The 144,179-nt window shown below is 39.3% G+C and overlaps 4 protein-coding genes, 1 long non-coding RNA gene and 1 other non-coding gene across 8 annotated transcripts; 4 read left to right on the top strand and 2 right to left on the bottom strand.

The window, feature by feature from the left end:
- Nucleotides 1–12,823: 12,823 nt before the first annotated feature.
- Nucleotides 12,824–12,930, top strand: LOC131241695 (small nucleolar RNA R71). The gene has a single exon (XR_009169251.1). It is a non-coding gene; the product is annotated as a small nucleolar RNA R71 (small nucleolar RNA).
- Nucleotides 12,931–42,624: 29,694 nt separating this feature from the next.
- LOC131240894 (probable hexosyltransferase MUCI70) lies at nt 42,625–59,906 on the top strand. Of its 3 annotated transcripts, XR_009168894.1 has the most exons (10): nt 42,625–43,146; nt 44,112–44,423; nt 44,519–44,732; nt 44,922–45,031; nt 45,143–45,342; nt 50,480–50,583; nt 58,382–58,569; nt 58,663–58,781; nt 58,863–58,935; nt 59,520–59,657. XR_009168894.1 is itself a non-coding variant. In XM_058239417.1 (9 exons), the coding sequence occupies exons 1-9, from the start codon at nt 42,876–42,878 to the stop codon at nt 59,748–59,750; spliced, it is 1,830 nt and encodes a 609-aa protein (XP_058095400.1). In that variant the 5' UTR covers nt 42,625–42,875; the 3' UTR covers nt 59,751–59,906. The 3 variants fall into 3 exon arrangements, 1 of the variants encoding a protein (XP_058095400.1); XR_009168893.1 differs by having other exon boundaries at nt 58,663–58,935; XM_058239417.1 differs by lacking the exon at nt 58,863–58,935 and having other exon boundaries at nt 58,663–58,862; nt 59,520–59,906.
- Nucleotides 59,907–62,440: 2,534 nt separating this feature from the next.
- On the top strand, nt 62,441–67,550 carry LOC131240893 (cytochrome c-like). Its single transcript, XM_058239416.1, has 3 exons — nt 62,441–62,718; nt 66,052–66,185; nt 67,239–67,550. The coding sequence occupies exons 1-3, from the start codon at nt 62,607–62,609 to the stop codon at nt 67,332–67,334; spliced, it is 342 nt and encodes a 113-aa protein (XP_058095399.1). The 5' UTR covers nt 62,441–62,606; the 3' UTR covers nt 67,335–67,550.
- Nucleotides 67,551–80,945: 13,395 nt separating this feature from the next.
- LOC131240892 (mannan endo-1,4-beta-mannosidase 2-like) lies at nt 80,946–85,617 on the top strand. Its single transcript, XM_058239415.1, has 5 exons — nt 80,946–82,013; nt 82,705–82,902; nt 83,858–83,980; nt 84,559–84,770; nt 85,203–85,617. The coding sequence occupies exons 1-5, from the start codon at nt 81,657–81,659 to the stop codon at nt 85,597–85,599; spliced, it is 1,287 nt and encodes a 428-aa protein (XP_058095398.1). The 5' UTR covers nt 80,946–81,656; the 3' UTR covers nt 85,600–85,617.
- Nucleotides 85,618–86,927: 1,310 nt separating this feature from the next.
- LOC131240891 (uncharacterized) lies at nt 86,928–88,819 on the bottom strand. The gene is made up of 3 exons (XR_009168892.1): nt 88,663–88,819; nt 88,179–88,226; nt 86,928–87,233 (listed from the first exon to the last, which is right to left on the bottom strand). It is a non-coding gene; the product is annotated as an uncharacterized LOC131240891 (long non-coding RNA).
- Nucleotides 88,820–95,624: 6,805 nt separating this feature from the next.
- Nucleotides 95,625–115,997, bottom strand: LOC131240890 (vesicle-fusing ATPase). Its single transcript, XM_058239414.1, has 21 exons — nt 115,755–115,997; nt 112,094–112,200; nt 111,907–111,988; nt 111,673–111,723; nt 111,118–111,279; nt 110,806–110,960; nt 110,584–110,692; nt 107,096–107,195; nt 106,936–106,991; nt 104,022–104,087; nt 103,813–103,895; nt 103,360–103,493; nt 101,613–101,823; nt 100,794–100,925; nt 100,658–100,718; nt 100,511–100,570; nt 99,823–99,881; nt 99,479–99,566; nt 98,081–98,203; nt 97,271–97,336; nt 95,625–95,956 (listed from the first exon to the last, which is right to left on the bottom strand). The coding sequence occupies exons 1-21, from the start codon at nt 115,932–115,934 to the stop codon at nt 95,810–95,812; spliced, it is 2,232 nt and encodes a 743-aa protein (XP_058095397.1). The 5' UTR covers nt 115,935–115,997; the 3' UTR covers nt 95,625–95,809.
- Between the last annotated feature and the right edge of the window lie 28,182 nt (nt 115,998–144,179).

The raw sequence follows: 144,179 nt of genomic DNA, 5'->3' as shown, positions 1-144,179 counted from the left end.
AATCCAAATTTCTAAATCAAGAGTAGGGTTAGGATTTCTTACCCAAATCATAACCGAAACAAATTGGTTAGTAGATGGAAAGGCGATTCAATGCGTGTAGTTGTGGGAGAGAAACACTGCAACAATCTCCCAACCTTTCACTTCTCTCCTCACACTTTTCTCTTATTTTCTCTCTTCTCTCTCCTAGGGTTTGGAGCAAATTCGTATGGAATAGAAATGGGGTAGCTTAAGGGCTTTATATATGCTCAGAACTGGTGCAAATGGCCCCAGAGTCATGGTATACTTAATTTATAACCTAAGGGTGCCTGTTTTTGACAAACCGGGCTCATAGGAATGCTCATTACTCACCTACATCACAGAGTAAGTTCCTTAACAATGGATCTATGTCAGGATGTGATTTCGGCACGATTGGATAGGCCGATCGACCGTGGAGGACCTGTGTCAGATCAACGGTCATGCTTACTCGATCGGGGCCACAAGTAGACGGATATGAGCAACGAAATTTTCCTTATCCATGGGTGAAGTTTGGTCAGAAATTGATGGTCTGAAATCCTCAATTTCACACGCAAGCGAATGACCCAATTTACTTAAGTTCCAATACATTTTCTAAAGATATTCGCGTTTCTCACACACTTCGCTTAGGGCTTAAGTTGTATGTTTCTGGATACTATTTGGGCTCGATTCCCGCGATGGTCATCAAGCCCAGTAGGACGGTTATAACCCTATAGTTTCGTGGTCATCGAACTTTCGACGTGTGGTTCAAGTCCAATACAGAGTTTCAATGTGCTCCCTTCAATGCGGGAGATTAGGTGTCCAAATCAGCGGTTTCTTGGTCTTAAGCAAAAATTGTGAAAATTTTTAAATTTTTTTCTGGACTTTCTTGTGAATTCGAAGGGATTTTGACAGCCATCTAGGGCACTTGAAATTTCAAGATACATGATGTTGAAAATTTAAGACGCTTGCGTTCAGTATCTATTGGATTGCATAATTAAGTTTGAATTGTTAATCCAGAATTAGAAGTTGTACACTTTGATTGAGTTATGATCTCACATGTCACATCTCGCTTTCATATTAAGGTCTCAGTTTGATATTGAAGGATTTACTTGGTTCTCACTAAGCATGAAAGGAACCGACCTGAGAAAATTGAAAGGATTGGGTGAATAATCTTCACCATAGGTTTGCTCCCTATAGGTGAAGATTTGATTTCCCAAAGTAGCGGACAGAAATGGGTGGGCAATGGTCTTCATCATAGGTTTGCTCCCTATAGGTGAAGATTTGATTCCTCCCCTTGGCAGTATTTTAATGAAAAAAATATATCAAAGGTCGATTAATGAAAAGATGATCCGTGAGGAAAGTTTTAATTATTATGAATTATTTTTGTGTTACCGATAATATCACGAAATCAAGAAGTGAACCTTAATGATAAGCCGAGACTACACGATACACCCATGGAATTCAATATTTAGAATCGTTCTAATTAATGGATTAATATTTGAGCTTGATTATGAAGTTTACCGTGAGCTTGATTTCAGGAGAAAGTAATGCCAACATTCATGAATCTTAGAAGTCGAGTATCTGAATTGCTTTCATAAATCTCTTGAGTTTGTAGAAATTGTCCTGTAATTCTCAATTTATTTTTCGCATACCTTGCTCGGGACTAGCAAGATGCTGGTTGGGGGTTGTGTTGAGGGTCAAATATTGCATATCAGACCCTATTATTGCCGGGATTTTCAAACATGATACTGTTTAACGGCCCGATTTAAATCGTGTTTGTGTTGCAGGGCGTGTTCACGAGCCTGGACTAGGAAAAGGTACTAAAAGCATGGATTTAATGGCCTGAAATCACCAAGGCAAGCGAAGGACCCTAGCAGACCAAGATCGACGGATGTGCATGCCAGAGATTCAACAAAATCGAGAAACTGAAGCTCGAGTGACCCAAAAGACATCCAGAATGCAAGATCACAGGGTTCCCACCATCCATTCAGCTCGAAAATTCTTACATCGCCCAAGGACCATAAATTAACCGTACAAGTCAAATTTCATCCGTTCAATCCCTGTGCAAGTGTCCCAACGGACAGATCAGCCACTAAAATCATGATTTGGGACCCACTAGATCTTTGGATATGTCTCAATTTTAGTCTCAACCACGTAAATGAGGTTCTAACGAGGATGGACGGAGCAGATTTGTCACAAACATCTCCGTGGGACCTACATGTACAGTGTGTGCACATGAACTGAAGTGCACCGGCCGTGCACCGGACGGTCAGCCCGGTCAAAGACGGGCTGACCCGTCTTCCTCTCCCGCAGCAACAGCGGATAGACAGCGTCCATCCGTTTTTCATCAGTGGGCCCCACTCGCTCTCCAGATGACAAATCCGGACCGTCCAGGAGATTCATATGGCCCATGCCACTCAGGCCTAGATGGAGAAATTTTACAATATAATCGGAGATTGGGTTTCGATCGTCCAAACAAAAAACGGACGGTGACTTGAAAGATAACGCGGGCCACATTGAAACAGACTAAAAACTGATCACGTCCGACCGATTTTTCGAGAAGAAATCATTGGACGGCGTGGATTTACTAAATCGACAGCGAATGGAGGCCCGCCATCATCACAGCGTAAGAATTACGCAGTCCCTGTTTACGCAGGGACGTGCGTTCGCGCGTCCGGCCTTCCGTGGCCCACCACCGTTGATTGTATGGTCCATCTGGACCGTACACAGGCTCCAGGGGATGGGGATGACCCCAGCCAAGATTTCCTTTTGCTTCAATGCATGCCCACACAGGCAAATCTCATGTAAACGCAAGAATAAACGGTACAGTTAAAATCCTGATTGGTTGCACCAAACCAGAGTAGAAACGGTCATGTCTGACTGGTTTTTCGTGCACAATCTAGTGGACGGACTGGATTTTTCATTTAACGCTGATCAGGGGCCCACCGACTTCAACAGCGTAAAGTGTTATAGTTCGCACCGACTCCGCCTGCTCGTGCGGAAATCCAGCTGATTGTAGCTGGCCACGGGCTGTTTCCTTGTGCGGGAGAACCATCCGACCGACCCTCCATGCGGTTATAAAGAAGACAAGAAGGAGAGAACGAGGAGGAGGCTTGGGGCTTGGTTGGAACGAGAAGACAGGAAGAGTAAAAGGAATTTTTCCCTTATTTTCTTTTTATTATTTTTCTTTGCTGTTATTTTTTCTTTCCTTATGACTCCTATGGATTTTAGCCTAATCATGGTCGGCTAACCCTCTTAGCTGGGGCTAAGAGGTGAAGCCTGTAGCGAGATGGGAGATAATATTTCATGCATTTAATTTAAATTTCTGAACTGAATTTGATTTTAAGTTGATTATTAAAGGAATATTTTCTTAGTCTTTAATGGTCTGTTGTGACTGAAATTACAATGGGTTTGCAATGGCTTTGAATATTTCTTTTTTCCTTTTGGTGTTTATGATGTCAGGAGGCCCTGTTGTTCACCATCGTCTCCTGGGCATGGTTGGATGATGGTACCCTTCCTAACTTTCATACACTGTTGATTGGTTGGTAATTAGTTTAATCCTGTTGTTTGCTTTGTCGCTTGGGCATGGTTAGATGATGGAATCCATTCTAATTCATATACCTTTCATCTCTTAAAAACCAGATCAAGTAAGTTCAACTTAAATTCCATAATCCTCAATGCAGGCATAAGATCTTCCTGATCCCTACAAGTGGATCCTCTGAATCCCTAGTTTCCTTCCTCTGAATTACTTAAGTTTTAAATAATTATTCCATAATTATTTCCTAAATTTTATTTGGTTTAGATCACATTTTAGTTTAGTTCTAGTTCTACTTGGTTTCAGATAACGTACAGGTGTCAGTCCTTTAGGATTCAACCTCGGTCTTACCGAGTTTCTTACTACATCACAACCCTATACTTAGGGAGTGAACACGGTCATGTCTGACTGGTTTTTCGTGCACAATCCAGTGGACGGACTGGATTTTTCATTTAACGCTGATCAGGGGCCCACTGATGAAAAACGGACGGACGCTGTCCGTCCGCTGTTGCTACGGGAGAGGAAGATGGGTCAGCCCGTCTTTGACCGGGCTGATCGTCCGGTGCACGGCCGGTGCACTTCAGTTCATGTGCACACACTGTACATGTAGGTCCCACGGAGATGTTTGTGACAAATCTGCTCCGTCCATCCTCGTTAGAACCTCATTTACGTGGTTGAGACTAAAATTGAGACATATCCAAAGATCTAGTGGGTCCCAAATCATGATTTTAGTTGCTGATCTGTCCGTTGGGACACTTGCACAGGGATTGAACGGATGAAATTTGACTTGTACGGTTAATTTATGGTCCTCGGGCGATGTAAGAATTTTCGAGCTGAACAGATGGTGGGAACCCTGTGATCTTACATTCTGGATGTCTTTCGGGTCACTCGAGCTTCAATTTCTCGATTTTCTTGAATCCCTGGCATGCACATCCGTCGATCTTAGTCTGCTAGGGTCCGTCGCTTGCCTTAGTGATTTCAGACCGTTAAATCCATGCTTTTAGTACCTTTTCCTAGTCCAGGCTCGTAAACACGCCTTGCAACACAAACACGATTTAAATCGGGCCGTTAAACAGTATCATGTTTGAAAATCCCGGCAATAATAGGGTCTGATATGCAATATTTGACCCTCAACACAACCCCCAACCAGCATCTTGCTAGTCCCGAGCAAGGTATGCGAAAAATAAATTGAGAATTACAGGACAATTTCTACAAACTCAAGAGATTTATGAAAACAATTCAGATACTCGACTTCTAAGATTCATGAATGTTGGCATTACTTTTTCCTGAAATCAAGCTCACGATAAACTTCATAATCAAGCTCAAATATTAATCCATTAATTAGAACGATTCTAAATATTGAATTCCATGGGTGTATCGTGTAGTCTCGGCTTATCATTAAGGTTCACTTCTTGATTTCATGATATTATCGGTAACACAAAGATAATTCATAATAACTAAAACTTTCCTCACGGATCATCTTTTCATTAATCGACCTTTGATATATTTTTTTCATTAAAATACTGCCAAGGGAAGGAATCAAATCTTCACCTATAGGGAGCAAACCTATGATGAAGACCATTGTCCACCCCTTTCCGTCGGCTACTTTGGGAAATCAAACATTCACCTATAGGGAGCAAACTTATGGTGAAGATTATTCACCCAATCCTTTCAATTTTCTCAGGCCGGTTCCTTTCATGCTTAGTGAGAACCAAGTAAATCCTTCAATATCAAACTGAGACCTTAATGTGAAAGCGAGATGTGACATGTGAGATCATAACTCAATCAAAGTGTACAACTTCTAATTCTGGATTAATAATTCAAACTTAATTATGCAATCCAATAGATACTGAACCCAAGCGTCTTAAATTTCCAACATCATGTATCTTGAAATTCCAAGTGCCCTAGATGGCTGTCAAAATCCCTTCGAATTCACAAGAAAGTCCAGAAAAAAATTTAAAAATTTTCACAATTTTTGCTCAAGACCAAGAAACCGCTGATTAGGACACCTAATCTCCCACCCCCAACCTAAAACTACATTGTCCTCAATGTCAAAGATATGAGCGTGCAATGCACTTGGGACAACGAAAAGTAAATATGAAGTGATGGGAAGATAGTATCTGGATGATGAATCGAGAGACACTTTTCAAGAGATCACAGCATGGGCGTCGGTCAGCACGAAAGAGAAGGCAATATAAAAATAACAAAAAAAATAAAATCCTACCTATACCACTTTCGTAGGTACTCTTGATTGCATTTAGCGTATGCAACAAGCCTTTAAACCCCTAGGTTGCCCCTAGTGGACGAGTTGTAGTCTCGTGAGGGTTTGCAGTAATGTTACCCGCAAACATTGAACTAACTAATGATAAAAACGAAATGAAATGAAGAGCTGGGTTGCCTCCCAGGAGCGCTAAGTTTACCGTCTTCAGCCAGACAAATAAAGCAACTACCCTAGTCCTATGAAAGCGATAAACTTACCTATACCTCCATCAGACTAGGAGATCAATCCTGGTAAACAGGAGCAGTCAGGGGCATGGACATGTCCTCTGAATCAAATTTCTCGACAAATGGTTTCAATCGATGTCCATTGACTTTAAACTCCTTGGCATTGTCGGGATCTCTTATCTCAACGGCCCCATGAGGAAAAACAGTAACAACAATGTAAGGGCCAGTCCAACGAGATCGAAGCTTACCCGGAAAGAGATGTAATCGAGAATTATACAAAAGGACCTTCTGACCAGGCGTGAATGATTTTCGCAAAATGTGTTGGTCATGAAATGCTTTCATCTTGTCCTTGTAAATTCTTGAATTATCGTACGCATCATTCCGGATTTCCTCAAGTTCATTCAATTGAAGTTTGCGTAGCGAGCCAGCGTTGTCCAGATTGAAATTAAGATTTTTGATCGCCCAGTACGCTTTATGTTCCAGCTCCACAGGCAAGTGACAAGCTTTCTCATAGACAAGTCTAAAGGGAGACATTCCAATAGGGGTTTTAAAGGCAGTACGGTATGCCCATAAGGCATCGGTCAATCGGATTGACCAATCCTTACGATCAGGGTTAACCGTTTTCTCCAAAATGTGTTTAATTTTCCTATTAGAAATCTCGGCTTGCCCACTTGTCGTGGGTGGTACGGGGTGCTCACCTTATGAGAGATACCGTATTTCTTCATTAAGCTCTCAAATGGTTTATTACAAAAGTGTGAGCCCCCATCACTAATGATGGCTCGAGGCGTTCCGAATCGAGAAAGGATGTTTTCTTTTAGGAATTTAATGACCGTGCGATGGTCATTAGTTCGACACGGAATCGCTTCGACCCATTTAGTGACATAATCCACGGCGAGCAAAAAATACAGATTTCCAAACGATTGGGGGAATGGTCCCATGAAATCGATGCCCCAGTAATCAAATGCTTCAATGATAAGGATGGGATTCAAAGGCATCATATTTTGACGGGACAATGCTCCCAATTTCTGACAACGCCCACAAGCTTTGCAAAACTCATGAGTGTCCCTAAACATAGTGGGCCAGTAAAAGCCACACTGCAGAATCTTGGCCGTGGTCTTTTTAGCAGAAAAGTGACCACCACAGGCCTGTGAGTGACAGAAGGAGATGACGCTCTGATGCTTATCGTCTGGTACACATTTCCTTAGAATTTGGTCTGGGCAATATTTAAATAAATAAGGATCATCCCAGAAAAGTTGTACACCTCGGTGAAAAATTTCTTCTTATCTTACGCAGTCCACTGTGTCGGTATGGCACCTGTAGCAAGATAATTAGCAATATCAGCGAACCAAGGTGAATGGGAGACTATGAACAATTGTTCATCAGGGATTTCAAGGGAATCAGAGGTATGAAGGCGAGAAAGGTGATCGACCACTACGTTCTCTACTCCTTTTTTATCTTTAATTTTCAAATCAAAATCTTAGAGTAGAAGGATCCATCGTATCAGGCGGGGCTTAGAATCATTCTTAGAAAGAAGATACTTCAGTGCCGCATGATCTGTATAGATAATAATCTTGGATCCGATCAGGTAAGACCTAAATTTGTCCAAGGCGAACACTACTGCTAAGAGTTCTTTTTCCGTAGTTGAGTAGTTCACTTGGGCCGGATTTAAAGTCCTACTCGCGTAATGGATGACGTAGGGCCTCTTATCTTTTCTCTGGCCTAGGACCGCCCCAAGAGCATAATCAGAAGCGTTGCACATAAGCTCAAAAGGAAGGCTCCAGTCGGGTGGATGCATGATAGGTACAGTGGTTAATGTGCCCTTAAGCTTGGTGAAAGCTTCCTGGCATTGCTCAGTCCACTCGTACAGAGCATCCTTTTGAAGAAGATTACATAAAGGACGAGAGAAGAGACTAAAGTCCTTTATGAATCGTCTGTAAAATCCTGCGTGTCCTAAGAAGGATCGCATATCTCTGATGTTCTTATGTTAATTTATTTATTCTCTGTTCTTTTACATCTTATTCTCCTTTGTTACTGTTCACTCCCCAAGTATAGGGTTGTGATGTAGTAATAAACTCGGTAAGACCGAGGTCGAATCCACAGGGACTGAAACTTGTACGTTTCCTGAAACTAGGTAGAAATAGAACTAGCCTAAGATGTAATCAAAATCAAATGTAAATTTAAGGAATAATTGTGGAATAATTATCTAAAACTTTAAGGAATTCAGAGGAAGGAAACTAGGGATTCAGAGGATCCACTTGTAGAGATCAGGGAGAAATTATGCCTGCTTCAGAAATCATGGAATTGAACTAGACTTCCTTTGATATAGTTTTCAAGAGGTGAATGGTATATGAATTAGGATGGATTCCATCATCTAACCATGCCCAGGAGACAAAGCAAACAACAAGATTAAACTAATTACCAACCAATCAACAATGTATGAGGATCAGGAAGGGTACTGTCATCCTACCATGCCCATGGAGCAATGATGAACAACAGGGCTTCCCTTCATAAACATAAAAGCGGAAAGAAATATTCAGAGCCATTGCAAACCCATTGTAATTTCAGTCATAACAGACCATTAAAGACTAAGAAAAATATTCTTTATAATAATCACTAAATCAAATTCAGTTTATGAAATTTAAAGGCACAAAGTAGAATCTCCCATCTTCCTACAAGCTTCACCTCCTAGCCCGAGCTAAGAGGTCTAGCCTAGCATGATCCTGCTAGAACCAAATAAAAAATATGAAAGGAAAGAAATAAAAAGAAAAAGAAAAAGGAAAAAAAAAACTCCAGAAACCGGCTTCAAAATTCGCCTCCACGGCTGCACTTCCTGTCCCAGATGATGGCTCCCTTTCTCTCTTCTCTGTCCTTTTATAACCCGATGTAGGTCGGCTGGGCTGTTTGCGCAGCAAGCAAGTCGGTTGTTTCGTAGTTGGAGACGTTTTACGCAACAGAGAAAACTAATAATTTTTCAGTTTTGTTTGCACATGCAACCATGATCGAAGTTGGACAGGAAATCCATTCCGTACATTGAGCTCACCTAGAAAAACCGGTCGTATATGGATGGTTTTGGATCGGATCTTTAGTGGTACGGAATATCTCTCTCACTGCCGTCTATCTTGCGTTTGAACGGATGAAAATATATCTCTGCTGCCTCTTGAAAATTCGTCACCTAGGTTAGGATGATGGGGAGCGTGGGCTTCTTATGGACGGTCCAGATCAGACCGTTGCTGTCCTATGGAGGCCTATAGAGATCAACCGCGAACTCTGTTTGCGAACAGAGCTTCCGCGTCCGCGCTGTGATGGATGGCGGCCCACTGATTGATGTCAGGACGAAAATCCATTCCGTACATTGGAATCTACTCCAAAAAATATTTTGGAAGGGATATTTTTGGAGTGAAATTGGAGTGGCCCATACGATATTTTATTCTGCCGTCCATCCTACGTTTAACGGCTAGGATCTTACAATGGCTTGCATGGTGGTAAAACGACACCTAGGCGAGGGTCTACCCCAACCTCTCGTCACAATAGACGGTCCAGATCTGTCTTTTGAACAATGCCTGGGCCCCACAAACGCCAGCCGCGAGCTCTGTTTTCGCGCTGGCGAAAATTTGAATCCGAGAGGATGACGTCCCTGTGTTGCCATGCAGTGTTAGTGCAAAAAGTGTACTATATACACTGTATGATGATTATGAGAAATCCACACCATCCATCTTGTTCTTCTCATGATTTAAGGCGTTGAGACCGAAGATGAGGAGTATCCAGAGATCAGGTGGGTCCCAGATCAGTAAATTGTGGGCTGATCTGTCCGTTGGGCCCCTTCCACAGCGATCCAATGGATGAAAATTTACGTATACGGTTAATTTATGACCCTCAGGCCATGTATAAAGTTTTGACCTGATCGGATGGCGAGAACCCCGTGATCTTGCATTTTAGACGTCTTTTGGGCCACTTAAGCTTCAGTTTCTCGATTTTCGCGGACCCCTAGTGTATAATTCCGTTGCTCTTGGTCTTCTAGAGTCCGTTCCTTGCCTTGGTGCTTCTGGAGCGTCAAATCCATGCATTTACCACCCTTTTTCAGTTCAGGCTCTTAAACACACCCTGCATTACAAACATGATTAAATCAGCCATTAAACGGTATTATGTTTGTAGATCCAAGTAATAACTGGGGTCTAATATGCAATATTTGACCCTCAACAATTCCCTTGGACGAGATGATATGCTCAAGGACAATTCCCTTCCGAACCATGAAATGACACTTCTCCCAATTAAGTACCAAGTTCCTTTCTTCACATCTTTTCAGCACACATTTAAGACTTTCCAAGCATTTGCTAAAAGATGGACCGTAAACAGAGAAATCGTCCATGAAGTCCTCTAGATATTGCCCCACCATATCAGAAAAGATACTAAGCATACATCGCTGAAAGGTGGCAGGGGCATTACATAGTCTGAATGGCATCCTTCAGTAGGCAAAGGTGCCGTAGGGACATGTAAATGTGGTCTTTTCCTGGTCTTCAGGGGCTATCTCTATCTAGTTGTAGCCCGAATACCCGTCAAGGAAACTGTAATAGGAATGACCAGCTAACCTTTCCAGGATCTGATCAATGAATGGTAAAGAAAAGTGGTCTTTCCTCGTGACGGTATTCAACTTTCTATAGTCAATGCACATTCTCCAACCAGTAGTGACTCTAGTTGGCACGAGTTCATTATTAACATTGGCTACGATGGTGATTCCGGACTTCTTAGGGACCACTTGAGTTGGACTCACCCATTGACTATCAGATATAGGGTATATAATACCCACGTCCAATAGTTTAAGAACCTCGGCCTTAACCACTTCCTTCATGTTTGGATTTAGTTTACGTTGTGGTTGCCGAGCGGTTTTTGCATTATCCTCAAGATATATGCAGTGAGTACAAATCGAGGGATCGATTCCCTTGAGGTCCGCTATCGTCCATCCTAGAGCTCCTTTATGCTCAATGAGAGTAGATATAAGCATACTCTCCTGTTCTTTCTCTAGGTGGGCAGAGATCACCACCGGGTATGTCTCACCTTGACCTAAATAGGCATATTTCAAATCAGAGGACAAAGGTTTTAGGTCAAGCTTCGGCGGCTTGAGGTTAGACGGTAGAGGCACTACATCAGTTTGTGGCAATTCTTCAAATTGTGGCCTTCACCGGTTAACTTCAAGTACCGGTGCAGTATCAAGCAAGGCGCACGTCTCCCTAATCATGTCATCATCAAAATCATGGGAGTGGGCCAAGCACGTCTCTAGATGGCTGGAGGATAAGGTTATGGGTGTCGTATCTTCCACGAAAGAGTCAATCATGTTAATGTCGTGGAAATCGTCATCCTCCTCTAAGTTTCTGCCGTTATTGAAAAAGATGTTTGACTTCAATGTCATATTCCCAAAAGACATAGTCATGACACCATTCCTGCAATTGATGATTGCATTTGAAGTGGCAAGGAATGGGCAGCCAAGAATGACGGGAATCTGAGTGCTTATGTTATTGATGGGTTCGGTGTCCAGGATGATAAAATCTACAGGGTAGTAAAATCTATCAACTTGGACCAACACATCCCCGATTATCCCTCTTGGTACACGAACAGAGCGATCAGCAAGTTGTAGTGTGGTTAGGGTGGGTTTTAATTCACCCAAACCTAACTGTTTGTATACCGAGTAGGGAATCAGATTGACGCTCGCTCCTAAGTCAAGAAGTACGTGATCAATTCGATGGTTCCCGATTACACGTGATATGGTTGGGCTACCGGGATCTTTGAATTTCTGTGGCACGTCTTGCTTTAGGATAGCACTCACTTTCTCAGTCAAGAAAATTTTCTTTTGAATACTTTGCCGTCTTTTGGTCGTGCATAAGTCTTTCAGAAATTTGGCATATGAAGGAATCTGTTTCACGACATCAAGTAGAGGAATGTTGACTTTCACTTGTTTCAACACCTCTAGAATATCCTGAGAGTTAGAGAGAGGTTTTGGTGACACCAACCGTTGGGGGAACGGAGCAACTGGCTTCTCTAGAGGTTCCGGTTCTAATTTTTGTGGGGTATCACTGGATCCATCATTGTTGTCCTCTTCTGGTTCTTGAGGCTTTTCGAGCCTAACAGGAAGAGTTTTATCAATGATCTTTCCACTCCTAAGAGTGGTGATGGATTTAGCGTGCCCCATATGATTTGAAGAGCTGTGATCATTAATCTCGTACTGCGGTTTAGGATTGGGGAGAGATTGTGCAGGAAGCATCCCCTTTTCTATAACCGTCATACGAGAATCTATCTTTTGCATAAAATCTGTAATTCCCCGCATTGCTTGAGCCAGCTCTTGTATGGAATTTTGAACTGGTTCCTCTTGAGGTTTAACTTGATTTGGATTTTGATTGAAGAAACCTTGAGGAGTAGCCGTTTGTCCATTCCTCCAACTAAAGTTTGGATGATTTTTCCAATCAGGATTGTACGTATTGGAGTTAGGTCTAATAAAAGGTCTTTGATAGTTGTTTACGGCATTGGCTTGTTCATTCAACACTCCTCGAAAGGCGGGTATTGTAGGACAATTTTCATTTGTATGAATGTTGCAATCACAGATGCCGCAAACAATTTCATTAACCTTATCCTTCTTTCCTTCCATGGCCTTAACTTTCCTTATGAGCGTAGTCACTTTACACTTGAGATCATTCTCTTCTTTCAAGAGATGATTGTGTTTTTTCAGCAAGACTATCGAGGTAATCCCATACCTCGTCAACATCTTTATTAATGAACTCTCCATTACACATTGTCTCGACCATTTGGCACATGGAAGATGTCAGTCCATCATAGAAAAAATTTGTAATGCGCCACGTTTCAAATCTGTGTTGTGGGCATGAACTGACCAAATCTTTGAACCTTTCCCAACATTGGAAGAATGTTTCATCTTCCTTTTGGGCAAAGTTCCTGATTGCTTTTCTGAGGATAATCGTTTTATGATGTGGGAATAATTTTTTTATGAATTCCCTCTGCATATCGTTCCATGTGCCAATGGATCTAGGACGCAGTGAATGTAGCCACGTCTTAGCTTTCTCTTTTAAGGAAAAAGGAAAGAGTTTCAGCCTAATTATATCCTCAGATACATTAGGAAAACATAATGTAGCTATAATTTCATCGAACTCTTTCAAATGTAAATATGGACTCTCTGATTTAAGTCCATAGAATTTGGGAAGGAGTTGGATAACTCCTGGCTTGATGTCCATTTGTCCTGTGTTTTCAGGGAAAATCATGCATGAGGGCATATTCACTCCCGCCGGTTGTAGATAATCTCGTAAAGTACGAGGCGGGGGTGTCTGATGCACCTCGTTCTCATCTTGGATATCCTCCACCCTGGGTGCAAGTAGAGGGGGTTGGTCTTCAGCCATAACTTCAATTAACTCAGGGGATTTCGAGTAGTGTCTAGTCCTGCGATGGATAGTCAACCCCTCAACCAATCCTACTTCAGTCAAGAGACGTCGAGTGTCGTCACGGGCCCACTTGGGCATGAAACACTCGCAGCCCTCAAAAACCTAATCCTAAGAAAGGAAAAGAAAATCTAGAAAGAAAGAGAGAGTTGGAAAGAAATTACCAAATTGGAGTCCTAAGTTAAAAACCTACAAAATAAAACAAACAAGTCAGTTTCTAAAAGAAGAAAAGTCTAAATTAGAAGGTAAATTACTAAAAGAGAACTGAAAAATAGAAAGTAGAGAGAAAGCTTACTGAATTAGAAATTTCTATCTTAAAGGCCTACAAAATAGGAAGGTTAGTTTCTAAATAAAAATTCTAAAAATAAATTAGGAAACAAAATTAGATTCTAAAAGAGTTAAAATTAGAAAGTAATAAAAGAGGAAAGTTTCTAAAAATAAACTACTTCCTAAAAATAGAAAAATACTAAAATTAAAAATTTCAACCCTAATTCTAAAAAGTAGACAAAGTAGAGAGATTAAGGAAGGAATTACCAATTTAGAAACTTATGTCAGGATCCTATAAAACCGGAAAACAAGTTAGTTCTAGAAATCAAATAAAAGTCTACAACTAAAGTTAGTCAAATTCTAATCTTAAATTAATTCTAAACCTAATTAATTTCAGAAAATCGCAACCGTCAGTCCCCGGCAACGGCGCCAAAAACTTGTTCACTCCCCAAGTATAGGGTTGTGATGTAGTAATAAACTCGGTAAGACCGAGGTCGAATCCCAAAGGACTGACACCTGTACGTTATCTGAAACCAAGTAGAACTAGAACTAAACTAAAATGTGATCTAAACTAAATAAAATTTAGGGAATAATTGTGGAATAATTATTTAAAACTTAAGTAATTCAGAGGAAGGAAACAAGGGATTCAGAGGATCCACTTGTAGGGATCAGGGAGATCTTATGCCTGCATTAAGGATTATGGAATTTAAGTTGAACTTACTTGATCTGGTTTTCAAGAGATGAAAGGTATATGAATTAGAATGGATTCCATCATCTAACCATGCCCAAGCGAGAAAGCAAACAACAAGATTAAACTAATTACCAACCAATCAACAGTGCATGAAAGTTAGGAAGGGTACCATCATCCAACCATGCCCAGGAGACGATGGTGAACAACAGGGCCTCCTGACGTCATAAACATCAAAAGGAAAAAAGAAATATTCAAAGCCATTGCAAACCCATTGTAATTTCAGTCACAACAGACCATTAAAGACTAAAAAAATATTCTTTTAATAATCAACTTAAAATCAAATTCAGTTCAGAAATTTAAATTAAATGCATGAAATAGTATCTCCCATCTCGCTACAGGCTTCACCTCTTAGCCCCAGCTAAGAGGGTTAGCTGACCATGATTAGGCTAAAATCCTTAGGAGTCATAAGGAAAGAAAAAATTATAGCAAAGAAAAATAATAAAAAGAAAATAAGGGAAAAATTCCTTTTACTCTTCCTGTCTTCTCGTTCCAACCAAGCCCCAAGCCTCCTCCTCATTCTCTCCTTCCTGTCTTCTTTATAACCGCATGGAGGGTCGGTCGGATGGTTCTCCCGCACAAGGAAATAGCCCATGGCCAGCTACAATCGGTTGGATTTCTGCACGAGCAGGCGGAGTCGGTGCGAACTATAACACTTTACACTGTTGAAGTCGGTGAGCCCCTGATCAGCGTTAAATGAAAAATCCAGTCCGTCCACTGGATTGTGCACGAAAAACCAGTCAGACATGACCGTTTCTACTCTGGTTTGGTGCAACCAATCAGGATTTTAACTGTACCGTTTATTCTTGCGTTTACATGAGATTTGCCTGTGTGGGCATGCATTGAAGCAAAAGGAAATCTTGGCTGGGGTCATCCCCATCCCCTGGAGCCTGTGTACGGTCCAGATGGACCATACAATCAACGGTGGTGGGCCACGGAAGGCCGGACGCGCGAACGCACGTCCCTGCGTAAACAGGGACTGCGTAATTCTTACGCTGTGATGATGGCGGGCCTCCATTGGCTGTCGATTTAGTAAATCCACGCCGTCCAATGATTTCTTCTCGAAAAATCGGTCGGACGTGATCAGTTTTTAGTCTGTTTCAATGTGGCCCACGTTATCTTTCAAGTCACCGTCCGTTTTTTGTTTAGACGATCGAAACCCAATCTCCGATTATATTGTAAAATTTTTCCATCTAGGCCTGAGTGGCATGGGCCATATGAATCTCCTGGACGGTCCGGATTTGTCATCTGGAGAGCGAGTGGGGCCCACTGATGAAAAACGGACGAACGCTGTCTATCCGCTGTTGCTGCGGGAGAGGAAGACGGGTCAGCCCGTCTTTGACCGGGCTGACCGTCCGGTGCACTTCAGTTCATGTGCACACACTGTACATGTAGGTCCCACGGAGATGTTTGTGACAAATCTGCTCCGTCCATCCTCGTTAGAACCTCATTTACGTGGTTGAGACTAAAATTGAGACATATCCAAAGATCTAGTGGGTCCCAAATCATGATTTTAGTGGCTGATCTATCCGTTGGGACACTTGCACAGGGATTGAACGGATGAAATTTGACTTGTACGGTTAATTTATGGTCCTCGGGCGATGTAAGAATTTTCGAGCTGAATGGATGGTGGGAACCTTGTGATCTTGCATTCTGGATGTCTTTTGGGTCACTCGAGCTTCAGTTTCTCAATTTTCTTGAATCCCTGGCATGCACATCCGTCGATCTTGGTCTGCTAGGGTCCGTCACTTGCCTTGGTGATTTCAGACCGTTAAATCCATGCTTTTAGTACCTTTTCCTAGTCCAGGCTCGTGAACACGCCCTGCAACACAAACACGATTTAAATCGGGCCGTTAAACAGTATCATGTTTGAAAATCCCGGCAATAATAGGGTCTGATATGCAATATTTGACCCTCAACACAATGTGCTCCCGAGAGCAACAGGTTTTTGAAATTTTTTCTAAGTTTTAAAGCAGTGTTGAGTTAGAGATTTTGATGGTTTTGGGTCTTGCCATTTGTATAAATTGTCACGCCCCAAACTCGGAAACCGGGCTCACAAAATTCCCGATCGCCGAATCTGGCGCCGACAGCCTCCGTAGAACCCCATTCTCGGCTCCCAGCGCCCATTCGCCAGGTTCCGATCCTTGGATGCTACAAGGAGGATTTTTAACATCAGTTTGATTCGTAATAAGCATAACCAAAGGCATAACCCACAAACAACAACCAAAAACTCCATCACATTTCCACTATAATCAAAAACTTTACAAGTACAATGAGCATAAGGGAAATACAATGATGATAGACAAAAAAAAGAGCTCCAAAAGATCAGCCACGCGTCCAAGCCTCAGCGCTGCTGCGATCCAACGTCACCTGCACGCAACGGTCGTGCATAAGCTTATAGAAAGCTTAGAGGGTGGTGAAAGTGTATGCTTAAGGTGATAATGTAGTCATGCAGTATCAGAGTAATGCGGAACATGCTGATGAATGCTAAGAATCCCATTAGCCGTACCAAGGCCATGCGGTGCAAAGAATGTGTCGGCCATACCAAGGCCATGCAATGCAAAATGCAAGTCAAGCATACAAATCCTCATCTAAGTCCACATGTCAATACGGCTCAAATCTGGAATATCACCGGGGTCTAGTACACTCCAAGCCAGATTGCCGCCCCATCGCGCGCAATAAGGTGAGTGGAAAAGACCTCACTATCCGCGCCAATATCGGGCTCGGCTCGTCAATAGCGGACCCATTCCTCGAGCGGTCGACTCGGCCTAGCATTGCCCCCTACTCTCGGGCGGGTAAGGCGCACCCCCTTCCAACCGACCACGACACGTGGGAGACGCCTTCTCGTAATCGGCACTCGGCGCTCATGTACCCACTCGGTGTAGACGTTGGAGCATCCTCCCTGGTACCATAAGGGTTTAGGGACTTTCACCCAGGGATATCTATCGCACCCCATGTAGAACAGTATTTCCGGTATCCAATCCTGCCAACCACGATACGTCTGTGGAGGCTACGGCCCTGATGTCGCTAGGGCGTATAGTAACCATACCACACAATGCGAATGCATGAATCACACTACCCAGTCATACAGCAATCCTGCGCGTATCATGCGCTCATGTAGGGCACCCCCTGTACGGGAGCCCCTAAACAATCTGCCCAAAGGCATATGCTATGATCAGTCATTTCTCATATCAAGCATACGTATGATGCATATGATCATGAATCATGAAATTAAACATGCTATATAGGATGGATGATGTACATAACGAAGGTGGGCCTAGACGGCCTACACATTACACATATGGGCCTAACAGTGGCCCAAGGAAAAGTCATAATGCGGACATTTAACCACACTACACTTACAATGTGGACGTCAAACCAACATTGCTCCCAAGGCACGACTGCCACAAATATCATTTCATAAGCTGTTTTGGGATCACACATTGCAATGGACCTTAGGTACATCCATTGGGCCCTTAAATACATCAAATTAGCCAAGTCATATGGGCCTTATATTCATTAAGTGGGCCACACCAATGGGCCGCACCAATGGGCCTTATGTGCATTGCAATGGGCTATAACCCGGGGGCTTCAGAACATATCAAATAGGCCTAAGCTTATGGGCCTTACACGTGTCAAATGGGACTCGACAGTTGGGCTCCATATGTACATCAAATGGGTCTACTCACCTGGGCCTTATACGTATCAAATGGGCCTCACCAATTGGGCCCCATGTGCACATCAAATGGGCCTCAACTCATTGGCCCCATTACATCAAATGGGCCTCGACCCATGGGCCCCTAATACATTAAATGGGCCTCGACCCATGGGCCTTTTATATACATCAGAGTGGGCCTCAACCATGGGTCACAAGTACTGAGGTGGGCCTCAATCACGGGCCTCAACATTAGTAAAAATATATACGTATAATATAGTATATAATATGTATATAGTATATAATATATATACATAATACATATATATAATATTATATGAAATATAATATTATATATATATATATATATATATATATATATACACACACACACACACGCACACATCACAGTGGACCCACACACTCATCACAGTGGGCCCACACACTCATCACAGTGGCCTACGTCCACCGTCCAGGCGGACGGTGGTGGTCAAACACATACATCTATGTGGGCTCCATGTGGGGCCCACCATAATGTTTATAATCCATCCAGACCATTGATAAGGTCACATGGACCCAAATGAATGGTGAAAACAAATTTCACCTTGATCCCAAACTTCTGTGGGCCATGCGATGTGTCAAAGGTAAATGGTCAATCCCACTATTTCACACGGTGTGGGCCACCGGAGTCTGATCAGGGTGATTTTTGGGGTGGGCCCACGTCGGGTAGGGGCACACCCTATGAACGGTTTAGATGGTATATCAACATCAAGGTGGGGCCCACGGCTGCAGCCGTGGGTGGCTGAGCTCCGTCCGCCCGGTCGCTGGCGCTGGCGCAGGCAGCGCCTGCTGCACTGACACAGCAGCAGCAACAGCTGCTGCTGTTATTTTATTTTTTTATTTTTATTTTTTTTCGCATGGATTTTGCAGGTGGGGTCCATATCCAGCGAATCCACTCCGTCCAGTAGCCCTCTATGGCTCGAGACAAGCAAACCAAGCCCAATATTGGGCATATTTCGACGTATAAAAAGTTTAGGGAAGGTTTCAATGGCGTAAACCACCATTTGCTACGGTATGGCCCGCCTGAAAGTCTGATGGATCCCATCTTTCAGGTCAACGGCTAAAAAGAGCTTGGGAAGGGAATGGATGGTGTGGATTTAATACATGCATCAAGGTGGGGCCTACACAAGTGGACCACCCCAAGGCTTGGGACAAAAGATGATATTTGTGTTTTCCCATTTAAACGTCCAGCGTCCAGGGACGCTGGACGGTCTTGCAATTTGAGGTGGGCCTGTTCAGGTGGGCCACCACTGATGAATGGCGTGGATACTATACTTATAAGGTGGGCCCCACTCAAATAAAATGCTTACTACATGGTGGGGTCCATTCAAGTGGCCATACAACCTTACCATCATACAACAAAATAAAAATAAAAATAAAAATAAAATAAAAATAAAATAAAAAGGGAGAGGTATAGAGAGTGAGACCCGCGTAATGGAGGGACCCCGGTACTATGGGCCCTCCCTTGCACTAAATCATACATCCAGTGGGTCTCCTTACATGTGGGCCCATTAAAGTTAGATCTAACGGTGGAGATCCCTTCTCCACTAAATTAGATGGTCTAGATGACCCTAAATGTGCAAGAAAGTAAACATCATGATGGGGTCCATGGAGAATGGCCCCATCATGGAACGATCATGATGATCAAAGTGGGCCATCGGCCACATCTTAGGATCCAAAGTGAGATCCAAACCATTGATCGGTTGGCCTCACTTGGTCCATCTTAAAAATATGAAAATCTACCCTATCAAGGCACCCACCACTTGATCTTCTTGCTCCCTTGGCTTCCTTAGCTCCTTGTGCTACTCTTTGATGGAGGAAGATGAAAAATGGATGGTTGAGATGAGAGATGAAGGGGTAGGAAAGGTGGGCCACACAAGTAGTTTGGGAGAAATGGGAGAGGGTCTCACGTATGGGTTTGTTGCTTTGAAAAAAAAGAAGGAATGAAAAAAATAAAGGAGAGAGAGAGAGATAAGAGAGAGGGAGAGTAGCTTAGGTAGGTAATAATGGCTTGTAAGAGAGGGTGGCTAGCATTAAATGCTTGTAAGAAGGGATAGGGGTAGGTAGGGTGGCTATAGCTAGGGTAGGGTGGCTATAGCTAGGGTAGGGTGACTATAGCTAGGGTAGGGTGATGTCATCGTTCTCATAGTTTCCTAGAGATTAGTGCCACATGGAATAGGTGGGCCCCGCAATACGCGGTCCACGGCCATTATAATGCATAGTCCCCAACTTATGATCTAAGCGTCGGTTTGACGCACAAGACGCGGCGTTGGAACCGCAGCGACGGAGCGGTCGTTATGATACAACTTTCAGATCAAGCCGTCATCGGTGCGCGGAACCTGGCCTAGGATCGTGTGCAAACACCGGATATGGTACGACGGTTGACGGAATTTGACCGGAAGGACCGCGGAAGCCAACGGAACAGTAAGGATTAGGACACGGGTCTTACATAAATAGTGGTTCAAGTTAAATCCACCGATTAATTCAATGAGTACGTAATTAATTTTCACCAAAATTATGGCAGGGTACGGTCCTAAGGAATTTCTGCTTGAGGAGGTACTCGAGTCTTTGTACGAATTTTTCCGAGACGTTACAGCAGTAGTTTGTAATTCTCTTTTATTTGTGTTTGCATATTGGATTTGAAAGAATACCTTGGCTTATGAATTTATCCACCTACACTCATACGTTGTGCTACCATAGTTATAATATTTAACATCGCCTTTGCCTCATTCATCAGTAGGTTGCTCCTAGAAGTACTCTGCTACCCTTAGTCGCCGATGATTCCATTGTAGTGATAAGCCATATGTTTTTTCCACATTCATGTCTCTCCAACCTTTTCAATTTCAGCCACATAATTGCTGCACCTTTGAAAGTCTTTAAATTTTAAAGGAAAAAAAAAGAAAGAAGAGCTTATTAGAAGAGTTCCACCAATTACTTGAATAATGAGTGAACAATGGTTGGCTAAATAAATGAATGTGATCAAACAACAACTGAACTTTGCTCTATCTTGACGCTAGGAGTCGGTGGTCACTATTTAAATCTGACCCAATCAATTCTAACACATGCAATCTACATACATATTCCGTGTAGTCAAATTGAATACCAGCATTATCCTTACATACCCAGCTGTATTTCAAACAAAACCTCTTTGCTATCATTGTTAAAGGGATAAAAGAAAAGCCCTAGAATCCATAGCATCAGTACTTATCATACTCTCACCGTGACCTCCCTCCGTAATCCGAATCATTCATCATGCGGGCTACACTATGATAGTGCAAAAATCCATCTCCTTGCATGTTCCGGTATGTCCCACCATGGATTATACACGTAAAAGTTGTTTAACTCCAAAATTTTGAAACGTGTGCTACCCACGCCTCTACGGAGAAGATCACATGAATGAACGATCACCAAACGATTGTGGTGTGCCTGATACTACAATTTCAGGCCGTCCTGCTGACAACTAAACCGCAAGAATCCAACCCTAACTATAATAATTCAGTAACATCTCATAAGGGGGACAAGGTGCCCCCGTGGCTATAGAAATCACATGACTCCTAACACTAAGACGAGGAAACTCCTTGTCGCAGAGGTATCGCAGGAAAATGCAGCTCGCGCCAGTGTCCTGTGTTGCACTCGGTGTTAGCATGTGCCACTCTAGAACACGTACAAAAGATCCAAACCGCTCATCACGATGGCCCACCGTGTGGATCCCTAAGTCAGGCAAATATTCTTATTAGTCGTGCCATGTATCGATCCCTAGCGGGCCGAACATCTACCCCATCAGTCAGTTGCATCATTACATGGTGGGCCACGGGATTAAAAATCAAGGCAATCCATTAGTTGGGTGGACCACACCACATACAACAGTTAAGAGGGGTTATCCTCCCATTAACACATTCATAATCATTTATTGGGTCCATTGAGATGTGATTCACAAATGCAGACCATCCATTGTGTGTGTCCCACTTGGATGAGGGTCACACCAAGTTTCAGCTGCATCCAAAACTCAGGTGGGCTCCACCAAGTGCTTTGATATGTTTTAGGCATGTATTCATATGGTTTTAGATGGTATGGCCCACCTGAGTTCTTTATACGGCTATTTTTGGCATATCCCATAGTCTAAAGGGGAACCATCAAATGAACAGTGTTGATGTTCAACACACATCACGGTGGGGCCCACAAATCTCGACATCATGGAAAGTTCCCGTGAGGTGGACGTTATAGTGCCATCTCTCTCTCTCTCTCTCTAGAGATAGAGAAAGAAGTGTATAGCTAAAGGAAGTTGATCAACGGTCGTCATTTTACGCACATGCTTGGCCCATCATACGTGACTGTGGAATCTATAGTGAGTTCCACCATGGCGTAAATCTTGCACATGTGCACCAAGTTGTCACGTATCAAGTACCAGAAATGTTTAACCGTCCGAGTTCACCTAGCATTTTTCCCGTGCAGACTGCGACTGGTCCTTTTCCCTTGTTTGGTACCGTCTACGGTCTGCGTTGTATAGGACCCACCCGTTTTTTCTTCACCTGCTGGCCGAAGCGATGAGAGTCTCCCCGTTTTAGTTGCTGAGGAGCTGAGGGGCCTACAGTGACGTATGGGTTTATCCACACCGTCCATATATTTTAACATATAATTCTAGGAATAATATGAAAAACGAGACAGCTCTAAGACTTGAGTGGACCATACAGTGGGGATTGAAAGCCCACCATTAAAAACTTCTTGGGAGTAGCGGAAGTTTTGGATCAAGAAGATATTTGTGATTTCTATTCATCCAGGTCAATGTGACCTGATGAATGGTTCCGATGGTAAATAAACATCACAGTGGGCCCTAGGAATTTTCAACTGTGGTTGTCATATCAGCGTTCTTCCTGCGATGTGGTCCACTTTTGACTTATATATGCCTCATTTTTTGGATTATATTTAAAATGATATTTACAAATGGGTGGACGGTGTGGATAAACCCATACATCACGGTGGGCCCCTCAGAGGCCCAGCCTGTGCCGAGCTGGTGTACTACCCAATCCGCGTCCGTCTTCACGTTTACAATCTGGAATGTGACTCGTGACTCGCGCGAGGAGAAATTCAAGGGTTGATCTCAGCATACGTGCCAACGTGGTAAGTGCGTGTAAGATCCACTCCATCCAGTCGATGGGTCCATCCCTGAAAATGTCCTTTCTCCTATTCTGAGGTAATCCACCATCAGGTGGGCCATCAAAATAGACTGTTAGAAATAAAAATCGCATAATATTGCAATATATGGTGATGATAAGGTGGAGCCCCTAGATCTCCCTTCAATACACGTGGCAAGGTGCTATGCAAAGTGGATCCACCCATATTCGGCATGGATGATATATGTTTCCAAAATAACACATGTAAGACAATCCCATCCACCTGATCCATGGAATTTAATTTTTTAAAATGGAAAAAAATAAAAATAAAATATATCTCGTGGGTTTTATTTTAAAATGTAAGCCACCGGCAGCGGTGCTAGTACATCAGTATACCGAATCAATCTATTTCAACGCCACTTGTCTTGTGGTGCAACTAGTTCTTCCATCTCTACTCATCAAGTCCCATCAACACACAAATATGGGCCACAGGTGCAGATTGGATACTACCCTTGTCCCGACCTGAGCACAGGCCGGGCATCTGTGGGGCCACCCCTAATGTAAGGGTTCTATCCACACCGTCCATCCATTTTTATACATCATTTTAAGTTATCACCCTAAAAATGAGGCAGATCCAATACTCAAGTAGACCACAACACATGAAGCAAAGTGATAATGATGCCTACCGTAATGTTTATTTGCCATCCAACCTGTTCATAAGGCCACATATATCTTAATAAAGGGAAATAATAATAAAAAAGTTTTCAACGGTAGGAAATTAACCCATACATCACAGTGGCCCCTCATAGCCTTGCCTGTGCCGAGCTCGGGAAAGGCGGTGTAGTACCCAATCCGCGTCCGGTTGGGTCGGACCAACGTGATGGATTCATTTGATCTTGTACCTACGCGCCATCCTGGCACATGTATAGTATGTATAGGAGCTATGTACACGCGTGTGGGCCTAGCAAAGCCTTTTACCATTGTAATGGTACGACGAATGAGCTGGAGTGACTCTCCCACCGAGAAAATCGAAAATCCATTACAGGCGAATCTGATCATCAACCAATCAAGGCATTTCACTCGACGGTGGTGATTCATCCACTAGCAACTCCCATTATGGATAATTTGCACGCGATCAGTTTCGAGCCTCATCCTCTGAGAAGGTATCTTTTAATATTGAGTGTTTTAACTTAAGCACTTTCAGTCAAAATGACGGATCTGCCCTCATATCTGCCTAAAATGATAAGGAAAAATTGACCATTTTGCCCATGAAATCAGTCCAAGAATGGTAGAAAATCCATCTCTTTCCGTCATCGTACACGCGTCCCTCCTGATGAGTGGACGGTCCTGAGTTTTTGTTACCTTCATCTTCACGGTACAGCTGCATTGTGCAGAGGTCCCATGCACCGTCTGTATTGACACGGGTTTGCATGTAAAGGTGTGTCTGCTGTTACCGAAAGAAGATGCTTGTGCCGTACACGTGGCATTGGACAGAGCAGGTACGATAGGGAATTGACCATAAACAGAGAAAGCCCACAAATCGGACGATCCATTCCTCACAATTCAATTAGTAATGAACACGAGGGTACCAAAATTAGCAATCGCTCACATTCGATGAGACACAGTTCTATTAATTAGACGAGGGTGAACAGATCAAAGCAATATTTTTTAGGTGGCCAACCAAGGGTTGGGCCCACCGAATAAACGGTCCAGATCTCATGTAGAAAGGTGACCTCTGGTGATAAACTTTCGATGCACCGTGTACCATTTGATGCCATGGAGCAGGGACATAGACCCTCAGATCTTACATTGTTCGTTGTCGCATCCGTAGAAATCTGTCGGTTGTTGACGCCGGTTGCTGCTTTTTAACCTTCTTGTCTCCCTATGAATCTGTTTTTAGAGGCCGCTTCGAATAGGCTGATTCTAAAACTACGTTTGTGGGGTCCACCGAGATATTTTAATGAAATCAACTCCGTCCATCAAGTGAGCCCCCTCATTTACCCTTTATTCTATGAAAATTAGGCTAATCCAAAACTTAGGTGGACCACACCATGTAATTCATGCCTAATATTACAAAAAAACGTACTGTAGACCACCTGAGTTTTGGAATGGTCTGGTTTTTAACGTTTTCATTCATCCCAATTGAACACGTCTTAGGATTGGGTTAGATAGTATACGCAAAACACGTTGGGCTCCACACACGAATTGGAAGGGTTTAATCGTTGCTGTTCCCATCCTTAGTCAGTTTGATTTTTTAGATATGGGGTGAACTTGGAGGGGCGCACCTTATGTACGGAATGAATGTGGGCCTTACATCAGGGTGGGTTCCACCCACATAGTTGTGGATCAGCTTATTATGCTATGGTTGCAGGGGAACCGGCTTCAGCTATGATAAGAGAAGTGGGCCGCTATCAAGACCCACACTATGCTATTTCAAATAATAAAATGGAAAAGTGGGTGCTGGTATGTAGACAGCAGATACCTAAGGAGAATATTGATACTCTGGCGGAGCGTGATGGATGATACCCGGCATTGATAAACTGCACACTTAGCGTCCAAATTATGGGTCCCAGTTTAGGTGCATCATAAACTAAAATTTTCTTATTTGATTATATATGTATCTGATTGGTGGATATTTATTGGACGATCAAATGAAAAATATCAAATGGTGATTTTCCAGCAAACAAGTGCCTATGAATCAGAGGTTAGGATTGTTCAACCAATCTGGTTTTGGGAATATGGGTTAGTTACGGTGCGCTCTACAATTCAGGTGGTTTGATAGAGGTAATGCACGCAGAATATTTAATTTCTAAGTGCCTGTGTATTAAGTATCTACACCGCCAGAGTATTAAAATGACTCTCCAAAAAATTACCTAATGCTTTTTGACCATATGTCTGTACCCGCAAGAGAACAAAGTTTGTGAACTGCCTGGTCCATCACGTGTGAAGCTTAGTCATCTATCATGGATGCATTGTACAGTGGTAGATCTCTCTCTCTCTCTCTCTCTCTCTCTCTAGTGGATGCATTGTACGGTGGCAGATCTCTCTCTCTGCGTACACACATTCTCAAGCTAAAGTCCACTGAGATGATACATTCAACCTATTAGATGCATCTGACATCCGACGCTTACAATAGGTTGCGCTCTACCGTGAGGATAAAATTCATCCCCAAATACTCATCAAGTGGGCCACACTATATAAAACAATGTCCACTTATTGATAAATAGCAAAATACAAATGTGGTCCACTCATTGATTAGATGTAGAGGAATTTTCTATGAGGTGATCCTTATGATCATAGGGCAAACCTTTTGGACAGGTTGGATGTCCTGAACACATAAAAGGTTGGAAATTATTTATTAGGTGGATCGTAACATATAGTTTAACCAGCTGAGACTACGTTAAAGAGAGAGGAATGCTTGCGTGCGCACCGGCTCCCATGGGGTGATACATCACATGTACCGTTCAAATTTTAGGCTCACATCATATTTAATGAGTTCTTAAAATTTCTCGCTGGAGCTCATGCAACCAAATGCCCAATTAAGCATATATATATATATATATATATATATATATATAGAGAGAGAGAGAGAGAGAGAGCTCATGCAACAAGTACCCATGAAAAGGTTCCGTGCAGTCTAGCTCATGGGAACTTCTCATGAGGTCGAGCTGTGTGGGCCCCACTGTGATGCATGTCGACCATCAACACCATGCATTTGATGGGTCCCCTTTAAATTATGGGATATCTAAAAAATCATCCGTATATGGAACTCAGGTGGGCCATACCATCTAAAATCATATGAAGATATGCCTAAAATATATAAAAGCACTTGGTGGGGCCCACCTGAAATTTGTATGTATCCGAGACTTGGTCTGACCCCTCATCCAAGTGGGACACACATAATGGATGGGCTGGATTTTTGAACCACATCTCAGTGGGCCCAACAAATGATTATGAATGTTTTAATGGAGGGTAACCCCTCTCAATTTTTGTATGTGGTGTGGCCTATACAAGTCACAGATTAACTTGATTTTTAAGCCCCAGGCCCACCATGGAATGGTGCATCTGACTAATGGGGTATATATATATATATATATATATATATATATATATATATATATATATATATATATATATATATATATATATATATATATATATATATAAGATCTTATTTATTTTTTTTATTTTTATTTTTTATACACATGCACACATACCCTACACACTCACGCTAGTGGAATTTCACCACCTATGGATACTCGAACCCTTGACCAAGTGTTGAAACTCTTAAGAGTCTACCATCTGAGCAAGAGTAAGGATCCATGTGTGTGTGTGTAAAAGATCCACCATTGGAGAAGCCATGATTCAAATGCCGGGCCAATAAGACCACCCTAACCATTCTTCTTTTACCGACCATATGGAGGCCGTGATTGAGTGCTGTGGTTTCCAGATCAGTACAGTTTTGAATTTGTGGGCCACCCACGCTCTACCCACTCAATGGATACCACTGATCCACCACCTCTCTCTCTCATTTTATTTTCGTCATAATTGAATGATGGGGAGTGTAATTAAATAGTCAACTACGGCTATCGTTGTATTTCACTGCTTAACCATCTACATGCAGGCCACAAAATGGATGGTTAGAATTGTCCTCCCATCACGAGACTTTTGGCCCCAAACTCCATTCACGGTGGGGACAAAAACCTCCAGCACTTCATATAATTCCTATCCATTTTCAATAACTGTGCCAATTCGGCAAAAGGGATTGCCAGCAAGCATGATCTCTCACTCTGTCTGCACCTTCTGCCCCATCATGTGACAATGCAGACAATCCTCACAATACATTGTCACGTGGACAAAAAAATCTCACTCAATAGATATAGCAAAAAGAGCAGGATCGTCTTCTGTAACAGCTAAACACTGCCATAACTATCATTCCCAATTCAAGCTAACTTACAAACTTCGTATGTGCACAACCGACAACTAACGATCCGCTAAAATTTATATGCAACAAAATGAAAGAAAAACCAATGGGAGAATAAAAATGCACCAATAAATAACTACAAACCACGAGTTACAAAATTTACATGTTTCACCACAACAGGCTTATCAGTGAGCAAATGAATCTATTACTTTAGGAAGAAAATACACATTATCTAGTGAAAATAAATACTAACCAATTAAAAAAAATACATGCTGAATCGCCTTCACTTTCACCTTTAATGCTGCAATAAATAACCATACAATTCATTTTTACCTCGTCACCACCGCCGCCTGATAGCCTAGCCCGGCCCCACTGGGACATGCTAAGTGCCAAGTGCACCACAATGAGCCCAAGCAGTCTTACAAGTTGAGTTGAACATGAATTGAGCTTGGTTTGCTTGGATAATCTCACCTCAGCTTAACTCGAAGTTGGGTTCAAGTCAAGTTGGGCTAATTTTTTGAGCTCGAAAGGATTTCAAGTTGAGCATGACTTGGCCTGAGTTCAACTTGTCTCAGCTCAACGCTCAGCCTGAACTTAACTTGATTCGGCTCAGCTCAAGTTTTATATATATATATCTGAAAATTAAAAAGAAAATGCTCAGCTTGAAAGCTTGAGCTCAAACTCGCCATGAAAGCTCAAGCTTGAACTCAGCTCGAAAGGCTGAGCTGACCTGAGCTGCTGATTGAACCGGGCCAAGCTGGCCTGTTAGACTTGAGGACTGAGCCAAGCCAAGTCGAACTTGAGCTTGGATAGGCTGCTGGCCAAACCGAGCTGAGTTGTGCCAAGCTTGACTCGGTCGGCTCGTGTCCAAGTCTACTTACCGACCACAGCATTCATGTGTACTCAATGCTTCGCACCATATTAGACTACCATTTACTTAATGAAATCTATACATGATGACATGTCAACTTTAGTCCAAAGTGGTACTTTAAAAAATAAGTTTTTAAAACAAAGCCTTATATATAAAAATTTTAAAAACTAAGTTAATAATCTTCGACTTAATTTTTTCTCCAAATAAACCTTGTTCTTTATTAAACGCAACATCAAAACATCTAAAATATCTCTAGAAAATGTACCAATACATAAGCATTTGCATCATTACTATATTACAAGTTATAACATACTAAAAAATGATTAAACATGTGATATTATTTAAGCGTCAAATACTAACACCTTCAATTATATATGGAGTTCTCATTTTGCTTTGAAGCATAACTAATTTAGTCATTTGGACACTGATATTTCTATGCTAATATTTATTATTGGAAATCCTTTGTTGGCTCATCATAACTCCCTATATGGAAATGGTCACAGAATTGGTGAATCCACATTGTCCATCCCCCACTTTGGATGATCCACGGGAGAAAGCCACACTCAACAAGAACTGCCCACCTCAAATGAAGTTTTATATCCGCTTACCCCCAATCCTACTTAAATTAGCTTATCGTGTCCATTCATCACGATGGTCCAACTATGAACATCCCATGACCCCACGTTTAGGTCTGGATACTCATCCAGTGAGCCGTGCTTGTACGAGTTCATATTCAACCCACACATTTGGCCGAATTCATCAGAAAGATGAATGGCCAAGATCTTACATGTGTGGTGTTTTTGCTCGTTGCAAGTGGGCCTAGGTATAACTTTGTCAAAAAAAAAAACAATTGTATGCGAAATCTAACGTGCATTGCTTTTGTGTGAACAATTTCTTTATTTATTTCATCAGTTAAAAAATGAACCCTTTCATTCGACAGGCCATGTGGGGGCTACACATGTGATCATCTGAAGCGGATTGGCTGGTGTACCACTTACCAGCGATCTAGCTGATGTGTTGACATCACCGGGTTCCGTCGATCCCATCATGAGGTATTATGTTATTTCCAAACCGTCCATCCATTTGGAGAGCTCGTTCTAAGGCTTGAGCCAAAAAATAGGACCACACTGCAAAAAGCAGTGGGGGATTGAACACCTAACATTGAAACTTTTTTGGGGATCACAGGAGTTTTGGATCAATATGATATTTGTTTTCCCTCTTCATCCAAGTCTTTGTGACCTTATGAACAGATTGGATGGAAAATAAGCTTTATGGTAGGCCCTACAAATGTTTTAATGGTGAAATGATTCATTTTTGGGCTCATGTTCTGAAATGAATTCAAAAAATGGATGAACAGTGTGTATATAATAAATACATCATTTTAGGGCCCATGTAACTTTGATCTCTTTTGAACCGTTCGTATAACTCGGAGCTTGAGGACAGTGAGCGCTCGTCCTCCCACGACACGTACCCACATCATCTATATCGCTGGTGTGTGGTACACCAGCCAATTCGCTTCCGTGATCATCTCCGTGGTCGTCAGATCTATGCCTGATTATAAGGTTGGCAATGGGCCAGTTTTGGGCGGCTTGGCTACACTAGAACCGGACCAACAAACAAGCCCAAGGCTCAGCTTGGTCCCACCTGTGGTGTTTATATGGAATCCGAACTGTTCATTGGGTGCGTCTCCTCATGATCACTATAAATACCGAGCACCGTTTCTATAAAAAAAAACTGAAATGGGACACATTACAAGGGCAATGTACAATCATGCCTTAGAAAACTAACTATTCGCCTGTTGTGGCCCACCTAAATTTCGAATGGCTTGAGTTTCGGCGTCTTCCTTTATTCCGTAGGTTGCACCTTGTGCATTGGCTGGATGACATATACACGTTGGACTCAGCATTCAAACTGAGAGTTTCTTTGGTGATCATTTCCCTCCCCCAATGTCTCGCATCGATGGCTTTTCTGTAGCTAGGGCTATCAACAGGCCCGGCCTGAGCTTGGCCCATTGACACCCGCAGCTGTATCCCACCTGAGTTATGGATTGGGCTAGATTTTTGGATCTAAGCTCAAGGCACCTACACATCACGGTGGGCCACACATAACTCCAACAGGGTGTGCAACCGTACATGATCATACTGAATTGGAATGGGATTGAGAACTTAAGACTGACTGGGCGGTTCTGACTATCAAAAAATTAGATGCCCGGTACTGTTGCATTTCAATCAGACACGAGGCCATGTGTGTTAACAAATGATCCATATTTAGTCAAACATATGTAATTCGGATAGTGTTAAGTATGCTAAAGCCGTATTCAACTCAGGTTCAATTGAACTTTTGCAACCTCAAGCACTACATCAGTTATAGGATTAAACTTGTGAAGATTGGCATATCATCCTACCTAAAATTTGTGTTCATCGCATTTTTGGGCTCATGCCATAAAAGGCCCATTTAGATACCACCAAATAAGTTTCCTTTTCTGCTTATAACATTAAATAAGTAACTTATTTGAAATAAGTTTGGTTTAAGATCAATTATAAATTACTTTTTTACTTAATGTACTTAATCACTTCAACTTAATAAGTAAAAACCAAGACAAGTTACTTGAGATACGAATAGTTTATCTTAAATAACTTACAATCCAAACGCTCCTAAAATGATATGGGAAAATGGATAGACAACATGGATAAAACACATACATTATAGTAGAGCTAACAAAGCGGGGACTGCTAGTTGCTATTAGCAGCATCAGCATGCAATTCCATGGAAGTGAGCCCTTGCTTTTTAAAAATTGATTTGAAAGAAAACTTCTAAATTCATTATCAATAATACATGTCACTCCGTGGGAATTAATTAATCACTCTCGATTAATCACTAGGGCTGTTAATAGGTTGGGCTTGCGGTTGGTTTTGCCTTTGATTTTGAACTCCTCTGATTGGGCTTGATGAGCCTATCTTATTTAAAATTTAAGTTTTCTTAGCCCCAACCCAGCCCATTGATAGGCCTATTAATCACCAAGTGACACATTTCACTCCATGGAGTCACTCGCTCATTTGTAATAAGTATTATGGGATTTTAATAAAATATAAATAATATTTTAATTTTATTTTCAAAGAAATCCAACAAATTGCTGAGAATCCCACCTAGGAAATCAAGGGTCTCGATTACAAGTTATTGACTCTACCTGGGAGCGTGGATTCGGAATCCCCTAGTAGAGCTAGGCATCGAGTCAAGTCGAACCAAGTTAGGGTTGACCCGACCCAATCCACTTTTGAAATATACCCGATCCAAACTCAATCTGACTCATTACCAAGTCTAGCATGCCTGACCTAATCTGAGTCCGAGTTTCGCTTGGACTAATCCAAACTGAGACCGACCTAGTTACAGTGACCGAGTTGGGTTAAGTTGATCTTTTTTTCCCTATCTTCTTCTTCTTCTTCTTTTTTTCCTACTCAAGTTGGGTTGTTTAGAATAAATATTGTGAAAGACTCAATAGTAATTTTTTATTTTTTAAAAAAAGAACAAAGTAAATAAAATTTGTCGAAAATTAAAAGTATGCTTAGAATCTCAGACAAAGTTCTACATTCAAACCAATAAATCATTCATTCATTCAATATCCTCTATATGGCGAATGCTTTTGTGGCATGTAAGTTAAGTAACTTGGTCCATAATAGTAACCCCTTCCTCCACCTTAGTCGTCAAAATCATCATTTGGTTATCTTTTTACGATTTGAACTGTGGGAGAACTCTGGGCTAAGTCTGAGTTGTATGTGTTTAAAAGATTGTTATTTATCTCTTCCGAATCAGATGGTAGAGATGCATTTCCACCGTCCTCATGCACTGATTTAACAAGTTTTTTCAGCCTATTTTTATGATCCGATTTGTGTAGGATTCTCAACTGTTTATAGGATGTTGTGAAACCTTTAAGAAACTTTGATGATTTACCGATTGACTTATGTTTCGTTTTTGTGTCTGCTTCGACATCATGTTGTTTTGGAAGGGGTTAATGTTGTCTAGTCCTGTATGCAAATTTCAAGCTTTATTTTACAGCTTATTTATAATCTCGTTATTCTTGTTCCCTTAATATTTTGTCTTCTTCTTCTCTAGTAACTGCGGGGACAATTCCTCTGCATGACCCTTCTTCAATTATAATAAGCGTACTTTTATATATTTTGTGGTTGGTTGTATTGGTTGTATGGAAATGGGTAATGAAGGACTTTGTATTCGAGTCAATATGACTCGAAATAAATCCTAGATTCTAAAGAAGGTTTGCTACATGAGGCAGCGTCTCCTCCCCAACAAGCCAAATGTAATTTTAACTTATTTATTTTGTTTATAAATTGTTTTCAACACAACTTACATTGCAACTTTATCTTTTTCTCATGCGAATGACTTGGGCTCTATAATTCTAAATATCTGACGACAGATCATCTTTCGATGACATATTTATAAGTATAATTTTAAAAGAAATAATGTTTGGTTAGGTTGAAGGTACATAAATGTAACATCCCGTCCAGCCAGAACAGTGTTCTGGGGCGTCCACGTAGGACTTTTCGCAAGACCGTTCGTTTAAACCATTCGCGGTGGGATACCATAAGCTAATCAACCTAGGATTAGCCCATTAGAATAAACCAAACGGGTCATGATAGGACCCGGTGCAGGCCGTCAAGCCAGATAGCTCGTTTGCACTTAGCAACAGCCCGTACGGGCTACACAGCGACGCAGGAAGGTCAGAAAATTCTAAAAATATAGGAAACCATAGATCTCACTGGGCTTGGAGACCACCGCGGACCACGAATCCAGTGGACACCCAGAAGTGGGATCTGACACTGACTAAATGCACCCCACTAATGCCAGGACCGGAATCTAGCGCTCGCAAATGAAATTGAGATACTAGGTTATTCAGCCGTCAGATCTCTTCTACATTTTCAGGGGAGGTCTAATAAATTTTCCTACACTTATCCATGAACTCTGGGACCCGATCGAGGAACGGTGACTGTTGATCACAAATTGGACCCGTACGACCAAACTCCATATCCGATCGTCTCCAAATTTTGCATGACCCTTCATCGGGCCATGGAGTATCTATCCTACAAGTTTCATGGCCAAGGGGCCACCAGAACCACTCCAATCATCAGAACGGACTCCAGAGGGCCATTTGAAGATTAGAACCGTTGACTGAAACCCCATAACCGTTCATCCGTTTGTTCCCAAACTTTATATGGCCCCTCATTGAGACATAGGGCACCTACCCACCAAATTTGTTGGCTAAAAGATGTGTTGGGTCCATCTCAAATCCCATATGGAGACCTAGAAGGCTATTTTGGACAAGTATGGGAACTTAAGGCCAAAGGGCCCAAGTCTAGGGAATAAACCCTAACTCTCATAACTCTCTCTCTCATTTGCTACAACCACTAAGAGAGAAAGAGAGTAAAGGAGCTAAGAGGAGAAGATAGTGTGAGAGAAGGAGATACAAGGTGGACCTTAGATGGAAGTGGGGCCCAAGAGAGTCAGCCCTTCCAACTCCCTACCTCTCTTACAAGGAGAAACTCTCCTCCTTAACCTCAACAATCGTCCGTGGGTTGTTTAGGTAAGATTTTTCACCCATTCTTCTTGAAATCCATGTAGTAAGATGGGATTGGCTTGGAATTCTAATATACAAGAGCTTGTTTTAAGGATTCCGGCCGATCGACCCGAAAGCCCTCTTTCCTAGGGCGTTTTCCGAATCTCCAACAACCCATGGGTGCAGACTATTATCCTTAGGTAACCTAGCACCAATTATAGTAGGAGTTTAATGATTTTGTTTATTTTGGAATGTTGTATTGAAGAATATAGAGGAAACCTAGGAATGGTATGTTGTTGACATTGTATGGAATTGCATGTTTGGTGCTCATTTGATGATTGATATTGCCTCTCGCATGATTTGGTATATGGATGATTACATGCTCATGTTTGGTTGATTTCTCTTATATGTGTTTTCTTTCTAGTGTGTAGGATTCATTGCTCATGTGTATTTGATCCCTTGAGGTGTAGGAAGTGCTTAACTTCCTCCATAATCCACAATACTCACTTGCACCTTAATCATGATGTTGTAGCTTGCTCGTTAGGAGTATTTGAATCATATGTTGAGATATATGTGAAAATGATACTGTTATGTTTGTTAATAACCTTGATGTTGGCATATTATGAACCGTTCTTAAGCCCTTGGGTTAGTTAGGAAATATAAGGAGAGACGGTAGCCCCATTGGTAGGGCTACCCTAAGGCTAAACTCATAGATTTGGGCGGGTGCGCATGGGCGGCAGTAGTTCGACTACATGGGCCTCTTGCACTTGATGTCGTCCGTCACGTGCTCGCCTGACTCGTGCGATCTAGCCTACTCACTGGCCAATCGTGATTGTTAACCATGTTTGCTCACATATGTATGGAACCTGATCCACCCTACAACTGTTGTAGCCCATCAATAACCCACTGGACACTGGTCCACAGTCTAGTGAGCCGGGCATGGTGGAATGAGACACTGTGTCCGAGCTGTCGGTCTATGCTGGGGTACCGCGCCTCCCCGTAGTGAATGCCAGCGATCCCTTTATCTCGGCACTCCTCATGTACTTGAAGTCAGGGATGAGAAACCTGACCGGATCACGGACTGCGGGGTCTCGGCCTCACACGTTGGGGGGTCTTGGCCTCGCAACCAGTTTAGGACATTGATACGTGGGGTGTATCAGAATCCCCAACCTACTGGATGAAAGGACTTAACTAATAACTCGGTTAACACAATCGCATTGCACCGCATTAGCTAGGGTGGCAACTCGGCAGTCGAGGTCGCTCTGAGGGAGTGTTGACATGCGCGATCATTAGATGAAGTCTCTCGAGGGAGCGTTTTAGCGAGGGCATGCATCATGTCATACAGCATGCATGCGCATTAATAAGATTAGTTAAATATTTATGAGTGACTGCTTTTCATTAAGATCATATTATAATTGATGCCTGTGATAACTTAAGATTAATAACACCCACTGAGTTGATCACTCACTCCCACTCTGGGACAGTGTTTTAAAACACCAACCAGACTCGTTCATAGATGCAGGTGACTCAGGGCTAGAGGAGCCTGGCGAGGCGAGCTTTGAGGAAGAGGACGAGTTGTCCTACTTCTAGTTGATGGAGGGTTCTCCGCCAGCTTGAGAGGTGGGATTGGATCACTGAGCAGGGGGCTCAGTTCTATTCTTTTGGACTTACTATTCTTTTGCGATTTTGTTGGGTAGCGTCATGTGCGCCCCTTTTATTCTTTTGGACATATATATAGATATATGATCGATCTCCTTCACTTCAGTAACTTGTGTGATTATGTTTCATGTTCTAGGAAATTCCAGGCTACGCAACTAAAACGGATTAAATGCATATTAATGGAAATCGGTTAAAAGTGACTCTCGGGAACTCGGGAGCTGAGCGTATGCGCGACCCCTGATTTTCAAGGCGTTACAATAAATAATTAAGAAATGAAGATAAATAAACGCAATCAATAAACCATATGAGATTTAAGTAACATTAAGTTATTTAAAAGCATAAACGAAAAGAGAAAAAATATAAAAAAGAAATGTTAAAATACAACTTGAAAAGTGATAAGCATATAAAATATACATCCAATCATTAAATATTACAATTAAAGTCTACGAAAAATAACTGTTAAATTATTGTAAGCAAATGTAAGGAAAATATAAGGTGTGTCTCATCCTGCTTTATGCAATCATTGTAGGTATTGTCTCATCCCACTTCTCACTCTTCTCTTTCTCAAATTCATCATCAGCAGAGTTCCTTTTTCCATAGATCAGCGCAGCCAATCCGATGTACAAATGAGCACTTTAACGGATTCCAGTGTAAGTGAGATTTGATACTTGTTCATGACTTACTCCCCATGTTAAAAACAGATTTTGACACCACGATTGAAATTTGAATTAATAATGTCTCGTACCAGTAACGGAAGTACGATGTATTTTGATTTACGAGCTTTTGACTTTCATTAGTCTAAAACATCAAATTCTTCGCCTTTATACTTTATAAGTTACACGTCGAGATAATGACCAAGTTTTGTTTGAGTTATTTACATTTGAGTCTTAACTCGTGCCATGAAAGATATGAAATCGTTGATTGTATTTCGTTGTGCGGCAATACTGGAACTAGAACCCACTTGAGGAGTTTGACCTATAGTATTGTCTTTTGCGGCCTTCAAAGCTTTTACATAGAAATTGTACAAATCTTCAACTGCATCATGAATATTATCGACCTTAGTGACACTATTCTTACCATACAACTTTTTAAAATTTAATATAACCATGAATATGTTGTATCGAGTATCAAGAACGACTGCAACAACCATTACTAGATTGTACCCAGACAAATACTTATCAAACTTTAACTACATACCTATAATCATTAATTGTAAAAAGTCTGGTCCACTACGACCTCTGTATAAAACATCTTTTACTATCTAAAGATATAAAAAAAATATATTTGTTGTTAGATACTTGCTTCATGAAAAGATCTTCATTGTGTCGTAAAAAACTGAAAGAAACTTGTGAACCGCTTCAACTCTTGTCCAATCATCATTAAAAGGCAACCACTAATATGCATTATCATGCTCCGCATAATGAGAAAATGCATCTGTAAAAGCTATCGTTGAAACTAACATTTTCTAAGTTGAATTTTAATATGTCATGACATCCATCTTCATCATTATCTAAGATGACAAATTCAACCATTTCACGGTCTTATTCCATGTATTTAATCGTGAAGGTGACCACTATATATACTTCACACTTTTTCTTATGTTATATATCGTTGACTCAATTATTTTAAGCTCATCTTGTACAATAAAGTTTAGGATATGGGCACAACACCTATTATAAAATATTTTTCCACCGAAATACAAGTCATCGGTGGCCTTAAACTAGTTTCACAAATTTGTTATTATCATATCATTTGCAGAAGCATTGTCTAAAGTTATCGATGAAATTTTCTTCTTAATGCCCTACTTCACAAGGCATCTGTAGATGCAGTTTGAAATCATCAAACCAGTGTAAGAAAGTGCAATATAAGAGAAGTTTATAACTCTTTTACAGAACTTCCGTTCGGGATCAACGTACTAGGCAGTGACTGACATATACCCCTTTTGTTGATTGGATGCCGTCCACAAATTCAATGCTAGGTTGATTCGAGAAATTGATGCCAACTATCCATTTAACTTGACCTTCTTACTTGCATACATTTTCATGCACACTTTCTTTATTGTTATATGTGATACTTTTTCATATATGAGGTTAATGCCTCTGACTAATTCGACAAAAGATGAATTCTTTACCATATGAAATAGTTTTTCATTTGCAATAATAAATCTAGTTATAAACTCATTCACATGGTCACTATTATACTTATATGTGGATAATGTACCTTGCGATGGATCCACTAAGATTGGGTAAATGAAAATGTATGTTGGCATGAAGTATGGCTTCTTACTTTTCTATGACAATTCAAAATGTGTTTCTTTAAACTTATGGTCGACCCATCCACTTGTTTAACATATTAAGCTTTACAGTACTTGCATTGTATATTCACCATGCTATTTTTTAAAGTTACTTCTTTAAAATCTTCCCACACTATTAATCTTTTTTTTTTCCTGTTTATTGAACCCTGTGATTGTGAGATATTAATATCAATGGACACCTCTTCATCTCGTAAACTTAATCATTCATCCAAGTCATCGACAAAGTTACTGACAAACCACCGAGGTATTGAGAATTTCCTCACCAGTCATCTTGTAATTGTAATACTTTCATATTCTCATTTAAACGTTTATATCAAAATTTTGGTAACATCTTCCAATATCTCTTTAGAAAAGTTGATCTTCCATTTCATTCCTATGCTAAATATGTAAGCAATGTGAATATATCTGACATGAGAAATAAAAATAAAGAAACTTATCCAGAGAGAAATAACGAGATAGAGCGCAGAATATGCATGTGCATTTAAATAGGTTATATGAAAGCATACTATCGATATATAACCGAACTATCCAAAATAAGACAATTTACGCGATTTCTATGCCACCAAAAATACATTATATGTATGTCTGTCCATATAGAAATCTTTAAATGGGCAATTAATTGTCTAATTCATAAAAATAAAACACATTAGGCTAACTGTCCAATGCACAATAATAAGCTAAACAATAAGCAACGCAATCCATAATTCGCGAAAATAAATCACTAATTGTTTAATTAAAAAAATGCACTAGCCATTTAAGATTTAAGGTTTAGGTTTTAGGTTTAAGGTTTAGGGATTATGTTCAAGGTTTATGGATTAAGTTTTAGGGATTAGGGTTTGGTTTGGGTTATGGGTTTAGATTTAGGTTCAGAGTTTAGAAATGGCTTAGACCGAACTAGCCCGGACTCACTATAGCTAACCGGGGCGCACCCGAGCCAGTTCGACCACACCTGAGTTAGCCTGTATGCACCACACGGCCCACACCCAGCCTGGAAGCACCATAGCTAGCCCAGTCGCATCACATGGTCCACACCTAGCCCGACCGCACCTAAGCCAGCCCAAATGCACACCACAGCCAGCTCGGATGCACCCGTTTTCAACCATACCCGATCCCAATTTCACAAACCTCTCCAAATTAAAAATTAATAAAAGAAACTATATGGTTTAGTAAATTACTTTGATTAGGCAGAGACGGGTGGTCGAGTGGGTGCGGATCAGTCCGGACGAACTGCTGTGGCGTTGTTGGGCTCGAGATGAGCAACTGTCGAGCTCGAGAGAGAGAGAGAGAGAGAGAGAGAGAGAGAGAGAGAGAGAGAGAGGGTGGTGGCTGCAGGGCTCGGGAGAGGAGGGAGGGTGAGAAATTGGGATCGGGTCGGGTGCGGCAGGTAGGCTTAGACTGTAGGAATTTAGGATTCATACACACACATACAACCCAAACTTGAGTCGAGATGGGTTTCAGATCGAGTCGACTTTGGACAACTTGGGTTTCGGGTTAAGTCGACTGACTATGTAACTCGGATTTGACTCAATTTGAGTTTGGATTGGGCGAAGTCTACTCGGTTTGGATCGACTCACTCACTTGATTCAGGTCGAGTTAGATTTGAACGAGTTAGCCGAATCAATTCATCTCGTGCCCAATTTTACCCCCTTAGATTTTGAAAGGCCCTAAATTTGAAATTCTCGTATTGCGTTTGGCACCTTGGATTCAAAATCCTCTGTAATCTAAAAGTAGCTATCCATGGTATATTTATATGGGTTTGAGTTTAATTACTAAATCAACTTTAATATCTCTAATTATCATACTTACCTAATGTTTGACACAATGGTTGTAATAAGCCTATGAAATTATCTTTTTTGCCCGAAAATGATAAAATTTCAAGTCTCGAATGGGCCACAAGTACAAGATCTCATCCGAGTGACTAACCAATGATTTTAACCGTTGATTTACATGGACAATGTTTGGACAACACATACTACCGTATTAAAGTAATTATAGTGATGCAATTGATAATCTATTTTTTTTTGGGATATGATCAATAGGCCATATACTCAATAGCTTAATAGTCTAGTGACACACATGTTACACATGCAACATCATTTTAGATGTAATCCAAGCTTTCGTCTTGGATTTCAAATATGTTGAAACCTCGGTTACTCTACGGTGCCAAACAACCCACCCCAAATCCATGATGCCAAACGACGATAATATGATTCGGTTGCCGCCTTGGCGGATCCTAAAGCATGACTCAAGTTCGGTTGGCAGATCCTAAAGTATGCTAATTTCAATACTCGAGCGCTGTGATGGATGATACTCAGGGACTTTGAAATTGCATACAAGTAACTCAACTTAAAACTTTACAATTATAGTCCCGTTTCGATCTACCATGGCCAGCAAATTAAACTTATTTAATTATCTGTCTGTCAGTTGATGGACGGTTGACAATACAAGATACCAAATGGTCTTATTTCAACAAACAGCTGTCCACAAAACAGAGGTTAGGATTCTACAACCAAAATGATTCTAGGGTTCTGACTCAGCGACAGTGGATCCAACAGTTTATTTAGTTTAATTCGAGTTTGTTTATGTCACATGTACATTTCCACAGCGCCTGCGTATCAATCGTCATGGTCTTTCAGAGTATCAAATAACTCCCTGCTAATTATACACACGGCGTGCGTGCTTTTAATCCCGGCAAGTGGGTCACACGGCTCGGTGATCTATACCATTTGTTTGTAATATCAGCAACATTCCTTAAAAAACATAAAAATAATAATCTCATTTTGGGGGATTCCAGGGACCTATCCTGGAAAACTTTGAGTTGATCGGGGCCATTTATGTATTTCCGCTTCCTAACCGTCAATTTGGACGCGGCTTTGGTGGATCCCTCACTGTGGGGCCTAATTTGATGCATAAACCTTACATCCACGCCGTCCATTCATTTTGAAAGCTTATTTTAGGGCATGATACCACATATTCAAATCTCAGGTGGACCATGCGAAAGGAAGCAGTGCGGATTGACCATTAAAAGATTTTTGTGGGCCATAAAAGTTTTGGGTCAAGCTGATATTTGTATGATCCCTTCATCAGGAACTTGTGAATTTATCAACAGGTTGGATGGAAAATAAGCATTTCTGTGGGCCCCAAGAAGTTTTAAACGGTGGGTATTCAATCACTACCTTTTCCTGGTGTGGTTCACATAAGATTTGGAGTTGCTTCATTTTTGGATCATGCGCTAAAATGAGCTGTTAAAGCGGATGTGAGGAAAATAAATTAATGTGGGTCCCACATTTAGAGATCCACCGACCTCGGTGCCGCGTCCGTCCATCCTCGCAGAAAAACAGAAAATCAATGGCTTGGATTACCGAACTATGGCCCCACTAGACAGAATTGAAACGCGCGTACCAATGGTTTTGATATTGTTTTTATTTTTATTTATTTTTAATTTTTAAAGTTCGTCAGTTTCAATAGAAAGGCGCATGATCCAGATTTCCATCCGAATGAGGAAGAAAAGAAAAACGATCTAACCAACGTCTCCACCTTATTCCTTCCAAACCACAGATTTTGCAGAAACCGTAGAATTCTTATTCGAAAGTGCGAGAGAAAGACGTGGAAAAGATCTCTCATTTTCAGCAAATTTTGAAATTGCGTTCTTAGATTTGGATCAACGGCTTTGATTTGATTTTCGGTTTCTAAGATTGGATTTCTGGTTTCCCTCTGCAATTTCCGTTCCGGAGCAAGATAGATTTTGACGCAATTTGGGAATTTTTGGATATCTAGGGTTTGGTTTGGGGGTATGAATTGAAGTTTTTGATTCAAGGTCTGTAATTGGTGGAATTGGTAGAGATACATGATTTGTAGGATTTGATGTGTTCGCGGTTTTTGGTAATGTAGGTGAATTGGCTGTGCTACTTGCATTTGATTATCAGCGGGGAATATTAAAGAGATTTAGTAGGATTTGCATTGGTTTATATTCATTCTGAGAGAGAGAGAGAGAGAGAGAGAGAGAGAGAGAGAGAGAGAGAGAGAGAGAGAGAGAGTATATTTTGTAGGGTTTGACTTCAATGTTTTTTTTTTGCCACGTAATTTCGCTGCTTATGGTTGGGAAGAAATCAAGAGATTTGGACTGACACTGGCGTTGGTTTGGATCTTTGGAGCTTGATTCTGCAGGTGGATTTGTTGGTATTATTTTTACTATTGTTTTTCTTTGGAGAGAATTGTTTGGGTTTTGAATGAGAGGGAATTCCAAGGGAGAAGGAAGACGATGAAAGGGGCTTTGGTGGTTTTGGAGGGACGATGACGGGAGGGTCATTGGGTCTACGTACAGGGAGTTATGGATCATTGCAGCAGCAGCAGCTGCTGCTGCAGAACAGTGTTGCAGTGGCAATTCAGACGATGCCTGTCAGCGGTCGCAAGCCCCCGAAGATGCTGTTGCCTGGTTTGAGAGAGAAGGAGAGGTGCCGCCCTTGGATTTGCAAGATCACTGGCCGGAGGAGAGTCGGGATGCTCTTCTTGGTGATCATTTCTGCTGCGGTCTTCACGTCCCTTATGTCTGCCTTTACCAAAGGTTTGGTTTTGCTAATTCCATTTGTGCTTCACTTTTCTTGTTGCTTTGTTCATGGTGCTAAGAGAAAGAAACATCATAGAGTTTGCAATATGTTCCAACATCAATAGAGAAGCTGAGAAGTGCTAATCCTACTTGCCCATGCCCCCCCATGCGTATGATAGCCGGGTTGTTTGTCAGGTGTGCTGCTCCACCATGGAAATGCTGTACCCAAGATCAGACTGGTTAGATGATCCTAACATTGGATTTGAGCGTTAAAGGTGAACTATTTGTCAGTTGTTTTGATTAATATCAATTTTCCACTTAAAATCAGTGGTTAGGGTCCTCTCACTTAAAATCTATGGTTAGGAGCTGGCTAGTACATTGGGTGAGTGGGTGTATGTGAGTAAGATTAAAATTCCTCAGAGAATTAATGCAAAGATCCATTCTTCTGTTTTATTTTCTTTCCAATTCATAATTGACATAAGAAGAAGGTTTAGTTGCAATTTGAACAAACTGTTCATAACATTAGGCTCCCTGGAAGTGAAATTGTTTTTGAGAAGCAAATTCTCTACGAAAGAGATTTTGTCTATCATGCTTGAGTACTGAAAAAGCCAATTTCAGGAATTCAGAAACTATCCTTCAGTACTGGTAAAGGGCTTTTAGGAAGGTTGGTTGCATAGGGCTTGACTTTGTATCATTTCAAAAGTATGAGTGTTGGATGGGAATCAAATCCCCAATAATCTGCTCCCTCACTATTATGGAGGAACCCTAAAGGGCTTGAAAATGTGAAACGGATTCCTGTAGGAACCCATTTCCAACTGCGTACCAGCACCCAAACACGAGCACAGCCCTTATTAATGGATTCCATTTCCATCATGTTCCCAAGGAGCCAAATGACCCCTGATGATATTTTGGTTCAGGATATTTGCCTTATTATACTTCAATTGTTTAAAAAAATAACATGGTTCATTACTGTGCGTTTTTAGATGAAGATGCAGATGGTCCCGACATACGCCCAAAGTCTTCACAACGTTTCGAAGCCGTTGGAGTCAATGGCATAATTATGTCTAGCTATTATGAATCGCCCCTGATTTCTGGGGAAAGAGATCATGAGAGGGATAATAAGTCTTCCTCTTTATTGGAGACCAACTCAGGAAGTGACAAAAATACAACCATACCTCCTCCTCCTCCTCCTCCTCCTCTTGCAATTCTTTCTGGTGGCCTTCTTTCAGGACATCCTTGTGAACACTTTGCATTTCCACCCCCATCAGCTGATAGAAAACGGATTGGTCCACGCCGTAAGTTGAAATCTCTAAAATGTTATAACACTAGGCATTAGAATTACTGTTTTTCTATCGGTGTGCTGAATTTTCTCTCTTCTTTCTGGTTTCAGCGTGTCCGGTCTGTTACCTTCCTGTTGATCAGGCCATGATGTTTATGCCGACTGCCCCATCGGTATCTCCTGTACTAAAGAATTTAACATATGCCACAGAAGAAAATTCTATCAGTCTTCCGCTATCTAGAGGTTCTCCGTTCGGCGGATATCCATCTCTAGAGCAGAGGAATGATTCTTTCAATATAAAAGAGTCAATGAATGTGCACTGTGGGTATGATTTAATTCTCCTTATTGAATCTCGTCTCAATATTTTCAACCACGGTGAAGCTTCTGTCCACAGAATCTATATTATCTCAATTTAATCTTCACTTACACATTTGTTTATGACATCATATATTGAAATTGCATTCTGATTTACTCATGCTGGGTCTAGACTGATGCACCAATTGTTATTAATCAGATTTGTTAAGGGAGACAGACCCGGTCATCAAACTGGATTCGACATGGATGATGCTGATCTTCTTGAAATGGAGAAATGCCATGGCATAGTTGTTGCCTCCGCAATATTTGGTACTAATGAGCATTCTTCTATTTGTTCTTCTTCTTTTTTCCTTTTCTTTTTTAATCTTGCTTGGTTCAAGACAGTGAGAAATGTTTCTTCATGAATGTGATATTTTCCAGGAAACTATGATATGATACAACAACCAAAAAATTGTAGTGAGGCTGCGAAGAGAAATGTTTGTTTTTATATGTTTTTGGATGAAGAGACAGAAGCATATATGAAGAACTCTAGCCTCCTAGACAACACAAACAGGGTTGGATTGTGGAGAGTCGTTATCATTCATAACCTTCCTTATGATGATGCAAGACGCAATGGAAAGGTGAGCCCTTTTCTTGACCTCATTTGGTTGTTTTATGCTTTAGATTGCAATGTAGCTCAGAAGCAGTTAACTGCATTTATTCAATATAGTGGTTAATTGAATCTTTATGAGATGACTTGGGTGGTGCATGTATTTTGTGGTTTGCTATGCACATGTTTGCACCTACAAACACCGCACCTAGAAACACCCACACACTCGAAACTACATTCTCTTCCTGATTTATGATACTGGAAATCCAAAGAGGGTATTTGAAAATTCATGTTGGATCATGGAACTCCAGTAGATACTACTCTAAAAAGGTTTGGAGTCAAACTGTACTAATAAACTAACATTTTGTTATCATCTAATTTGCCAATTTGGTTAATCTGTAGCAACCATTGTAGTTTACTTACCAAATTGGATGCCTAAATGGTAATATTCAATTCTATGGAACTCAACATGTGCATTTGTTTCTACCTACCCAATTATGTACTCCTTGTGTCTTTTGTTTCATAACTTAAAGGTTTATTTTCATATAACCGCCTACCTTTAGGGCTATTTACCAAAAATGCATGCTTTAAAATATTTAAAGTAACCTGCCTAAGTTTTTTGCCATTTTCCATATAACCGCCTGGTGTCGTATACCGTGTGGAGTACATACAGTTTTAGAACTGTATTTTGATGAAGGCCAAAATGCCCTTCATTTAAAACTAAACCTTGGCAGAGAGGGGGCTATCCGGTTTGGTGGTTCGAAGTTAGGTAGGGCTCACCATGGTGGTTTGGGAGAAATCCACCCCGTCCATATGTTTTGCCAGCTCATTTTATGGCATGACCCAAAAAATGAGGTAGATCCAAAGCTCAAGTGTGCCACACAAAAGAAGACAATGGAGATTGTATGCCCACCATTGAAACATTTGTGGGGCCACAAAAGCTTTGGATAGGGATAATATTGTTGTTCTTTTGGTTCATCCCAATGGGAATGGCCTTGTGAACAGTTGGGCTGGTTTATGAATGGTTTGGGTTGCATATAAACATCATGGTGGAGCCCGTGAGGGTTTAAATGGTAGGAAGCCCCTTTTCTACTATTTCTAGTCGTGTGTCCCACTTGAATTTCAGATCCACCTGAATTTTGGTCTCATGTCTTAACATGAGCTGCCAAAACGGATGGATGGGTTGTATTTCTTACAGGCATCATAGGCAATGGGGTTAGTTGGGCCATTAAAACGTCACATTGCCAACCTGTAAGGTAGAGAGGGGGAATGGATTAGGTGTGGCCTCGGTCTCACCAACAAGGTGCTGCCCTGATTGTTGGGCCCACCTTGATGTACGTGTTGTATATCCACACCGTCCATCCATTTTTCTAGATCCTTTTAGGGCATTGGCCCAAAAATGAAGTAGATCCAAATCTCAGTTGGACCAAGACACAAGAAACATTGGTGATTGACCATTACAAACTTCTTGTAGGCCACAAAAATTTTGGATCAAGCTAATATTTATTTTTTCCTTCATCCAGGTTTGTATGACCTTATCAAAAGGTTGGATGGTGTGGATATACAATATATGCATTAAGGTGGGCTCTCCACTGTCAAGGCCGCACCATGTTGGGTGAGGCTTGGTCGCACCTACTCCACTAGCTAGAGAGAGAGATGTGTCTTTTGGTTGGAAGCTAGGTGGGGCCCACCATGGTGTTTATGAAAAATCCACGCCATCCATCCATTTTGCCAGATCATTTTAAGGCATGACAAATAAAAGCGGCAGATCCAATGCTTAAGTGGATAAACACCAGGTAGATCCATTTTGCTGTCCGAAGATTGCTCGTTGTTGAAACCTTCCTAGGGCCCACCTGCAATTTAGTTCTGCCTCGTTTTTGGGCTCATGGCCTAAAATGAGATGGCAAAACGGATGAGCAGCGTCGATCACACACATACATAAGGTGGGCCTTGTCGACTCTTCTGCATAGCCATCCCCTTCAATTGGGGTAGAATCGTGAAAACGAAAGGTCTTAGGGGCAAAATTGAGTTTTCCACTTTATCGTTTATGATCATCTGTCAAAGTCAAATAAGCGCTTTTCTCACCATATTTTCAAATGTTAGGTGGGTTGCTTTAAATATTTTAAAAGCAGGTGAGTTTCCATTAGTGTTTTAATTAGCGAATAACGTGTGGCGTAGCGGTTACTCCTCTAAAGTGTGAGGTGTAAGCTACATAGCGCATAGCGTAAGCTATATGCTACTTCTAGATTTTAATCAAGGTTGCACATGGTTGCACAAATTTCATGATATTCTGCACCAAATTAGATTGACTAATAATGGAATTTAACAAAATTTCATAATATTTGGTGGAACAAAATGCAACCTAAGGTAATAGGAAAGGGCAATGATTAAGTATAAAGGTAAAGAAAGTAAAGAAACTGATTTAATATTGTTACTTATATTATTTTACTAAAAGAATTGACAAGATTAACTAGTTTTTATTGAAAAATAGAAAAATGTAAGAAATCATTGAAAACATTAATTGATTTTAATGTTATAGTGAACAATAACTTGTAATGTGAAGTATGTAATGTGTAGTGTTGTCCATGTAGCGTGTAGCATATGCAAATTATTATGTAGCAGCTACACGTGACTAAAGCTATTTTCATAAGCTATGTAGCATTAAGGCTAAGCCATGCTTTGTAGCATAAGCTACATGTTTCCTTATATCTATATATATATATATATATATATATATATATATATATATATATATATATATATATCCCCAAAGACAGGCAGTCATGCGAAAATAACCCTAACTTAAAATATACAGTTAGTCAAGTTTTGGCCTTCGATATTGATTGAGCCAAGGATTACCCTAACAGGCCTCGTTACTATTTCCCCCTTTTGTTTGCTATTTACTTCTTTTCCTACAAGTTAATGCAAGAGCATTTTCACACCGAGCTCGAGTGGGGTAGCACGTGGGATGCAGGGACACACTTAGGGTGGGCAGCCTGTGTGAGGTGGCCCACGAGGGGGGTTCGACCAAGGTCGTAACCCATGCGATGTGGGGCCTGAGCTATGAGATAAAGGGATTAATTCGCCATGCTCTATCAGTTCGAGCTTTTAGAGTAAATGGTTAATTGTCCTGCATCAAAGTGGTATCAGAGCAGGAGGTCTCGTGTCTGAGACTTCTCACCGGGGGTGATTAATGCATGGGCATTTTCACACTGGGCTCGAGTGGGGTAGCCTGTGGGATGCGGAGATAGACTTGGGTGGGCGGCCCGTGTGAGGCGGTGCCCATGTGATGTGGGGTTCATGAGGGGGGTTTGGCCGACGTCCTAACCCATGCGATGTGGGGCCTAGGCTATGAGATAAAGGGATTAATTTGCCATGCTCTATCAGTTCGAGCTTTTAGAGCAAATGGTTAATTGTCCTGCATCACAAGTTCTCTATGGTGGCCTTGAGTGTATAAACAAATTGTAGCGCAAATTGTAATTATAGGATTGAATCATATTGCAAATCATATTGTAAATCGTAAGATTTTTTTATGATTTTCTTAAAAAAATATAAAAAATATAATTTTATTCTGAAAAATGAAATTTTATTAAAAGAATAGAAAAGAAGAGAGCACAACATGGAAAATAAAAGAAAAACAAAAACAAAAAATCAAAGGAAACTATATAAATCTAGCTCCCAAGGCTAGCAAAAACCCCAAAGAGTGAAAACCCGTAAGAGAATCCCAAGCCTAAGGTGTCCAATCCCTAAATAGCATTAGGACTTTGCTAAAGACCCCAAAATGGGCTGGAAAAAAAAAAAAAAAAAAAAAAAACATATTTTAGCCAAATGGGTTTTGATATCCCCCTTGTTTTCTCCCCAGGTCCCAATGTACATAACCCAACTTCAAGCTTTTCGGGATGAAAAGACCCCCAAACACACCAAGGGTTCCACTCAAGTCTTTCCGGAGTTGCAGTCTAACCTTAGATTTGTGGCCTAAAAATAGAAATATAACAAGGTTATACCAGGCTTTTCAAAAAAAAAAAAAGAAAGAAAGAAGGTTACACCGGTTTTGGTCTCCGGGTGAGTCAAACTCTGAAAACCACTATTTAAAACCATATGTCTAGGACTGTACTGCCATTTCCTTTTACATTCTCATGACATTTTGTTAATGTCCTCTTTTGAAGAGTGGGAATTACATTTTTCACCATTATATAAGGCAGGTAGATTTATTTAAAACTGACTTCCTGCTTTCTTATGGCACCATTGTGCTCCTTCCAAGATGACGTCCTTTGCCCGGCTGGTGGGAAGAAATAGGGTGCTCACAATTGACAACCTTCGGAAGTGGTCGATGTTTATTATCAATGGTTGTAGTTTATGCTTGCAAGAAGCTCAATCAGTTGATCATGTCTTCATTCACTGCCCGTTCGCTAGGATAGTGTGGGAGGGATTCTTTGGTGTCTTCAAAGTCTCTTGGGTTTTGCTGGGAACCATTGAGGCTTTGTTTCTTGAATGGCACGGTGGAGGTCCAGGAGGAGTAAAAAAGTGGAGGTTAGCTTTCTTGGCCGGCCTTTGGTTTCTTTGGGGCGAATGGAATAACCAATGCTTTCGGAATTCTGGTGGATCGCCTTTGGAGGTCTTGAGAAGAGCAAAGCTCGTTGTTTTGGAGCATGCTACGTAATTTCTGAGGTTTTGTTGGGTGTTGTTTTGGAGTTCTAGGCGTTGTTTTCCTTTTTGCTCGGGTTGAGCTCTTTGTATAGTTTTTTTTTTTTTTTTGTTAGTACACCCAATGTCAGATCACACTTCACTGTTAGCCACCCCAGCTCTCTGTATGGTTGCCTTTGGGCTTGCCTTATTAAAGTTGATTACCTTTCAAAAATAAATAAATAAATAAAATCCTTGTTCTGAAAAGAAGTCTAGGACCACACTCTTGTTTCCTTTTTTATGCATTTTCATATCCGTAGTCATATCCACTGTTGAAGATTGGGCAGTCGCTTTTCTTCATCATTAGAAACATCATAGGAAATTTGAGAAAAGGTCAACAATCTACTCATGGTATATCTTATTGTGCATTGTTTAGAGTGTTGTTATTGATCCATAATCCGCCCCACAGATCTACTATGACTTCTGTTGAAACAGCTTGTTGGAGCTTGCATATTGGATTGTTTTTGATGTACTCTCTTTGGCAGGTTCTGAAGCTACTACTGCACAGGATCTTTCCCAATGCCCAATTTTCTATATGGGTAGATGGAAAGCTTGAGCTTGTCGTTGATCCATATCAAATTCTGGAGAGGTACATTTTGTGTAGAAGATTTAGGCCCTGTTTGGTAGACGACTAAAAATGAGTTCATCTCATTTTAGTTAATTGTAATTATGTATTAGAGATATTGATCTCTAATGAGTTCATGTTAAAAGTTATTAAGTATTAGAGATCGAGATCTCTAATAGATCATTACTGTTAACTAAAATGAGATGGGACCTATTTTTAGGTGTCTACTAGACAGGGCCTTAGTTTTTATTTAAATGAAACTTGTCATAAATTTGCATATTATTAATTCTATTAGTATTTAAAGCTTTGTGCAAGTGTTGAAAATTAGCATCTAAGGACTTTGGTAATGGATCATTTCATACCAAGATTATCTACACTACAAAGAGAAAGGATTGCCAGAGGCAAAAAAGTACTCCGCAATTGGTTTCATTCAGAACAAAGAAACCATCCCTATCACATATGTGAGAATTGCTAGTGTAAAAAAGAAACCACAATTACAGTTGTGCTCATGGAATGAAGGGGCCATCGGCAAAAATGGGTGAGAATATTTGAGGATGGCTCTTCTGGCAGGTCTATGAGAGTTGTTGTTGTTGTTGTTGTGCATGTGTGTGTGTGTGTGGTGGGGGGGAGTTATCGTTCAATAAAATGTCTTTGTTAATGCTCAAAAACATTCAGAACATGTATATCATGCAATATAAATGGACGTGAGAATGGTTGTTAAGTAATTGAAAGAGCACTTAGGTCGTTAGGGTGAGGATATTTGAGGATGGCTCTTCTGGTAGATTTATGAGAGTTGTTTTTTTAAAAAAAATAAAAATAAAAAAATATTTGTGGGGGGTCTCTGTTAATGCTCAAAAAAGAAGGAAAAAAAAAAAAAAACAGAAGCAAAACCACGATTAGACATTCAGAACATATATATCATGCAATATAAATGGACCTGAGAAGGGTTGTTAAGTAATTGAAAGAGTATGTAGGCCGTTAGGGTGAAGCTCTGTCTTAACCAACACCAAATAACATGGTTGGTTGTGATGTATCCCAGCCTGTTGTTGTAAGATATGTTTGGATTACAGTCGTTGGATTTGGGATCATTTTAGCTGAACCAAACCATTGATCACTTGATCTGAAGAGATGCAAAGTTGATGGCGGTTGCCTTGAAAATCTTCAAGATCGGAAGATCTAACCTCTTGATAAAGGTCCATATGCAAAGGAAAGGAGTTAAATGAAAGGGTTGAAATTTCTAATCTAACAGTTGTTTTGGGTATTCTCCATCCAGTGCAAGCCACATCATATAAATGGTTTGGATCATTCAAACCGAGGTCACTTGGAGAGCGGGTCACATCAATACGTGGCACTGGAATGGTTATGCAGTACTCAACTTCCCGTAGTATGTGGTCTGCTAGGGGCAGGATCATGTGGGGTGCTCCAATACATACTGCTAAGTATACATAATATACTTACATATTTATCCAAATTTGATAATGTTATTTATAAATGAAATGATGAATGCTATATTAAAAATCTTGAATGCATATTATGCTATATATGGCGAGTGTTTCACATCGGCCTGTTTGTTTTGCCGATTTCCCTGGTAATGCAAAGTAATTGTGTCATCATATTGTTTTACCATTGCCAAACCAAACACATGATTGGTGGGTCAAATGTAGATGTGTTCAGTAGACAAGTAATTTGTAATTATTGCATGTTTTCATATAATTACTATAAAAATCTCCATCAAAACAGCAACACCAGCTTATTTTGATGATTTTTTATTTTTTATTTTTTTGAAGAAATAATCATTGTTTTTGGAACCCTTCCAAGGAAGCCTCGAAGGCCATTTCAAAAGCTAGGATGGATGCTAGGGATTGGGGGTCGTTTTCTTTTAGTGATGGCAGCTTGAACTCAATGTCTTGTTAGGTTTTGGTTTGGTTTGTATTTTTTTGGCGTTTTTAGCCTTTTGCAATAAAATATCTCTATAAATGCTCAAAAAAGAAGAAGAAGAAAAAAAGGGAAGCACACAATTAGACATTCAGAACATATATGTCATGAAATATAAATGGATGTGAGAAGGGTTGTTAAGCAATTGAAAGAGCATTTAGGTCATTAGGGTGAAGCTCTGTCTTAACCAACACCAAATAACATGGTCTGTTGTGATGTATCCTAGCCTATTGTAATAAGATATGTTTGGATCACAGTCGTTGGATTTAGGATCATTTTAGCGGAACCAAACCATTGATCACTTGATTTGAAGAGATACAAAGTTGATGGCGGTTGCCGTGAAAATCTTCAAGATTGGAAGATCTAACCTGGCCCTATGCAAAGGAAAGGAGTTAAATGATCAAGGGTTGAAATTTCTAATATGATAGTTGTTTTGGGTATTCTCCATCCAGTGCAAGGCACATCATATAAATGGTATGGATCATTCAAACCAAGGTCACCTGGAGAGCGGGTCGAATCAATACGTGGCATTGGAATGGTTATGCAGCACTCAACTTCCTCTAATATGTGGTATGCTAGGGGCATGATCATATGGGGTGCTACAATACATACTACTAAGCATACATAATAATATACTTACATATTTATCCAAATTTGATAATGTGATTTATATATGAAATGATGAATACTATATTGAAAAATCTTGAATGCCTAGTATTATGTTATATATGGCTGGTATTTCACACGGCCCTGCTTGTTTTGCCCATTTCTCTAGTAATGCAAAGTATTTATGTCATCATTATTGTTTTACCACTGCCAAACCAAACACAGGATTGGTAGGTCAAATGCAGATGTACTCATCAGACAAGTAATTTGTAATCATTGCACTTTTTCATATGATTACTGTAAAAATCTGATATAGGATTATAGAAACTATCCTAGGATACAAGATGAGAGATCAATTACACATTAATTTCAGTAATCAACATGTAAAATAAAGCATATACACATAATAGATTCGGAAATTCAGATTTATAACACGAAGATCCTAGGTTATTCACATACGCGGTGCACGAAAATATAAAATAATTCAAGAGTGGCCCACTTGGAAGTAGGGACTTCTAATCTAGCATGGGTAGTGCAATAACCATGTGGATTGGTAATGGTGCAAGCAAAGTTCTGGCTTGGAAAAAGTTTTCTGAAGAAAAAAATTCAAATTTTCATTAGGGTTTTGGATTAACGGATGGAGATTTAGGATTGGAGTTTTTTTTAGGGATTCAAAGGGTCTAGGGATTAGGGAGGTTTGGAGTGAAATAAAAAACCCCAAACGGGGGCCCACACGTGGCTGCCCGTATGGCCGTGCGTGTGCATGTGCGGGTCCACACGTGGCTAGGTAAAAGGAAAGAAAGGGAGGGAAGATTGGGTAGGGTTTTGATGGGTTGAGAAGGTTGTAAGGGAAGGGGAAGGAGGAAGACAAGAGAAGAAGAATTCTTTTTGGAGAAGAGAGAGGAATGATGCATCTTGTGGAATCCACCATCAAACAAGCCTTTACCCTTACACAATTCAATTGTAAGGGAAGGTTTCTCACAAACCCTAAAACACAAGGAGGAAAATTCCTTCACACCAGAGAGTTTCTCTCTCTCTCTCGCTCTCTCTCTCTCTCTCTCTCTCTCCCTTCTTCTCAATAACTCCACTAGGGTTGGACGTCCACCCATTCCTTTGCTTTTATAATTAAAAATTTGGAATAATTACAACTATGCCACTCACTTAAGTGAAATGGTCCATTATTCAAAATAAGGAAACTAAAACATCTATTATCAATCTCAACCGTCAAATAAATCCTAAAAATAACAAAAAATATAAAGGAAATAAGATCAGAGTCTAAGGGGCCCCGATCTGAAAGATCTGGTGGCTCGATGGCCTGATTGACAAGATCCAATGGTTAGATCGGCACAGAATAAAATCTCTATGACTAAAATGGTCTCCTAAGCAGCCCACATGCATCATCCCAAAGGGGGTCTTCCTGATGCACGTCCAATACATGTGGGGCTTCAAAATGGCCCGGCGGGCCCCATCTGGAACTCATCTCTATCGACAAAGAAATTTGCGCTAATGTGGGTGGTCGTCTTAGTCTCTGGTATACCCGAGTAGGTCCTTTGATGTCCCCATCAAAATCTCCATCAAAACAGCAACACCAACTTATTTTGATGATTTTTTTTAAAAGACTATTTTGATGATGATTTGACATTGAAATAAAGTAAAATTGCTATCATTACAATTTTTCTGTAGATAAACCAAACAATGTGAAATTGCCATCATTGTGGTCAAATGCAGTTGTTGTTAGAAGACAAGTAATTTGTAATGATTGCTCATTTCCTTTACATTATTGTGGTAATGGGTAAAACAATCAGGCCCTAAAAAAATCTCTACATTCTAAATATATATTTATTTGAAAGATAAAGGGATTTTATTAAGAAGGTGGCGAGATAGTGCCAAGAAGCATACAACCCTATCTAGCGGAAAGCAGAACACGAGCTTTCATTGTCTAATTACAAGACGCCCACTTGGCAAGAAACAATTTTTCCCTTCGAATGACAAAAGAAACAAAAGAAACATTCTTATCGGAATCATTGAAGCATCTTACATTCCTCTACCCCCAAGTAGACCAAAAGGTTGCTAAGATCGCCAACCGCCAATCTGTTCGAGCTTGCTTCGGAAGGCAGACCCCATGACCCGCCTCCAAAAAACTATCCACCGAAGTGGGCATGCACCACTGCACGTTGAATGAGGATAAGAAAGATTCCCAAACCCTCCGAGCAATAGGGCAATGGATGATAAGGTGATCGACTATCTACTTGCTATCCTTACATAAAGAGCACATGTTTCTACATTCTAAATGTAAATGTTACTTCTACTAAACAATAAGAATATAGACCATAATTTTGGTTAGTAAAAATAGTAATCTAGTAAATGAGCCACAATCTAGATCGTAGGAGATTGGCAATTTAGGTTCCGTAACATTATCTAGTCCAACGGCTATAGTCCCAACATATCCCATAACACCGTGGGGGCGTCTTGTAGCAAATGTCCCAAAAGAAACCTACTTTCTTCAACCACTTTTCCTCCTTCTCCCACATCTTGTGGACCACTTCTCTCTCCATGTGCATTGCAGATGCCATTTTACTAGCATGTAGTCGAATCGCATGTTAGTGTACTGCTGGCTGGATCAGGCTGGTACTTTAGTTTGCATTTAAATACGGCCACAACTCGCTAGAGTTTGACGTCTTCCTTGTCAAAACAACATGTTTAGGAACTTTGATGCAGGACATGAAATTCAAGTATGATGTGCAAGATTTCAGGCTTCAGATCACACTAGTTCAGAAACAATTACACAAAATTCCACATTCCACACAAAAGTTCAAACACTCAATCAAGGGGAATCTTATGCAGGTCCAGGCCTACACATGTTAGGGCCGGATCAATCAAAATTATAGACCAAACAAGAATCAAAGGTGAGTGAATTCATCCACACATGCACAAAAATAATTCCTCAATCCATGGGATTCAGAAATTTCAATTCGGGGAACCCTTAGGTTAAAGAAAGGGTATAAAATTGGGGATTTGAGTAATTTAGGGTTAGGTTTAGGGATTTTGAGTGAAAGAGGAGTGAGAGAGGAGGGAGACGAAGTAGAGAAGTACCGCACGTGTGGACAGCAGCAATAGCCCAGACGCACGTGCGTTTGATCTCGGACGCACGTGTGTGGGACCCACTATTTAGAAAAAGACCACAGTGGCCCTGATCGGCCAGGGATGGACTCTAAAACTCCCAAATCTCAACTAGATCCGATGCACGGTTTGTGCGTGGTGCTCCACCGAAGTTTCAACTCTCTTGCAGGGCCAGATTCTGGAAATTTACTATAGAGAGAAAAACGGCTGCAATAGAGGATGAATTTGAAGCGTAGATGATTGTAGGAGAAGAGAAATATGGATGGAAGAAAGTAAGGGCGAATCGGGATAGGTGTGGCTTTGCACCATGGTAGTCAGCCCTTCGAGGAAGGGTTGGTTTCGCACCCAATTGAATCTCTACAACTCAGAAATTTAGAGGAGCAGAAAAACGTAGCAATTTTATTAATCTTCATTGAATAAAAAATGACTACAAGGGGTGCCTATTTATAATAAAATCCTATACCCCAAAACTCCCGCCATGTGCGCAACCTATTACGTGGCGATGAAGTAATAAAAAAATAACAACTAATCAAAGCAATCTAAACTATCAACTATATTCCTAATAACAATAATAAGTAAAACCCAAAGTACTAGATTGATTAGAATAATAGGCCACGATCATGAGAACCCATGATGGGATTCACATGACTATCGGGTCCACTCCAACGAACCAAAACGCAGCCCTCTAACTAGGAGGCCCTCCCTGGATGTCGTCATCGATCCAGATCGATGGTGGGGCCCTCCTCCTTGTGTACGTGCGGGGGGGCGTGCATGTGTGCGAGATGTCCCTATCAAACTTGGGCCTATATAATACTAAACGTGAAGTGAATATTCTATTTACATGTTGTGGAATTTATGGTGGTGCAAAGTAGAGGGCTGATTGTACAAATCAGTCCTTTAATTCAAGTATAAAACCCAAGGATGACCCCGATTTCCCTTAAGGGCATATTTGTTTTTTGTGTTATAACCTTGAAATGAAAATGATATCCACAGAATCCTACTTGGACCATTTCCAAAACAGAATATGGCACAGAATCCATTTTCCATGTCCAACCTAATCTGCAAAAAATGTGGAAATCAGTCTGTAAAACAAAAAATGGCACAGAATCCATTTTCCATTTCCAATCTAATTTGCAAAAAAAATGTGGAATCAATGTCAAATCTGTTTCCTATTGCCTGAAGGAAGTAAAGCAACCATTTTCTGTTGACCTTTTTTTCGCATTCATATGTGAATCCGTGGAAAACTGCATGGCAAATCCAACACAGATTTCCCTATAGAATACAGAATTTTCCATTTTCTTCGGATTCCATGCCTGTTTTCTATATCCATGAAATGGTTTCAACATAAAACAGACATGGCCTCAGAAGAAAGCAATGGACTAGGGAAATAAGCAACTGGTTTTATCAAACTCACAATAGAGATAAAAATTCTGCATAACCTTGAAAACCCAGCAACAGCATAGAAGAGAACCAATCCTAACATAAGCCTAAAAAAGAATTTAACTGCCCTAAACGTAACCCTAAAATCCTGCTAAATCTGAGCTATTTGTCTAGTCTAATCTCAATGATATATTTACAAATAAAATAACTTCAAACAAACCCTGAATGGAAGTACTATACGTAGCACATTGCTGTAGCAAGTACTGTAGTGGTTAGCAATTTTTTTGCAGACAGTTGATTGGTCCATACATACCTGCTGGTTGGATGGGTCCCTCCCTCGACCCATTGCATATACTGTGATTTGCCCTTGGGCTGCATCATTGTGAAATCAGTTTGCAGCAGAAATTCAGTCTATAGTTTAGTTCGGAATTGGATGAGATTGTAGTTCTCTTTCCCTCTAATTTTGTCAACCTAATTGACAGAACTTTGTGTTGGTCACGGTCCTAACTGCTAACATGGAGTGATAGATGCCTCAGCTGAGCCTGGAAACTGTTAGCGAGCTCCAGGCCTAGATGTTCATTGTACACCGTCATTCATTCTGCCATGAAATGCTGCATCTGAATGCATTTGAATCATCACTCCATTATGTTAATGCACATGATCACACACCAGAAATTCCTCAACGGGCAGTATTGGTGTTTCATCAACATAAGCATCTGGGTACTGTTATTCGGCAGCATATAGTATTTGGGTATTTTAAAGCATTTCATCAAATTTTCAGATTCTTGTGGCGGCAGAAAGCCAGTTTTGCAATCTCCAGGCATTATAGACGCTTTGACGTTTTTGAGGAAGCAGAGGCTAATAAAGCTGCTGGGAAGTATGACAATGCCTCCATTGATTACCAAATCGAGTTTTACAAGAGGGAGGGCTTGACGCGTTATTCTCCAGCTAAGCTTCCTATTACCAGTGGTGAGCACTGTGGTCCATTTCCTTTTGTTTTGTTTTTGCTCCTCTGTTTCTTCAGAAGCTAAATTTTGTTCTTGTGATTTGTGGGTACTACAGATGTTCCCGAAGGTTGTGTGATCATAAGGGAACATATTCCCATCACGAACCTCTTCACGTGTCTTTGGTTCAATGAGGTGGACCGCTTTACTTCTAGGGACCAGATCAGTTTTTCCACTGTAAGGGACAAAATAATGTCGAAAGTAAATTGGAGTGTCAACATGTTTATGGACTGTGAACGGCGTAACTTTGTTGTTCAGGTATTCCTTTCTTCATGATCTTAGCTGGTATCATTCCAGATGGAAATCATTGCAAAGTTATCCAAAAGAAGAGGTCAAATTTCATTTAAGTGACAATTTTTTGTTTTCACTTGTTTGTTGGTTTACCCATTTTCTGCTCCCCAAAATTCTGGACACCTAACAATCTTCTCACGTTGCAATTAAAAATGTCATCATCGAGGTTATGACAGCATTTTGGTTGCTGTGATCCCATTCTGAAGATTCGGGTGCATTTGCATGCATTGTCGAACTGAAATGCAATGGTCAGTCTAATAAAGTGGAAATACCAGAATGCGATGCCCTCGGCATTCAGTTCAAGGTCTTGGCTCCAAATTGCAATTATGCAGCTTTCAAGTTGGATTTGAAAGGAATGCAACTGCAATCAACCTCATCAATGGCATTGGCTACACGCAGCCTCACTGAACACGTCTACCATCTACATTTTGCAGTTGGCTGTTCTTGAGTTGCCTCATTTGGTGTCTGAACCAGTCTCTTACCTCTGTAAATTTATTTCAGTAGGCAACTAATGACCAGAGATGGTCATTTTACAAACCTTTTCTTCTACCATTCTGCCTTCTATTGCATGCAGCCTTCCCTCACCATACAAACATAATGCATTTCTTGATTGGCATCATGCAGGGGTACCATAGAGACATATTAGAGCAGATGAATTCAATTGCCGCCATGGCTCATCCTCCACCACATTTGAGAAAAGAACCATCCAAACAGTCCTCAAGTGTGTCCGTTCCTTACAGGTATGCAAGAAGTTCAGTGCGGAAGATCCCGACGAGGCGCGGGAGAGAGAGGAGATCGGGTAAGTGGCGCCATCGTACCAGAACTGTTGTTGATAGGGAAAGCAATTCATTTTAAAATTTTGGATGTATTTTTCTTCCCGTCTGTTTTGAAATTATTCATTTCATGAGCAGTACTTGGGCAGATGAGTGTAAGTTTGATTTGAAGGAGAACACAGAAAGTGAAGGTCCTATTTTATCCCGAAATGTCAATACCAATTCTTTTTGGTGTAAATATTTGTTGTATGATACTCTGTGCAGTTTCAATTTGTAGGTGTGGTGCCCAAAGTTCTGTTATGCAGACATTGGTCTGTTTGGGCCTCCAAATGTGGATGGGCCATGTTCCAGATTGGAAGACCCTGGCTGCCGATTTTGGGCCTTATTTTCCAGATGAATGTGGCTTTTGTTCTGTTCTTCGTCTTGAAATTACTTTCAGGTCACAAATTGAAAGGTTAGAGATCGTCCCGTCAAAGAGATCTTTTGGGCATGCCCGTTTGTAGTAGGGAATTTGGTATGAATGGCGACACAATGGCCTATTTCTCCTTAGTTGTGGGCCATTGTTGTTATGTACATGGAGGCCCTGCCCAAGTGTTAGGATCTTCTTGATGCTTGGTACCCTGTAATTCCTATTCATTCAACGGGTGTACGTCCTCCAATGAATTCGAAGAATTATCCAACCGAAGTTGGGGCTACCAGATTAGTGGTCCAGATCATGTTGACATCTGTTGGGTGATCCAAGGATTTCCTTTTAGGGAAAGGATGGGCCAAACACACGCTTCCTGCCTGCCAATGTGGCAGCTGGTGAGGTCCCCGTTCATTAGCGAGGCCCAAAGAACTAGCTCGTTCATTCGTTAGGTGGGCCTCGCGCGTACAAAGGAATGGACGGTGAGAAAACTGAACCAAAAGGCCCAGTTCCAACACAATATGTGGTCCACCTGATGAGAAGGATGACATGATTTTTAGTTCAGGACACTTCATCATCGGCCTCAACTGATGAACGTCCCAGATCTTGGAGATCTTTGCCATGACGACCTGTGTGGGTCGCTTCTGTTTGGATCCTTAGGAAGAACCCAGTTGTGTAGATGTGCAAGCGTTCATGAATGCTAGGTTTAGTCGCTTGTGCGAGCTGGACAAGGGTTTCAATGATCACTGCCAACATAACCCCATTACCTAAGATCCGACCTTTTCATTGGGTGGGTCCCACCATGAATCAAGCTGGTCCACTCACTAGGTTGGTCAGCCACGTGTCCACTTGAATATGGGCAATTGGTCTTTTTTTTTTTTTTTTTCAGAGCTGTGAAGGGAGGCTTCGGTGAGGGTGCCGAAACGTGTCAGAGATCTTGGCCTACCGAAAATCCGGTCCATTAATCAGGTAGTGCACCCTGTGAAAATGTCATATGTGAAACATCATGGTAGCACACTCATCAAATGAGCCACACACGTAAGTTGAATTTGGACCGCTGGATTTTATTTTTTTTCCTGCCCTTATTTCTCATTTCTCATGCATTCTTGACTTTCTGATCAAGGAACGAACATTATCTTTGGTCCACTGCATTTTCACAGTCTATCCTACCTAACGAGTGGTCCGGATCTCTGATACGTGTCCGGTAAGTCCGGACCTCAGAGACGTCTTCCGCCCCCTCACGTGAGGGGACCCTCAACGCCTCTCTTCTCTAATCTCCCGCGTCCCTCGTGAAGTATGTACCACCTTATTAGTTACCAGTCTGACACTGAATTTACGCCGGGGCGTGTTCACGGAAGCCCACATGATGAATGGCACGGATCTCACGTACGTGGCAATGTGCGGCAAATCGCCTCTTTAATCATCCCTTCACCATTCGCCTGCATGCATCACCCGTTTTACCCAGTGCGTATTGTGTAAAACAACCAAGGCTGTGAGGCCCACCTTGTTCTATATGTGAAATCCACCTTGCCCATCAGCTTTCATACTCGTTGCAAGGTCATGAGGCAAAAAATCACCCAGATACACAACTCATATGGGCCACGCCACATGGAACAGTGGGGATGATATGGCATCCATGGGTTTTTTTGGGGCCACCATGGTGTTTATCTTTAATCAAACCAGTTAATCATGTGTAACCCACCAGGAAATAGATAAGAAAAAAAGGATCAGACTAATAAAAAAATCCACGTGGTCCGCACCATGTGAACTAGCAATTTTAGAAGCAGTTTTACATTTTTCTCTTTCGTGTCGTCCAAAAGAGATTTTAATCTGTATTAATTTTTATATGAACGGTGTAAATAATTTTTCTTACCTGATAGAAGGAGTGGATTTTACATATACATCATGTTGTACCCCAAATAGCCCAGACGATCCCTATCCAGTGCTGCGCGCTGTATGTAGTACCACAACTGTCGCTACTCGTTGGTGCTGCCTTTCCGTACACGTGACATGAGAAAAAGTGAGGGAATCGATGCAAAAGATCCACGCCGCCCATCAGGTACACCACCTCTTGTTGGGCCTACAACCGAAAAACCAGGCTGATTCAGCAGTTAGGTGGGCCACACCAGAGGGAAAAATACAAAATTAAAGTTGTTATCGTCTACATGAGTCTCGGAATAGTGTGATTTTTTGGTAGTTATTTGATTCTGATGAGTCACATCATATGAATGGATTGGATTGCATGTAAACACAACGTTGGGCCCCACACAATACTAACGGTTGACGTGCCCATCCAAACTGTTTAGCACGATGGACATTCTGTTTGGGCGGTTTCGATTTGAAGCAGACGCGAAGCCTCTCGTAAACGGATGGAACGGTTGCAGAAAAAGCCAAGTTAGAGAAGAAGCAAAAAAGGAGAAAAGCGTAACTAGAAGTGAGATTTTGTAGCAAATAAAGAAGGATCGAATCCAAAAGATTTTCTTTTCTTCTTTTCGAATCGAATCGAATTGTAGTTTGATTTGAAAAATAGAGATGGCGACGTTTGGAGAAGCTCCGGCAGGAGAGAAGAAGTTGGGAGAGAAGATATTCAAGACCAAATGCGCTCAGTGCCACACCGTTGAAAAGGGCGCTGGTCACAAACAAGGTTCTCTCTCTAGATCCCTGGAAAAATGCATCTTCCACGCTTTCCCGGGATAATGGAATAATTTCCTAGGGCTGGATTCCTATGAGCCAAACGACCCCTCGCATATCTTCTCTTTCCATAATCACTTGTGGTTGGGTCAGACGAGATTTAGCATCTGATTTTTATAATCAGTTTTTTTTATCTGTATTGTTTGAAGTTGAATTACAAATTCAACTTTAAACAAATATTTAGATGAGGATGTAAAGATAATATTAGATAATCTCTAGTTTCATTCAAACTCTCATAATGGATAAAGATAGAGAGATTAATATTTTCCATCTACCCCTATTAATACTCTAGATTTAGAGGGTTGATTAGACCTATCTACTCCGGTAGTGATTAAGTGGACCGCTGGACCTGTGCCATTTATCATTGGCTTTTGTAAAAGTTCCATATTGGATAGACGGTCGGAACCTGAGCCCACTCTTCCATGCTGACTTTCACAATCTTCTGATTGAAAGAAATAAGATTAGGTCTTTAAGTGGGCCACAATGCAGAAAGTAAGTTGATCCAGCCATTCATTTGTTTTGGTGTCCTGAGGAACACCCGAGGTGTGAAATGGACTATTGTTACGATAGAAGAAAGCTCAGATGGCACACACGTGTTACATTGTGACACATGACCCTGCATGTCGATGTGTACGGCTCCAACATGCTTGTGGAATTAGCAAACCTCTACAGCTCTAGATATCTTATAGTTATTTTTCACACTTGAATGATGATCGCATTCAAACACGCAGGGTTGGGTTAGATGTCAGCTATACATCTCCAACCATGCATTTGTGTGCATAAAGTGGGGCCGTCATGAAAATCAGTGTCCGCAGGAATTGTGCCAGTCCAGTCCTCGGGTAACTACATGGTTGAATCAGACTGTCAACAGGTCTGATTAAAATCATTGACTTAGTGATGCAACCAGGAGCCTACACAATCGTTCAAATGATGCATCCAGGCTATAGAAGCTGGAAGATTGTGAGATTGGGCCATTCCAAGGGTCATGATCAAGGATTTGGACCATCTAACCATCTAGTTGAAGATTCAAACCACTTTTAGAGTTTAGATTGATTTAGTGGATGATCAATGGTACTAATGTGCATTATGGACAACATTAATAGTCAGATACTTAATTGATATAGTCAGAGTTAATTGAATAAGTTTTCCTTTGGGTGCGTTTGGATCATAAGTCGTTTTGCTTCAGCTACTTTGCCTTAAGTAGCTAATATTGATTTCTATTTACCATTCTCAATCTCTCTTTTTTCCTCTCTTTCTCTCTCAAATTGAAACCTTAATAGTAATAGGAAAAAGAGGAAGTAGAAGAAGAAGAAAGAAAACATGATAAAGAGAAGTGTTCAGCAAAAGCCAAGAAGCAAGTTCTTTGCTTATGGCCATAAGTAGAGAAGTGTTCAGCAAAAGCCAAGAAGCAAGTTCTTCGCTTATGGCCATAAGTAATATTAAGGTGTTCATCATTTTTTAAAAAAAAAATTACCCAAATTAGCTTTTGTAGCATTAAGTAGCTGATTTGTTGCTATCAGCAAAAAAAAAAAAAAAAAAAGTAGTAACATTTGTATATCCAAACACTCAGTCACTTATTTTATGGGCCACTTTTCAGGTTTCAAATGATGTCCAAATGACATGAAACTAGTTTTAAGTGACTTATTGCCAATTTTTGGAAAGCATGTATGGTTATGATGGGGTTAAGGGATATTCTGACCATTTTTAATGTTTTATTGAAATTTGATGGTTAGGATTAATATTAGGGTTTCCTTTGCTCTGAGCATAAGGATATATAAACATTTAAAGACTTTTTGTGAAGAGCTATGATGGAATAGAAAAGTTATTTCTTAGGTTATAGCATGTATTACTTCCCTTTTGGCATATGTCACCAATGGTTTCTGTTGCATTAAAAATCATGTGGAGCTTAGAATGTTGTTGATCTGCTGGTGAATCAATATATCAGAAATGTTTCCCATGCCTGGAGTTTCACTTGAAAAACTGTAAAAATAAATTGATGTTGATCTTGAATCTTCATCTTTTAGAGCAAGTTCTGGACGCATCTACATTGTCCATTGACCTGTAGAGATTAGGGAAATGATTCAGCAAAGCTGTCTCTGCTGCAACTCTCAAAAAACACAACTGACCCTGTGGATGTGGCTGGGAGGTTGGGATCATCCATCTAGCAGCCTTTATCATGCCACCCAGATAAGATATTTAGCCAGTATTGGTTTTACAGATCATTTGAGGGCTACCAATCAGATGGCTAAGATCATTGGATTGTGTGGGTTTTAACTGTTAGTTATCCACAGTAGGGGCCACTAGATGGATACAGGATCCCAATGATCCATCACCCCCTCAAAAGAAAATTGTATCAATTTTTCAGTAGAGATGATTCTGCAGAATCATTTCGATTATTGCCCACCATCTATACCATGTCCACTGGGCATTGCTACCATCTTAACATCATCAGAATATTTGGACTTAACACTGAAAATGGGATACCACTCAAAACAGAAAGGGAAATTTTATAGGATACCTATAAGATCAGCAATGCTTTATGGGACAAAATGTTGGGCAATGAAAGAACAACATGATCATAAGATGAGTGTAGCTGAAATGAGGATGTTGAGATGGATGAGTGGGAAGACGAGGGAGGATAGAATTAGAAATCAATGCATTTGAGTGAACTTGGGGGTAGCACCAATAGGTAAGAAGATGAGGGAAAGTAGACTTAGATGGTTTGGTCATGTGCAACGAAGACTAAGAACTGCACCAGTTAGGAGTGAGTTGGTATAAGTTGAAGGCTCTAAAAGGGCAAGGGGGAGGCTAAAAAGGATGTGGGTGGAGGTAGTAAGAAAAGACTTGATGACCTATGGTCATATTGAAGTTATGGCCATTGATAGAGTGGAATGGTGGAACAGAATCCACATAGCAGACCCCAATTAGCTGGGATAAGGCCTAGATGATGATGATGATGATTGAAGAAGGGTGTTTGAGACATTGTACAAACAAGATAATATCAAAATATTTAAATGTGGAAACTACCTCAGGCAGACAGAACTTATAATGCAAGTGTGGTTGAAACAGACTACCTTCCAAGCTCCAACACCACAGGGCCTATCCCAGTATTTGTTCCATGAAAGGTTGGGAGGTTTCGGTGATGGGGACTTCTTCTTCTTCTTCTTCTTTCTGAATTGTTATGATTCTTGGTAGTTTGATTTTCCAACATTGTGTGCACTGAGTCTTTCACCATTCACTTGTTATGGTTTTTGTTGAAGTGGAACTAACTTTGGTCTGTTTGTAGGGCCAAATTTGAATGGTCTGTTTGGAAGGCAGTCCGGCACCACTCCTGCTTACTCGTATTCTGCTGCAAACAAGAACATGGCTGTAATATGGGGGGAGTCGACATTATATGATTATCTGCTGAATCCAAAGAAGGTATAGTTTCGATACTATGTCTTGAAGCAGTTATTATTTCAATGTATCTTTTCTGTGCATGTGAATAAATTGGACTCTTCCCTCACAATAGCTTAAGCATCCATCTTTATAAAGTTTCCTAATAGACTAGATCAAGAATTTATTTAATAGACTAAAAGCTTCAATATGTTCCACAATTTGATGTTGAATTATGAAGAATTTATATAATTGACTAAAAGCTTCAACATGTTCTGGTTACAACAGTCACCTCAAGACCACACCACATGTTAGCGCGCGCATCTCCAACCACCCATTAGATGGTTTGCAAGAATCCCAAAACATCTCAGAATGATTCTGACCAACCATACATGGTTGGCAATAATCTGGAATGGTATTTTTGAAATGCCATTTTAAATACAACTTGGATTCCCACCTATCATCTTTTGAGAGACGTGTGAATTGGCTCACGGTGCATGGGAATTGTCCTAAAATATGCATTATTGTTCTCTGGTGAATTGAGAAAAGTTGACAGTGAAATGAAAGTCTTGGAATCAAATAATCAAGGTGCTTTATTTATATTTGAAAATTTGAGTTTTTAGGCCTACATGCAATTCAATTTGGTTAAAATAGGGCAGCCAAAAGCTCTCATCCAAGAATTTAACCCTTCATCCCGCCTAATTGCATTACGAAATCATGTATGATCACTTAATAATCACTCACCCACGTGGGCTTCTGAAAATTCATCCTATCAGATCTTTCTTTTTAGCTGTCCTTTTCTCTTGTTAGGATCATAATTCATTAGATGAAAACACATGTAGACTGAATCTCTACCAAAAACCATGTTGGCTAAGCAGCAAACGATAGTCCCAACCTGCTTAGAATCTTAATCCTTTGTACAGTTGCCTTTAGCTATTTTTCAAAATTTACTAGAATGTTTTGATGGCTCTTTAGATGAAGTTTCATATTATTCAGTGAATGTCCATTCATGGACTCAAGTTGTATGGTTTTAAAATTTCAAATCCAATTACAGGACAAAAGCTGGTTACTATCTAATCATTTAATTGTGCTTTGCAGTATATTCCTGGAACCAAGATGGTTTTCCCTGGACTGAAGAAGCCACAAGAACGTGCCGACCTCATTGCATACCTGAAGTCAGCTACATCATCTTAGGCCTGCTTGGATTGCTTCAAAGAAGCCAATCGGGAGCTGAACGACTTGAGGGAACTATTCTCTTTCCCTTTTATTTCTTCCTCCTTTAATAAGACCTTGCGATCAAGCACAGTACAAAAGGTGGTTAGTCTCCCTTATTCATGATTCATGTTCGTAGAGGAACCCATGCTAAAGCGTGTTTTCTCCATTGCTGTTATTACATCCCCCTTTTTGTCACTGAGTATTGTATTTCAGCCAAGGCTCTCTTAGATATCTGCCACAAGAGCACTTTCTGTTCCAAATGGCTTACCATCTTCATCATCATCTAAGTTGTATCCCAACTAATTACACGAACTTTGTTCTGCCATTCCACCCTATCAAGGAGTTTGGAATGTCATATTGTCAGGATTCACAACGAAAATTATGGTGCCGGTTGCCAACCTGATGCATCCCTCCTTTATCAGCGCCTGAGAGCGGAAATGAGAGCACAAAACGCCCACAAGTGCTATGTAATACTCTATTACATAGGTTGATTAAAATCAAGGAGTTTAAGGTTTAGACAATGATGATCTTTGTCTAATTTTCATGATCTGCTTGGCATTCCTATGCTCAAGGGAGATCTGACATGTATGAAACTACCTTTTGCTATTGGTGGAAGCTACCTGACTGCTTGTCATTTGCTTTGCAAGTCAATTTTGAATTTTGAAGAGGAACTTGTTAGATTTAGGCCCTGTTTGCTAGATTCAGTAATTACTGAAATTAAGGAACTAAAATGAAATTAAATGTGATAACATCTTAGGCCTTGTTTGGTAGATGCCTAAAAATGAGTTCATCTCATTTTAGTTAACGGTAATTTTGTATTAGGTGCCGTTTGGATGCCTGTAAATGGTTTAAATGGTAAATGATTTACAGGTGTAAATCATTTACAGCCTGTCCTGTTTTGCTTTAAGCTGTAAATGATTTACAGGTAAACAATTGTCGGTATTTGGATAAGTTGTAAATTGTTTGATCTTGTAAATGAGAACCAATCTTTCCATTTATAACTTTTAGGCTGTAAATGGAAAGCATGTAAATGAAATCACAGCTTTTTGCCTGTCAATCAAATGGGACTGAAAGCGGTAAATGATTTACAGCCTATAAACCATTTACAGGCATTTTCAACATCCACAGCATTCAAACATAGACTGTGAACCATTTAATACAGAGATGAGTTGATGATAAGGTAACTGCTGTTAACTAAAAAAAGATGAACTCATTTTTTCAGCGTCTACCAAATAAGGCCATAGCTTTTTGCCGTAAACAGGATTCTTACTAAGTATGCACACACCATTTCGAAAGGGTGCAGTGCCAATTATGATACTCTCCATTAAAAATTTATGGAAATAATTACCCACCGAAGTCGGTGGTTCATTACATATTTCTTATCTATCATGTCTATTTATTCCTATCAACAAGATTAAATCGCCTAAATTTTTAATGCCGAAATTTTTTACTTAATGCGGAATTCGGAAAGCGCTCGGCCTTTAGTGGTGTTTGTTAACACCGAACGTGGAAAGCTCTCAGTAAGTTTTTGCTGAATGTAACGCAGGACAGCCCTAATTATGATGCATGCTCATGGAGATAATTAAACAGCGGAAATAAAAGGAATAAATGATCTAAAATTCTAAGAATAATCATCATAACTGAGAAAATCATAAAGGAAACATGCAATGGAGCGGGCCATCACTACAACCATGGAGTATGGAATTCAATTACTACTTAGGTTGGATCCGGCGAGGGATGAGACCTCCCAATCTTGCATGGTCACACCCAATCGATCAATGAAGATCACTAGTCCGAAGAACCAAGAAGTTTCTCGGATTAGGGATTTGAGATTTTGGGGATTTGGGGTTTAGATTGGTTCTCAAGATTTTGATCGAAGAAGAATTAGCCAAAACAAAAAATAGAAGAAAGAAAGTTATTACCTTGAGGAAGTTGGAGGGGCACAAGAAGAAATTAGAAGAAGAAGATCAAGGGGAGAGAAGAAGCACCATTAGAGAGAAGAAAGGAAGGAGGCAACCAAAGGGTTTGCTTTTCATTCATCAATAGTTGAAAATTCGTGTTTAGGGCTTTACCTCACTTAAATAAGCAAATAAAGACATAAAATTACTAAAATACCCCTAGGATAAGCAAATAAAGATATAAGATTACTAAAAGACCCCTAACTAAGTCAAAAAACGTGCAAATAACATAAGTATGGGAAAGTTTGGGCGCTCGGTCCTCTTTCTCCAATCTTCCTTCACATGTGTCTTCCCTAAGTGAGGTCTTCTATATGTCCAATCACATGTGAAAGGTCTTCAGCTCCTCAATATTCGCTTATCCACAAGGACGGCACTTGTGGTTGGCGCTTTCTTCGTTGGTACACCTTGAATGCACCTGTGTCCGCATCAGAATGTTTTTTGGCGACAGAGGTCTAGCTTAACGGTGAATCCAGAATGCGCTCCATGGACTTAAAAAGAAAAATCCAAAATCACCCTGCTAAAGATATTTTCTTCTTTGCGTGATTTAAACCCAACTTTTAATGTGTGGCACTTCTCTGGGCCCACCATGATTTATGTGTTAGATTTACACCATCCGTCAACTTTTTTATATCATTCTAGAGCATGATCCAAAAAAATAGGCACATCCAAAGCTCAAGTCGACCACACCACAGAAAGCAGTGGGAATGGAATGACTACCGTTAAAACCTTCCTGGGTTCCACTGTAAAGCTTATTTGTCATCTAACCTCTTCATAAGGTCACACAAACCTGGATGAAGGGAAAACACAAAAATCATCTTGATCAGAGCCTTTTGCGGTCCCAAGAAGCTTTCAATTGTAGGCACTCAAATTCCCACTGTTTCTTGTAGTGTGGCCCACTTGAGCCTTAGATTTGCATTGATTTGTCTCATTTCCTAAACTGATATGGAAAAATGGATAGATGATGTGGATAAAACATATATGTCACAATAGGCCCCACAGTGCCCTTTGACAGGACCGTTTGTCTCTAGATCCTTGTGGGGGTAGTACCCAATCCCCTCTCAATTTGGGGGGAGCAGATTAGGTGAGACCCCGGATCCACAGAAGTGGGTGGGTGGGACCCCTGATTGTGGGGCCCACTGTGATATATGTGACTACATCCACACCGTCCATCTATATTGAGAAGCTCATTTTTAGGCATGATCCAAAAAATGAAGCAGCTCCAAATCCCACTTGACCCTTAGATCTGCATTCTTTTGTCTTATTTCCTAAAATGATATGGAAAAATGGATGGATGGTGTGTATAAAACATATACATCAGAATTCACAGTAGGCCCCACAGTGCCCTTTGACAGGACCGTTCGTCTCTAGCTAGATCCATGTGGGGGTAGTACCCAATCGCCTCTCGATTTGGGGGGAGTGGATTAGGTAAAACTTGATCCACCGCGGTGGGTGGGACCCTTGATTTTGGGGCCCACCGTGATATACGTGACTACACCGTCCATCTATATTGAAAGCTCATTTTAGGGCATGATCTAAAAAATGAAGTAGCTCCAAATCCCAAATGGACCAGAGTACAGCAAACAATGGTGATTGACCAATAAAAACTTCTTGTGGGCCACAAGTTTTGGATCAAGACGATATTTGTGTGGTGGCAAATAAACATTTTGGTGGAATCTATGAAGTTTTTAATGATGAGGATTAAATCATGACTGTTTCCTATGGTGTGGTCCGCCTAAAACTTGTGTTAGCTTCATTTTTGGGATAATGCCCTAAAATGAACTTTCAAAATGGTTGGATGGTGTGGATTTAAGGTACACACATCATTATGAACCCCATAATTAGGGTCCCACCCACATCAGTGGATCCAAGGTCTCAAATGGGGCATTCAGATTTTTCGCGAACTTCCTGCCCTGGATGCTAGGTGGGACCCACCGTGATATTTGTGAGAAATCCGTTAATATGTTTTGCTTTGCGACTAGTCGAAGCAGGTAGATTTTTAGGGTTCTTTTTCTTCACTTCAAATTTTCGATTTTCTTCATTTCTCACTTAGATCCATCCTTGGCTTTGGTGATTCTTGAGCGTTAAATCTATGCTTTTAGCATCCTTTTCAACCCAAGCTCTTAAATTCACACCATGATACAAAAAATGAAGTGGATCCAAAACTCAAGTGGGCCACACGAGAGGAAATAGTAGAGATTCAGTGACCACTGTTGAAACATTAGTATGGCCACAAAAGTTGTGTATCAGCCCCCCCTTTTTTGGTCTTTTCACTTCATCATAATGGTAATTACCTTATAAACGGTTTGGATGTCATATAAACATTAAGGTGGAGCCTAGGAAGGTTTCAACAGTAGGCATTTCATTCTACAATTTTCCCTCTTGTGTGGCCCACTTAAATTTTGGATTCACCTCATTTTTGGTCGTGTGTCCCAAAATGAGCTAACAAAATGGATGGATGGGTGGATTTCTCACTAACATCTTGGTGGGCCCCACCTATTATGAAACCCATTTCCTAGAAATCTGCATTCCATCGACTACATCCATACTATCCATCCTTATTGAAAGCTTATTCTTGGACATGATCCGAAGCATATCCAAATCTCATATGTACCATAAATGACAATTAAAAATTTCTTGTAGACTACAAAAGCTTTGGATTAAGATGATATGCCTTTTTGACCTTATCAATAGGTTGGATGGTAAATAAACATTCAATGGTAGGGATTCAATCACAATTGTTTCATAGGGGCAAACATATCAAATTAACATATTTCAAACCCTTCGTTAGTCGTTGAAAATTCATTACTAGTTTTCTGGCTTCAGATTCTGACTTTAGATTCAGATTTCAGATTCGGACTTGGGACTTCAGTTAATGAACAGGCCATTCTCTACAAAATAAGTAAAAGGTTAGAATGTAAAACAAACAATATCAGTCATCGTATTCATGTAAATTTCACTCTTAGAAGTCTATTTGTAACATCATATTTCATAAATTTTACTTTCAATGAGAAACTAGAAGGCAGGTTTTCATCGCTCTTTCCAATGTAAACTTCATCATATGATTTCTCAACCCGAAATAGGCGGATCTTCCTGTCATATGATCTGAATGTACTTTCTTAGACAGAAGTATTTACTGGTTAATCTGTTATGAGAGATCTGCATTGGAATCTGATGGACGTCCTGTAGAAGATGTGCGTTTTCTTGAATTCACCTCCTTTTACATAAGGAGGATTCATGCACCCTATAATGGTGTAGCCTGTCAAGATAAACTATGAGATCCTGCTCAAGTTACATTTCTATGACTTTATTCCATTTGAATGGTGATCATAACCGTTCGTCCAATGGCCCACCACGATGGATTAATTGTCCATACGTGGACCTTTGGGTGATGAATGCAGGACATTTCTTGTTTTTCCTTCAATTCAATTTTGGGCTATGTCCCATCCATACATTTTAATCTGTGGATGGATGGTATTGATGACTGTACGTCTATGCCACATGAACAGAACATGTGAGATTGCTGCAAGAAAACATTGGAATGATTCCTTAATAATATCACTCTCCATTAGAAAAGAAATCATTGGGTCATGATGCATCATGAAGTAGGGCCATGATGTGCAATGTTAAAGCCATGCCCGTGTCTAATGGTCTATATACCATTTGATCCTATGATCCAACTCAACCCATGGTTGGGTCCATTTTTAGTATGAGCCAAGTTGGACCCATTTAAAAACTGAATCTAAGTTAGATCAGGCTAGGTTAGTTTTGAGAGGTCTCAGATCTGATCCATTTGGTAATTTGGGTCCAAGCTGTTGGACCCAAATCCACCCCACAGGTCTAAATTAATTTTGAACCAGGACCCACTAGTTGTTGGGTTGGGTCGAATACGAATTGTGTGAGTGGTCCGTTCGAGGTGGTAAAAAGATTTAATAATCTGTGATTTAACAGAGGACATGATACTTGATGGAGTGGAACGGCAGAAGAGGAATCGCTCACCCGACACTAATTAGTTGGGATAAAGTTGATACTTGTCTATGAATCTTTATAGATAAACAACTGCAAGCAATCGTTTCCTCTCTTTTGGACTTTTGGACGTTGACCTATCTTAACTGGGTCCCGCAATTTGGATGGTTCGGTTTAAGTTAATATTAGTGCATGCGTATAACCGTAGTACTTTATCAGAGTATCAAATAATATTATATATTGTGATACCGTCGGGTCAGTGTACTCAGTTGTATCATTTCATTTCCTTCCTGAGAATCTTTAAATTATTAATGACAATTATCATGTGTTTAACTAACTAATAGTCAGCCGGAGCTGATCCGGACTGGAATTCTCCTCAATAATACATATACTAGGAAGAGTCGTGCCATACCCGAGCTTCGTGGGCCCACCATGATGTTTGGGTGATATTTACACCATCCATCACATGTGGGCCACACAACAGGGAACAATGGGCATGGGGTTGTCCACCATAAAAAAAAACTTTTGTGGGGCTCACCGTGTCTTTTGTGTGACATCGGACCACTTCATTGGGTGAATCCCAACCAGGATGAAGGGACATCCCATATGAACCATCCTGACCAAACCGAGTGATTTTACACTGCTCCTGTGGTGGGGCCGTCTGAGTTTGTTATGTACGGTAAACGTGATGACAAAACTGATGTATGGGATGGATGCCGGATACACCGACGTCACTGTGGGTCCCGCAACACTTGGGTTTTGCCCATGCTTGCTGCAATAGGTTGCAGAGGATGCCGTCCCACTACTTACACATGCATTCAGTAGTTCGAAGGAGTACATACTATAATCCTTGCTAAATTAGGGAAGCTTTCATCTTCAATTTTCATAGTTCAAATTTATTTTTACTCATGAATTTTGAATTTTTCTATTCCGAATTTCACATTCAATCCCCGTGACGTTATATCTCAAATCTAAATTGACAAATCAACCTTGCTCTGATACCACTTGTTAGAAAACTAACCCTATGTAAGCACATTAATCTAGATTGAAACAAACGAAAGAAAATGAAAAATTCAAACAACCATATACAAAGAACACATGATTTTTATGTAGAAAACCTCTGTAGGAAAAAATAATAATTACGACACAAAGTGAAGATCAATTTACTATTAAAAAAAGATTACAAGAATTGAGAGAACTTACAGCAAAAAATCCTATCTCTTTCCCCTTGAAGGCTCTCAAAATACCAAAATAAAAAAATCGTAACTCTTTCTTAACTCTAACATAACTTAATTATCCTAAAAGCCACAATTTTAAGAGGAAAATATTAAAAATACCCTTTCAAAAGTCCACTAACACTTGGACCTTATTAGCAAACATATGTCATATATGCTCATAAAAATGAATAAACCCATAGTAATTTAAATGAAAAAAATACAATTGAAGAGATGCATCACATGAGGCACGACACTAGTTGATATATGCCCATTCGAGGTGGCCGACACTAGTTGATATATGCCCATTCGAGGTGGCACGCCTTACACTATGAAAATAGCCTTACAATGAGTGGGCAACATCCAATGATTATGATAGAATGAAAACTCATAGTAAATTCCGGCAAAACCTGCCCAATCAGGACTCTAAGCTAAGGACCCAATCATGCCTCCCAATTCATTGGTAAACTTTTCTAGCAAGAAACTACACTGCTTTTTTTGAATGCCATATTGTTGGGGTTGATTAAAAAAAGTTGTGTCAAAAGTTTTATCTTAGCTGCTAACATGATATAACCCTACTTTATTCAAATTTGTGGCCAGCAATGAAAGTAAAAACCCTCATAAGGCACTACGTAATAGTCAATTAGATAAGTGGATTAAAATCAACAACTCAATCCAGTTAGTATGTAGTTTTTTTTATTATACACCATCAATGATGGGCCTCGTGATTTGCAGTTTGGATTGAGGGTGGGTTAGAGAGAGAGAGAGAGAGAGAGAGAGAGAGAGAGAGAGAGAGAGAGTACCAGATCTCAATGGCTGGTAAATGTACCTAAGATTACATGGTAACACTTAGAAAGAAACAACTTGTTGTTCCCAATTATACTCAAAGTCCATTAATGAAAGCATTTTTACCTGCGTAGGTAGAAAATCATAAAGAACTAGGATTATTAATGAAGGCATTTACCTACGTAGCTAGCTAATCATAAAAAGAATAGTAAGTTGTGTAGGACTAGGATTGAAGAACTCCACTATCTTTGAAAATGGTTTTCAACGGAAGAGGGTGCATGCACATTCATGAAAATGACTCCCTTCAATCATGCTTTTCTCCTACTAGAAAGCTATATCATACCCAACGCAACAGGCCATGAAAGATGATTCATAGGATCTGGACCAAGGCCTTCAATAGTATACTCGGCTTTTCAGTGCTGACATGGTGGCCCATGGTTCATTCATTTTTACCGTTAGTCGTACGGGTGGCTATTGGCCCGTCTAGAGCCAGGCTGTGATTTCCCTATCCGGGCTCTAGTACTTGAAGCTCCGCCTGGTCAAAACTCCAGGAAAAAGAGTAGGATGATCAAAATTTATTTATTTAGGAGCGTTGTCTTCCATTGACCTCATCACGTGAATTTTTTGGATGATTGAAACATGATCTTTTGTCCGATTTAAATTACAGATGTATCTGTATTATGAAATTAATGGATCATTTATACATCAATAATAGAGATTTGACACTTCAATATTATTAAAGATATGTTTATGTCATTGGAATTTGTGCTGCGGAATCACAAGGAGATGGATATAGGATAGCAATCCAAAAGCAACAAGCAAACCAAAGAAAAACACAAAGATTTAACATGGAAAACCTTTGCGGGAAAAAATCACGGCACAAAGCGATATAATTCCACTATGAAAGAAGAGATTACAAAGATAGAGAACATATCTGGCTTAACAATCTTCAAACCTTACCTTTCTCACCCCTTGAAACCCTAGAACCCCATTTTAGAAACCCCAGAACTCTTTTAAAAGTCTTAGGATGTCTTTCAGTACCTCTTAGTCTCATATACATTTCTATTTATAGGTTTAGAAAGAAGCCAAGACGGAATAAGAAACAAATTTCACAAAATCTGCATTTCCACAGAAAATTTGCGTAAAACCTTTAATGACATCGAACTACTTTCGATGTCATCGAAAAATGACAAAAACAATCCAGCGACTGAGGGTGAAAATTCCGAAAATACTCGATGTCATCGAGCCCAGTTTGTCAGATTGAAGGCATCTGACACCAACATATGCATCAATAATGAAGATTCTACATTTTACTATTAAAGGCATACTTAATTGGGAAGATATTCACGATGCTTCAATGTCACCGAGAAAAAAATCTGAATATCCTGTACCTCACACCTTTAGGAGAATCTCTTAATAGGACTTAGGGTTTTTCTCTTATGTGGGTGAAGGGACCAACACATCTATCTATAGTAAAGAGAGCTAAATACGCTTACCCATCATAATTCTATCCTATGGGATCTCCACATTATAGATTTCATATTCGACTTAATAACCGTGTACAGGAACCACCGTTAAAGCATCTCATTCCAAACTTATTAGCAATGATCATAATTGTAGTGGGGCGCATTGAATTGCTCAATTTGAATAATCCAACAGTTATATCTAAACGGGTGATCACGTGTGACTCACCGAATGGATTCTTACAATATCTCGATGTTAACCATTAAAAATTGTTTTTAAACTGTCCATTCTTTTTGTATAACAGTGACCCCTTTAACTGAACAGACCAACGGGCGAGCCTGGGCTATTCATCATTGGCCAAATCGTACGTGGCCCATCTCAGGCACCCGGCCTAGATTTCAAACCTGGTCATGGCCATCGGCCCAAGTTCAGGACCCAGGTCCTGGACCTACAGGCTCAGGTCACCCAACCATTGCTATTTTCCGTACAGTCAGGTGGCTATCTGTTCAAAATTACTTCGATTGAGCGATGCTAACCATCTTTAGTGTATCCATTTTGTGCCCCACAAGATGAACGGTCCGAGAGTTGCAACCAGCGCACGGATCTCTCACGAGTTACACTATCGATTTCTTATGCATGAATCTCATGACTGATGACTAATACATTTCCATCATTTTGTGATAGAAACACCCCAATAGTAACATAATTACAGCAGAGACATACTATCGTGTTACCAAAAGTATAAAACAGAGGGCGTATTTGCTAAATTGGGTGTGTAAATATCAAACTTAAAAAAATCCAGTACATCTCTAACCATTAAAAAATGGTTTGGAAGAACGAACTTTTACAAATGAGTGTACCTAGCTTTTAAAAATAATAAAAAAATAAAAATAAAAAAGGTAAAAACTGAGCGTGGGGTCCACTGATTCATAGGATGCCTCAAAAATCAGGCAGACCCAACAAGGAAGTAGGCCTCCACGTGAGTTTGGAAGTTTTTGAGTGGTTGTCCTTGTATCTTGCGATCCACCTGATTATTGAAACAACCTCAATTTTCAGTGTGTCATTTTCGTGGTGGGTCCACCCTGGTGTATACGCACACATGGTGACACCACACGCAGCTATTGTATAGCAATGTGATAAATAACACTAAGATTTAGAAAATAGTGATAATATCGGGAAACTACATTAAATTATATTACATTATGTTATCTTAAGATTTTCAAAATATCAGCACATTTAAAAATATGATGTTTCCATTGCAATATTGACTCAAAAATATTAATACCCAAAATAGAATGTTATATAAATATATAGCAAATTTTACCGTAAAATCACCGAGGAATCTATATTTTACCAAATAATGGTTCCACGAGAAGAAGCCAAGGGGTTGTTTGGATGTCCGTAAAATCATTAAGCTGTAATTTGATTACAGGTGTAAAGTGTTTACAGATGGTTCTGTTTAGCTTTAAGTTGTAATTTGATTATAGGTAAACATTTATCTGTATTTGGATAAGTTGAAATCTGTTTGCAGCCTGTAACTAAGTATTCATGCATGATCGAGCCTAAAAGCGTAAATCCTTTAAACATAATCAAATGACATATAAAATCTTAATTTAATATAGATCATTGGAATAAGCCTAACTCAATAAAGCCTTTGACCAATCCTTACTCTAGACAAATCATTTGGTGGGCCACAGAACTGGGCCCACTAATTCAAACTCCCTTTAAGTAGTATTTATAGGCAATTAGATAATTTTTCTTGAGGCTTGAGATAGTGTCAGCCATTGAATTTTAAAAGCTCATTTTATTATGAATAAATACTTTCGATTTATGTGAGGGAGTTAATGAACCATGCTATATCTAAGCCCTTCATGATAAACCCTTTACTGATGGACATCTTAAGTTTTTATGTTTCTCAAACACGGTACCATCCTTTGGGTTTGATAGCATCTCAACTATGAGAGGTTTCAACCCTGAGAGAGAGAGAGAGAGAGAGAGAGAGAGAGCCTCCATCCAAGGATCTTCTTGTTCTTCTATTTTGGGCCCTTGCATAGCTAGCCGTTGAAATATTTGCAGCCCTTCCTGCTTAGAAAATTTTAAAAAAATAAAATAAAAATTATTGTTTGAAATTTCTTTACCTATAATATGAAACATAACTTTTTCTTATGTTTCATATTATAGCTAAAACCTATAATCGAATTACATCCTGTAATCTGCTTACCGGCAAAATGCTTGTCCAAATGCAACCTATAATCTAATTACTTGTAATTAGATTTCCACTTAGAAACTTTACAGGCATCCCAATGACCCCTAAGTGAATGTGCTTTTTTAAGGTATAAAATTATAAAAATGCCCTCCTTTAATTTTTCTTTTAAAAAAATAGTGAAACTCAAGACTTGTGGAGCCGTTAAACTTATGTACTACATCTTGATAATAAAATGAACAAAACATCAGGTCAAACAGTTCATTAGATGGGCTACACTTGAATTAGGATATTTTAAATGGTGTAGGTTATTATTATTTTTTTGGAATTGGCTCACCTTATGGTTGGATCCACTATACTTTTTTTTCGTCTAATAATAATGTTGGTGTGCATCCGTTGGAAGGGCTGGATGTAAGACACATACCATCTGAACCCTGCAACTTTCAATTTTTCATTTTGTTGTAAAGAAAGAGGTAAATATGCCAACGTAATTTCTCTTTCGAAAAAAGCACTCCTAGAAAATGTTAGTTACTGAAGGCATTATTTTGGTAAAATCCAATTCCTTGAAGAATTTTTTAGTAAAAATCCTAAATATATATTGAAGAGTTTGCTGCTATCCCACCTTTAGGAGGAGCTCAACAACATCCCAGATTTAGCATTATGAATAACCTATTGTTGATATGAACAAATCAGATAATCCTAATCTTTTGAGTGGGACTAATTAGTTACAATTGTTTGTTGTTTATGAGCCATAAATAAATTATAAAGTAGGATTAATCTACCGGATGTTTCAGATTATGATTGAACTTGTTGACGTGATCTTTTTATATTTCTTGAATAATCTACTCCATAAGCCAATTAAAAGATCTGAGTACCTCGCTAATGTACAGTGAAAGTGAGATGTTATTAAAACATTATAATTAAAAGTTGAAATTATTATTATTATTTTACATTTTTTTTTTTACCTTTTTATAAGATTTTCTACTGATATCCCAAATAAAACCACAAGAAAACCTTAAAATTTGAAAATCTCGTCAGGAATTTTTAGCGAGAAATTGTTGAGAACGATATATGTCGCTATGCTGTCGAGGCGGTTCCTCTCTACTGGAGTTGCAGTGAAACCAGTATCTGTATGTATTCCTTGGATATAACTAGTTGGGAATGATAAACTAATAGAGGTCATCTAAACCCACTCGCACCTCTCCACGTAGGTACTGGCATGTTTGCAGAACATCCAAGCCGTGGATCAGGTGGGCCCACCGCGTAGATGATCAGATCCAAAATCCAGACTTAAACATTAGATATGACACTTCTGCAGAAGAAATGGATGGTCTATAGAAACTTGCAGGGTTTCTAAACAATCCACTGTTTTCTTCCAAGTGTGTCCAATCCCTGAGACTTTTGACCAAACATCTACATGTGGGTCCCACCTGATACACGGTTCAGATTCTACACATGTGGCAGGTTTGCTCTGTAGCTACGTGAGAAAGGGTGCGTGTGAGTAATGCAAGCATGATTGCTGAGCATGTCTACTAATAAATTCAAAAGATCTTTGTTCGTTCCTCTTTCTTTCACAGCGCACGGATAAATGACTTTGGTGTCCCTTTCTTAACGAGGAGAATAACATGCTCTGCTGGAAAACGTTGAATCGTAGTCACTCATCCTTCCGCCATACACGTGGCATGAAGGTACGGAAATCCAATCCGCTAAATCATTGTTTTCATGGGATATAAAGCATTTCTCTAAATCTCAACCATCAGATGATCCTAAACATTCAATATTTCTCTGTGGAACACGATCATTAGAAAATTCTTCCCATCCATCCGTTGAACGATGGCCAACAATCAGACAGTAAAATGTACAGATGGATGTGCACGTAGATAGCCTGCATGGTGGCTGGATAGGATCCACTTTGGTCTGCCAAAGCATGGTGCAACAATATTTCTTAATGACACTTCCATGGAATGAGGAGAAGGCCTGGCAGGAGGTGGGCCGGATGTCACCGTTCCACCACTCTCCATCCAATTCATTGTAGGTGGTAACAGGTCCCCATCTCTTCCCTTGTGTCCACCCTCCTTTCTCCTTTCCTCCCTTACAAAGCCACTGTAGGTGGTACTAGGTCCCTATCTCTTCCCTTCTGTAAACCCTCCTTTTCTCCTTTCCTCCCTTACAAAGCTACCATTACCCTTGCTTTATGAACCTCCGTCTCTCTCCTTGAAGGCCCACCCATTTTACCAAATTCACAAGTCCTCTCTCTCTCTCTCTCTCTCTCTCTCTCTCTCTTGTTCTAGTTGCCCAAGTTCAAATATTGAGTATTTCTTTTAGGTTTCTTGTTGTGCCCCCTACACTTGAAGGGTGGACATTTGTCTCATCTGGGTCTTTGTTTTTAGTGGTCAAAGACTAATATAACTACTCCCATTTTGCGTTCCCTAGATTTAGAGGGCCCAGTGTCCATTGTCTTTTGGTATTGGAAGTCATTATTTAATGATTTTTAGCTAAAAGTGGTACAAAAATCTCATTTGGGTCCCCCCCTACGTTCTAGGGCTGAAGTGTTCATGATTGTGGACATTGGAAAACAAATGATTTTCATGGTTTGGATCTAAAAAGTGGTCCACCAAAATCTCATCTGGGCGCCTCCCATACAGGGCACTTTTTTTTTTTTTTTTTGTTTTTTTTTGTTTTTTGTTTTTTTAAAATAAAATTAAATCAGACAATGTCGGCTGGCAATGGGATGCTGTTGTACTCTCTTCTTGGTTTTGCATCATGTATTGCCTTCATTTACATGTCATTGGGGGATTTGAGTTTCCATTTTCAACAGCCCAAGATAGGTTTTGTGGAAAGGGATGGTATCCACTTCTTTGTGGGTGGGAAGGCATTCTATGTGAATGGTTGGAATTCTTACTGGTTGATGGATCAAGCTGTGGAGGAGTTCAGCAGGCCCAGGGTCAGGGCCATGTTTCAGGCAGCTGCCAAGATGGGCCTCACTGTTTGCAGGACTTGGGCTTTCAATGATGGAACCTACAATGCTCTTCAGATCTCACCAGGCCACTTTGACGAGCGTGTCTTCAAGGTATTGATTTTTTTATTTTTTATTTGAATTACTAGCTTTGTGTTAAGCTGTTGAAATTTGAATGCAACTAGGTTGTTTTGGATTTTTTAACATAGCTGGAAAAAAATAGGATTGGTAATTGCCAAGAACTTAATTCAAGCACTTTCGTGGTTAAAATGGAGCAGTGATTGTAAATGGATTTTTTTCCTTGATGAAAATTGCAGAGTAAATTCATTCAGTAAAATGCTGACTGGTATTAATGGAAAATTCTAGTAATTTCATAAGGTTGAGATTTATAGGATCCTGTTGATGACATTGCCATTTTGTTCTCTTTACCTTTATTCTGTCTTGTTTGCCAAGTAATTACTGTTGTATTGCAAAAGGAACACTCCATTCATCATCATAATCGCTTTTGGAATTTTGCCCTTCCTTTTCCATTTCTTAGCTCCTTTACTATGGCGAGCCACTGTAAACAATTCCATCCATGAATGATCTCAAGCTTGAAAGCAAAGAAAGATCTAACATCATGTAAAATTAGCTGAAGATTTCGAAACAATTGAAGATTAGAACCTGTAAAGATCCTTAGTTTGCTTCAATTTATAAGACTGATTAGACCTACTTCAATCTAATGAACCATTGTAAATATTGTATCCTTTTTTCTTTTTTTTTTGGGTCTCTCTCTTTTGCATTCCATAACTTATGAGGATGGCAGGCATTGGACCGAGTCATTGCAGAAGCACGCCGACATGGAATCAAGTTGATTCTTAGCTTGGTCAATAACTTGCAACCATATGGCGGGAAGATGCAATATGTTAAATGGGCATTGGAAGAGGGCATTGCTTTGAGCTCTTCCAACGATTCTTTCTTCTTCGATCCATCCATTCGCAATTACTTCAAGACTTACCTCAAGGTGGTTTCTCTGTCCCATCTTAATTAAATGAACTCTGTTTGTGAGATGTATCTTAGCTTTCTCTTCTCATAATAAATCTTGTTAACGCAATCTCGTTGCAAAGAAAGGAAAAATCATGGCTTGAAAGACCTAATTTAAAAGTCAAGTAGATTTCCCAACTTAAGACGATTTTTCTTTTTTATTAAGCTCATGAGTAAGGGTAAGCAGATTCAACCGAGCCGAGGCTTTTCTAGGCCCAGCCAATGAGACAAGGACCTAGGTCCAGGGACGGTGCGGCCAGCTGGTTAAGTATCCATGCCCAGGTGCAGCCCACATTTCAAGCTGAATACCTAGCCCAACAGTGTAAAATAAGTCCAGGGACGGTGCGGCCAGCTGGTTAAGTGTCCATGCCCAAGTGCAGCCCAGTTTTCAAGCTGAATACATAGCCCAACAGTGTAAAATAAGTCCAGCCAGCCCAGGCCACTTCACTGGGCCAGACTTAAGCTTGGGTCGACCTGATTGGTAGTTGGGTCCAAAATGATTGGCCACAGACCTCTAGGCTCAAGCTGAGCATTGCTTAGAGAAGGTTGGTCCCACCCATTGGAAGCCATATTCATGAGTTCTGCCCTTATGACATTTCACATCATGTTAAGGGTAAGACGGCGAGGATGGTTAGGAAATTTTTACCTGTCCACATGAGTGTTTGCAATTCCTCAGTATTAACTGTTTCTTTTACATTTGCTTAGGAATTTCAATTGTAAAACATTTGAACAGCAGTCCTTAATTCTAATGAGAACATTGAATATCTACATGCTGGCAATTTATTGGATTTTCCAATTAAAAAATCATTATGATGTGCTTCTTTTTTAGTAATTCCGGAATTTCAGAACTCCTAAGATATTTGTTAAAACATGAAGTAGCACTGTTACAATACTATCTTTATCTGCTTGGTTTTGCTTCTGCTTTCTGTTTACAGGCTGTACTGACAAGGAGAAACAGCATTACTGGAATGGAATACAGAGATGATCCGACCATCTTCGCGTGGGAGTTAATGAATGAGCCCCGATGTATGTCTGATGCTTCTGGCGACACTCTGCAAGTGAGTGGTCTTGCCATCCATGTTTTGTAGCTAGTATAGGCACTTGAAACATTCATGGTAACTCTCAGATCATCTGATTAATGTAAGATGAGAAGACATGCAGGAAAAGACATCTCCGGATTTGTATCTCTCTTTAACAATGCCATAAGTTTGTATTTCCAGAATGCAATCATAGAAATCTAACCTTTGTGACTATGCACTTGAATTGGAGACAAAATGTACTATTTTACGACCCACAGCAGTCTGTGATCTGGGCCATTACTGGGTGGGTCCCACCTTGTATCAACTACTGTTTCTGAATCACATGGATTGGGTAGAAATTTTCTACTGTATCCAATCTGTGCTGTGGGACACATCCAGTGAATAGGTGAGATCTTGGACCATTGTCCCTTCTTTATTTTATTTTTTGTTGCTTGCAACAAGGAGCACATTGCATGTTGGTGATTTATAAAGGCTTTTGTGTCATTGTTTTTAAATTTTCTTTTGACAAGTAAGGTTGTACACAGTGAAAAATATGTTTTAGTAAATCTTATTGATGGATTTCTTGGTGACCCGTCGGTATATTTGAAGAATTGCAGGATTGGATTGAAGAAATGGCGAGATTTGTGAAATCGATTGACAGAAACCATCTATTGACAGTGGGTCTTGAAGGGTTTTATGGTCCCACAAGCCCAGGGAAATTGACAACAAATCCGGGAGAATGGGCAAGTGTCGTTGGATGTGATTTCGTCCGCAACTCCAATATATCATCCATTGATTTCGCGTCGGTTCATGTCTATCCCGATCATTGGTAAATGTCAGATTGCACCATACTTCTCTTATTTGCATTTCACTTTCCACAAAATCATGTTTAATGAAGTATATACCATGTACACTTACAGCATCGTTGATGATACACATGTTCACGTCACTGTACGTGTATAATACATGCCCATCAATCTAGACCATCCAATATGGGCTCCATGGTGGATGGACTTGGCCCAAAAATCAAAGTTATCTGATGATCGTAATTGTTTGATTTTTCCTGGTGAACCAGGACTGTTGAACATTTCTCTTTTCAAAGTGTCCATTTGATGGCCACTGAACTAAAATTAGCATCTGATGATCCTAACCATTTCATTTTTCCCAGAAAAGAACAATCCATATCCGTTTCCTCCTTTCCTTTCATAACAATCCAAAACCAAATTCAAACAAAGAAAAAAGCTAAATTCTTCTATGGCAGGATTATGGAACAAGACCTTGGAAACCAACTAAAATTCATGTCCAAATGGCTGCGTTCTCACATCGAAGACGGGGACAGAGAACTAAGAAAGCCCATCTTGTTCACTGAATTTGGGCTGTCGAACAAAATCAAGAACTTCCAACCATCTGATCGAGAGATATTTTTTAAAGCTGTTTTTGACATAATCTATGAATCAGCAAGGAAGAACAGATCTGGGGCAGGAGCACTCGTTTGGCAGCTCATGGTCGGAGGCATGGAAGAGTACAGCGATGAGTATGGGATCATCCCTTGGGAGAGGCCGTCCATGTATAGACTAATAAAGGACCAATCATGTTGGTTGGCAGAGATTCGGCACAGACAAGTTCAATTGAAAAGGAGACCAGATGAACCTTGTTAAATGGATTATCTGATTTTATTTTTTAATTTTGTTGTTGAAATTCAATCTTCTTAATCATACAAATACAACTGAAAGAGAAATGAATGAGATATGCATAGTAAGTCTAGTTGTTTTGATACTTGAAGTATGCTGTGAGAAAATTGAAGATCATGTATAAATGGCTGTCCCATTTTTCTCTGATTAGTAGATCCTAACCATTGGATGTTTCGCCTTTTCGTCCATTGAATTTGCTCGGTCGCCATGTTCTTTTCTTAGTTGTTTATATGTCTTTAGGATTGCCCATCAGGGAGATTCTTGTGCCATGGCACAGCAACAATGGAAATCTCATAATCAATGGTCTAGATCACCTAATCATGGGTCCAAACATATGAATTAAAAGCAAGAAGATAATCTACAAACCCTTGGCTGGAATGTTCATCTACAAGAAGTGAATAAGTTTTATAGCCATGTGAATAAGTTTTAGATACATATGAATAGGTTTCTCTTGAAAATTGCAATCCATAGTTTTTTTTTTTTCATTAATGGATCACTTCCAAAATATCATATCAATTGGCCAACTCTAGCCTTCCCCTTGTTGGCTTGTAATACATGGTTTTTTTTTTTAAAGAAAAGAAAAGAAAAAAAACAGAGAACAAACCACATTCAACAGAGGAAAGAACAAAGATTCGATGGCTAGCATCTTCAAACAAGGGAACTAGAACTTAAAAAACTTGCAGTTTATAGTTTCTTTTTCTATTTTCTTTTGTTAAACAAGGGTCAAGGCACTGATAAAATGGGCCCCACTTGTATGAGTGGCCCATGAACAAAATATCTCCTAGATGTAAAAATGCTAACCCTACAATATGTGTCCAAATAAATAGTTGATATTTAAAAAAAGAAAATGCAACAACGACTCACACTCAACTGAATAGAATCTTCCAATTTGGAAATTTTGGTGCATGGGCCATCAACACCTACGCCCATTGCATCAACGATTTAGATCATCGAACTATGAGAGTAGACCATCTTAGACCCATTTTAAACAACAGATCAGCTCAGGTAACTAATCAGGTATCCTTCAGTTACTCAATTAAAATCATTGTTGCATATATTTACTAATTAATAACTACTATCTATTATATATTTTGATAAGTTAATAGCTTAACATGCATTTTTAATGAGTTGGGACCGACCTAATTAAACTAGACTACATCAACGATCATAAAACCTGACTGCACCAACGCGATAAGACCAGATCCCAAACCCCTTAGGAGGGCCCGGTTACAGTGTTCACTGGGCAAACTGGTAATTAATAAGATAAGCATTCAAAAATAGATAAGAGAGGAAGATTATATACTAATAAAAGTCCATTAAACAGCAGAAATAGTAAAGATCATTACAAACCACATAGGAAAGCCAGACATGGCTAACCCCAACATCAACACACAAATACAAACAGACAAACTAGTTTATTCACCACACCACACCACACCATTATTACATGTTTCTTTCTTGAGTCCTGTGGTTTTATATTTACTTGTATATATGGACCTTAATGGCCACAGGTGCAGCTCACACAAGTGCAGCCCGCTCCGCACTTGCACTTGCCATCGTTCTCGGCAGCTGCCGCCACCTCGACCACATTGTCATTGTAGCTGCAAGGAAAATCGCACCACTCAGTCAGTATCACGACGCATGGCCTGGCCCCACATCTTTTTATTTCCATGGGTGATTTGGGACCGAAATCAAGGTTGTGACTGATCAAGCCATGGGCTAGACCCTTTGTGAAGAGCCACTTAGTTGGGCCCCACAAATTTCTCAAGGAATTAGCCATTATGTATATGATTCATGCACAATCTATACTACTTTATAAAAGCAAATATAGCTTATTGTTTTAGAAATTTTCAACGGTCCTTAATAAAATCACTATATATAGAGACCAAAATACCTTTGATATATACTTATGAACTCATGGCCCAATCATACGCTATTAGCTGTCTGGGTCTCATGTGAGAAATGCCAGCGGAAATTTTGAAAATCTCACAGGAGGTGGGGCACACTGGATGCCCAAAAGTCAAATCTACTTGAATATCAAGAAAATGGATCCAAATTTTTAACTGCTACTTAACATTAACATATATGTTTTTTAAATAAAAAACTATGGATTTTAACTGCTACTTAACATTAACATATATGTTTTTTAAATAAAAAAATATAGCATATATGTTTGGAACAGATTTAATTTTGGTGCCGTTTTTTAAATTAAAAACTATGGCATATATGTTTGGAACAGATTTCATTATGGGGCCTGGTCCAAAAATTAGGGCAGTTAACTTATAGGTGGGCCATTCTTGGAACTTCCAATTTAAAAATCTAGCCAAAGGCCCACGTTCAACGTTCTTTGTGGCCCACCAGATAAGTAGACCGGCCTAAATTTAAGCACAGGAAATCTGAACTGGGGCTGAACCATATGAGCGGGTTTGATCGTGCACACGTGGGCCGCTTCCACACAAGTGCCATGAGTTCGCCCAATTGCAACCTGCAATTATTTAGAACAGGTAGATCTCTGATTTGAGGTGAACTTTCAGCTTGATGTGTACCTCTTTTCGGTCTCGATGATTTCGATTCCATATGAGTTTCCCTTCTTCCTGTAACCATAAGCATATTGAGTAGCTAATCAGATCATGCTAAAAGAAAAATACATAGCTATACATATGATTCAACTGCTACGATCAAGTGTTTGAAACCCATGACCGTCCCACGTTAATTGGATGGTGATGAAACGTGGGTCTAATATTTTAATTCACATGCTAAAGAACCCATATCTGATCACCGTCCAATTAAGTGGGTGATGGAATATCGTAAATCCAACGGCGGTGGAATCACAAATACAGTTGCACAAAGCTAGTGTTATGAGACCCACAACAAGATGCATGATAGCCATGACATGGTCGTCAGGTCCTATCCATGCAACCCATGTTATGGAAATGGATGCATGCTACACAAGTACGTAAGAAGTAGGAAGGAGGAGGAGAAGAGGGTTCATGTGGAGAAGAGAGGCATGGAGCGTGTCCGGTTACTTACACGCACTGGCTCTTGTCGGCGCAGTCGCAGTTGCCGCAGGTCGACATGGTGATGATGAGAAATGAGAGAGATGAACGGTTTATGAAGAAATGTTGCTTGAAATCTCGCTGATATGATCTAGAGCATGGATGGACGACTGGTTTTTATAGGGATGTGTGGGCCCCACGAATTCATGTGAGCGGCACACGCCTCTATGAGAACCGGCCAAAGGAATCTCAATTATGGAGCTGCGGCTGCCTGTGAGCCTCTCCTGTCAAATCATCCTCCTTTCTCTGGATATCAGATCCACACGCTACACTATGCAGGAGCACGCGTTCTGCACGTGCCTCACCTTTTATCTCATGAGACATTATCTAATGCCTGGCCGAGGGTTCTCGATTGAAAACTATGCGTTGGTAGCTGGGGCCTTTCTGGCCAATTGCAAGATATTATTCTTGGATTGGGTGTATCTCATATTTTCTAATCCTATGTTTGGAATGTATGTTTTAAAAAATAAACCTCAGGATTTACTTTCAAATTACATTTGGATTGAACTTAGATGTAGCAAAAATCCATTTTCCTTTGGATTAATAATCCTATCTTATACTTTTCAACACAAGGCTCATTTTATCCCTACAAAGTTAATTTTAATCCCATCTCACACTCTTTCCAAACATGTCATTATAAATTTCAAAGTGGGATTAGTAGTACAATTCCATTTAATACAACTTACTATCATCGTCTAAACAGGCCCCAACAGAGTTCACTTTCTCTAATGTGGGAATATGGTTTAATACGCGTGAAATCCACCCCGTCCATCAGATGGAGTATCCGCCTTTTTCTTTTCTTTTTTTCTTTTTCCTTCGTACCAAGAGCCAGGCCCATTTAGTACTCACCCAGTCTAAAATAATATAAAAATCTCTGCGTTATTGTCGCATGGCCCACCTGAGTTTTAAAATAGTGTGAATTTTGGGTAGTCCGTTCATCCGGATGAGGCACACCAGATGGAATTAATATCATATAAATACCGCGGTGGAATTAATATCATATAAATACCGCGGTGAGCCCTACAGAAAATTAATGGTGGACGTTCCATCACAACTGGTGAGGCCTACCTGATGTTTAGATCATCATGAGTTTTGGGTTTCCGGGTGCGGTACTTTGGAAAATAAGAACACATGGGTCCGTCCGACACTGGGTGTGATGTACCTGGGTCCTGCACCAAAAGTACCTCCAAAATTATGGAAGAGGAGGAAAAAGAAAAAAAAAAAACACTTTTACTTAGATTAAAAAGCCATATAGTGCAGTTATTCGAAGGTAATATTCACACTCTATCAACTTGGTTAAACCTTTTCTTTTAAACTGGAAAAATATAAGCATTTGGACTCTACAATTAACAATTGCACTGTGAACACACCTTCACAACGAACACCTTTTATTACTTTTCTTTATGTTTTTCGCAATTTATCCTCTAAGTTTATTTCAGTTTATAGTTTCCTCATTAAATTTTATAACATTACAAAACTATAAAAACTGAAAATAGTAGTGAAAATGAAGAAATGAAATTAATAAAAATCATTGCTAAAAATAAAATGACCCAAAGATAAATTTTTATCGACTAACAAGAACCATTTAGAGTTATTAAATGGGAACTTTTAATCAGGATCTTGGGGTTTATTTTATTTTATTTATTTATTCTTTTTACACACACCCTTACATCCATACATACTCCATGGGTGCTCAGACCCACAACTTTTAAGGGTCATTTGGCACTATGGCTTTGGGGGATTTAAGGGTATTTGTGAGGGTTTCAAATCCCTCGTTGTTTGTAACCATAAAGTAATTGAGGTTTCATATCCTTTCAAATGAAAGGTTTGAAATCCACACTGAAAGCTTGGATTACATTTAAAATCTTTCCAAGAGGTGCATGTGTAACATGTTTGTCACTAGACTATTAATTTATAGGACACATAGCCCACTAATGATATCTCAAAATAATTAGATAATCAATTGCATCACTATAATTACTTTAATACGATAATCAACGTCGTCCAAACATTGTTCATGTAAACTAACGGTTAAAAATCATTAGTTAGTCACTCGGACGTGATCTTGTGTTCGTGATCCATCTAATACTTGAAATTTCATCATTTTCAAGCAAAGTATATATTTCAACGGGCTTATTATAACTATTACGTCAAACATTACATAAGTTTACTCATTAGATATATTAAAATTAGTTTAGTATTTAATTCAAACCTGTATAAATATACAATGCATAGCTACTTTTGAATTAAATTTGATTCTGAATCCAAGGTGACAATCACAATAAGAGGATTTCAAATCTATGGGTTCAGATCCAAGGGTTTCAAATCCACCCTCCCAAATGAGGCCCTTAGCATTGAAACTCTTGTGAGCCTGCCCCAAAGCAATGAAAAGGGACTCAAATAGGAATTTTGGGTTAAAAAAATTAACTTATTTCTTAAGAGCCACCATATTCACTATTAAATGGTCATCAAGAATTACCAAAAATCACATTTTAAAAATTAAATTTTATGCTTGAAATACTGTTTTTTTTGGGGGGAGGGGGAGCAACATATTCGATATTTTTTGTGGCTGAAAGTGTATCCATGCTTTTCTCTTTTTTAATCATGTAATTTTGGTCCACCAATGGACGGTCGATGTTTACCCGCTGGGGATAATTTTGGCGAATGGGCCATCCCCATCCAGAGGACGGCAGATGATACCAAGAGTTGCACTGCTGGACCTGGACTCGCTTCTGGGAACTGAAAAACCCGGGCAACAGTACACATTCTCGAAGGAGCATCTTATACCTATCAGATGATGGGACCGCCATATATGCCAGCTCTTTAAGAAAGAAAATACAGCAAACGTCCGCATTCAAACAGAGATTAAATATTCCACAGCTAGGATCTTCTGATATATTGTTCGTTTTTTGTCAGTGGGGTGTCAAATACGAGTCCCATCATGTTAACGGTTCGGATCACTAAAGCAGGGGCTCCAATCGTAAAAACTGAAAACAAGATTACTGTGCATGTATCAGGTCGAGCACCTAATAGCTTCCACGGGCTAGAGTAGGGTAGGGAATCGGCGCCACCGCGTAGAAAAAAATGTACGGATGATGATTGGTCGGTGATAAGCAGCGAGATATCTATGGAAAAGTACTACGGTGATAGTTTACCACCGTTCTATTCTAATAATGGACCCCAATGGGGATGGATCAAAGCCTGAAAATTGCAGCGATTGAACGATCTTAACCGTCAAATTGAGGTCTATTAAACAGATGCTCAAAAGAATGCCCTTTTGCCCCAAAAGTTTAGTCATGATGGAGGCCCAATAAATTTGCCTAGGTGGGCCACGACATGCCAAGTGCACCTTGCACTTCGCTGAACCATCACACAAAATTTTCAAAAAATTAAGTTGACAAAATCATCGTGATTGATGGAAAACAGGACATGGTGCAACGGATTAGGATATGGCCTTTCGTTGGATGGGCCCTACCATAGAGGGTTTATGGCCGAAAAAGTTGCATTGCTCGAACAGGATCACAAACAGATAAGCATTGCTGTCCAAATGAGAACAAAAATGCAATAATCGATTGAAAACAAACCTCTTTTTATGTTGTTATTTATTTATTTTTATTTTTTATTTATTTACACACGCACTCGCTACACACCCACACGCACGCCGTAATGGGATTTCACCACCTACGGGTTTCGAACCCAAGACATCGTGTTGAAACTCTTTGGAGTCCACCACTAGGGCAAGGACGGGAACCCTTATGTTGTCATTTGAATGCCCTTTTGTAAACCCCATTTAATCCAAAATAGGTGCTAAAAAGCCCACTCTCCAAAAATTAATTAATTTGGATCCGTTAAAGATTGTTTATGGAACTCTATGAGGTCCATTTTGAAAGGGCCTAGATTTCCTGTAACCCCAGCGGATAGAAAGCCTTTGCTGGCATAAAAACTTTGTTGGGCCACCATAATGGCTAAAGTGACATCCACTCGGTCCACCAATTTTGCCGGATTATATTTAATACTTCAGCCCAAAAATGAGGTAGGTCCAAAATTCAAGTGGGCGTTGGGCCACACCACACGAAACAGTGGGATGAAAATGCCTGCCTTTTGAAACCTTCTTAACCATGAAGTTTTTATGCCATCCAAACCGTTCATAAGATAATTTCCATGGGGATGCATGGAAAACAAAAATATCTGCCTGATCCAAAACTGCCGTGGCCCTTAAGAAAGCTTCAATAGTAGGATTTTCAATCCTCACTGTTTCCTGTGGTGTGGCCCATTGAAGTTTTGGATCAGCCTCACTATTAGCCTCATGTATTAACATGAGCTGGCGAAACTGATGGACGGAGTGGATGTGACATGGACATCGCAGTGCACCTCACTGAGCTTATGCCAATGTAGGGTTCGCTCTCTAGGCAGGGGTCACAGGACATTCTCGTCCAGTTTTGAATGATAAGGTTCCCGCATACCATTAACGCATTGCATGGTAGAAGATGTATACACAGCGACTCTTGGAGTGCACCCCACGCAAACAATCCTTTCCATTACATTGGACTTTGAGTGGTTAGACAACGACGCAAGCAGAGACTTCGTGTTTGTTTCCCTCACTGAGATTTCTTACATTTCTTAGCCAATCTTTACTTTAAATCTTTGCCAAAAATATAAAGATGAATATTTACAGCCTTATGTTTCAATCTCTCTTTATATCCATAGGCTTGTTGTGGTTGTCCTCATCACCCACGGCATGCTTACCAGGTCTTTTGGTTGTCCAAATCAAGCGTCGAGACTTGTGTAATGGTGGGGACAGAATTCTGCCGAGTCAGATCATCTTGATTAGTTGAGTTAACTCAGATGATTTAATTCCCTTTAGATTCTAAGGAAGTTATTTTATAAAGTGGCTGTGTAGGATCCTTGATAAGCTAAACTGACTACATAGTGGAACCCTCTATCGCCAAGTCACCCCTAAAATCAGGTTGGTTGAGCAATCCTAACCTCTAGTTCACAGACGTTTGTTGAAACAGAACCATTGGATTCGTTTTCATTCTTAACCATCCCTTAAATGTCCACCAATTCGATAATCAGGTATTTAAATAATCTCAAATTTTGGTTCACGATGTACCTGAACTGGGACCTATACTTTGGACAGTTTAGTTTGAATATCTCGCATTGTCTAAGTGCCTGCGTATCATCCATCACACCCTGCCAGATTATCAAAGTTCTTCTCTAGATTCTTTTGGTTTTTCTTCTACTGGCTGACATTTCTACTTTTCCAACTGGGCTCATACCACCTTATCTGAATTCACTCAGTATCCCAGGTCAAGACTTGCTAATTCCTAAACTACTTGGACCCAGTTAGAAAATAAATATGCACCTCTTTCTCAGGGAGGCAGGGGCACCGCTAGCATATCTAGTTGTCGTGATTAGAATATCAGTTTATGTAATGTTTGTGAAGTAGTGCTAAACTGATGACTGTCAGACCGGGACCTTTAATGGAAATGATCATTTCAAGCGCATCTCTCGTATGAAGGGTTATTTCAAGAGAGTTGGTAAAGGTACTACAGATGTAACAGGACACCGATCGGTGGAATGTAAAGTGGTTTTAGTGGGTGAAGGGGCAACATCATGTTCCATATGTTCATGCATACATCGGATACAAATTTCATACATTCAATGGGTCTTAAATAGACAAATTATACTGATTTCATTTCCGAACTAGCTGATATTAGAAATTTAATGGAGGGCCAAATGAAAACATTCAATGGGTCAAATTCAACAAACAAATTCTTGTTGACCAAAGGCTAGAATGTTATATTAATCTGAAATTTGGAAGCTAACCATCTACTATCGTTCTAACAACCTAAGAGAAGGGGAGAGAGGAATGCTTACCTGCCCACCAGTTCTCACTAAAACTCATGAAAACTTTTTGAGAACTCATCTCATGTGATATGAGCCCAAAATCTAAACCGTACACGTGATGCAGCACCCCACGAAACCCTTAGGGCCCAACTTTTACCCTGATTCAAGACTTTGGTGGACCATGAAAAAAGAGGCAAATCAAGGGAGGAAACTATTTCATTTCGCCATGGCCCACTAAAGAAGTTTTAGATGAGGGTAAAAGTTGGGCCCTGGGGGTTACATGGAGTGTTGCATCACGTATACGGTTCAAATTTTGTGCTCATATCACGGGTGATGAGTTCTCAAAAAGTTCTCACAAGTTCTCGTGATAACTGGTGGGCAGGTATCAAGTACTCCTCGCCCTCTCTCCCACGTCTTGCAAATTGCAAACCCCTATCTCTGATTCTCTGATACACGTGACATCCACTAGCAACAAAAATAAAACCTTGGCTGAGAAAGACTTACTGGTCGCCTTGCAAACCAAGGATGGTTGGATAATTCATCTCTAAATTGTACAATGAAGAAAATGATGTCAGCGATGATGAAATTGCACAAAGAAGATTTGTTTCCATTCTACAACATCTGAACCTCCCATCTGATGGACCCTACCATGGCTGTAAACTGCCTCTTAAACATAACAATGGGTTCATCTCAACAAGTCCATATGCAGTTGGATGGACGTCACATAAGTACACCCATTGGATAATCTCAAGCATTCCACCTTCAATGGGATGAGAAATCCATTGATCACTGTGAGCATCTAGGGCCCACCGGATAGTCATTGCTGATGGTTATAAATGAATAACCTACATAAAAATGACTTCCTTGAAAGTTAGAGAAAAGAAATGCGTTAAGCTTTTGTCAAAATGTAAGGTGTTTAATACCTGTTACAATATACAACTGCATCATAAAGTGTAGAAACACAGGCTCATAAGATGCAATATAGACAATCAAATAGATTATGCAAAAAAAAAAAAAAAAAGGCCAGATCACCATATAACAAATAGGAAAAATGAGGGAAAAAAAACAACAACAACAACAACAACATGAGAAGGCGCAAATGGGAAAATCATGCTCGCAATAGCTATATTCACTCACATAAACCAATCAAAAACAAAAGAAAACAATAAAGATTAAAGCATTGCACTCGCTAAGGTGAAGCTTTAAAAAAAAAAGTTCAGTCCCCAAAGATTTCCAGGTCATGAGGCTTGTTGCAGTGATATCAGTGGAAATTAGCGAAATGATAGAACATCACCAAGGCAATCGAAGAAATGGTTAATGTTAATCTTTTCTCTGCCAGAGTAAATAGCATCAGCACTCCCTCCCTCTGGTCCATGAGCAGCCATCTCCACCAGCATATACAGCTTCTTGATAGGGATCTGTAGCATTGCACCCAGAGTTATCAGAACCCAACTGACAAATGTAGTAGTCTTACAAAAGACAAGAACACGTTATATTTGTGAAGTAGCTTATAATAGTAGAAACTGTCATTTGCTGAAATATTTGGGCTGGGAATGTTGACTTGACAGAGTGAGTTTTTACTACATATATAGTAGTAAAAAGTGAGATGATCACGCATGTGACTTCACGCCAGAATAACAAGGTGTAGACCATCGCTGTCTGCCCATGATGGGATGTGGGACCCAGATAATCAGATTTTTTACCAGGACAAGGAATAGCTGATCTGTAAACGAGGTATGGTCCTAGTAAATGTATGTTCTCTTTGTTGGAAGGAGAGTGAATCGGTTGACCACCTCTTCATGTATTGTACATTTGCGAGGGGTGTTTGGGATAACTTCTTATCTCTGTTTAGAATTTCACGGGTGATGTCAAAGTCACTCCCGGAACTTTTGTGAGCATGGCAAGGAGGCATAGTCTGCAAGGAATGTTTGGTGTTTAGCCTCGCTTGCGCGAATGTGGAGGATATGGAGGGAAAGGAATAACCGGTGCTTTAACAATTCCTTGGGCAGCATATCAGGAGTCTTTTGCAAGGCAGAAAGTTCGGTTATTGAGTGGAAGGTGCATTGTTCTGCGTTAAAAGAGTGCTCTCTTGCCCATCTGAACTGGGCCAAATTGTAAATGTCTGTTTTTTTCTGGGCCTTTGGCCCAGGGTCCTCTGTATAGTTGTATCTATATGTTGTATATAGCTGCTGTAATTATGCTGGCCTTTTTGGCCTGTATTAATAAATTTGCTCTCTCCAAAATTTAAAAAAAAAAAGAAGAAAAAAAAAAAAAGAATAGCTGGCCTTTCGTCAAAAGTCCCAATCATGGATGGGACAGATGAAGACTCATACTGTTCTTTTGGTGTGAGTCAAATACCAGATCATCAGTCCAATCATGGGGGCAGATATGAAAGACTCAAAACTGCTCTTTTTGTGTGACTTGAATGACAGATCACAGCCTAAAGTAAGGCGGAGCATTTTCCAGAGTCCAGTCTCTCTATTGTTGAACATATAAGATGTTAGTAAGAAAAGGGGCACCCATGGCTGTACTGACAAACAAAGTGAATTTGGCCATACTTAAAAAAGGATCATAACCTTCAGTAGCTTAGTCTTTCCAGCTTAATTTTCTATTCCAAAAGATTGAAAATTTATCAAAGCAAAACTGATAACAAAATAACACATCCTCTGGGAACAATGGGAATGTGAGTGCATCCATGCATGCTCATGCAAGAGAGAGTAATCGAAGCATACATTGTTCAACGATTCAGCTGCTGTATCAATATGGTCTGCATCAAACACACCGAGTTGTTCCAAAACCTGGAGAGAAGGAATTATCAAAATAAGGATGTCCAAAGTAATTTCAAACAATTACCTTTTTGTCTATGTACAAAATTAAGAGGCATGGTTATTTCTCCAAAGGGCAGAATGTCAACGATTTGCTGTTCTAAAAAGATAATCCCATTTCCCAGATGTGTGGTGATGTGCTCCAGCCTTCCAGGTAGAAGCAGGTATACTGGGATCATCAATTGATACATCCAGTAGCAGCAGCCTATGTATTCAAGTGCCCAAACTCTTGGATCAAACTAAAATTTTCTGGCAAGAAAAAGACCACTTCTTGCCTCCACCAGACCACTTTGAGGAGAGATGAAAGTCAGCTATTTGCAACACAGTCTTGTATTTCTGTCAGGTTATTCGCTGACCGTTGGCATATATACATGCACACACGTACATATAAGAACACTCAAGCATTATCTCTGGAAATATACTGTCTTAAGAATCAATTCACCCTTGAAAAGCAGGCTCCTGGGATGGTTTTAAGGCACAGATACTTTTGGCTTTTGGCTGAAAAGTGGTTATGATGTTGCCTACATCTAGCCTGCCAACAGAGCTGCAGTTCTACAAATCCCAGGGGTATCTTTCAGTTAGTGTTGAATGCTTGCCCATGATTTAGAGACTACTCGAATGACATTAATGTCCTTTTGATAAAGGCAGGTCTTTATCCTCATTCATGATTTCCGGTTCTTTGTTCAGTTCCTCATGCTCGTTTTTAATTTGTCTTACCCTTTTAGCATCTGCGGTTCGCAGTGTTGGGACACTGTAACTGAGTGAAAAAGCATTGCAGATGCCAACAGACTCCAGGAAGCCCACCTCGCTAGTCGTTCCAATCACCAGCAAGTGTTTACCCTGGCATCAAAACAGAATTGAAATTAATAAATCTTCTATTAACTGGCAGAGAACTGGATATTGGTGGCATCAGCAAGGACAAAAATACACAGACTAATACCAAAATAATTTGTAAAATCAATTGCAAAAATTTCCACCACTACGGCTACGTGCCATCCAATAAATTTCTTCAATAAGCACCAGATTAGACAGTGGCTAAATGGTTTAGATAAAGACTAAAAAAAAAAAGCACTTTCCAGTAACAAAGGTTAACTTTTCCCATCTATCATGTAATGAAGAATGAATACTTATTTAGCCTCAAGAAAACAAGAGACCAGGATCTGAACACATCAAGCTGAATAAGGGTTACCATTTGAGAGGATGAGTGGAGCTTTCAGCCAAACAGTGAATAAACGACTGCAAGCCAAATCTGCCTTTTCTGAATATAAGATCTAAACTCATCTTTCTTTCTTTCTTCTTCTTCTTCTCCTTTTTTTTTTTGGAAGGGAACAACAGAAGGGAAGCAAAAGAGGAATTGTGAGATACCAACACCAACCTGCTATCAACCATTTACAACACTAAAGCCCAGTAACCTAAGGCTGCAGGTTGGGTTTGGTTTAACCCAAACCCAATTGAACCAACCCAAGGTCGGGTCAGGTTATGTTCGGGTTGAACAAATTTGGGTCGGGTAAGGAATAATCAGGTGTATTGAGTCAGGTCAGGTCGGGTTCAGGTTGGGCACATCAGGTTGGAATTCAGGTTGGGTCAGGTAGAAGGTAGGGTCTACTTGAGGTCAGGTTGAGCTCAGGTTGACCCTCAACCCAGTGCAACCCGCCCGAGTTGCACCCCTCCAATCACCCAACACAACATCCCTCTTACACAAATTAAGACCCCCTGCCCATGAAAGTACATTTCCCTTAGCCTATGCAAAAATCAAGTCTGGAGAGATCTAAATCCACCTTTGTCCAACATAAGGGGAAAAAGATTACTACCAGGTAAGCATGATTGGACCTTGAGAATATACACACAATTATTAGCTAGTGAAACTTCTACTGTTAATACATTTTAAGGAGCCGCTACTTACACCACCCTTCACTGTATATATACAGCCTTTCTTCTACTTGTGTAAATAGTAAGATATTGTACTATAATATTACAAAAAGTAGCAAATGGGTTCGCCTATCAAACTGGGTGGATGTAAATTACTTCCTTTTTTTATTAAAGTATGGAGCAGATAAATGAATCTATGCACACAGTTTATGCCTCTGTAACTGCTAAAAAAAGGAGAGGAGCAACCTTTGGAGGAAGTCGTTTGATGAAGAGCAGCAATGTCTGTAAAATCACATTTGAAAAGCGTGGTCCAATTGGTGCGTATTCAAATAACCTGAAGCAAAGATTTCATGTCATTGGTTGGGACTATAAGTAAAGGGAAAAGCTAAAGCTATAGCCACCTTTCGGACAGCTAAATAAACCCTCCTACTTTCGGTCATACAATAATACAACCTTGAACTATTGTATAACCAAAAGTAGAAAGGATTAGTAATTAGGTATGTTAGTGGCTTCCTAAATAAAAGTGTCAGAAAAACAAACAGCACAAATGAATCATATCAAACATCTAGAATCAAATTCGCAGGAATTACCTTTCAATGTCATCTAGGACGATGATGCTCAATGGAGACTTGTAAGCATCCTCAAAAACCTGACCAGAGGATGTTATATGGCAGTTTAAAGCTTTCTCTTAAAGAAGAAACATCAAAGTGGCTATGGATAACCAACTCAAAAACATAAAACAAGAATGATGCAATAGCCTCCCAAAACCCCAGTTCTGAGAATCAAGATGGAAAACAGGTTAAAGCCACACTTCGACCAGTCCTAGCCATCCTACGATTGCCATCAGATAAAATGATAGAAGTCAAACTGAGTGAGCAAAATCAGACGGTCAACATTTGTCTAATTAGTGTGATTTTCAGATATGAATCACCCTCGATGGGGCATATGACTGATAGGGTGTGGATTTACATGAACACCCCATTATGGATGGAGCAAGGCCAAGCCACGCTCTAACAGTCCTGACTGTCCTGTTGATGGCCATCAGTTGGTAAATAGAAATGTCATAAAGTCAAACTACGTGGGCAAAATCAGATGGTTAATATTTGCCTACTTAGCGTGATTTTCAGCTATGAACCACCCATGATTGGGAGGGTCTGGGTTTACATGTACATCACATGTACAGCAGATAGGTTGCCAAAATTTGTAAATTGGGGAAATGCATAGTTTAGTAGTAGATGCCAAATATATTCAAGAAAAAATTAGGCAGCTTCAGCAAACCTTGGAAATTTGTGCACATTTACTGCTTTCACTAAGACCAATCATCGTTTCTGCTGAGACCTGTCCTCGTACAAAAGATCATTATACATTAGGCGATAAGAAATCCAGAAAAGCAAGAACAATGTTTAACAATTTGGATGAACTTACTATCTTAGCATAGGGGAAGTCACTGTCAATACCAATTGTAGCTGCCAACGCAGTCTTACCACTGCCAAACAATGAAGTTTTAGAAGAAACTACATTTGAAAAAGGTACATAAAGAAAAGATAGAACTGAAGCATACCTGCCACTTGGACCTTCCAGAAGGCAAGTAACAAGTGGGCTACCCTTGCTAAGTTTGACTTGCTCTACTAGAAGCATAGCTCTTTGAAGAATATGTTTATGGCTCTCACCACAGTCCACAATGCCATTAACTCTGTGTTAAAGAGATTTGAAACAAGAAGGTCAATGAACATTTGAAATAAGGTAAATCTGCTCTGAGATTGACAGCTTATGCAAAACACCTACACTCAAACTTGCTCTACTGGGTTTTGAGTTGAATTCTTGACTAAGAAGTCGAATGCCCAGCTGGGTTTATTCAACTTACTTTGACTTAGCACTGCTTGTCTAGTAAACTAGTTTGATTTGGCAACAACTTTCATCAGCCTGGCATATAAGATGCTTCCATTTGTTTGGATGAATACAGTCCAGCATTTTAACCCCTCTAAAGCTGCACTGGAGGTACTATTAATAGATTGTTCAGAGACATGCCTAGCAGAAATAATGCCTCATGCATGACTTGAAGATCATGAAAGCATCAATAAGGCCCACAAGGATCAGAACTAGGTTCCTTTTGGTCAAGGAATTCACATCACAACACTGGCTCAAATGAACCAATTCCATAAATCATTCTTTGATGCTAATGGCAACATAAACATGGGAAATTAGCTATGTTAGGCATGAAATTTAGCTTTAGTATTTGAAAGAGTCCCAATTTCTATAGTCGATAACAGTGTGAAGGAAAACCAGTTTAAAAGCTAAATTGTTGAACATGGATGTATACCAAGTGAACAACTTCTAATACATTTTTACCAAACAACTAAAAGCAGTAACTTGAACCAACCTGCATCTTTGCAGATTATCTGTTGATGCTCCAAATGCAGGGATAATTTCTTGGAGGGCATTCAAAAAATCATCCATGGTAACTTTTATGTTCTCCTCATCCAAGGGCTTAGTAAGATCATCTAGACTTGTTTGGCGGTTCAAAGCAAATGACACTGCACTTTTTACAACACCTTCAAGTTCTGCTCCACTGAAGTTCTTCGTCCGAGCAGCTGCATCCAAAATATGATTTTTCAATGGTTAATAAGATATACATGTCAATGTTCATGAATCTAACAAAAAAAAAAAACCGAAAGAAAGTAGAATTATAAATCCAACTTGCCATACTTCTTTCTGAAAAGCAAAACTCCGATGCACCAGCAATACATGTTCTTATATGCATTGTTCCAAGTATCAGCGATATTACCGACAATATCGCCGATATTACCGATAATATCGCCGATATTATTGGTATTGCCAACTCGGTGATACTGATAACACTAAGAGTATCAGAAATTCCAAGTATCAGCAGTATATCGCCAAGTATCTATCACCAATGTTTTCGACTGTGTAAATTCCAAGTGTCACTTGTATCATCACTGTACCAGCGATATTTCAATAATAGAGCTAACGTATCGATATCACCAAAAATCTTTGTTAAGAAAAAAAAAAAAAAAAAAAAAAAAAAACCATTTCAAATTTTTTTTTTATGGGTGCATGGTTGTATGATGAAATGCAAGTTTGTATGCGTGTATGTGTATGCATGCATGGATGGATGAATCATGGATGTATGGATGAATGGATGTATATATGTGTGTGAGTGTGCATGCATGCATGAATGGATGGATGGATGAATACACACGTGTATGCATGCATGGATGGATGGATCATGCATGTATGTATATATGTATGTGTCATTGTATGTATGTATGCATGGATGGTTGGTTGGATGGATGGTGGTTAGATGGATGGATCATGCATGCGTGTTTGTATCCATACATGTGCATGCATGGATGGATGGATGGTTGGATCCACCATTTTCCCCATGTGTCCCATGCTTCCCCAACGTTTCCTTGAGTCAAGGATAAATGCTTTAGGCTCCCCATTAAAGGGAAGCTTATTATTTCATTCCTTATGCAACTCTGTCTTTTTTGCTATTATTTGATTCTTAAATATGCAAATATGTGTATTTCAGCATCTCTTGAAATATCATTGAAAAATTCCACCATTTTATTGAGTCAGCATTAACAGGCTTTTAGGCTGCCATAAAGGGAAACTTATTACATATGCGCCTTTTTTGCAATTATTTGATTCCTAAATATGCAAATATGTATATTTTAGCATCTCTTGAAGTTCCATTGAGAAATTCCACCATTTTCCCCATGTTTCCCTCAATCAGCGATTATTTCTGGGTATCGACGATATCAATTTATGTTTTTCTATCCCCAGCCAGCGATACATGTAACGATACCGATGCTATAAACACTGCTTATATATTACGAGGATAGTACAAAATCATGGTATAAAAATCACAGCTCTTGCCAACTTATCTAAGGCAATTATTGAAGCTCTCTTTGGGCAAGTACCTGAAGCAATTTCCAGTCTTGACCATACAGCTTTTTTCTTACCTAAGTTGGAATTAGGATACTATCTTCTTTATAACATACAATTTTTTTTCCTACCATTATCATTTGACTACTCCATCCCTTTCTTAAGAGAAAAACTTTTGAAAAGTATTATGCAAAAGCATGTCTATCTAAAATGCATACCAAGTTCCTGAAGGTTCACATCAGCAGCAAGAAAAGAGTTCTCTTTCATCTTGTTTGTATGTATTTGAAGAATTTGTAGACGACCATTTTCATCAGGAAGGCTTATCTCAACTTGAACCTCCAAGCGTCCAGGTCTGTAAATAGAAGTAGATCAATCAACAAACTTCAATCATAAGAAAGAATTCCTCGACAGAAGATGCAAGTGTTAAGAATTCCCATTGAAATTATTATACAGAAAATAAAAAGGACTTATTGTTAATATAAACATTTCGATCGGATTTCCACAGGTTTCCCAAATTCCCCCTTTTTGCATCTAGTGATAAAATGCAAAAAAAGCCACAATAGTATAATTCAATACAGCGATACAATTTTAAAACATTAAATAAAAAATTAGTTCTTTGTTTTTTATTTTTGCGCCGGGGGGGGGGGGGGAGGGGAGAGAGAGAGATTCACCTCAAAAGGGCTTCATCAAGTAAATCCTTTCGGTTAGTCATTCCAATCAGCAAAACATTATTCAAAGCTTCGACGCCATCTATCTAAAAAGCAATAATGTGCTTAGTTGAGCTGATGAGATATATTGGCAAGGAGAATATCTAAGATAGTTTAGAAATCACATGGCAATTCTACCTGCTAGAAAAACCATTTAAAAAATCTAGACTCACCTTCGTAAGGAGCTGGTTCACGATGCTATCATGTACTCCAGTACCATCTCTAGTAGATCCTCTTGACTGCAAACTCAAAACAAGAATGAATTGTGTAATCAAACTAAATGTATAAGAATCCAACCAATAGCTGTCATCCAGTTAAGTGCGTGATTGGTAACAAAATACTTCTTTTATAATGATTGGTAATGCATCATTGTCATCGTCATCGTCATCGTCATCATCATACCCTTGCCCTCAGCTATTTGTGGGCTAAATAGGGATTCTCATGGTAGCTTAGCAAATTTCAGCGATCAGCTAACCCATTGGAAATCAACTGCTACCCATGTGGAGTTTTTACAGTAATTGCTAACTAGTGATGATTGGTAAGACATACACAAATAATAGATAGTATCTTTGATATAAAACAAAAGGCATGAAAATTTTTGCAAAAGAGAAATGCTCACACGCTAGTTGCACGTCCAACTAGTTGGCATGTGGGGACCACCATTGTGTTTGTATGACATCTCGCCATCCAAAAAAGTTGTTACCCCATCATGAAAATGGGAATCCCCAAAAATCAGGCTGACCCAACTATCAGGTGGGGCACATCATAGAAAACCATGAACCACCCAAAAAACTCAACATTTACACAGGGCATCCCATTTTGATGGTTGGATCAACCTGATTTTTGGGGCATCCCAATTTCTTGGTGGGAAAACTTTGCTGGATGGGCGAGCTGTCATACAAACAGAATGGTGGGCCCCCACACACCAACTAGATGGACATACAACTAGTTGTGTGTGAGCATTTCTCTTAAGAAAATCTAGCAACTTCTTTGGAATCTACATGGGATTCATATTAATTGATAACCACTACAGAGTGAAATAGACCAATGAAACATCAGTTCTAAAACATACAAGCACAGAACCACAGTTGACATGGTAAGATAACAGATGTAGTAAATGATGAGACAACTGAGAAATGAATGTATGGAAACAAAGGTGTGAGGAGAAACGGATTTCCCAACAACTTTTTCCACACAAAAATGTGGTAGAAAGCATGAAACACAGTTGCAGTCTAAAACAACTATCCTTCAAATGCATCAAGAATTCAAAAAGAAAATAATCATCAGTACATTGAAAGCTAAGTTTTTATATCACAAATTTTGAAGCACCATTGGAGATAAAACAACAGATTTGGTGGAAAATGTACAAAATATAAACATGCAGACTAACATAAGGGGCCATTTGGCAGCTTGGAATTTTGGGCAGTTGAGGATTTGAAATCCAAATCCAAAGATTTTCTATTGTTTGGGCCCCTGGATTTTTGGTGAATTACAAATCCAGCAGGATTGAAAATCCTCAAAACGGCCACTTTTTTAATATTCTCTAAAAGGTGGAATGCAATATCCAAGGATTTTCAATCCTCTCCAACTGTGATAAGTCCATAACTGCTCTATCCTCCTTTCTGTGAAGTGTCCTTTTCTGAAAATCCAGGTTGCCAAACGCAGTTTCTGGATTCCATGGGATTGAAATTTCAGGCTGCCAAACACAACTGATGGAATGAAAATCTCAGGGATTGAGAATCCTGGATTTGGATTCTTAAGTTAAATCCAGATGGAAAGTGCCAAACCACCCCTAGTGATCTCCTTCACTGATTCAAGAATTCAAATATCTCTGTTGATACATTGAAAGATAAATCCTAAAACACGAGCCCTAGGTAGCATCCATCAAATTTGATAGAATCAGTAAGACATGCATTTGCAAACTAAAATGCATGAATGCATGGTGCCATAGTTGCTAATAAGTCAAAAGTGGGAAGGAGGACCCCATTTCCCAAACGCAACATAACTCATTCGTAGCATTTAGCTTGAAATGTCATTGCATCTCAGGAAGCCATGCATGTGAACAAGACCTAAAACAAAATGATGATTTAGTCGATTTCCAAGCTCTAGCAAGCTCACATAGTAAACCCTGCTCGCGATGATATGGAAATACAGTGCCAGGTAGACGATCTCAAAACAACATTGCCATATACCTAGCCAATAGTACATGATATACGTGGAACTAAGACTAAACATAAGCATAGCTAACAGAACACAACCAATATCAACAACACAGGAAAAGAGTACAGAGCTACCTCATCTGAAATTTTCTAATGGATGCAATCGACTAAAACGTGCAGCTGAATCAAATGAATGCCACACGCATGCATGTGCGCACGTGCACACACACACACACAGAAATGGTACTATGAGGTCAAGCTGTGAGGGCCCCACCGTGATGTGTGTCGAAAATCTACCCCATCAGTCAGATGCACCATTCCATGGTGGGCCACAGGCTTAAAAATCAAGTCAATCCATGACTTGGATGGGCCACACCACATACAACAGTTGAGAGGGGTTACCCTCCCATTAAAACATTCATAATCATTTATTGGGCCCACCGAGATGTGGTTCACAAATCCAGACCATCCATTGTGTGTGTCCCACTTGGATGAGGGGTTAGACCAAGTTTCAGCCACATCCAAAACTGAGGTGGACTCCACCAAGTGCTTTTATATGTTTTAGGCATGGTTTTAGATGGTATTGCCCAACGGAGTTCCATATACAGCTGATTTTTGGGATATCCCACCTGAGTTCCGTATACGACCCATCAAATGCACGGGGTTGATGTTCGACACACATCACGGTGGGGCCCACACAGCTCAACCTCATGGGAAGTTCCCATGAGGTCGACCTCATAGTACCATTTCCCATATATATATATATATATATATATATATATATATATATATATATATATATATAAGCACAATTTTGAAATGCTATCACTGTTGAAATTCATCCATATCCAGTGTAATATACTCTTTCTCCATTTACAGTAAGGATCAATTGAGGTAAATGGAAGTGGAAGTTTAATAAGGTACATACCTTGCAAATAGCATCAATTTCATCAAAAATGATAACATGCAGATCACTTTGATCACCTAAAACAAGGAAAGAAAGGAATACAAATTAGACTACCAAAACAAGCATGAATGGCATAGCCATCACTATAAAACATGACATTTCTCTGAGCAAAGCTGCTCACCCCGAGTTCGTTGGTCATTCTCAGCATCAGCAAACAGGTCCCTTACATTCTTTTCAGTCTCTCCAACATATTTACTTAAGACTTCAGGCCCATTAACAATCTGAGGTTTACGGAAAAAGTTAAGGTCAAATGTTGACAAGAATAAGTAATGACCCATGGCTCTATCTAAAGAACAACATTAATACATGCCGTCCTGTTTAATGGAAGCAGAATCCTGAAAATTTTCAGTTTTTTTGAGAAAGGTAGCAACTTTTTATCAAGCAAGTCCCAGAAAAAGAAACAATAGATGATGAGAAGTCAAACACACGAGAACCATCAAATTCTTCCGAACAACTTCTTCCTGAAGCTTTAATGCCAAGCACCAACTTGATAACCCTGCCCTTTGCCCCTCATGGTTACCTTGACTGGAAGTTCTGACTTGTCACTAGAAGTCAGATTGTTGCATTCCTTCCATACCAACCAAAGACCCACAAGGAGTTACTTTCTCCACATCACATGCTTTCATGAGCCACCCCATCCTCCATCCCACATATAGAAGAGCCCGGCTATCAACCCAAGCATCACCCAAGCAATCCTAAAGAGAACCAAGACTTGGCTCCATATTTCCAACGCACAGACACAATGAATGAATAGGCGGTCAACAATTTATGCTTCTGATGCAGGACAATTAACCACTTACTCTAAAAGCTTGAACTGTAAGAGCATGGTAAATTAATCCCTTTATTTCATAGCCCAGGCACCACATCTAATGGGTTAGGACCTCGGCTGAACCCCCCTTGTGGGCCCCAAATCACATAGATACCGCCTCACACGAGCCATCCGAATCACACGGGTGGGGCCCGCCTCACACGGACTGCCCACCCAGAGTGTGTCCCCGCATCGCACAGGCTACCCCACTCGAGCCCAGTGTGAAAATGCTCCTGCATTAATCACCCCCGGTGAAGAGTCTCGAACCTGAAACCTCCCACTCTGATACCAATTTGATGCAGGACAATTAACCACTTGCTCTAAAAGCTCGAATTGTTAGAGCATGGCGTATTCATCCCTTTATCTCATAACCTAGGCCCCAAATCTCATGAGTTAGGACCTCGGCCAAACCCCCCTCGTGGGCCACAAAATCACATGGGTACCGCCTCACACGAGCCACACGAATCACAGGGATGGGGCCCGCATCTCATGAGCCACTCACATCCCACGGGCTACCCCACTCGAGCCCGGTGTGAAAATGCCCCTGCATTAGCTTCTCAAACACAATTGATCTATTAACTAGAACCATTTCCTAGCTCCTGAAGTGTCAACTATGACGACCTTATGTCTATCCACTAAACAACTGAACACAAAAATAATGAGATCCTGGCAGCTCTAAATTCTTGCCATGGGGGCTCTCTTTCCTCACCTATCCCTCTTAAAAGAATGTTATAAAATGAATTCATTTTAAAAAATAAAAATAAAAAAGAACTCTTTGATCAGTTGAAGGCCCACAAGGGGCCAACCGTTAGCAACCAAATGAACTCATTTAGTTCCTCAACCACTAAATTCCTACAGAAGTGAGATTCCTAGACCTTTGATACCATCTGTCATTCTAAATTTATTTATTTTTATTGTCTTTTTTCTTTTTTCTTTTCTTTTCTTTTCTTTTCTTTTTTTTTTTTGGCTACAATTTCACAGTCAGCTACATGTATTCAACTTTTTTGCATTTTACAACCACAAATGTAAGGCATTATGTTTACACAGAATGTCACAAGTAGGGCTTTCATCCAATATTTTATTGCCTCTCTTCCAAGATGAAATGGAAAGGGGCCACCCTGTCAAAACAGACCCAAGTTTCTACACATTACTGGAATTTTTTCGACTGTTCCCTGATCAGAATTCTCATAATCTACTGAAGAAACAGATTGTAGCGAAGGTACTGCCAAAAAGATTCCTGCAAATTTTATAAGCATGCATGTTATCGACATATTGATGCAGCTTATCTCTTCAAAAGGGTGAAGTCACTCATAATTGATGATGCTAATATTACCAAATCTAAACATGTTAACTAATTACGGAAAGAAATCAAAGACCATCTCAGGAAACAACAAACAATAGTTCCAATAGGCAATGAGGCAATGAGACATTAAAGTAACCATATTCCCAAGCCAGTAATAATCCCCCCTGTTAGTGCATTATAAAATCCAAGAATTAAGCTATTCACGGGTGTTTCTAAGTGAAAACTTGGCAACTGGATGGTGACTAGTGTCATATCCAGCGACAGTAAATTGTTGTGGAAAATCTCCTAAGTCATGTTATGGAACATTTTGCTGGAAAGGGATAAGAGGATTTTCCACGGTAAAATTAGTGATACAATTGAAGTTTTTCCTTGGGTTTAGAACACAATTATGGCGGGAAAGACAAACAGGCAGCTGGCAAGCGTCTCTAAAGAGATGTTACGGCTCATGTGATCTGCGGCCAAGGGGACCATTGAAAGATGGAGGGCAACCCGAGCAGGGATGAGAAAACTCAACTTTGAAAAACCTGGCCCTGCTGAGGTAGGAAGCTATGAAGGAAACATATGGGAGAGAGCATCACCATGTAGTTTGACCCGCTCAGCCACTACTATAGCCCAGGCTATGTTTTTAAGGGGTTAGAATTGCACACTACTAAATTTTTACCACTCATACTAGTAAGAGAAGCTAATACTAGTTTAGTTTTAAGTAAATCTCTCCCTGCGAACCTCCATGACATAAAAGGAATCGCACTTGATAATGAATTATAGTTTTAAATTACGGCCATGTTTGGAAGAAAGCATGATTTCCATGCCAAACAGCAGAAAAGGAAAAGGGTAATCCTCTGATGTGATGTATTGGTGTTGTTTAGATAGTAAAGAAAATGGTGGATTCCACCAAGCAATCATTACACTTTTCCATAATTTGGATGCTTGGCACAAGAATCTAGGTGAGTATAGTGAGAGGAATATGAGATTTCCGCTTGCTACCCAAACAAGAACTCAAAATTGGAATCCATATTTCAATAATTTCTCATGGAAATCATCATTAGGTAATTAATGTTTTTTCCTTTCTTTTGCCTTGGATTCCATGTATCCTAAGATGCCCCAAGGAATTGGACACTTACTAGTTTAGTTTTAAGTAAATATCTTCAAGTAGGGATCTTCAAGTCAGTTCCCGAGGAGGTTGTTATATGTTATGTAGGAATTCAAAGCTCGTAGTGTCAACCAGGACATGGCTCTCTCACATTTATAGTGAGACACATAGACGCTGATAGTCTTGCTAATGATGGGGTCAATCAGAACAATCTAGTCGTGACTAGAATCTTGACTCTCAGTGGTGTAGTCGATAGGCAATAGCCAATCCACATATCATATTGATTCTGTGCTTTCCTTTCTTTATTTAATAAAGTTCCTTTGATATACATTTATTAAATTTATAAATAAATAAATATAAATAAAAGAAACAAACAAACAAACAACAACAACAACACTATCTGCATACCTTAGGATCCCTTCCATTTAACATTTTCCCGATTTGGCGAGCCATAAGAGTCTTTCCAGTACCAGGTGGCCCATGAAGTAACATCCCCTTGACATGCTTGATACCCAATCTGCATTATATAAGCATCAAAATATTTTGAATAGGGTTAGTAGTTCATAATTACCGTAGACTTAGTAATTCATAAAATTTAAACAAAATTTACAACTGAAGATAGTGCAATACTTATTGATAACATGTGGGGGAAATACACGGGAAGCAAACGCTCTCCGAAATATATCTGCAAATTCTGCACTCAGTCCACCTATTCCCAGACTTTGAAGATTAAATTCCTTCTGCCTAAAGATTTTGCTACTAGCAGCTTCACGTTGATTGACTATCTGCATAACTCGATATTACAGATATCTCAATTTAAAATGGTGAAATAAAATGAACTATCATCGTTTGAAGATATTCACTTAAAACTAAACTAGTAACAGAAGCTAATACAAAAAGGAAAAAGACCAAGTGGCATTACAAGGGTACAGAAAGAAATACCTTAATTCCGGAGCTTGGAGAAGTTTCAAACACAAAATAGGTTTCTGCAGACACCATTCCCTTGTTCATGTCTTCCTGGTCCTCTACTGCAGCCTGATTGACAGTAAAGATATAGTTTGTTCCACAGTATTCAAATGATACCTTCTGCCCTGTTGTCATAACCTGCATATCATCCGACCTACTTAGCCAGTCCTTTAACAGTTAGCCAGTCCTTTAACAGAAATACATGATGTATTGACTTGAGCACATAATTGACATAAGCAAAGGGGTATGCATTACTAGCATGGATGATTCATAATTACAAACAGACATATAATGGAAACAGGAAAAATAAAAAACTCATGTGGTTGCAATTTATAAAACATAAGCAACTATTCTAAAAAGGAAGAGGTCGTCGAAGTACAGCACAGAATGATATCTTTGGGTTTTGAATGATGCGACATGAGTGATAAATCATGCATTTCACTAAAATTGTCAGCACCTGATGGACAAACCTCAACTCAAGTAGCCAAAAGTCAACATAGAAGAACCATCAAGAGAAACAGGAAAGTTTACCTGGTTAATGAATCTTTTTCGAAGTTGTTCTGCCAGACGAACAGCATCAACCTAAAGAACACAAGAGCCTATACATGTCAGCCATACTGCTTTCACACAACACCTCAAGATTAGAAAAGGGTATTGGACATTCCTTTCAACAGAAAACCTGCTAGGCAAACTAAAATGGACGTAGCTAAAAGCCATAGCATTATTACAGTATACTAAGGGTGAAAACTCCTGGAAAAATTATACCTGTTCATTTTTACCCTTGGCTTTGACAAATTCCAACTCCAGAGTCAGCAACGCTAGCTTGAAGTTATCAGGTGGAACAAATCTAAATACGATGTTACCAAACAATGATTACAATGCTGAAAAAACTAAACTAAAAAATAATCCATAATATGTCGCTGAAAAATTTAAGGAACTGAAATTTTCGAACCTACTAACGGATATTGTGTCCCCAGTAGAAACTTTGGTATGCCGGCGTTGGATGGCATTCAAGCCAATATGACCATCACGTATACTTTCATGAGGAGTATGAAATTTGTTAAGGGAACATGAAAATAAATCCAAGAATATAAGCACAATCTCACGGCAAGAGAAAAGCAAATTGACAGTTTTGGGCATTACAAAAAATGTCACAGAAAGGGAACAGCAAATTGAAAGTTACGCACATTACTAAAAATCAATCTCTTAGTTATGGAGGTTTTCATTGAAGATTCATCTACAGTCTAAAGAGGGGGTTGGAGGTAAGCATTCAAAAATTTCTTACATGAGTTTTTCTCAAGTATTGTAAGAAGTTTAATATCAATAAATTATTTCTCCCTCTCTACTGAAATATTCTCATTGACTCAATAACCAGGTTGCACCACAACAAACTACGGTAAGCTTCCGGGAAATAATGAATGTAATATCATTTGTTCTATAAATGTGCTCCAACTTCTCTAGCTTTTTGGAGTGTAACTTATTAAAAGTGTATTTGTATTCTTATTTTCTTTTTTTTGTATAGTCTGTATACTCTGCTGGTGTACCATACTTTTATATCAATATATGTTAGAGGGGTGTTGTAGAGAGGAACACTACACAAAACCCTAACCTTTTCCTCCCTTTCTCTTGTCTCTTTCTCACTTCTTCTAATCATCTCATTCTTCGTATCAGAGCAATCCCTTTTTTATTGAGGGTTTGATTGGAGGTCTACAGCTGGATATTGCACTTTTATTGGTGGGAATCTGGTCACTTGGAAGAGTAAGAAACAGTCAGTGGTTGCTCGGTCGTCGGCAGAAGCGGAATATAGGGCAATAGTGCATGCAATGTGTGAACTTATGTGGCTTTGAACGTTGTAACAAGAACTTGGCTACTCCTCTCCCGATCTTATTCCTCTGCACTGCGATAATCAAGTTGTTATTCATATAGCTAGCAATCATGTGTTTCATGAGTGCACGAAACATTGAAATAAGTTGTTACTTCATTCGTGACAAGGTGGCTGCTAAGGAAATTTTCACTCCTTTTATTCATTTAGGCGAGCAACTGGCTGATATGTTCACTAAATCTCTGGGTCGGGATGTCTTATGTGGCTTAGTGGTCAAGTTGGGGATGATTGACATCTATGCTCCAACTTGAGGGGGAGTATCAAAAGTGTATTTGCATTCCTTTTGTGTGTGTGTGTATAATCTGTATACTCCACTGGTGTACCATACTTTTATATCAATATATGTTAGAGGGGTGTTGTAGAGAGGAACACTACACAAAACCCTAACCTTTTCCTCCCTTTCTCGTCTCTTTCTCACTACTTCTCCTGATCATCTCATTCTTCTACAACCTACATCTACTTAACTTCCCCACTCTCACACATAACCACTTCCATGCAGCTAGGAGAACAAAGAGGTCAGTGGCCATGTAACAATTATCCAAGAATACCGTAATCAGACAAATAGATTCAAGAATGAAATACCACACATGAGCATGTTTCATGAAACAAAAGCAAATGAAGAATCCAATATTGAGTGCACTCCTCTCAAAAACAAGGAAAGAAAAACAAAATCATATTGCAAAAAAGTAAAATGGTCAAAGTGGTTGTCAGACTTTGTTTAGGCAACATTTGGATGAATAATAAACTTGAGTTGAAAATAGTTGGTTTAAACAAACAAAGCACGACAAGTTTTTCCTATCATCTATAATGATTGTAGTGTTCAGAGTATCGGTATCATTACATGAATCAATGACTAGGGATACAGAAACATGTATTGATATCGTCAATATTATAGCAACAACTTGGACAGGAAGCATTGGTAAAAAGGTGGAATTTTTTAGTGATATTTCAGGAGATGTTAAAAGACATGTTTACACTTTTAGGAATCAAAAAAAAAAAACTATACATCAAGTTTCCAATTTATAAGGGCCTGAACCTTGTGATATTGGAGAAAAGCGGTGCAACTATATCCAAAATGAGTTCATATCATTCAAATATCATATAGTGCAAGTAATAAAACACCCAAATCAAACATTTCTCTGCTTTCGAGTTCACATCATTCTCCGCTATGAGATTTCTCCCCCAAATTAGAGATTTGATTCTAAGGACTTGAGAGGAGTGATCGAAATCACCATAGAAAGAGAATCCCAAAAAAAATTTTAAAAAAATGGAATTTGTTTGATTTTTCCAATTTTTCCTTTAAATTTCTATCGATTTCAAGAGTATTTACACACGTTGTTTGCATCAGCGATGATATCGATATTATCATCAATACCAAGAAGCAATTAGAAAAAACCAAAATATGGAAGACACTGACAATATCGAGCAATGTTGCTGATATATCAAAAATGTTGCCGACATCATGAAATCTGAATAATACCTGGGTTTTCTGTATCACTGACCTAGTGATACCAATAATATCACCAATATTTGGAACGCTAATGAGGGCGAGCCTTTAAATTGTTAGTTGTGTCCCTTTCAACTCTGACTTGCAAACAATCCACTTGTAATCTGGAATAAGGGCCCATTTGGACATCTCCCTCAAAACGGGTTTCTGCAAATCCCTTTCTATCAACATTTTTGTCAACTTGCCAAAAACCAATCCAACTGGTTTCAGCAAGTGAGCTTTTTAGCAACCACTTTGGCGAACGGGGAGCAGACAATAGTTTGCGAATGTGCATCCAAATGCAAAAGCCAAAAAGGAGTTTGGCCCAAAATGGCATTTAGCCGTCAAAACACCCTTTTGAGGGTGCGTCCAAACAGACCCTAATGCTAAGAAAGTTAATTACAATTTGGCCATTTCCACATTGTGAATTGTATTCAAGATAAAGACTTGCAACATTAAGGCCCTATTTGGTAGACACCTAAAAATGAGTCTCGTTTTAGTTAACAATAATTATGTATTAGAGATATTGATCTCTAGTACATAATCACTATCAACATGAACTCATTATGCATTAAATAATTACTGTTAATGAAAATGAGATTGACTTTAGGCATCTACTAAACGGGGGCCGAAGTTATTGCAATAGAGTCAATTACATGTCCAAAGACTATGCATTTGGATGCACGATCGGATTAAAATGAAATAATTAGTCAAATAAATGGAAATAAAATAACAAATTGTTGCAATTTACCTTCATTAGTAATCATACCGAGGGATTGGGTTCAAATTGCAACTATATTACTTTTAAGTTGGGTAAGAAATGCAGCAGCAATTTGAGGGCTACTTCCTCGTTACGAATACTAGCAAATGTCATTGATCTTTTGTCATTTCCTCTTTGATTAAACTCAATATTCACAGTACAATACACTTACGAATCCAAACGGGGCCTAAATGTCCATTGAAACAAAAGCAAATTACAGATCTAATCTGTGATTCCTCTCATTGGTGAGAAAGAAAATAAAAATAAAAAATACACACATCATTGTTTCTACGATGCAACTTTCAACATGTTATGAATATCCCTACCTTCTGACCATTAAAAAAACACGTGTCCATTCAACAATCGTCAATCAAAACAAGCGAAATCGCAATTAATGCATCGAAAGCAAAATCATGTGAACGACCGAATCGGAGATTGCGAGAAAGAACAAGCGAATGTGGAAATTAAGGATATCAAATAGAAAGAACGACGGAATCAGCGATGGAAGCGAAAAAGAGTTTCGATCCAGGGACGGAGAACTTCCGAAGATCTGCGGCCGAGCAATAAGCAAAATTGGTGAGGGCGAGATCTGCTGCTGGTGTGTTGGTGACGATCATGCCCATCGCAGCGGCAGACGAAGAGCCGAACCCTAGTCTTCCCGCCATTGACGAGGATCGGCGGTTAGAAAGCAGGGCGCTTCCAGAAAGAAATGAAAATGAGGGGATCAAGACCGTTTGGGCTGTTCTTTATATTTTTAGAAGATGGTGGGATGACTTGCGTAGGAATGCGAAACGAATTGGCTCTCCCCCTGCCACCAGCCAATGGCTGATGGTCGGTACTCTGTGGGCCCCACCATGATTTCTTTGTTTCATCGATGCCGTCCATATATTTTTCCAGATCACTTCATGGAATGGGACCAAAAATTAGATCTATCCCAATCTCAAGTCGACCACATTACAGGAAACAGTTTTGAATGAGCGTCGACCATTAAAAACTTTTTGGGGGCCATAAAATTTTTGGATCAAGCTGATCTTTGGTTTTTTCCCTTCATCTGGTCCTTTATGACATAATCAACAGATTGGATTTCAAATAAACAGTACAGTAGGCCTTTGGAGGATTTTAATGGTAAATATCCAATCACTATTGTTTTCCTGTGGTGTGGTCCACCTGAGATTTATATCCCTGTAATTTTAGGCCTCAAATGATCTTTAAAAATGGATAAACGGAGTGGATGAAACACATACACCATGGTGGCTCCCACAGAGCACCGACCACCAGCCACCGGACTGGTGGCAGGGGCGTAGCCAATCCGGAACGAGGGACGCGGATTTCCTGCGAAAGGCGGTTTTACTGTGAAAGCCTGCGCTGGGAACCTAGGTCGGGCCCACCATGATGTTTACGAGAGATCCACCGCATCCATCCGTTTTTTGATATCATTTTAGTATATAAGACCAAAAATGATGAATAGTTTAGATATTGTATATGGTGTGAAAAAATATATTTATGAAAACAAGCAAAGGGTGCATTATAAACCATGAATCATGAGTCAAATATACAATTAAAATATATTATAAACTCACAGTTCTAGGTTCGGTTCTACGGTTCTATTCCAAGTTTGGTTACACGGATTGGATTCATGGTTCGGATCCACGGTTTGGATCACGGTTCGATTCGATTCTACACGCCCCTAAACCGGATCTGAGCCGAACTACACGGTTCTTTAATTTTTGGAACTAGAATTAGAACTGTCACACTCTAGAACTGGACCAAACTGGACCATTTGGTCAGTTCTGGTCCGGTTCCATGATTCTACCGATTCGATGTGCACCCCTAGTATGGATAACATGAAAACATCACTGTCGACCCTAGAGAGATTTCTAAGGTAGGAATTTCCATACCCACCTTTTTCTTTTAGTACGCACAATTGGGTATTAGAACCGGCTAATTTTGACCTTATGTCTTAAAATGATCTCAAAAAACAGATGGACATGGTGGATCTCTAGTAAACATCACATTGTAACTTGGAATAAAAAAACTATTTATAATTGATCATAAACTAATTTACTTATCTAAAATAAGTTAATTATCAAGTGTTGTAAGTAGAAAAAAGAATTTATTTGTCAATATCCAAACGGGCCCTTAAGATAAGTTTCTTATGCCTCAAGTAGCTTATCTTAGTTTATACTTAATTAGTAAATAAGCATGTTTGGTAAATTTATTTTTAAAACACCTCATAGAAAAGGTCTCATAAAAAAGTATCATGCCATGTTGAAACACCTGCTGGGGTACTGCCATAACCATGGGGCCCACTCTAACGTGTGTTAGATATCCACCTCGTTTATCGATTTTGCTAGCTCATTTATAAGTATTGGGCCAATAATGAACCAAATCCAAATCTCAATTGGACCCCACCACAAGAAACAATGTTGATTGAACGCTTACCATTAAAAACCTCAAAGGGCCTACTATAATGTTTATTTGCCATCCAACCTGTCGATTGGGTCACATAGACCAAGATGCAGGGAAACACAAATACCAACTTGCTCCAAAACTTTTGTGGCCCCCTACAAGTTTTTAATGGTGGGCGTTCATTCACCATGTTTCTTATGTTGTGGTCCATTGGAGACTTGGATATGCCTCATTTGTTGGCTCATGCACTAAAATGAGTTGGCAAAATGGCTGGAAGGCATGGATATATAACACATACATCAAGGTGTGTCCACAATCACCACCTAACTAAATAGTTTGTTCTTGGCTAACCCAATTTGCTCTGCTCCTCTTGTCGGAGGCAAAATGATGGGCATAATTCCGCCATGCTGTTTCTTTAAAATGCACCCTAGTTATCCATTTTACTTTACTGGATCATGTTAGGAGGTGGGCTCAAAATTTGAGGTAGACCCAAAGCTTAAGTGGGTAATAGTAGAAGAAACAATGGAGATTGAACGACCACCATTGAAATATTCCAAGAGGCCACTATGTTGTATGCCATCCAAACTGGTCTTTAGGTCATTCCCACACCCATAAGATCATATGAAGAAATTGGTGGATATTTGAAAAGAAAATCAATATAGGCCTCGTGACTATTTCAATAATGGAGGTTCTATACCATTATCTCAAGTCCCGTAGCCCACTTAGTGTTGGATTTGTCTCATATTTGGGCCCACAACCTACAATGAGCCGAGAAAAATGGTGAACATGGTGGATTTCACAAAACATCATGCCGGGGCACTCTAGTTTTTCAAGCTCCTTCATTGGGTTGGTGGGGGTTCAATAACACTATTTCAAGCTGCCTAATCTACTTAAGTTTTGGATCTTCATTGTATTTTTGACCACCGATTTAATTTTAGTTGAAAAAACCAATGGATGGGTTGGATTCTTAGAAACATATAGGTGGGTCACACAACAATGGGTGCGGTTCAAAGGTGGCCATTCAACACCACTATTATAATTAAGTTCTATGGCCCACTTGAGTTTGGATTTATATCGTATTTGGGCCACCTCCGAATTTGAAATAAATAAAATAGTTGACAGGGTGAATTTCTCAAACCATCACATGTGGATTCCCATCACGCACATACATTCATCATGATTAGAGGGCACTCTTACAATGACAACACTTAAGTCACTTTAAGTCACTTTAATAAGTTAAAAAGGTAATAAAAAAAATAACTTACGAAAATAAATTACTTTATTTACAAGTTACTTATTTAAGTTAATTAACCAAACTTTTTTTTTTTTTTTAAAGTAGCCTATTAACTAACATAAATTTTTAAAAAAGTTAGAAAAAAGTGTTGTAGCCGAACGAGGCAATCCACATTAGTTGTAGCCCAATAATTTAAAATAAAAGGGCTTCGTTTAAAATTCAATTGAGAAATTTGAAAATCCCTTATTTATTTAGATTACAGTTACCTTATACCCCGTATTAAAAAAAAAACAAAGAAAAAAAAACAAAGAAACAAACAAACTAACTGCCACTTAATGAAAATAATTATTAGCTTCCTAAAGGGAATATTTTCTTTACAATTTAAAGAACAAAATACATCAAATTGAAAGAAAATAATTTATTTTCTTATGGGTTCCCCGTAAAATTCACACAAGTCAACAACCTACAATTGCTACTTTCAACTGGTCATTGGTTTTGTACCCAAGTTTAAGAGAAGTGAATAGCATCTTATTGTTTCGTTTTGCATAAGTGGACTATGGTTCGCTGATAAAGCTGATTATTCAAATACTCACGATCGGTTAAGGAGAGCCCAAGATCCCTTAACGGGAAGTTTCGATCCTCCAATTAGCTGCCTGAATACAAAGGAGGACGGATACAGATAAACAGGCCAACAATTCCAGCCGAACCTAACCCACGACCCATTACCACGTGGCCTGATCTGGCCCACTTAAATTTCATCAAGCCCAAGCTCGACCCCACATAACCCATTTGCCTAACTCTACCTATTTGCCCAAAACAATACCAATTTTAACTTAGCCCAGGCCAGGTTTAATGACACAGGTGCCAACCCGGCCTAGCCCTTTGCCACCACCAATGGAAATGGGTAATATTACATGGTCACAATCTTCTAACCTGTAAGATTAGCTAACTAGAAAAAACAAAGACAGCAATCCGTACATTATGGGGAAAATCCTATCATTCAAAGACGAGAAGAGGATAAGTTCAGTTTCTGATAGCTGTCCAACCATGCCCGTGCATGTCAAACCATTACCTATTCTTGAAGGGCTTGTTTGGTTTTCTAATTTTCTATTAAATGTAAGGTAAAAGAGTTCTCACGTTATTATTTGTACGTATTTGTTTTAGTAAGAATTACAGTTGATAAATCAAGAGTCAAATAAATAGTAAATTTAGATAAAGTAATTGTAATCATTAAATTTTTGCATCATGTAACTACCAATTTCATAATACTTTATGGGTGAAACCAAAAATCATTATTACAATTAAATGTAAGTGATGTCACACATTATTACAGAAGTAAATAATCATTACTTATTCTTTGTAACTGGAAACCGATAGGGTTATATAGGAAACCAATAGCATGATTTGCATAGATACGGTAAGCGTGAGTTATGAGAACGTATGGATGACCAATTTATGTCCATGAGATCTAGCTGTTCATCAGGCATGCCACGCCGTGCTTGGATTGAATATAAAAATCAAATCAATCCAAAACCCAAGTGGGCCAGAGCATGTGGAATAGCAGAATGGGAAGGATGCAACTTAACTGCATCCTAACTATAACCTAGGGTTACTGATGTAGAGTGCGTTGCAGACACTTTCATGTCTAAGATGGACTAGAGAAGGCCTGATCGGAGGCAGAGGTAATCTAGACCGTCAAAATCTTCTAATAGGCATATCTCACAATTTGGGACAAGTTACTCAATGTAACATATATGATTTTAGGTAGGAAAAGCTACTTTGCCAACCAACCTGGCAATGCCGGGTTGCCCATGCTAAATATGTAAGATTCCAAGCCACATAGCGCACTTAATATAAATAGTAAAATTACTGTTTATAATAAATTACGAATTTTAGAGAGTTTTCGTTGTAGTTCAGGGCACGTTTGGCCGGGCGGATTGGAAGGAATTGAATGGTATTAGGGTGGATGGCATGGATTTCAAGGTAATGATGTTGTTGTCAGTGAATTATCTTAAGATCCATGGGATTGCTATATCACAGGATTGCTATATCGAGTCTGTTTGGCATGCTTGGCCAATACCGGGATTAAACCTTCCCATCCCTTCTAATCCCACCAACCGAACATGTCCCAAGAAAATTTGTACATATTAGGGTGGATTGGATGGGATTTAAAGCTAATGATGGTGTTGTTAGTGGATTGTCTTAAGATCCATGGGATTGCTATATCCTGGGATCACATCACCCCGTCTGTTTGACACGACCCAGCCAATCCTGAGATTTAACTTCCAATCCCTTCCAATACCATCCAGTCCCTTCTAATCCTCCAAGCCAAATGGGCCCTTAACTTCAAAACTTCTTTCCGGGCTTATTATCCATATTTAAAGGCTTGTATACTTGTTTATTTCAATTATTAATTAATTTTTAATTTATAAATTATTTAAAATTTATTTCTATTTTCCTTGCTTTTTCCTAAATTCAAGGAGTCTACATGGAGTGCAAAGAAACTCTGAATTTAGAGCAGTTATCCCCGAGGAAAAGGGTGCTCCACCTCGTATGTCCATACTTTTTAAAAACATATTTTTTTTAATTTTTTAATTTTTTTTATTTTTATAACACGCGCACACACACCCCCACACACTCACACCTTAGTTGAATTTCACCACCTACGGGTACTTGAACGCTTCACCTGGTGTTGAAACTCCTGAGAATCTACCACCCGAGCAAGAGTTAGGACCCTACCATGTCCATACTTACTACAATGTTTGTGTTATATCCACTCTATCCATTCATTTCGTGAGCTCATTTTAGGACACGACCACAAGAAATAGTGCAGATCACGACACCCGCCGTTGAAACCTTCCCGGTGGCCACCGTGATGTTTGGATGCCGTCCAATCAGTTCACAGGTTTCAACAGTGGGCGTTCAATGCTCACTTGTGTGGCCCACTTAAGTTTTGGATTTCCCTCATGTTTATGCTCATGTCCTCAAATGAGATAAATAACGGAGGGACAGTAGATATGACACAAACATCATGGAGGCCCCACTGAGCTATGGGTCACAGGGAGAGAGGAAGACCGTGAAAACCTTCCCTGTTATTTGTGGATCACCGTGGGTTATTCACTCCATCCAATGCATTCATCTGACTCGATTCACCGGATAAAGGGATTTCCCGAAAACCAAGCCATTCCGGAACTCGTGTGGACCCCACATGAATTTAAAAGGGTGCTGGATGGAATGGCCCAACGGAATTTTGGATTTTCCAAGTTTCATTCTTTTAGCATCGGATGATGAAAAGGAGGCCGCATGCTACAACCCTCGCTGAGACGACTGCTTGTTCACTTGCAAACCAAGGATGATTTGATATTCATCTTTATGTCGTTACGGAGAAGATTATTTACTCTTACAGCATCTGGACCTACCATCTGGTGGGCCCTGTCATTATTTAAATTGCCTGATAAATGCACTCATATCACAATCCCAACCATTACACATTCAACTGGAGAAGACTATTTCCTCTCTACAGCATCTGGACCTACCATCTGGTGCGCCATGCCATGATTCAAATTACCTCATAAATGCACTCATAGCACAATCTCAACCATTACACATTCAACTGGAGAAGACGCTACCATCTGGTGGGCCGTGCAATGATTTAAATTGCCTTATAGCACAATATCAATCATTCCACATTCAAGCGGATGGAAATCTGCACGCATTGGACAATCCCAAGATTCTACGTTCAACTGGCATGCTTTGCAATATTGAAATTAGCCAAATGATAGTCTCTTTGTACCCAGACCCACAGGTACCCAATGGATCCGACCTGATTTTAACGGGTTCAAATCTCTTGCCTCCTGGAGACCTGGTTAAAAATCAGTCTGGCTTGGGTCCATGTGATAGACACAGTTAAAGTCAGGTCTACGAGGGTTGCCGCCGGTCAGGTTAGTTTCAATAGTAAAATTGTATACATTTAATATATATTGAAAGAAGCAGGTATGGATGTCATCTTTGCAAAAGGAACCAATATTTCTGAATGTTCCCAACCATATTTAGGAAGCCAGCAATCCAACTATCTTCTTATCTATATCTCAAGTCTAATAAAAGAAATGAAGCTTCCTTACCCACACACATGTAAAAAAGCTCATTTACACACCATACATGTATTAAGTAACATATATATGTGCCCACAATCGAAACCAAAAGATGACAAACATATAAAGTGGCTAGGGATTGGACTCAAAGACTTGGACGGGGGAGACTTGAACATAGTTAACTTGGGTATAGGTACTATAGGACATGACCCAATGGTAAGCTTAACAAGCTTAAGGTAATTAAAAGGAGAATATATTATTGGGATTCAAATATACGACATTTTGCTCTAATATCATGTCACACAAATACATGTTCTAAATGCTCAAGCTGTTAAGAGGATAGTATATCGATGTATATCAAGGGACTTTAACACTAGTTACCTACTTGTTTATTTCTATGGTTCATCTGAATATGACCAGCCTGATTTTGGAGCAAGGCATTTCTCCAATGGCAAGTTCGGGGGACTCCATTTGATGAATGCCTAGGATCTTATATGAAACATGGCCGAGATGAGTGGGCCTACAATATCCGATGGCTTATAAGATCTTATGACTTTTGCAAAAGTTGAAGATGGACGATGCACATACAATGATTCGTTAGCCACTACAAGAGCAGAGAGGTCTGATTAGCCCTCTGATTCTACAGTCAAAATGGACTCAAATTACTATCAATAGTTTGGATCTTTAATGCCAGGTGGGTCATATAAACATACTTGAATATATTATCTCCCATATTTTCTCTATGATAAGTCATGACCTCAAGATGAGATAATGAGAGAAGCCCTCCTTTTTTCTTATTGTAAGGAATGGTAAGAAAGTTTGGATTATGGATCCTTACTCTTGCTCGAGTGGTAGACTCTTAGGAGTTTCAACACCCAACCACGGTTCGAGTATCCATAGGTGGTGAAATCCCATTGGCCTGAGTGTGTGGGGGTGTGTGTGCGTGTGTAAAAATAAAAATAATAATAATAATAAATAAAGTTTGGATCATGCTAAAAGTTACAATACTCTGTCCAATATCATCTTATCTCAATCTCTCAATTTTAAATTAAATTTTAACATTAAAATTTTGAAATTCAAAAATCATGTGATGTCCAAACATAAATGAGTTATTTCTAGTCAATTGAGCTAGTTTTAAAATTTCAAAGATGTGTTTTAAAAAAAATAAAATAAAAAAATCCCACGAACAAACATCTGTAAACGATTCCAGCTCTGGAATTTTAGCATTTTAATTAGTCTATGAAGGTTTGTTAATTGGCATCTCCGATACCACACATCTTTTCATGAACTATACAACACAATCTCGCTCGCCTGCCAAACATCCAAGTTATGTGGTCCACTAACAACAAATGCTAAGTGTATGAGTCGCCCAAATGACGAGTGGACCAATGGACATGTTAAGCATGGTAATTGTTGGACAACCAGAGCGCTGTGGCTCACGGGTGGACCAGCTTGAATATTACGCCTGGTCTACTAGGGCTGGCCCACTTAGTGAACGGTTAGCTATGGTCATCTTCAGCCACCTACAGGCTTCTGCTGGAAAATCAAACTAATCAAATTGATAATGACTGATTGCTAAATGAATCCTTTTTGTTTTCTATTGTTTTAGACTAGTAGGGAGCCTTCCCATGCACGGTGGGTTACGTAGAAAGATAATATACATGTTGATTATCAATCCACTCCATTCATCTACTGAGGCCCTAACAAGGATTGCTTCTTCTTCTTTCTTCTTAATAAAACTGTTAGACAGTCCTATGATTTTTTATTCCATTTACCTTGTGAAATATTTAAAAGTTGGATGGTCCTATTTTCTAATGCGGTCTTGATGGCTACGGATAAGATGGATATGAATGAATTTTTTTTTCACATGCCATTAATTCATGCTAGGGATAATTATATGCTCGGAATCAATTGGTGAATGATTATGATATGTGAGCTATGCTACGTAGAAATGTATCTATCATATGCACAGAGGAGCTGAGGGACACGAATTTCTTATTTGCAGGAATACCAGCGACATAAGCTCTAGGAGTCCACCAAGATGTTTATGTCATTTTCCTCCATCCATCCGTTATACCAATGTATGTTAGGATGCAATCTTGAAAATCAGGTAGATTCAAAACTCAAGTGGGCAACACTAAAAGAAAAATTAAGATTGAACGCCCACTATTGAAACCTTCTCAAGGGCCATAGAATTTTTGGATCAGACTGATATTGGGTCTATTACTGAAAAACACCTAGATAAATTTATTTTTTCTTTAAAAAAAAAAAAAGCCCAAAAGAGATAGCACAGAAATTTACATAATTTGACAATATATACATATATTTATAGGATAATAACATAGCTTTTTTCGGAAATACACAGTTTCTTCATTAAAACAAAAAAGTAAAAAAAAAAAAGAAAAAAGAATGCAAAGCTTATCTCTCTCTCTATCACTCTTCTTGTATGTATATATAATTTTTTATTGCATTAAAAATACATAGCTTTTTTCATAAATACATAGTTTTCTTCTTCATTAAAATAGACAACCACAAGAGAGCACACATCCAAAGCTTGTCTCTCTCACACTCTTCCCTGATACTTTTGCTGAAGAATACTCAGAAAAATAACTAACTCCCTTCCTCTATAGTACTCTCCCAAATAGACAACCACAAGAGAGCACACATCCAAAGCCTTATAGAACTAGGCTTCATAGCAGCCATATACAAGGAGAGGGAGGGGAGACGTCCATGTATTTCTTACCGATGAGATACCATCAGCCACCTCAATAGTGTTTCCACTTTATCCTGGTAGAATGACATTTTAGAGGGATTAGATGGCATATAAACATGATGATGGCTCTAGCACAGTTTAACAAAACTAATGGCCAGTGTCGATATAATATGGACATCAAGTTGAGCCCCATAGCTTAGGGTTTCAGGAAAGTAACATCCAAGTTGAACCACTGAGCTTCCCTTGGAAATTTGATTGCAAATATTATGAAAATTTATGAACAATCAGTTTAATCTTGTGGAAATTCTCATTATATCTAGTAAAATTGGACAACAAAAAACTCACTAATACAACTATTAAAATGTCATGATAAATTACATTGGCTATAGGGAATGCATTTTAGAAAGTGAATGAGGAGACGGTTTGGCTAGTGCCGCTGCCACTAGCCAGGTGGCTAATTGTTGGTGCTATGTGGGCCCCACCATGATGTATGTGTTCTATCCATGCTGCCCATTCACTTTTTCACATCATTATAGGACTTAATCTCAAAATGAGAGGTATCTAAATATCAGGCGGACCACACAATTAGAAAACAGTAGTAATTGAATGTCCACCCTTAAAAACCTCATAGGGCCCACTGTAATGTTTATTTGATATCCAACCTGTTGATTAGGTCATACAAACCTGGATGAAGGGAAAAAAAAATGATCAGAATCCTTTGTGGCCGTAGGGAAGTTTTTAATGGTGGGTGTTCAATCAACTCTATTTCCTGTGGTTCACTTGAGATTTAAATTTACCTCGTTTTTTGAATTATACCGTAAAATAATATGAAAAATAGAAGGATGGCATGGATGAAACACATGCATCATGGTAGGGCTCACAGAGCACCTACCAATAGCCATTGGCTAGTGGCAAGGTCACTACCCAAACCTCGTCCAGTGAATCAAACAAATCAAACAAAAGAAAATGTATCAAATCAAAACAAAAGAAAATATATCAAATCAAAACGAAAGTGTTTTGTTTTTCTCTTCAGCGAAAACGACCGAAGCCCACCTTAAAATCCACCATCTTTCCGTTGAAATGTCAGAAGTGCCCTAACAATACCAGGGCTTATAAATAAGGAAGCTAGGGGCCCCACAGAAAGCGAAGAGGCAATGATTTTTTTTCCCCCTCATAGCAGAATCTCAACCATTAAATAATTGTACCAATAGGTAGTTAATGCGTTAATGCTAGTCTACAAAGATAATGATAAAGAGAAAGGATCCAGTAGACTAAATGAATGGATTTTTCCATGCACCTGGCTGCATTTGGTCTCTTTCCCATCCACATCACTGCAAGTCCACTTCTCATAGGCTGCCTTCAAAAAATCATACTCATCCAATGGTCCACCTAATACCTAATACGTGCATCAGCTGGAATGAAAAATGGATGGAGAATCATGTCCATCCAATATAGGACCAGTTACAGATATTCAGGAGCATCCACTGATGTGGTTTTTTCATTGGAGCATAAATGAGTGCATGGACCTAATGGATGGTCCTGATGGGTGACGAAGATGCTCCCAATTCCAAATGTAACTAGCTAGGTGCATGGAAGGTTTCATAACTACTGCACTGGAACATTTCTCAATAATATCTATTTTCAGCGGTAGCAGTAGACATCTACATGTGGACGCATATGCGTGAGATTTTAGATTTTGTGGCATAAAAGCATAGTCATGTGACGCCTCAGGCGGGCCACAACATATCAAAACAAATGAATGGCTAGTAGACTTTTTCTGTAAATTTACACCATTTTGTGGCCCACTTGAAGCGTGAAATTGTCTAATATTTCAAGCAGAAGATCTAAGCATTATTTCCAACTACATGGGAAGCTAAGATGTAACACACATTTTTCATGTTTGCCCTTGTACTGTATGTGGATGCATACAGCTTGACACATGGAATTATGAAACCTCTAGATAAAGGGAGTTATTTGATACCATTAATTAGCTAATTAGAACTGAAGCTTGATGACTCAAATTAAACCGGCGAAATTATGGATACACTTGGTGACTGGCCAATCCACGTCCAACTAAGAAAGCCAATGGTGTACCACAATATAGTAAACCACCAATACACACAAGGGACAGGTGGCAGATGAAGTCACTTTTAAAGGACTCAGATTGGTACTACCCCCGCCGGTACTCAGTGCAAATAACCATGGTATTCGACATGGGCCCTTATCAGACATAGCTATGTAAAATTAATTTGAAAGTTGTTCAGTCCAGTACTCAATCGATCAGGAGCCATTTCTAATAGTGGGTTTTATGGCTGTACCCAATTTAGTTCCAGTACTTTCAAAATTTTCTTTTTCATACTTTTTTCCACTAAAAGTGTTTTTAAGGTATAAATTGGCATATGGTGAGTGGTGGCATGTCACATTCTAGTGCCCCATGACTTGATGTATCATTTCCCTCAATAGCTGGAGGAGTAAGAAAAAATGAGAGAGAGAGAGAGAGCCTTTTTGTCTATAATGCTCAGCTTCTTTTATTCAAGTCAGTGTTCGAAATATCGGTATCGTGATATGTATCGCATCCTTGGGATACGGATATGTATTGGTTATCACAATGTATCGCTGATGTTGGAAACATGAGGAAACATTGGAAATTGGTTGAATTTTTCAATGAAATTTCAATGATTGTTAAAAAAGACATCAATACACACTTACAAATCAAAATATTACAAAAATACAAGTGCACATAATAGATTTTCTTTGTATGAGATTCTAATCGATGCGTTGTCTAACTAAATTGATGCAAGTATATTTAAAGTTTATTCACATAATTTATAGATGTAAGAAGACGTGTGAAAACACAAGCAATACATTCAAAAGCAAAAGAAAAATTACTAAATCAGGTTACATACATGTTTAATTTTATATTTGGACACAAAGATTGCAATTGATTTGAAGAATTGAGAAAAAATTTTAAAAAAATTGATTTTCCATTACCTGGTCATTCTTCTTCAAAGCTCTTAATCCAACATGAAAAATCATGAATTTGTAATAATTTGACACTGATTTAACATAATATATATATATATATAAAGGATCACACATAAAAAATGCTCATTGGATCGAACGTGTGGGATATATCTCACTACTTGTGCATTTCGTTTTACACAGGTGGGATATAAGAAATATCGTGGGATATATAAGCTGATATCATCGATATTTAAAACACTGATTCAGGCTACCAGCTTTTTCAAGCGAAGTGAAAGGCGACTAAAATTAAAGCGGCCCAAAGACAACGTTTGGCCCAAGCCTTGCCATGGCTAATGGCGACATTGTCGTAGCTAATATGTGAAAATGTGGGATGTGGATATCTGGTCTTGGGTCATTGCCAGCTAGCCTTTGCTGAAAAAAAGCAATCCGACATGACCATGCACATGCCATTAGTATGAAGTGTGAGTTATTTTTTTAGCATATGTTTTTCATTCACGTGGGACCCTCATAAATATTAGATTTTGGGGGGCAGAAGCACACCAAATGATTATCATGGATTATGCAAGTGCAATACCTATGCATTTTTTATTTGATTTTTGTTGATCGGTTTAGATTATCTCTATCTACACCTTTAGGCCGCACTTGGTATTTGAATCCATAGTTCCTGTAACTGGTTAATCCATTGTATTTTTGCTTACCTGACATAGGAGCTATTTAGAATGCAAGATTAAATGATATTGAATTGCATTAGGTGAAATTGACACCATTATTGCACGATGATTATATGTCAGGGAATACCATGGTATTTTGACTATCCAATCCTACATTTGAATAAATTCTTTGCTAGTTAAAACATTGTATTAAAGGAAACCGGTGTATGGTGGATTATGGATTTGTATTCAACGGACCGGATTTCACAACTAAAGTGGCATATGTAACTCGATTGTTATGTATAAAGGGTGCATATGGATGCACTGTGTGGATAAAACACATGTGGGAGCTCATAGATGTACTGGATTTCAAAATCCATTCTATTGTATCCAGTGCTAGGGGTAAATGATATGATACTAGATTAATCTAATTATTCCCATCATCTCCAAACAATAGATGATATTTACTTTGGATCAAATGCAATTCCATGTCATCTAATCCCACTTTCCAAATAAGTGAATTGAATTGATTTGTACACATTTATTTTTAAATTATTACTTGTGAAAAATAGATTCATAATAGAATTAATTGACAATATTATGTTACATACATGTGAACTCGTTCCTACTATGCACTTACTAGTGAAGGCTATGAAAATCCAATTGTTACATTAGGTGGGCCACATCGTGATACAAGAAAAGCTCTGATCATTGACTTGGATTCGTGGGTTTTACTTTTGATTAACAATAATCTTGATAAAACAAATTTATCAAGTGATTTGATTGGCTATTCGTTGGTTAGGAAAATGTATGGTTCGTACTAATTATACTAAAATGCGAGATCATTAATCTAGATCGTCCATTATTTGGCTAACTATTTATCACCTCCTGTCAAAATTCATTTTGATTGGATGATCCTAACCATCCAATTAATGGGCAGGTAAATGGATGATACATGGCGCATAGTAGAAAAGATGTCACCATTGATCCACAGACTATCCATACGACTTTGATCCCATGTCTCTTTCGAAGTATCACTTCTTTGCCAAAGTAGACAAATACCTTTTCTTTTCTTTTTATCTTAAAGACCATTTAAATTTTCTTTTAGAAGTAGATTTCAAAAGTAGAACTTTTGATCTCTGTTAAGCCCATTCATTGGATTGGGTATTGCCATTCCTATAGCAGGCTCGGCACGTACATGATACATTGGAATTTGATTGGATGACAGGCCATTATCAAAGATGAAAATGATCAAGTTTTATACATGCTTTGTATGGACCTCACTCAGCTCTGACCATGGCTCGTTGTCCAATCAAATTCTGCATTGCTGTTTTTTGCGCTAAGGTCAGCACAAGCATAGGTAGTACTCGATCCAAGTCCTATGCCCACAACCTGCATAAAACAACTTGTCCGCGCGCATGGCACAACACGTGCCCTTATAATGGACATGGATTGGGTACTGGCCTTGCTTGGGCTGAGTTTCATTCAACCTTGATGTGATAGGAGTTGATCGGTTGGTCATAAGTGACTGAGTATATATTTGACTGAATAACTTTCTAACTGCTTTGCATGGGCTATCTCTGACAACTAGCTACTGCTTAATCAACTCACACCATGCTAAGGTCGGGTTCAAAGCTGGGTCCAGGCAGGACAAAATCCCATCAGCATCCCTTGGTAATATGCATTCATGTAACAAGCTGTCAATCATGTGGGCATCACTGTCCCTAATATCAAGCCATCGAACTCATTAGTCAGGGGCCAGGGTTAAGAAAATCAAGGACTCATGGAAACCCGGTAGGGTTTTCCTTAGCCGACATTCCCGAACACACGGCCTACCTGCCTTGTGGTTTGACCTGATTCGTGGGATTGTCTGCCTGCCCGCCGCCTGGACCCACTTGATGGAGATGCCTTAGATCTTGGACACTTAAATGGGAAAAGTAGTAATCAGCTGGACTTGAGGGGACGCGGATTGCGTCCTACCTGTCCGTCTCTAGCCACAAGGCAGTTATGTGTACGAGCCTACACTGATATATTTGTTTATCTATGTTGTTTATCCTTTTTTAAAGATCATTTTAAGGAATTGCACAAAAATGAGGTAAATCCCACCCTCGAGTGGACCGCATCAAAGATGACTATTGCATTTAATTCAACTTGCCTTTAATATGTTTTGTTCATTTAATGCAACCCAAGTTTATTATTTGGCGTGGTCCATTTGAGTTGGATCTACCTCATTTTTGTGGTATTCCTTAAAATGATGTGAGAGAATGGATGGACGGCGTGGATATATAGATATATCACGGTGGGCCCAACAACAGAATTGCCTGTTAGTGGTCAGAGACGGGCGGGGCAGGACGCAATCCGCATCCACTAAAGGAAATAAAAAAGGCAAAAATCTGGCTAAATCGCCGGTCCTTTTAGGGCCACACCTACGATGAGCTGGAGCGGATTAGGTGAGAGCCCGGTCCACCAAGGTGGGTGGGATCCCCTTACAGTGATGCATGTGCCTTAAATCCACACCATCCAACCTTTTAAAAGCTCATTTTAGGGCATGATCCGAAATATCCAAATCTTATTTGGACAATACCACACCATGGGAAACAGTAGTGAAGCAATCTCCACCATTAAAAACTTCATGGGGGCCGCCAGAATGTTTATTTGTCATCCAACTTATTGATTAAACTTACAAAGATCCAGATGAAGAGACCACACGAATATCAGCTTGATCCGAAGCTTTTGTGGCACACAAGAAGTTCTTAATAACCGATTACTATTATTTCATGTATTATGGTCCACCTGAGATTTGGATCTGCTTTATTATTTGGATGATGCCTTAAAATGAGCTTTCAATGTGGATGTAGTGTGGATGTAATCGCATCATAGTGTGCCCTACAGCAAGGGGTCCTTACCACCATGGTGGAACCGGGACACACCTAATCCGCTCCCATAAATAAATGTATGACTTTAAAGATGCAAGCACTCTTTCCGAATGCAACAATGTTGGAAGGCTTCCATGCGCTTGGCCCCTAGATGTCTTATCCATGTTACCATTGTACTGGGACCGGTAGTGACCTCTAAGGGCTGAGGGGCCCACAATTATGTATGTTTTATTATCCATGGCATTTATCCATTTTTCCTGATTATTTTAAGGCATTAGCCTAAAATTTGAGGCATATCCAAATCTTAGGTGGACTACGCCACAAAAAATAGTAATAATTGAACGCTCACCATTAAAAGCTTTTTATGGCCACAAAAGTTTTAGATAACTGATATTTGTGTTTTCCCTTTATCCTAGTTAGTGTGACCTAATCAACAACATGAATAGAAAATAAACATTACAATAATTACTACTTGCTAGTAAGTTCCAATGGTGGGCGTTCAATCACTACTATTTCTTGTCGTGGGATTTATTTGACATGCCTTACTTATGTTTTTAAAGGATTTTTAAAAATAAATGTACCTTATGGAAAAAATTACATACATTATTGTGGTGGGCGTTCAATCACTACTATTTCTTGTTGTGGGATTTATTTGATATGCCTTATTCATGTTTTTAAATGATTTTTAAAAATAGGTATACTGCATGGAAAAAATACATATATTATTGTGGTGGGCATTCAATCACTACTATTTCTTGTTGTGGGATTTATTTGATATGCATTACTCATGTTTTTAAATGATTTTTAAAAATAGATGTACCACATGGAAAAAATACATATATTATTGTGGTGGGCGTTCAATCACTATTATTTCTTATTGTGGGATTTATTTGATAGGTCTTATTCATGTTTTTAAATGATTTTTAAAAATAGATGTACCACATGGAAAAAATACATATATTATGTTGTGTTTTTAGAATAAAAAATAAATAAATTTTAAAAATAAAAGTTATTTTTAGAAAGTAAATAAATATATTAATTATTTAAACTTTCCATAAATAGTGTATATAGCCAGTCGGTAAGAGAAGGGGTTTTTGCTTATGCAACCAAGGTTCAAATCTCCTCGAGGATGGTTCGCACAGTCCGCGCGCGTGGCATGGGCTGTAGGGCTGCTTGGGCGCTTTTTGGCGCTTTATTAGACGCACTTAGCACGTTCGTATCGTCGCAAGGAGCAATAAAAGCCTTAGTCTTTTTGGCACAGGGTTCAATTTTTTGGGGCCATAGTACCCTGATGTTTTATTACCTTTTTTGGCTAATTAAAAGTAATTGTGACATGATTGTACATGTGGCACCTATGCCATATGTCGCTTATGTGGATACAGTTTTTCCTGTTGGATAATTGCTCCTGTCTGAATGGGTACAGAAATAACTGCCATATGACATAGAGTCATGTTCTTTCATGGAAAGACAATTATTTGCTATGAATGGGTATGAATTTCTTGAAGAGGCTCTTTAGCACCTCTTCAGGAAGAAATCCATGACCCTTCAGTTAATATAAATCCTGGATACTATAATCCAGAAGTACTGACTCTTAATCCTTGAGTTTATATCATCTCCTGTGCAATTACTCTCGATCTAATCTCTTGCTGAGTATTTCTGAACGTTTTACGGCATATCGGTGTCAAAACTAGAGATCTGTTCAACACTTAAATGTGCAAATTTTCATGTTGAAAATTAGATTGAGAGTTCATTGTATCCTGAAGACAATTTGCAGATTTCCTTCGTTTGCACTTGCTGGAACTTCCAGAAAAAGGGCAGCAAATCTGTCTTGAGAAATTGACTATTCAAGTCGAGTCTTGAACTTGATAGATCTGATCATTTTGTTATCGTTTTCTTCTATCCTTCGTTGCGTACGAGAATCTCTTAAAAATCTAACATTCAAGACAGATTTATTTATCTTTTCACAATGGAGGCAATTCATTCCATTCAAGTTATGAACCAAGACTTTGTACGACTGGATCGTTTCGACGGTCAATTCTTCTCAAGATGGCAGCAGAAGATGCTTTTCTTTCTGACAACTCTGAAGTTATCTTACATCCTAGATGATGATCTGCCTTCTCTGACCGAGCCAAAAGACGATGACTCAGAACAAGTGAAGGCAGAACGGAAGAAAAGGAAGGAAGACGATTTTCTATGCAAAGGTCATATCTTAAACGCCCTCTCTAATTCTATCTATAACTCATACCGTAAAATATCCTCTGCTAAAGAACTGTGGATAAAATTAGATGAAAAATATATAACTGAAGAAATCAGTACTCAGAAATTTCTGATCGACAATTATATCCACTTCAAGTTTAAAAATGATCAGCCAATTCTCTCCCAAGTAACCGAACTACAGAACTTGGTTGATGAATTGAAGATTGGTAGGATAGATCTTCCTGAAGAATTCCTGGTCGGTGTAGTAATTGCAAAATTACCTTCATCATGGTTTGATTATAAAAAGAAACTGAAACATGATGAAAGGAAGTACACTCTTGAAGGGCTTCAACGACATCTTCGTATAGAAGAAGAGTCCAGAAACCGAGACAAGAAAGAAAGTGCTTCGGAAAATCATTCCAAAGCAAATATAGTAGAAGATGACAAGCCAAAATCTCAAAACTCTAAATCTATTCCCCCAAAGAAAGATACAGAGTTTAAGAAAAAGGAAAAGAAAAAGGGCAAGTGTCACTTATACAATAAGCCTGGACACTACATAAAGGAATGTCGATACAGGAAGAAACAACTGAAAGCTCAGGCTAACATGGCAGAAGACCAACTTGTAGCAATGGTCACTGAATCTAATACAGTAATATCCGATGGTGGATGGTGGCTAGATACTGGTGCAACCATTCATATATCGAATGACCGAAACATCTTCAAGACCTATGAAGGTATAACAACTGGACAAGAAGTGAAGATGGGTAATAATGTTCGTGCGAATGTTGTTGGAAAAAGAACAGTAGAGCTTCAGTTTACATCAGGCAAAAGACTGACACTAACAAATGTATTGCATGTACTTGACATGTCTAAAAATCTAGTGTCAGGCGATCTTCTCAATAAGAGAGGATTCAAATAGTGATTGAGTTTGATAAGTTGGTTATCACCAAGAATGATATGTTTGTTGGCAAAGGATATTCATGTAATGGTATGATTAAACTAAATATTAATAATAATAATGATGTTTCCGTTTATATAGTGGATTCGGTATCTTTATGGCATGCTAGACTAGGTCATGTTAATTATCATTCAGTGAAAAGAATGATGATCCTGGGACTTATACCAAAATATGAAATACAACAAGAAGGGAAATGTGATGTGTGTGCTCATTCTAAAATAACTAGAAAACCATTTGGGATTGGCATGAGAAAATCACAACCCTTGGAGTTAATTCATTCCGATATCTGTGATTTAAATAATACCTTAACTCGTGGAGGAAAAAGGTATTTTATCACATTTATCGATGACTTCACTAGATTTTCCTATGTATACTTGATAAAATCTAAAGATGAAGCCTTTGAAAAGTTTAAGCTTTATAAGGCCGAAGTGGAAAATCAGTTGAATATAAAGATTAAAGTCCTTAGAAGTGATAGAGGGGGTGAGTACTCTTCTAGTGAATTCAATGAATTCTGTGAATCAAATGGTATAATCCATGAATTTACAGCACCTTATACTCTTCAGCAAAATGGCCTAGCGGAACGCAAAAATAAGACATTAGTTGAGATGATCAACTGTATGATATTAAATTCTGGATTACCACTGAATTTGTGGAGGGAAGCATTGTTGACAGCAAACCGTATTCTAAATGCTATCCCACACAAGAAATTAGATATCTCCCCATATGAATTATGGAAAAAGAAGAAACCATATCTTCATTACTTCAAAGTGTGGGGAAGTATAGCAGAAGTCAGGATTATTGATTCTAAGAGAGTAAAGTTAGGTCCTAGAGGAATCAGGTGTGCTTTTGTGGGTTATGGGATTCATAATCCTGTATATAGATTCCTGGTTCTAGAACAAACTTCTTTTGCTGACAAAAACATGATTATAGAGTCTAGGGATGCTATATTTTTTGAAAATACGATATACAAAGACTATATGAATAATCATACAAAAAGACATGTCGATGAAAATATAATAGAACCAATAAACGAAGAGCCTAACAACTTTCATGATATATCTAATGCTCATCCAGAAGGAAATGAACCAAGAAGATCGAAAAGGGCAAGAAAAGAAACATCTTTTGGCCCAAATTTCTATATGTTCCTTATAGAAGGGGATAGAAATGAAATACGCAAGGAGATTACTCTACCACTAAATATTGAAAGTGATCCATCAACGCTTAGTGAAGCTCTCTCATCTCCTGATGCACAGTTTTGGAGGGAAGCCATAGACGATGAAATGGATTCCATAGTCTCAAATAACACTTGGTGTTTGGCCGATCTTCCTCCAGGTTTAAAGCCTATATGATGTAAGTGAATTTTTAAAAGAAAGTTCAATCCTGATGGAACAATAAATAAATTTAAAGCTCGATTGGTAGCCAAAGGATTCAGACAAAAGAAAGGTATCGATTTTTTCGATACATATGCTCCTGTTGCTCGAATATCTACCATTAGGACTTTAATTGCTCTTGCACAATTCACCACCTAGTAATTCATCAAATGGATGTCAAAACAGCATTTTTAAATGGTGATCTAGATAAGGAAGTCTATATGCAACAACCTAAAGGGTTTGTTCAACCCGGGCAAGAGAAGAAAGTGTGTAAATTGGTCAAATCTCTATATGGGCTCAAGCAAGCTCCTAAACAATGGCATGAGAAGTTTGATCAAGTAGTACAATCTAATGGTTTTAGAGTAAACCAAGCAGATAAGTGCATATATATGAAAGGTCAAATCATTATCTGCCTATACGTAGATGATATGCTTATATTTGGACTAAATGAGGACTGTGTGAAAGAAATTAAAAAGTTTCTAAGCACCAACTTTGACATGAAGGATATGGGCAAAGCCGATGTAATATTAGGTATTAAGATTTATAATCTTAATGATGGAATAGCCTTAACACAATCTCATTACCTAGAGAAAGTGTTAAAGAAGTTTAACCATTATGATAATAAACCGGTTTCAACCCTATTTGATACAAGTATTAAATTGGTTAAAAATACTGGTAGATGTAAAGCACAACAAGAATATACGAGTGCTATTGGGAGTTTAATGTATGCAATGAATTGCACTAGACCCGATATAGCATTCACAGTAGGAATGCTAAGCAGGTATACCAATAATCCAGGACAAGTACACTGAAATGCGATTTCGAGAGTTTTAAAGTATCTAAGAGGAACCATAGACTATGGACTGCATTATAAATCATATCCCGCTGTACTTGAAGGCTACAGCGATGCAAGCTGGAATGCAGATAGCATAGAATCTAAATCTACAAGTGGCTGGATATTCACTCTTGGAGGATGAGCAATATCATGGGCATCTAAGAAACAAACGTACATATCTCACTCTACAATGGAAAGTGAGTTTATTGCACTTGGTGCTGCTTATAAAGAAGGTGAATGGTTAAGATACCTACTGTTGAAAATCCCTTATTGGCCAAAACCTACTCCTGCCATTTCTATCTTTTGTGATAGTCAGGCTACTATTTACCGTGCAATGAGTAAGACTTATAATGGTAAGTCTATAAATATAGGTCTAAGGCATAACTTTGTTAAAGGATTGCTCAGAGATGAAGTAATCACAGTGGAATATGTTAAATCCATCATGAACTTAGCAGCTCCCTTAACAAAAGGTTTATCAAGAGATCAAATAAGAAGAACCACTAAAGGAATGAGACTAAGATCCATAAAGATGTAACTTTTACTCTTGATGGCAACCCTACCTATGTTTTGAAATATAGGCTAGGTTCAAAGGGACAAACAAGTCAAGTAAGTGATTGATATATACACTAAAAAAAATAAAATTTGAGCCTCGTTCCTAAAAGTCTAGTGTTTGGTTTCTGCATTTCATTAGAGGCTGAGTACTAACTCTTAATAGATCTATAAGCAGACTTTGCTGAGATGAAGTAGAATCATCTTTGATAGATCTATCTATATAAGTAGAGAAGTGAGACCGCTTTTGAAGAGATTGGGATCGTCTCTAGAATACTCATGAAATAAGGATACGCACAAGGCTAGAAATGTGCGAACTTTTAGATCTCCAGTTATATATGAATAGATGTGTGTTATGTATCCGGTGAGTCATATAAGGTCCTTAGTTCAAGACTAATGGGTCATTAAGTACTTGGCATAACTTTGATACATATACACTAGAGTAAAGGTTTAAATCCAAAAGATACCTTTACTTATGCACCTATTTATACTGATATGCCATTCGTTCTAAAATCTGATTTTATTTTTGAAATTGTGGAGGATTGTTGTGTTTTTAGAATAAAAAAATAAAAGTTATTTTTAGAAAGTAAATAAATATATTAATTATTTAAACTTTCCATAAATAGTGTGTATAGTCAGTCGGTAAGAGAAGGGATTTTTGCTTATACAACCAGGGTTTTAAATCTCCTTGAGGACGGTGCTTCGCACCGTCCGCGTACGCGCGCGCGTGGCGTAGGCTGTAAGGCTGCTTGGGCGCTTTTTGGCGCTTTATTAGGCGTACTTAGTACGTTCGCATCGTTGCAAGGAGCAATAAGAGCCTTAGTCTTTTTGGCACAGGGTTCAATTTTTTTGGGCCATAGTACCTTGATATTTTATTACCCTTTTTGGTTAATTGAGAGTAATTGTGACATGATTATACATGTGACACCTATGCCGTGTGTCGCTTATGTGGATACAGTTTTTCCTGTTGGATAACAGCTCCTGTCTGAATGGGTACAGAAATAACTGCTATATGACATAGAGTCATGTTCTTTTATGGAAAGACAATTATTTGCTATGAATGGGTATGAATTTCTTGAAGAGGCTCTTTAGCACCTCTTCAGGAAGAAATCTATGACCCTTCAGTTAATATAAATCCTGGATACTATAATCCAGAAGTACTGACTCTTAATCCTTGAGTTTATATCATCTCCTGTGCAATTACTCTCGATCTAATCTCTTGCTGAGTATTTCTGAACGTTTTACGGCATATTGGTGTCAAAACTAGAGATCTGTTCAACACTTAAATGTGTAAATTTTCGTGTTGAAAATCGGATTGAGAGTTCATTGTATTCTGAAGACAATTTGCAGATTTCCTTCGTTTGCACTTGCTGGAACTTCCAGAAAAAGGGCAGCAAATCTGTCTTGAGAAATTGACTATTCAAGTCGAGCCTTGAACTTGATAGATCTGATCATTTTGTTATCGTTTTCTTTTATCCTCCGTTGCGTACGAGAATCTCTTAAAAATGTAACATTATTATAGTGAGCGTTCAATCACTACTATTTCTTGTTGTGAGATTTATTTGATATGCCTTACTCATGTTTTTAAATGATTTTTAAAAATAGATGTACCGCATGGAAAAAATACATATATTATTGTAGTGGGCGTTCAATCACTGCTATTTCTTGTCATGGGATTTATTTCATATGCCTTATTCATGTTTTTAAATGATTTTTAAAAATAGATGTACCGCATGAAAAAAAATACATACATTATTATGGGCTGACAACACCTCCCAATAAAGAAACCTCAGGGTGCCACTATCAAATCCAAGTCCGTTACGCGTGGGCAATGGTTAACTCGTGATGTGCCACACACCACCCAATTTTGGTGGTGTGTTTACGTGACCAAAGTTATGTTGGCACAACATGAAGTGTGTGTTGTATTCGCACTTTATCCATTTCATGAGATCATTTTAGTGCATGTGAACGAAAAAATTAAGCATATTCAAAACTCAAGTAAACCATAAGATAAAAAGCAAGTGGAGATTAAAGACCTACAATTGAAATCTCCGTGAGGCTATAACTTTTGGATCAAGCTTATACATGTGTTTTCCAGTCATCAAGTACAAGTTGGATTCCATTCATCCAGGTCTTATTCCATTCACCCAGTCTTTTATGATCATATGAGTGAGTTGGATGGCACGTAAATATTATGATGAGCCCTGTGAAAGTTTCAAGGATAATGATATCGCAAAGTGAATGGCATGGATATAACATACCCAATATTATGCTGGGGCCATAGGAGGTCGGTGGTGGGGGGCACACCGTGCAATCCGCTTCCGAATTCGTCATCTAGCAGTGGCTGAAAGTGGAAAGTGGGAGCCACTTTCTATGACTTTGAAAAATACGGGGTCTTGCTTGCAATCGTATCTGATCCAATCCAACCATGCCTTTTTATTATCTCTGTCCAATGGAAAGAGATTTAATTCATGCACTTTCTCACTGCTGCCCCACTGCCCTTGATGGTTTATATTTAGAAGCTTGATCATCTTCTGACTACCGTCGGATCTTTGATCCAAATGTGGTATGTAGAACTTTCACGGGAGTGGATTACGTGAGAACCCAGCCTCGCCCAACACGGTGCGGCCCTTACCATGGGGCCCACCTTGATGTATCTATTCTATATCCATCTCATCCATCCATTTTTTTCAGATCATTTTAAGGCATGGTCCCAAAATGAAGAAGATCCAGGTGGATCATACTCTATGAAACAATGGTGATTGAGCTGCCTGCCATTAAGAAAATTCTTATGTTCACCTATAGTGTTTATTAGCCATCCAATTCATTGATAAGGTCCCATATATAAGTTGGGATGAAGGGAAAAAAAAAATATCAATCCAAGACTCTTTTTGGCTCATTAATGGTCAATCACCAATGTTTTCCATGGTATGGTCCACCTCATAATCGAATCTGCTTAGTTTTTGGGGATATGCGCTAAAATAATATGGAAAAAAGGATGGGCAGCTTGGATGAAGAATAGATACATTATGGCGGGCCCCTTGTGGGCTGCACCGTCTTGGGTGATGCTGGCTGGTGATCCGCTCCCAACTTTCGCTAACCGCCGGGTGCTCCTCGTGGGAATATTTCCCATGTGAATATTGCTTGACTAGTGAAGATATTCTCCAATGGGACGTGTATCGCCTACAGACAGCCTGGCGGCAACTGTACACGGTGCTGTGTGAATCTATGTGGGTCCCTCTATGATATATGTAATTCATCGCTGCTCATCTATAATTTTTTTTCATATTATTTTAAATCATCAGTTCAAAAATGAGACATCCAAATCTCAATTGGACCACATAATATGAAAACAGTTATGATTGAATGCCTACCATTAAAAACTTCCTAGGACCCACTATAGTGTTTATTTTTCATCCAATCTAATCCGGTTGCACAAACCTGATGAAGGAAAACAAAAATATCAGCTTCATCCAAAAATTTTATGGCCCTGAGATGTTTTTAATAGTAAGAGTCCAAAATTTTCCTATGGTGTGGTCCACAAGAGATTTGGATATGCCTCTCTTTGGGAATCATGTCCTGAAATTATCTCAAAAAGAATAGATGGATGACATGGATGAAACGCATACATTATGATGGCATTGTAAAGGCAATACTAAGTTGGCTGATTTTCACAGTGCATGGTGCACTTCGACTCGAAAAAAATAATAAATATCATTTACACATTGCGACCTATAAAAAAACCTTCGTCTACGTAAAGGACTCTGGATGTGGGCATAACCAATGATTAACCCATGTCAAACTACTAACACGTGGAGTTGTATAATAGGTCGCAACTATTTATGAGTCCAAATTGATCATTTCAACTTCAACAAATGCAAGGAGTGACTATCAATACCTTTCTTTGGCCGCTGCTTGAAATTTTTATAAATGGGAGAAAGATTAGAGAACTTTAGACCTTTACCAACTCAACAAACACCACTTTATAACACAATGTTGTTGATCTTAATTTAACCCTTAGCTTAGCTCTCGGTCTAATTCAATATATCTATGCTGCAGCGTTAGACTGACTTAGTTTACCTTGTAGTGTAATGCTCTTTATTCGCTCCTACATCACCAAACCAATCAAGAGTTTTTATTTTTAAAGCTTATTTAGTTCATGGACTACCATAGTAATATGGTGAAAAACTCACATTATTACATCTCACATGTGATTGGAAATTGACAATTGTAAAATCACTGTAATCCTTTGAAATAACCACAAGACATAGATTAGTGAAAAGTGTGTTTATGTGGATGGTTTCATGAGTCTTGCCATGATGCATGTATTATATGTACATTGTCCATCCATCTCACATGGTCATTTATGGAATGAGACAAAAAATTAGGCAAATCTAAAGTAGAAATGGACCACATCACAACTAGCAGTGAGGAGTGAGCACTTGCAATGTTGTTCACTTGAGCTTTTGATCTTCCTTATATTTTTGGGACATGCCCAAAAATGATATTGTGAAATGAATTGACGGTGTGAATATAACATGTATTAGCGAAATAATATCCAAGCGTATCCATCCAAGGAAAGTACTTTACATTAAGAAAGCAAAGTGGAATAAGAGTATTGTGTGCGGCCTGTTTTACTTCCAACTATTATAGTAATGATAATCATTATTCATTTACCACACATTACAACATATTATTGCTATAATCGGTGAACCAAATATGCTTTAAGTGTAAATCTATTTATTTACGCCTAAGTTGCTAGATCAAAGAAGACATTAACTTTAAGACTTCACCATCTACATCACAATCATTAAATTGACAAGGATTTTCTCTTTTTATTTGCAAGTGTTTTATCTTTGATGAATACTTATGTTTTTTTTATATTTCATATTGTATTAACTGATAATCTTTATTATTACGGTGAGAAAAGAGTCACTTCGATTGAAAGATTAAATAAATTCATTAGAAGCATGAACCATCTCTTTTGCAAAATTGTTTAAATATATTATGAGTGATTGAATAGACAACCAAATTGCTAAATTATTGATTATAGACAACCATTATTAGTTTTTATGTTTATCCCAACACTTGGAATCAAAAGTGTTCCGTTCAAATTAAGTTGTATCAAAATTTGACATTCCCAACATCACGAATATGTTACTGGTGACAATATTTTAAGCCAAACAACAATGTCAAATGATAACTCACTATGACAAGTGTGATATGAATCCATTGCTCTACAAATTCCCATATATCATCCCATTCCCTATGCAGACTCAGATTTTTTTACCAAGCTTGGCGTAGGCATAGCATTACAAAATTGGATTGCACCACATGTCATTACTAGACATGGGGCACTCAAAGCATGATTGAAAAGGGACATGAATTGAACATTACATGCCTCGTTGAGTTCAAAACAAGCACAATGTGGTAGAATTTAAATTGATGATACTACTTAATAGAGATGGGGCTACTCAAAGAACACTTGAAAGAGGGGCTTTGATTGGACGGTAGACATATAGGATATCAATGTGCTGAACTTGGCTTTAAAAGAAAAATCAGAATTTTAAATAAGGCTTCCAGAACAAAACAAGCACAATATGGTAGAATTTAAATTGATGATACTACTTAATAGAGATGGAGCCACTCAAAGAACACCTAAAAGAAATTTAAATTGATAATACTACTTAATAAAGATGGGGCTACTCAAAGAACACTTGAAAGAGGGGATTTGGTTGGACAATAGACATATAGCATATCAATGTGCTGAACTTGGCCTTAAAAAAAAATCAGAATTTTAAACAAGGCTTCAGGAATATAGAGCTAGAGAGCCACCCAGCCAAGGCTTGATAGCTCCACCCCTAAGTGTTTGAGTATATATCTTCAACTGAACAACTTTAAAGTACTTTGTGCGTGGCTCAGCCGGCCAAAGGAATCCCACCGTGCTGCCTTGCTATGCCTGCGCTTCATGCAGGCACTCTGCTGTGCATGGTTGGGTGTAAACAGGCCGTACTCAATCTAGGTCGGTTTGAAAGTTGCTTTGC

This window comes from Magnolia sinica, chromosome 3, assembly GCF_029962835.1.
Source record: "Magnolia sinica isolate HGM2019 chromosome 3, MsV1, whole genome shotgun sequence".
NCBI classification, from domain to species: Eukaryota; Viridiplantae; Streptophyta; class Magnoliopsida; order Magnoliales; family Magnoliaceae; genus Magnolia; species Magnolia sinica.
Note: the sequence above shows the minus strand (reverse complement) of the source record. Positions and strands in the feature narration are given on the sequence as shown.

What these genes read in the sequence shown, in the direction of transcription:
- LOC131240894 (XM_058239417.1), top strand. Translation starts at nt 42,876, where the DNA reads ATGACGGGAGGGTCATTGGGTCTACGTACAGGGAGTTATGGATCATTG. An exon ending in ATGCAAGACGCAATGGAAAG is followed by an intron (nt 45,343 to 50,479) that starts GTGAGCCCTTTT and finishes TCTCTTTGGCAG; the next exon opens with GTTCTGAAGCTACTACTGCA. An exon ending in TAAGCTTCCTATTACCAGTG is followed by an intron (nt 58,570 to 58,662) that starts GTGAGCACTGTG and finishes TGGGTACTACAG; the next exon opens with ATGTTCCCGAAGGTTGTGTG.
- LOC131240893 (XM_058239416.1), top strand. Translation starts at nt 62,607, where the DNA reads ATGGCGACGTTTGGAGAAGCTCCGGCAGGAGAGAAGAAGTTGGGAGAG. An exon ending in GGGCGCTGGTCACAAACAAG is followed by an intron (nt 62,719 to 66,051) that starts GTTCTCTCTCTA and finishes GTCTGTTTGTAG; the next exon opens with GGCCAAATTTGAATGGTCTG. An exon ending in ATCTGCTGAATCCAAAGAAG is followed by an intron (nt 66,186 to 67,238) that starts GTATAGTTTCGA and finishes TGTGCTTTGCAG; the next exon opens with TATATTCCTGGAACCAAGAT.
- LOC131240890 (XM_058239414.1), bottom strand. Translation starts at nt 115,934, where the DNA reads ATGGCGGGAAGACTAGGGTTCGGCTCTTCGTCTGCCGCTGCGATGGGC. An exon ending in TGTGAACCTTCAGGAACTTG is followed by an intron (nt 101,824 to 103,359) that starts GTATGCATTTTA and finishes TTTTGGATGCAG; the next exon opens with CTGCTCGGACGAAGAACTTC. An exon ending in GAACCGCAGATGCTAAAAGG is followed by an intron (nt 97,337 to 98,080) that starts GTAAGACAAATT and finishes CCTTCTCTCCAG; the next exon opens with GTTTTGGAACAACTCGGTGT.
- LOC131240892 (XM_058239415.1), top strand. Translation starts at nt 81,657, where the DNA reads ATGTCGGCTGGCAATGGGATGCTGTTGTACTCTCTTCTTGGTTTTGCA. An exon ending in ACTTCAAGACTTACCTCAAG is followed by an intron (nt 82,903 to 83,857) that starts GTGGTTTCTCTG and finishes TTCTGTTTACAG; the next exon opens with GCTGTACTGACAAGGAGAAA. An exon ending in CTTCTGGCGACACTCTGCAA is followed by an intron (nt 83,981 to 84,558) that starts GTGAGTGGTCTT and finishes GAAGAATTGCAG; the next exon opens with GATTGGATTGAAGAAATGGC.